The sequence below is a fragment of the Aotus nancymaae genome, unplaced genomic scaffold (assembly GCF_030222135.1).
Source record: "Aotus nancymaae isolate 86718 unplaced genomic scaffold, 86718_ANA_hifiasm-v0.15.2.pri h1tg000003l, whole genome shotgun sequence".
Taxonomy (NCBI): domain Eukaryota; kingdom Metazoa; phylum Chordata; class Mammalia; order Primates; family Aotidae; genus Aotus; species Aotus nancymaae.
The window spans coordinates 10,505,249-10,621,811 of NW_026988414.1; the positions used below are offsets into that span (position 1 = coordinate 10,505,249).

The 116,563-nt window shown below is 47.3% G+C and overlaps 1 protein-coding gene across 3 annotated transcripts; it reads left to right on the forward strand.

Moving 5' to 3' along the window:
- Positions 1-11,346: 11,346 nt before the first annotated feature.
- Positions 11,347-114,553, forward strand: GGTA1 (glycoprotein alpha-galactosyltransferase 1 (inactive)). 3 transcript variants are annotated; one of them, XM_012458218.3, is made up of 8 exons: positions 11,347-11,598; positions 80,997-81,110; positions 92,769-92,857; positions 97,121-97,156; positions 99,144-99,209; positions 100,236-100,352; positions 107,714-107,851; positions 111,680-114,553. In XM_012458218.3, the coding sequence occupies exons 3-8, from the start codon at positions 92,778-92,780 to the stop codon at positions 112,371-112,373; spliced, it is 1,131 nt and encodes a 376-aa protein (XP_012313641.2). In that variant the 5' UTR covers positions 11,347-11,598; positions 80,997-81,110; positions 92,769-92,777; the 3' UTR covers positions 112,374-114,553. The 3 variants fall into 3 exon arrangements, with proteins under 3 accessions (XP_012313641.2, XP_012313643.2, XP_012313642.2); XM_012458219.3 differs by lacking the exon at positions 11,347-11,598 and adding an exon at positions 40,582-40,722; XM_012458220.3 differs by lacking the exon at positions 107,714-107,851.
- Positions 114,554-116,563: the final 2,010 nt, after the last annotated feature.

The window sequence follows — 116,563 nt, forward strand, 5'->3', positions numbered from 1 at the left end:
ACAACTTCTGCCTCCTGGGTTCAAGCAATTCTCCTGCCTCAGCTTACCAGGTAGCTGGGATTACAGGCATGTGCCACCACACCTGGTTAATTTTGTATTTTTAGTAGAGATGGGGTCTCTCCATGTTGGTCAGGCTGGTCTCCCTTTAAAAAAAAAAAAAAAAAGATGGGGTTTCACCATAATGGCCAGGCTGGTCTTGAACGCCTGACCTCAGGTGATCCACCCACCTCAGCCTCCCAAAGTGCTAGTATTACAGGCGTGAGCTACCACGCCCGGCCAGTCAGGCTGGTCTCAAACTCCCAACCTCAGGTGATCTGCCCACCTCAGCCTCCAAAAGTGCTGGGATTACAGGCATGAGCCATTGTACCCAGCCTATTTTTAATTTATTAATTAATTAATTTATTTATTTTTGAGATAGGGTCTCACTCTGTCACCCAGACTGGAGTGCAGTTGCACAATCTCAGCTCACTGCAACCTCTGCCTCCCTGGTTCAAGCAATTCTCCTGCTTCAGCCTCCCAAGTAGCTGGGATTACAGGTGCATGCCACCACGCCTGGTTAATTTTTTTTTGTATTTTTTGTAGAGATGAGATTTCACCATGTTGACCAGGCTGGTCTTGAACTCCTGACTTCAAATGATACACCTGCCTCAGCCTCCCAAAGTGCTGGGATTACAGGCGTGAGCCACTGCTCCTGGCCCTTTTTTTTTTTTTTTTAACTTCTCCACCCAGGGCTAAGTAGACAGCTGTGCTTGAACGGACTTGAAAATGCTACATCCCTCTTTATCAGAAGAGGCAAAAACTCTTGGTGCTGATACAAATAGAGGTTCAAAAATCATCTTTTCATTTATTCATTTACCTAAAATTGTGGGTGCATCTGTGTACCAGCAGGGGATGGGAGCTGGGAGAACACCTATTCCTGTTTCTTGGGGATCTTGGCTGGTCCTAGCTGGGATTAAAACACCTTTGCATGTGTATCCACTTAGGTGACCCTCTCCACTCAGCCCCATGCCATGTGTACCCACTCATTTACACAGGTATGTTTGGCAGATTGGGGTTCCAGGCCAGCTGGCAAGGCACTTGGGGGTTCCTTCCAGAGAGATAGGAATAGGCATAGGGATGATGGGTGCAGTGGCTCACACCTGTAATCTCAGCACTTTGGGAGGCCAATGCGGGCAATCACTTGAGGTCAGGAGTTGGAGACGAGTCTGGCCAACATGGTGAAATCCCATCTACACTAAAAATATAAACATTAGCCGGGCATGGTGGCAGGTACCTGTAATCCCAGCTACTCAAGAGGCTTAGCCAAGAGAATCACTTGAATCCAGGAGGTGGAGGTTGCAGTGAGCCAAGATCACACCACTGCACTCCAGCCTGGGCAACAGAGCGAGACTCCATCTCAAAAAAAAAAAGGACTAGGCATAGGGATCTGGTCTGGCAGCACAGACTCAGCTGCAGGGCAGGAGGGGGACACAGGGAACCGATGGCTGCTGTTGGAACCTGCCCTCATCCTAGTGGCACTTGTGGGAAGTACAGGAGCTGCTTCTCTGATACATAAGGGCCGGAAAACCCTTATCAGAGGCCCAGAGAGGAGGGGCCTTTCTGTAAAGCTGTGGCAGCACTGTGAGTTCTGTGCGTGGAGGTGGCAGTGCTACAAGCTGAATTGTGATGGTGGGACCTCAGAGAGGCAGAGGAGATGGCTGCGTCAGACGACGTGTCCCTGGTTCAGCTCGCAGCAGTGCCGGCACCGAGAGCCCCAGCCATGGCCCAAATGTGGAGTGATTGGATCCCACTCCTCAGGACTGGAGTTTCTGTGTGAGCAGGTGGAAGGCACTGAGGGTTAATTGCTAGTCAGGTGTTTTCTGTATCCACGGTTGGCAAGACCTGGGAACATGGAGTTATGCCCAAATGAGGGCGGAGCCAGTGAAAGGAGAGCAACGAGCTGGGTGGAGAACTTGAAATCTTTGTCTTGCATGGGGGGAGGATGTAGCATCTGGGGAGGCAGAGCTTGGGAAGGGGAAGCAAATATGGGTGTGAGTGAGGATGGGGAAGGATCTGGTAGTGGTGGGGGTGGGGAGAGCCATGACTCTGTTCTGCAGAGCTGTCACAGGACAGGCATAGTCCACAGCCTCTGGAGGAAGGAATCGGGACCCATGGGAGAAGGACGTGAGGAGGTAGGTTCTCCCTCCACCCAAGGAAGAACTTTCTAGGCCAGATGTGGTGGCTTATACTTGAAATCCCAGCACTTTGGGAAGCTGAGGAGGGAGGATCACTTGAGGCCAGGAGTTCAAGACCAGCCTGGGCAACAGAGCAAGACCCCCACCTCTATAAAAAAATACAAAAATCAGCTGGGCATGGTGGCACACGCCTGTAGTCACAGCTACTCAGGGGGGCTGAGACAGAAGGATTGCTTAGACCCAGGAGTTTGAGGTTATGGTGAGCTATGATTGCACCGCTATACTCCAGCCTGGACAACAGAGCAAGACCCCATCTCCAAAAAAAAAAAAAAAAAAAAAAAAAAAGAACTTCCTAATGGCCAGAGCCCTTCAGGAAACAGTGAGCACCTGGCCCCATAGGATAGCAAGTGGAGGTGGGATGCCTAAACGGTGGGATTGCTGAAGAGCAATGGACCTCAGGCTTCAAATCTCATGAACTAGTAATAAATAAATAAATACATAAGAATAAAGTTGGCCGGGTGTGGTGGCTCACACCTGTAATCCCAGCACTTTGGGAGGCTGAGGTGAGCAGATCACCTGAGGTTGGGAGTTTGAGACCAGCCTGACCAACATGGAGAAACCCCATCTCTACTAAAAATACAAAACTTAGCCAGGCATAGTGGCACATGCCTGTAATCCCAGCTACTTGGGAGGCTGAGGCAGGAAAATTGCTTGAACCCAGGAGGCAGAGGTTGGGGTGAGCCGAGATGGTGCCATTGTGCTCCAGCCTGGGCAACAAGAGCCAAACTCCATCTCAAAATAGTAATAATAATAATAAAGAATAAAGTTATTCTAGGTACCAACACAAGTTTAACACAAAACGAAAAAGGAGGAACAGGCTCATAGCCCTTCCCAAGAGATATTTTACATACCAAGAAAAAAAAAAAGCCGACAAAGAATGTATCAAAATTTCACAATTTCACAATTTATGCACCCAGTTCCTTTCCACACAAGCCGCAGCTATACAGTGGTGAAAATGAAGGAACCGAAACCAGAAAGAGCCCCACAGAAGAACCTTAGAAACAATACCGAGCGGAAAGGACAAGCATGCAACATGATACCATGTGCGTAAATGCTTCAGAATCAAGAAAAACCAAGTGATGTACTGTTCAGGGGTGGCCTTACCTGTGGCATGGCTATTTTAGAAAAGAAAGAGAATCAGAAATACAACCTGCAGCAAACAGGGCCCGAGCTGCTCTGAGATTCGGCCAGACCCAGGTCAAGAGCCCTGAGCTCTGGGGTCTTGTCTGATTCTGCCACCAACTGGAGTAAGCTTGGACGAGTCACCTGTCCTCTCTTTGGGCCTCAGTTTTCCCAGCTGTACAGTGAAGGTGGCTCACGCCTATAATCCCAGCACTTTGGGAGGACTTCTTGTGGCCAGGAATTCGAGACCGGCCTGGGCAGCACAGCAAGAGCTCATCTCTATTTATTTATTTACTCATTTACTTGGGACAGGGTCTCACTTGGTGGCTCACTGCAGCCTCAACCTCCCAGGTTCAGGTAATTCTCCCACCTCAACCTCCCAAGTAGCCAGGACTACAGGCACCCGCCACCACACTCAACTAATTGTTTGTATTTTTAGTAGAAATGGGGTTTTGCCCCAGTCTGGTCTCAAACTTCTGAGTTCAAGCAATCCATCCACTTAGCCTCCCAAAGTGCTGGGATTACAGGTATGAGCCACCACACCCAGCCGCCTCATCTCTATTAAAAAAAAAAAAAAAAAAAAAAAAAAAGGCCGGCGCGGTGGCTCAAGCCTGTAATCCTAGCACTTTGGGAGGCCGAGGTGGGTGGATCACCTGAGGTCAGGAGTTCAAGACCAGCCTGGCCATCATGGTGAAACCTCATCTTTATATAAAAAAAAAAAAAGCCAGGCGCCATGGCTCATGCCTGTAATCGCAGCACTTTGGGAGGCTGAGGATGGGTGAATCACAAGGTCAGGCAATCGAGACCATCCTGGCTAACATGGTGAAACCCTGTCTCTACTAAAAATACAAAAAATTAGCCAAGCGTGGTGGCACACACCTGTAGTCCCAGCTATTGGGAGGCTGAGGCATGTGGATCAGGAGGTCAGAAGTTCAAGACCAGCCTGACCAACATGCTAAAACTCCATCTATACTAAAAATATAAAGATTAGCCAGGCATGATGGCAGGCGCCTATAATCCCAGCTACTCAGGAGGCTGAGGCAGGAGAATTGTCTGAACCAGGGAGGTGGAGGTTGCAGTGAGCTGAGATCGTGCCACTGAACTCCAGCCTGGGCAACAAGACAAGAATAAAATAAAAAATTAAAATTAAACAAAAAGACCGTGACTTGCATCTCTCTCACCTTCTCATTTGCTTTGTCTGAGATAAGCCGGTGGCCATGTTCTGAGCTGCTCCACAGAGAGGCCCACGTGGTAAGGAACCAAGGCCTCTGGCCACCAACCCATGAGGAACTAAGCCCCTCAGTCCCGTAAGCACGTGAGAAACTGAATCCTACCAATAGCCGGGTGAGTGAGCTTGGAAATGGATCATCCCCAGGGGAGGCCGTAGCTCTAGCCAACACCTCCACCCTGCCCTCCTGAGAGACCTTGGCCAGAGGCACCCCGATAAGCTGAACCTGAGTTTCTGGCCCCCAGAAACTATAAAATAATGAACATCTGTTGTTTTAAGCCCTGAAGTTTTGGGGTAATTTGTTGCATAGCAATAGATAACTAAGCCAGCGGCCCTTCCCTTTCCCTCACCAACTCTGATGGCCCCCGAGCATGGGCCTTCCCTCCTGGGCTCCGCTGTTTCCTGCTCTGCTTGTGGTTCTTTTTTTTTTTCTTTTTTTTTTTTTTCTAAGATGGGGTTTCACCATGATGGCCAGGCTGGTCTTTTGTTGTTGTTGTTGTTGTTGTTGTTGTTGTTGTTTTTGAGTTGGAGTCTCTCTTGCCCAGGCTGGAGTGCAGTGGTACGATCTCAGCTCACTGCAACCTCTGCCACCTGAGTTCAGCAATTCTCCTGCCTCTGTCTCTCGAGTAGCTGAGATTACAGGTGCCTGCCACCACACCTGGCTAATTTTTTGTAATTTTAGTAAAGACAGGGTTTCACCACCTTGGGCAGGCTGGTCTTGAACTCCTGACCTTGTGATCCACCTGCCTTGGCCTCCCAAAGTGCTGGGATTATAGGTGTGAACTCCCGCACCCGGCTTCTTGTGGTCCTTAGCCCCAGTCCCTCTGTATTCTAGGCTCGTCTGGGGCAGGGGCAGAACCCGTCTATCCACAGGGTCTCTGCGAGCTTTTCTCTGTTCCATCCTCTGACTCTAGGGCACCCACCTGGAAGGAGGGTGATTGCCCAGCCTGAACTGGGCCTGGTGGGTACTAATTCTGGAAACTTCTGCAGCGTTGCTGTGTAGCTCTGGGTGGCCATTTGACCTTCCTCCTGCTCCCTTTCTCTGGGTGGCAAGATTGCCAGGAGTGCCAAGAGCACGCTAGTGATGGTTGCTACAAACAGAAAGCAGATGGATTCTACACATTCTCCTCCCTGGAAAGGGGCTTCTGGTTCATTGGTCTCCTGGGCCAGCTGCATCCAATGTTGTCACGGAAAACAAAGATTGTCAAGGGAACCCAGAAAAGCAACTGAGTCATGGGAGATGGTGAGATGGCGGGCCCCACCCTCCCTCCTATGGCCTGCTCATGGCCTTAAAGCCAAGGCTGCTCCTCATCTCCTCGGAAATGCTCCTCTGAGACCCGCCTCACTGAATTTCTCTACCATCCCCTCCACAATGCCTAGCTCAGGGTTTCCCAGAGTGAATGCTCGGAAAGAAAGGACCTTTGGAAAGATGGAGAGAAGACATTGGGAGCAAAGGACCCTGCATTTAGAGTCAAGCCTGGATTCAAATCCCAGCTCCATTATTCTCTGCTACAAGATGTTGGTCACATCAGCTAATATCTTTGGGATTCGGTTTTCTCATCTGTAAAATGGGTGAATTCTCTCTGCTTTTGGGTACTTTAAAAAAATTGTTTTAGGGTCAGATGTGGTGGCTTACACCTGTAATCCTAGTGGATGATTTGAGCCCAGGAATTCGAGACCAGCCTAGGCAACATGGTGAAACCCTGTCTCTACAAAAAAAAAAAAAAAAAAAAAGGGCTGGGCGCTGTGACTCATGCCTGTAATCCTAACACTATAGGAGGCCGACACAGTGGATCACCTGAGGTCAGGAGTTCAAGACCATCCTGGCCAACATGGTGAAGACCCCTCTCTACTAAAGATATAAAAAATAGCCAGACACATGGAGGCAGGCACCTATAATCCCAGCTACTTAGGAGGCTGAGACAGGTGAATCGCTTAAACCTGGGAAGCAGAGGTTGCAGTGAATGGAGATCACACCACTTCACTCCAGCCTGGGTGACAGAGGGAAACTCCAAAAAATTAGCCAGATGTGGTGGTGGCACACGCCTGTAGTCCCAGCTACTCCGAAGGCTGAGGCAAAAGGATTGCTTGAGCCTGGGAGGCAGAGGTTGCAATGAACTGAGATGACTCCACTGGCCCTCCAGCCTGGGTGACAGAGCAAGACCCTGTCTCAAAAAGGAAAAGAAAATTGTTTCATTGTGGTCAAATATGTATAACATAGTATACTATTTTAACTTTTTAAGTGCACATTTCAGTCGCATTAAGTACATTCACATTGTTGCACAACCACTGGCCTCTGTCCATCTCCAGAATATTTCTATCTTCCCAAACTGAAACTGTGTAACTGTCAAACATTAACTTCCCATTTCCCTTCTCCCCACCCCCCAGCAACCACTCTGCTACTTTCCATCTCTGCATTTGCCTCTTCTCGATATGTCATGTAAGTGGAATCACGTTTTCTTGGAGACAGAATCTCGCTCTGTCACCAGGCTGGAGTGCAGTGGTACGATCTCAGCTCACTGCAACCTCCGCCTCCCAGTTTCAAGCAATTACCCTGCCTCAGCCTCCAGAGTAGCTGGGTATACAGGTACCTGCCACCACAGCCGGGTAATTTCTTGTATTTTCATTAGAGACAGGGTTTCACCATATTGGTCAGGCTGGTCTTGAACTCGTGACCTCAGGTTATCCACACTCCTCGGTCTCCCAAAGTGCTGGGATTACAGGCATGAGCCACCGTGCCTGGCCTGGCTTCTTTCATTTAACTGCTTTAAGGTGTTTTGAGGAATAATTGAAAATGTGTGTGTGAGAACTCAGGCTAGAGGCCAGCATGCAGTAAGTGCTTAGACATGTTTGTGGATGAGTAGCTGACAGGACAGTCCCATCTGTCTCCTCTGTCCCCAGGTTCAGTGGCCGAAGGGAGAGGACTGAAAGTGGAAGGAATCCGTTTTACATGCGGGGGAATCCAAGCGACACCCTAGGAAGGGAAGTGGCTGCCTGGGTCACAGAGCTGCCCAGTCATAAGGGACTGCACATCATCCTGTCCCCAGGCAGGTCCGTGTGGTTTATGACAAGCCAGGGAGGCCTCCCGTGCATTCAGCGCAGTGCCATGGCCTGGTATCCTGCCATGAAGACGTCATTTTTCTGGGTCTTAATGGTTCTTTTGTGTGTTTTTTGTTTATTTTTGTTTTGAGACAGAGTCTTGCTCTGTCGCCCAGGACAGAGGGCAATGGCACCATCTCAGCTCACTGCAACATCTGCCTCCTGGGCTTAAGTGATCCTCCTGCCTCAGCATCCTGGGTAGCTGAGACCACAGGTGCATGCAACTATATTCAGTTAATTTTTAAATATTTTCTAGAGATGAGGGTCTCACAGTGTTGTCCAGGCTGGTCTCAAACTCCTGGGCTCAAGCGATCCTCCCCGCTCCCCCTGCTTCAGCCTCCAAAAGTGCTGGGATTACAGGTGTGAGCCACCATGCCCAGTCTTCTTATCCTACAGTTCTGAGGTAGGAGGTCTGGCACGGGTATCACTGGGCTAAAATCAAGATGTTGGCAGGGTTGTGTTTTTGTCTGGAAGCTCTGGGGAAGAATCTATGCCCTCGTTTCTTCCAGCTTCGGGAGGTCGCTGCATCCCGTGGCTGAGGGTCTCCTTCTATCGTCAAAGCCAGAAATGAGGGCTGCGTCCTGACATCAGATGGCTCCAACCATTGCTTCTGTCTCCAACTCTAACTCTTCTCATGCCTCCGTCTTCCACTTTCAAAGACTTTTGTCTTGGGCTCACCCATTGTCTTATCCATCTGGGCTGCTATCACAAAAAAGTATCATAGACCGGGTGGCTTATCAACAACAGACATTTATTTCTCCAGTTCCGGAGGCTGGACGTCTGAGATCACAGTGCCTGCACTGTCGGGTGCTGGCCGGGTCTCTCTTCTGGGTTGCAGACTTCCATCTTCTCATTGCATCCTCACATGATGGAAAGAGGGTTAGAGGCCTCTTTGGGGTCCCATTTATTTATTTATTTACTTACTTATTTATTTTGAGATGGAGTCTCGTTCTGTTGCCAGGCTGGAGTGCAGTGGCATGAACTCTGCTCACTGCAACTTCCAACTCCCTGGTTCAAGCGATTCTCCTGCCTCAGCTTCCTGAGTAGCTGGAATTAACAGGTGCCCATCGCCGTGCCCAGCTAATTTTTGTATTTTTAGTAGAGACGGGGTTTCACCATGTTGGCCAGGATGGTATCGAACTCCCGACCTCAGGTGATCCTCCCGCCTCGGCCTCCCAAAGTGTTGGGATTACAGGCGTGAGCCACTGCACCCAGCCTATTTATTTATTTTTTAATTTAAAATTTTTTCTGCTGGGCACGGTGGCTCACACCTGTAATCCCAGCGCTTTGGGAGGCCGAGGCGGGTGGATCACGAGGTCAAGAGATTGAGACCGTCCTGGTCAACATGGTGAAACCCCATCTCTACTAAAAAAAATACAAAAAATTAGCTGGGCGTGGTGGTGCGTGCCTGTAATCCCAGCTACTCAGGAGGCTGAGGCAGGAGAATTGCCTGAACCCAGGAGGCGGAGGTTGTGGTGAGCCGAGATCACACCATTGCACTCCAGCCTGGGCAACAAGAGGGAAACTCCGTCTCAAAAAAAAAAAAAAAATTTCTTTTTCTCTCTTGTTTCGTCTTTTTTTTGTTTGTTTTCCTTTTCATGGAGAATGGGATCTCTCTGTGTTGCTCAGGCAGGTCTTAAACTCCTGGACTCAAGAGATCCTCCCACCTCTGCCTCCCTAAAGTGCTGGAATTACGGGTGTGAGCCACCAAACCACCCTGGGGTCCTTTTTTTTTCTTTTTGAGATAGAGTCTCGCTCTGTTGCCCGGGCTGGAGTGCAGTGGCATGATCTCAGTTTACTGCAACCTCCACCTACTGAGTTCAAGAAATTCTTGTACAGAAAATTAACAAGGACATCCAGGACTTGAACTCAGACCCGGAACAAGTAAACTTAATAAACATTTATAGAACTCTCCACTTCAAATACACAAAACATACATTACCACCTCACACCTATTCCAAAAGCGACTACATAATTGGAAGTAAATCACTCCTCAGTAATCGCATAGCATTTCATAGGTTTAAACGAAATATTGGTTGGCTGCTTGTTTGTTATTTTCTTCCCTTATCCCTTCCTGTCTACATCAAGTATAATTATTGGTATAAAAGATCTTTTCAATACCCATTACTAAACTGCATTCTAGTCTGGGCAAGAAAGCAATACTCCCATTCTCTCTCTCTCTTTCTCTTCCTTTTTCTTCCTCTTCTTCATTCTTTTTTTTTTCTTTCTTTCTTTCTAAAAAAAAAAAAAAAAGAAAAAGAAATTCTTGTGCTTCAGCCTCCTGAGTAGCGGAATTACAGGCCCCCATCACCATGCCTGGCTCATTTTTGTATTATTAGTAGAGGTGGGGTTTCACCATGTTGGCCATAGTGGTCTTGAACTCCTGGCCTCAAATGATTCTCCCAGCCCCACCCCACCGCCTCCCAAAGTGCTGTGATTACAGGCGTGAGCCATGCGCCTGGCCCTGGGGTCCCTTTTATAAGCGTACTAATCCCATTCACAATAGCTCCATCCTCATGACCTAACTACCTTCCAAAGGCCTCACCTCCTAATACTATCACATTAGGGCTTAGAGTTTCATCATATGAATTTTAGAGGAGCACAAACTTTCAGTTCATTATATCCAAATAACCCATAATTTATTTATTTATTTATTTATTATTTTTTTAAGTCAGAGCCTTGCTCTGTCATCCAGGCTGGAGTGCAGTAGAGACGGAGTTTCACTGTGTTGGCCAGGCTGGTCCCGAACTCTTAACCTCAAGTGATCTACCCACCTCAGCCTCCCAAAGTGCTGGGATGACAGGCCTGAGCCACTGTGCTCAGCCTGTGTTTTTGTTTCATTGTGTTTTGTTTTTGTTTTTTGAGATAGGGTCTCACTCTGTTGCCCAGGCTGGAGTGCAGTGTCGCAATCTTGGCTCACTGCAACCTCCACGTCCCAGGTTCAAGCAATTCTCCTGCCTCAGCCTCCCAAGTAGCTGGGATTACAGGCACTTGCCACCACACTTAGCTAATTTTTGTATTTTTAGTAGAGACGAGATTTCACCATGTTGATCAGGCTGGTCTCGAACTCCCAACCTTGTGATCCTCCCACCTCAGCCTCCCAAAGTGCTGGGATTACTGGCGTGAGCCACTGAGCCTGGCTGGCCTATGTTTTTTTTTAAGGTCATCTAATTAGCAACCTTAATTTCATCTACTACTTCAATCTGCCTTTGGCATGTAACATGACATATTCACAGGTTCTCAGCATTAAGATATGGAGATGTTTGGGGAGCCATTATTCTTTCATATCTTGTTGCAATACAGATTCCCGGGCCACGCTGTGGACACAGGCTGAATCACTATCTGTAGCCCAAGAGTCTGCATTTTGCAGGCTTCTCTGGTGATATTGATGGTTAGGTTAGATCTGATTTGAGAACTACAGTCCTAAACATCTCTGTGTGTGTGTGTGCACATGGCTCGTGTGCTTGTGGCTTGGTCTGAGTGTGAATATCTCTGTCTCTGTGTGTGCCTCTGTGGTGTGTGTATAAAGTGTTTGAAGCGGACCTTACAGTCCGCTAAGTTATCACATCTTAGGCATCAGCCAAAACCTCATTGTCCCACAGGTTTAGTTGCAAGGCATGCTGGGAGCTCAGGGGCCCTGGGCAGGAAGTGGGGACAGGGGAGAAGGCAGGGCAGTGGGAGCTGATACGAGGTTTTTCCTGGCCAGGCCGCCACAAGACCCATTTGCTTCCAAAGGGCCTCCTTCCCCCAAAGCCTCAGCAGCTGCAATCCCTTCCCCCTGCTCAGAGAAACCAGAAACCCTGGAGCTGGCCCGGGGCAGGCTACGCTGGGTGAATTTAAACCCAGGTCTGAAGCAGGAGAAAAGAAGAGGAGAGGAAACCAGGGTGCCCAGGAGGAGAGCCCCAGGCTTCTCAGGTGGGTTCTTTTGACTCTTGTAAACTTTGCTTTCTGTTCCCTGGGCCTGGGCCACCTTGTCACCTTCAGACTGCTGATGAGACCCTGGGCGTTGTTGCAGCTTGTAGTGGAAACAGTCGCTTCTAGGAGTGTCTCTTTGAGATCTGCAAATTCCTGTGTTCTGAGTCACTTAGGATGGTGAAGAGAACATACGAGGGGCCTGTTGGGGCACACAGAGGAATCCCAGTGGGAGAGGGAGTGCCACAGCCAGGTGGGGAGGAGTCATTTTGTCCTGAGAAGAGTTGGAAGATGAGGCTCTGATAGTCTGGAATAAGAGGGCCCTGACTGGAACCCACCCTCTCAGGCTCCCTGCTTTTGGTGTAATTGCAGTTTGGGTCCTGCCTTGCCCGCTGGCCTCTTGCCTGTCTTCTTCTTTTTCTTTTTCTTTTTTTTTTTGGGGGATGGACTCTCGCTCTGTTGCCCAGGCTGTCGTGCAATGGTGCAATCTCGGCACAATGCAAACTCTGCCTCCTGGGCTCAAGCAGCTCTCCTGCCTCAGCCTCCCGAGTAGCTGAGACTATAGACATGCACCACCAGAACTGGCTAATTTTTGTGGATTTAGTAGAGAAGGGTTTCACTATGCTGGCCAGGCTGGTCTCGAACTCCTGACCTCAAGAGATCCACCTGACTCGTCCTTCCAAAGTGCTGGGATTACAGGCGTGAGCCTCCACGCCTGGCCCTCCTGCCTGTCTTCTGAGCCCTCTCGTGGATTTCCATCCAGTGCCATACATGTTGCGAATCCCCTTTCCTGCCGGCCACAGGCCTTTGCATATGCTGTTCCCGCTTTCCTTCACACGCTTCCCTTGCTCAGCTTGTCGTTACTCCCTACTCATCCCTCATATACCAGCTCAGCCATCAGGTCCCCTAGAAGGCCTTCCCTGTCCCTGCTAAGCCAGTTGAGATCTCCCCAACCATGAGCCCTTGCAGCACCCTGAGCCTCACTCTCTGAACTCTTCCTGGTTGGGTTTCTTCTTTTTTTTTTTTTAGAGACAGGGTCTCACTCTGTCCCCCAGTCTGAAGTGCAGTGGCACGATCTCAGCTCACTGCAATCTCCACCTCCCTGGTTCTAGCAATTCTCTTGTCTCAGCCTCCCGAGTAGCTGGGATAACAGGTCCTGCCACCATGTCCGGCTAATTTTTGTATTTTTAGTAGAGACGGGGTTTCACCATGTTGGTCAGGCTGGTCTCAAACTCCTGACCTCAGGTGATTCACCCACTTTGGCCTCCCAAAGTGCTGGGATTACAGGCGTGAGCCCGCACGCCCAGCCCCTGGTTGGTTTTCATTTCTGTGGTCCTGTTGGTTCTTTCTCCCACCAGCCTGGCCTCAAAGCTCAGCATGGTGCCTGGCACACCGTAAGTGCATTTCCTGTTTGCTCTGAGAATACTGCGCTAGCAGTGGGCTGCACTTTTTTTCTCTAAACGGGAAATGGGTTAAAGAATATTTGCCAAATGAATGAAAGGAGACCAGTAGTCACACTGTCTAAAAAGAAATTGCTTCTTTGGAGACAGTGAACCCTCCCTCACTGAGAAGCATTAAAATACAAACTGGAGGGAACGTTTGTCTAGAGCAGAGAGAAGCATCAGACGAATGTCCCAGCTGACTTTTCAGGTTCCCTTTGATCCCAGGAAGCTGGAGGGCTGGAGAAAACTCCAGAAATAGCCGGCTGGCTACTGTCTGAGAGGCTCAAGTTAATGGTTGGATTCTTATTTATTTATTTTTTTTTTTTTTTGAGATGGAGTCTTGCTCTGTCACCCAGGCTGGAGTGCAATGGCAAGATCTCGGTTCACTGCAACCTCTGCCTCCCGGGTTCAAGCGATTCTCCTGCCTCAGCCTCCTGAGTAGCTGGGATTACAGGTGCGCACCACTACACCTGGCTAATTTTTGTATTTTTAATAGAGGGATTTCACCGTGTTGGCCAGGATGGTCTCAAACTCCTGACCTGGTGATCCACCCACCTCAGTCTCCCAAAGTGCTGGGACTATAGGCATGAGCCACCGTGCCCAGCCTAATGGCTGGATTCTCAGCTCACTCTAAGAACGTTATTCTCCATGATTTCATTTGTCCTCCACTAATGTCCATTTTTTCATAAAATGGGATGGTAGTACCTAACTCATACTCCAACTCATAGGGTTGCTGTGTGTATAAAATAAGACGAGGCCACTAAAAGTGCTTTCCTGTTGTCTTAGGCTAGGTTGCCTAGAAGCAAAGCTTGAGAGGGGGCTTCTTGTGAAAGTGATTTATTAGGGGTAGGTTCTCTGGACAAGGGGGCTGAGGGATGCAGGCTGGGGCAGGAACCAGAGCTAAGGCAGGGTCTGGTCTTGGCTGGTATTAGTTTAACCTGACACCACAAGGAGCTCTAGAGTGTGAGCGTATCCCGGAGTTGGTTCCATTTTGAGACAAAAAGGGGTTAACTTTCTATAGCCCACAGCAGTCGGAAGTCATGTGTGGCTGAGTGCCCTGGGTGGGGGGAGGGGGAGCTGGGGGGGCTGGGACGTGACCTTCGTGACTTCCATTTAGCTGACATTTCCATTTAGCTGAGGACATTCCCTAAGGAAGGGGGCAGCTGCGACCTCAGAAACAAATATCAGCTGTGCGGTGGCTCACACCTGTAATCCCAGCACTTTGGGAGGCCAAGGCGGGCAGATCACAAGGTTAGGAGTTCAAGACCAGTGACCAATATGGTGAAACTCTGTCTCCTGGGAGAACGGGGGCTCCCTCCTTGGAGCCAGAGTCATGGTATTTTCCTCCAGACCCTCAGCATCCAGACACGTGGAAAAGCTTCATTTGAGCTCTTGCAAACATGCACTCTCTGGTTCCCACAAAGGAAGCAGAAATAACTGAGTTATTTCTGTTACAATAACTGAACCTGGCAGGCGGAGGTTGCAGTGAGCCAAGACTGTCCCACTGCACTCCAGCCTGGGCGATAGAGCGAGACTCCATCTCAAAAACAGAGAATGAACGTGTATATGTTGTACAGGTGTATGGGGTGCTTGAGGGACTCTGAATATTTATACGCATATGTGGCTTCATGTGCATTGCCGTATGTTCACTGGAATATTCCAGCTTGACTGTACCTTGGGGGAGAGGGACATGGACGAATGCATGCTTGTTGTGTATGCAATTGAAGTGTGAGTGCATGTTTCAGTGTGTGAGCCTGCAGAGCTGGGTGTCAGGAAGCGGGTGCTCACGTGCACTTGGGAGCTTGTCTGCAAGGGCAATAGATGATCATGTTTCTGGGCATGTGGCTGTGCATGTATATATGTGTGCATGTGTGCTGTGAGGATGTGTGTGGCTGGGGACATGCGTGTACACTAAGGCAAGTAGACCTGGGTTTGTTTTTTCCGCCCCAAGTCAGGAAATGCCTGTGGCTTGTACGATAGGTCAGTTTCCCTTTCACTTTAGTAGGGGGCTTAAGGACCCTTGGTAGCCTCTTGTTTTTTTTTTTTTAAGACAGGGTTTCACCATGTTGGTCAGGCTGGTCTTGAACTCCTGAACTCAGGTGCTCTAAAGTGCTTGGATTACAGGCGTGAGCCACTGCCCGGCCCTTGGTGCCTCTTAGCTATTCTTACTCACCGCCTTAGCCTCCCAAAGTGCTGGGATTACAGGCGTGGGCCACCATGCCTGGCCCACATTCATTCAATTGCCAAATCCTGAGTGAGCATCTACTATGTGCCTGGCACGGTCTAGGCATGCAGACACATAGACCCACAGAGACACAGAGACACATTCAGATATATCCACACACTCAAGCATACACACACACACACTCACACACACACACACACACACACACACACAGAGGTAGACAACAAACAGGCGGGCATGACTGCCCTCCAGGCACACACTCAGTTTGACTTCTCAGTACAGTAGTTCCCCTTATCTGTAGTTTTGCTTTCTGAGGTTTCAATTATCTGTGGTCAACTGCAGTCCAAAAATATTAAATGGAAAGTTACAGAAATAAACAATCCATGGCCAGGCATGGTGGTTCACACCTGTAATCCCAGAACTTTTGGAGGCCACAGCAGGTGGATCACCTGAGGCCCGGAGTTTGAGACCAGCCTGGCCAACATGGTGAAACCCTGTCTCTAATAAAAATACAAAAATTAGCCAGACATGGTGGTGCACACCTGTAATCTCAGCTACTTGGGAGTCTGAGGGACGAAAATGTCTTGAACTCAGGATGCAGAGATTGCAGTGAACCGAGATCATGTCACTGCACTCCAGCTTGGGTGACAGAGTGAGACCCTGTCTCAAGAAAACAACAACAATAACAACAAACAACTCATGAGTGTTAAGTTGTGCACTGTCCTGAGTAGTGTTGTGAAAGCCCATGCTGTCCCGCTCCGTCCCTCGGGAGCTGTCTTGAATCATCCCAGCGTCCATGCCCTTTGTGCTGCCTGCCTCAGAGTCAGTTACCATATCAACTGTGTGGTGTGTGGTGCATGTGTTCAAGTAATCCTTATTTTACTTAATAATGCCCCCCAAAAGCAAGAATAGTGATGCCAACATGCTGTTATAATTGTTCTATTTTATTATTCGTTATTGTTGTTAATCTCTTACTATGTCTCATTTATAAATTAAACTTAGTCTAGGGATGTATAGGAAAAACAGTATACATAAGGTTCAGTACGATCTGAGGTTTCAGGCATCCACTGGGGGCCTTGGAACGCATGCCCGTGGATAAGGCGGGGAGTGCTGTAAACGAAAATGACCAAGGGGCATTGTCTCTAGAGAGGTCTTGCCTTGGTGGCCTCTTCCTACAACCCCCCTCACATCCTTTCTTCCTTCCTAGCTTTCTCCTCCCCTTTCCTCCCTTTCCTTCTCTCCCCTCCCCTCTTCTCCTCCCTTCTGCTGTCTGTCTCCCATCTGTGTCAGAGAATGGTGGCTATAGTGATGTGTTACATGTATAGGAAATTTCCACCAGAAATCCCCGGGCCTGGATTTCTTTCCTGTCTTGCATTGCTCCAACATTTTTCTTTTGTTCAGATTTAGTTGACTGCCTTTGACTGAGGGCAGGTCATTTCTAATGACCTCCTAGAAAGAAAAAAAAATGAGTGAAATCTGGCCCAGAACTCAAAGTTTGAAGAATTTGATTGGAAAACTAGAGGCACAAGAAGGTATTATCTGTACCCAAGAAAGGGTCCAACCTCTGGCCACAGGGTAGAGCCCTTGCCCCAAGTATCAGGCCTGATCCCGTCATCTTAGAAAGAACACATTGAGTCCTGGGGAAGAGGTAGAAACTTGCTTGAGCAAGGGTGTGTTCCCAGGTGTCTATCATAGCTGTCCTGTTCTGCACAACTTTCCCCACACCAGCCGCATTACCAACAATATAATGGGTCTGGATGATGAGGATGGTGATGGTGATGAGATGGTGGTGGTAGTGATGATAATGGTGACAATAGTGGTGAGAAATGTGATGGTGGTGGTGGTGGTGATGGTGGTGGTGGTGATGATGAGATTGTGATGATAATGATGATAGTAATAATGATGGTGGTGATGGTGATGTAGTGCCCACAGGTACAGAGCACTACACCCACCTTTTGATGGTGATGGTGATGGTGGTGGAGATGGTGATGATAGTGATGATGTGATGGTAGTGGTGGTGGTGGTGATGATGAGATTGTGATGATAATGATGATAGTAATAATGATGGTGGTGATGGTGATGTAGTGCCCACAGGTACAGAGCACTACACCCACCTTTTGATGGTGATGGTGATGGTGGTGGAGATGGTGATGATAGTGATGATGTGATGGTAGTGGTGGTGGTGGTGATAATAATGAGATTATGATGATAATGATGATGGTAATAATGATGGTAAAGATGAGATGATGGTGATTGTGGTGGTAGTAATGGTGATGAGATGGTGACGGTGGTGATGGGGAGCAATGGTGATGTTGGTAGTGATGATGATGATGGTACTAATTATGCTGGTGGTGGTGATGGTGGTGATTATGGTGATGGGATGGTGATGATGATGATGATGGTGATGGTGGTGATGGTGATGGTAGTTATGGTGATGGTAAGGCCGGGCGTGGTGGCTCACGCCTGTAATCCAAGCACTTTGGAGGCCCAGGCGGGTGGATCACCTGAGGTTGGGAGTTCAGGTCCAGCCTGACCAACATGGTGAAACCCCGTCTTTAAAAAAAAAAATGGTAGTGATGGAGTAAACAATGGTGATGGTGATGGTGGTGGTAGTGATGGTGATGAGATGGTGATGGAGTGATGGGGTGAACAATGGTGATGGTGGTGGTGGTGATGGTGATGATGATGATGATGGTGATGGTGGTGATGGTGATGGTAGTGATGGTGATGGTAGTGATGGGGTGAACAATGGTGATGTGGTGGTGGTGATGGTAATGATGTGATGGTGGTGATGATGGTAATGATGGTGGTGGTAGTGACGGTGATGAGATGGTGATGATGATGATGGGGGAACAATGGTGATGTTGTTAGTGATGGTGATGATGATGATGATGGTACTAATGATCCTGGGGGTGGTGGTGATGATGGTGGTGGTAGTAACCATGTTGATGGTGGTGGTGATGGTGATGATGGGATGGTGGTGATGGGAATGGTGGCAATGATGATGATGATAGCACTTCACAAGTAGTGCCTACTTTGTGCCAGGTTCTGTTCCAGACTCCAGTAAATTATTAGACCCATTTTGCAACTGAGGCAGAGAGAGCTGACATTACTTTCTCTAGATCATATAACTGATAGTAGTGCCTGGTAAACTCAGAGAAGGCATTGTGCTGACTCTTAGAGGCCCCATAGGCAGGATGCCAGAGCAGGGAGGACCTTTGGAGACTCTCCCACTCCTCCGGGTCACTGTATAAATGAGACATCTGGGGCCCAGGGGAAGGAACTTGCTCAGGTCACATAGCAAGGTGACAGCAATGTCTTCAGGAAAGAACTGTGAAGTTGAGATTCAAGCCAGGGCCCTCCAGTGGGGCTGGGCTGAGGAAGTGGAGTCACTCATGGAACTGACATGAAATGCTACTTGTCAAGTTAGCAGCAAAGCTGCACACCCAGGATGGGCTCAGTCAGTGCTGGTCTCCCTCATGTCCCTGAAAAGATACTGGGCCCATGGGCTGCAGATAGGGGTCAAAATGCTGTCAACATGCTGATTGCATGCAGGGCTTATGACCCTGCATCCCAGGCATAGGGGCTGGCATATAGCAGGTGCTCAATAAGTATTTTAAATGACGGTGCCCACTTTACAGAGAAAAAGACATAATTGTTCTTATAATCAACCTTAGGACAGACAAAAGCATTGATATCTTCCAGAAATGATCCTTGGTCAAGGCAGCAGTTCAGTTTTGACCAGTACCCAGCATGTGCAGTGTGCGGCATGGGGAGGCGCTGGCCGCCACAGTGAGCCCTCCAAGTAGAGACTGTTCCCCGACCATCCTGTGCAAAGGGAGACACAGGACCGGATTCCTGGGCGTGAGAAGTTGGTTGTTGCCTGCAGTTATGGTTTAAGATGGTCCAAGAAGGCTTACCAACCTGCTATATCTTCCCAGTTGCTTGTTCCAGTCCTTCTTCCCTCCCTCCCTCCCTCTCTCCCTTCCTTCTGTCCTGCCTTCCTTCCTCTTTTGATAAGGTCTTCCTCTGTTGCCCAGGCTGGAGTGCACTGGCATGATTACAGCTCACAGCAGTCTTGACCTTCCAGGCTCAAGTGATCCTCCCACCTCAGCCTCCAGAGTAGCTGGATTCACAGGTACAGGGCACCACACTCACCTTTTGTAGAGATGAGGTCTCTCTCTGTTGCTCAGGCTGGTCTCAAACTCCTAGCCTCAAGCAATCCTCCCACCTCAGCTTCTTACAGTGCTGGGATTACTGGTGTGAGCCACTGTGCCTGGCCTGTCTCAATTCCTGACATTCCACTATTCCAGGTTCATTCCTCGTCTCACTGAACCCTGGGAGGCCACGTTTCTCATTGTACAAAATAAGGACACGGAGGTTCGGAAGGGACAGCATCTCATTCAAAGCCCCTAGCTGGTAAAAATCAAGACAAGTTGGGAGCCTGGCTTTGTTGGAATCCAGGACTTTCTTTACTGGGGCTGCCCCAATAACTCTGAGGACCTCCAGGCTGGGACTTTCACCTGCAGAAATGGGGTGGACTCCAGGGAGCCTCATGTGTGAGCCTGGGGGCTCAGTGGATGTTCAGATAGAAGGCCCAGCCCTGGGGGAAACCATGAAGCTGTCTGGTGGGGAACATTTAGGCCCAGCCACAGAGCCTAAGCACGGGCCTCCTGACAACCCTATAAAGCGGAAAAACACGCCAGGTCCTCAAGCATGTGGTTTCTTGACAGCCCATAGATCAAAAGCCAGGAGCTACAGAGACTGATTTCAACAGACTTTTTAAAAAAAGGTTTTTTTATTCTGTTTTGTTTTGTTTTTAATAAAAAAAATTTAAGAAACATAGGTTTACAACAAGTAGAGAAGTGTATAAAGTAGGAAAAAATGTACTTTGCCTGCCAATTCATTTCTAATTTTTCTACAAATATCCTTACAGATTTTTTTTTTCCTGGGCCGGATACAGTGGCTCACATATGTAATTCCAGCACTGTGGGAGGCCGAGGAGGGCAGATCATGAGGCCAGGAGTTCTAGACCAGCCTGGCCAACACAATGAAACCTGCCTCTACTAAAAATATAAAAAAATTAGCCAGGCGTGGTGGCGGGCACCTGAAATCCCAGCTACTCGGGAGGCTGAGGCAGGAGAATCACTTGAATTCAGAAGACGGAGGTTGCAGTGAGCCGAGACTGCACCACCGCACTCCAGCCTGAGTGACAGAGCGAGACTCTGTTGCCAAAAACAAAGAAAGAGAAAGAACATTTTTAAAAATTTTTAATTATTTTGTTCTTTTTTTTTTTTTTTTGAGATGGTGTCTCAGTCTGTCTCCCAGGCTGGAGTGCAGTGGCACAATCTCTGCTCACTGCAACCTCCACCTCCTTGGTTCAAGCAATTCTCCTGCCTCAGCCTCCAGTGTAGCTGAGATTACAGGTACCTGACACCATGCCTGGCTAATTTTTTTGTATTTTTAGTAGAGGTGGGTTTCACCGTGTTGGCCAGGCTGGTCTAGAACTCCTGACCTCATGATCTGCCCGCCTCGGCCTCCCACAGTGCTGGAATTACAGGCGTGAGTCACTGCGCCCACACGTTTGTTTGTTTTTAATTATACTTTAAGTTCTGGGATACATGTGCAGACTGTGCAGGTTTGTTACATAGGTATACACATGCCATAGTGGTTTGCTGCACCCATCAACCTGTCATCTACATTAGGTATTTCTCCTAATGCTATCCCTCCCCTAGCCCACCGCTCCCCTATATGCCCCAGTGTGTGGTATTTCCCTCCCTGTTTCCATGTGTTCTCATTGTTCAACTCCCACTTATGAGTGAGAACATGCAGTGTTTGGTTTTCTGTTCCTGTGTTAGTGTGCTGAGAATGATGGTTTTCAGCTTCATCCATGTACCTGCAAAGACATGAACTCATACTTTTTTCTGACTGCATAGTATTCCATGGTGGGTTTTTTGTGGGTTTTTTTTAAGTAAGTAGAGATGGAGTCTCACTGTATTTCCCAGCTGATCTCAACCTCTTGGATTCAAGTGATCCTCCCACCTCAGCCTCCCAAAGTGCTGGGATTACAGGCAGGAGCCCCTGTGTCTGACCCTCTATGAATATACTTTAAAAATAGGTTTTATTCTACCTCATGCTGTGTCTTTCCTTTTTTCATTTAAGTGTATCATGAATAGCTTCCCACTTCAGCCACGTACATCAGACTCATTCTTTTTGCTGATTGTATAATACTCTACTAAACAGATATAGCGGCATTGAGTCAGCTGGTCCCTGACATTTTAAGGGATGGTAGTAAGTGTGTAAACTGTATATAAGTGGATATGGGTACTACTTTCTAGCAATCCTATAGAAAGGATTCAAGTACCAGATTGGGAAGGAAATAGATGATAGGTCATGGACACATTAGACCCTGAGATGTGTGATGAGAGTATGACCCAGAATTACTCAGGAAGTTAAACAAATACAAATGCTAGGGCCCCACCCCAGGGGCTCTGGTTTGGTGGAACTGGGGTGGGGCCCAGGTAATACACATCATGGGTAATATCCCTTGGAGAATAACTTGATGGCTGTCAAAGGTCACTATACGGGCCCTTACATTGAGGATGCCTGGTCCCAGTCCTGGAGGCCACCATGCTACAATAGAAGGTTCCCCAACATCTGCTTTTGAGCAGCTGGCATCACCCCACCTTGCTGGCTGCTACTCTGCCCAGCCTCCCCAACGCCCAACCAGGGGTATCTCCCAACTTTCAAGGAGCATGCTGTGATGAAATGTGCTCTGTCTCCCTGGCATCAGGCCAGTGTGTAGGAACACCAGGTCCCACTGCCTGGGACCAGACACTCCCCATGAGGATCTGGATGGAGGGCCCCCATTAAAACTGTCTCAGGTCCAGGTGCGGTGGCTCACGCCTATAATCCCAGCACTTTGGGAGGCCGAGGCGGGTGGATCACGGGGTCAAGAGATCGAGACCATCCTGGTCAACATGGTGAAACCCCGTCTCTACTAAAAATACAAAAATTAGCTGGGCATGGTGGCGCAGCCTGTGGTCCCAGCTACTCGGGAGGCTGAGGCAGGAGAATTGCCTGAATGCAGGAGAATTGCCTGAACCCAGGAGGCAGAGGTTGCAGTGAGCCGAGATCGCGCCTTTGCACTCCAGCCTGGGTAACAAGAGCGAAACTCCGTCTCAAAAAATAAAAATAAAAATAAAATTAAAATTAAAAAATTAAAAAATAAAACTGTCTCGGAACGTGAGGGGACTGAGCAGGGTGGCCATGGACCCGAGGTCAGCTGCTGCCAGCTTCTTTGTGGCAGCTTGAAGCTGTCCTCTGTGCTGTGGTTTTGGGGTCCTGCAGGCCTGGGCAAAGCCAGCTCTGGCACTTAGGGCTGAAAAACTTTGGAAATCATTTTCTTTTCTTCTTCTTCTTCTTCTTTTTTTTTTTTTTTTGACACAGAGTCTCATTCTGTTGCCCAGGCTGGAGTGCAGTGACATGATCTCAGCTCACTGCAACCTCCGCCTCCCAGGTTCAAGCAATCCTCCTGCCTCAGCTCCCCCCTGTAGCTGAGATTACAGGCAAATACCACCATGCCCGGATAATTTTTGTATTTTTAGTAGAGACGGGGTTTCACCATGTTGGCTAGGCTGGTCTCGGGTCTAAAAATACAAAAATTAGCCGGGTATAGTGGCATGTGCCTGTAATCCCAGATACTGGGGAGGCTGGGGCAGGAGAATCACTTGAACCCAGGAGGCAGAGTTTGCAGTGAGTCGAAATCACACTACTGTACTCCAGCCTGGGTGACAAGATCGAAACTCTGTCTCAAAAAAAAAAAAGGGTAGCAGACAGTGGAATGATCACATGATCACAGAGGCTCAGGGATGGAGGAATGGGGAGATGATGGTCAGAGTGTACAAAATCTCAGTTACACAAGAGAAGTACATATATATTTTTAGTTCTATTGCACAGCATGGTGAACATAGTTAACAAGAGAGTATTGTACATTTCAAAATTGCTAAGAGAGCCAGGCATGGTGGTTCATGCCGTGATCCCAGCACTTTGGGAGGCTGAGGCAGGCGGAACACTTGAGGTCAGGAGTTCAAGACCAGCCTGGTCAACATGATAAAACCCCGTCTCTACTAAAAAATACAAAAATCAGCTGGGAGAGTGGTACCCACCCGTAATCCCAATTACTCAGGAGGCTGAGACAGTAGACTTGCTTGAACCCGGGAGGTAGAGGTTGCAGTGAGCCGAGATTGTGCCACTGCACTCCAGAGTGAGACTTCATCTCAAAAAAAAAAAAAAAAATAGCTAAGAGAGTACATTTCAAATGTTCTCACCACAGAAAAGTGTTACGTATTTGCGTGATGGATATGTCAACTAGCTTGATTTAATTACTCCATTGTATTTACAAATCGTAACTATCCATGTGCATTACCCGTTTTCCAACAGCTGATGGGTAACTCTCAGTTGTTATTGGGCAAAGTTGGGGCAGTGGTTGCTGTGGCTGAGACTGGGAACCCAGCCCTTAGGGACACCAGGAGAGTCCTGCCACCTCCCAGGGCATTGCAATGAAACAGGGCGCTGGCCTCCACTCCTCCCAGAGCCCCAAACTCTGGCGAGTCTTGGGGAATGTCCTTCATTCCTCCTCTCCCCTTGCTTGAAGGCACCAGCTTCTCACCTCCTGGCATAATCGTCTTGGGCAAAGTCAGGCTTTGTACAATATTCCTGTCTAATAAAAGCCAGGGTGGGGTGTGGGAGGTATGGTATTAAAGCAACTTCTATTATAGCACTGACCTAGGGGTCTTCGAGGGCCCGGCTAACCTCAGAGACAAATGACCTGGAGCCAGCTCCAAGTAAGTGCCCAGATAAAAGAGCTGTTGCCCTTGAGGCAAGCTGGAGTCCTGAGCTGGAGAGGCTGGCCAGGCCAGCATCAGCTGCCATGACCGAAATCCAAGGCTGCCAGACAGGAGCCATACTTCTGTCTAGCACAAAGATGTCTTTTACGAGTGTGTCAGCTACAGGGAACCAAAGACAGAACTCGAAATGGCTTAAACATGTAGGAGTCAAGGCTGGGTGCAGTGGCTGACGTCTGTAACCCCAGCACTTTGGGAGGCCAAGACAGATGAATCACTTGAGGTCAGGAGTTCAAGACCAGCCTCACCAACATGGTGAAACCCCATCTCTACTAAAAATACAAAATTAGCTTGGTGTGGTGGCTTGCGCCTGTAGTCCCAGCTACTCAGGGGGCTGAGGCAGGGGAATTGCTTGAACCTGGAAGGCGGAGGTTGTAGTGAGCTAAGATTGCACCACTGCATTCCAGCCTGGGCTATAGAGTGAGACTCCATCTTGAAAAATAAAAATACAAATACAAAAATTAGCCAAGCATGGTGATATATCCCTGTAGTCCCAGCTACTCGGTAGGCTGAGTCAGGAGAATCACTTGAACCCGGGAGGTAGAGGTTACAGTGAGCCGAGATGGCACCACTGCGCTCCAGCCTGGGTGACAGAGTGCGACTCTGTCTCAAAATAAAATAACAAAATAAAAACAAAAACACATGCAGGAGTCAGAGGTGGGCTGCTTCCCGCGGTGGGTAATTAGGCAACTCAACGGCACCAACCAGGACTGATGGGTTTCCGTCCTTCCCCTGTCATCCTCACTGTCACAGGATGGCTACTGCAGCTTCCGGCCTCACATCTTCACTTCATCTGCTCATTCTCTCATTCATTCATAGACTCATAAAAGCACATAACAGGGAGATGTGACCATGTCAGAAAGATCACCGAAGGCCTGCCTGCATGTGGAAGTGACAGTTCATTCATCCTGTCATTATTTTAACAAATATTTATTAGTACCAGGGAACTGAGGGTGCAAGAACAAACAACAGGAAATCCCTACCCTCCTGGGAAGACAGATGATAGAGCCATAAGTCCAGAGCAGAAAGTCAGTGCTCCTAAGCTGTAGAGAGAAACATAAAGCCAGGTAGGCAGAGGGACAAAGAGCGTAATGGAGGAGGACCCGCTTAAATGGGGTGGTCGGGGAAGCCACATGCTCCCAAGTGGCCTTTGTGCAAGGAGCTGAATGGAAAGAGAAAGCTCTGTGACTGTGGGTGGGAGTAGGGAGGCGGAACACCCACTCCTGCAGGATTTAGTGACTGAAGAATTCAAACATATAAATGATATCCATTTCTATAATTGATGGTGGGAGCACACATTTATTTGGTGTTTTATTGTATGTAGAGCTTCTTTTGCAAGAACACACATCTCATTTTTTATTTTTTACAAATCTCTGAGAGTAGAAATAATTATGCACAGTTTACAGATAAGATAACTGAGCTCAGGGGGATTAAGTGATTTTCCCACCAAAGGTCACACAGTTTGGAATTACAGAAACAGAAAGTAAAGCCAGGACCGGGTGTGGTGGCTCATGCCTGTAATTCCAACACTTTGGGAGGCTGAGGTGGATGTATCATCTGAGCCCGGGAGTTCAAGACCAGCCTGGGGGGCAGGCGCATGGCTCACGCCTGTAATCCTAACACTTTGGGAGGCCCAGGTCAGGAGATCAAGACCAGCCTGGCCAATATAGTTAAACCCCAACTCTACTAAAAATACAAAAATTAGCTGGGTGTGGTGGTGTATGCCTGTAATCCCAGCTACCCAGGAGGCTGAAGCAGGAGAATTGCTGGAAACCGGAAGGCAGAGGATGCAGTGATCCGAGATTGCACCATTGCACTCCAGCCTGGGTGACAGAGTAAGACTCTGTCTTAAAAAAAAAAAAAAGACCAACCTGGGCAACACAGAGAAACCCTGTCTTTTTAAAAAAATTAGCCAGGTGTAATGGCATGTACCTGTCCTCTCAATATTCAGGAGGCTGAGGTGGGAGGATCACCTAAGCCTGGGAGGTTGAGGCTGCAATGAGCCAAGATGGCGTCATTGTACTCCAGCCTGGGCAACACAGAGAGACCCTGTCTCAAGGGGAAAAAAAGGAATCTGAAGCTGGGTGGATCTCAGCCTTGTTCTACTATAAACACATTTTTTTCTAATGCCCAGAAGATAACATGCAAACTCTTGAGAAGAACCAGTACATCAGCTTTTTTAAAATTTGTGTTTTTAAATTGTATTTCTGTACTTAATTTAAAAAATAAACAAGACATTCTCAGCAGGGCACAGTGGCTCATGCCTGTAATCCCAGCACTTTGGGAGGCTGAGGTGGGTGGATCACAAGGTCGGGAGATCGAGACCAGCTTGGCCAACATGGTAAAACCCCATCTCTACTAAAAATACAAAAAATTAGCCGGGCACGGTGGCAGGCACCTGTAATCCTAGCTACTCGGGAGGTTGAGGCAGGAGAATCACTTGAACCCAGGGGGTGGAGGTTGCAGTGAACCAAGACCATGCCACAGCCCTCCAGCCTGGGCAACAGAGCAAGACTCCATCTCAAAAACAAACAAACAAAAAACCAGATAAGACATTCTCATGGAACAACAATCTGAAAGTATAAAAAGGTTAACAGAGAAAGCTTCTCTCCACTCCAGAGGATTACTTCTACTATCTGTTTTTAAAGGTTGGGAGGAGCACACTTTTAAAACTGGTGGAATGTCACTTTATAAATTTTGGTTACAAAGGTAAAATTTTTATTTTAGCTCGTAGAATTCTTTGGCCCCGGGAGTACTGACAGTTTTTAAAACATAAACAAGGCCAGCGCAGTGGCTCACGCCTGTAATCCCAGAACTTTGGGAGGTGGAGGAGGGCGGATCACCTGAGGTTGGGAGTTCAAGGCCAGCCTGACTAACATGAAGAAACCCCATCTCTACTAAAAATACAAAATTAGCTGAGTGGTGGCACATGCTTATAAGGCCTCAGTCTCCTACTTACTTGGGAGGCTGAGGCAGGAGAATCACTTGCACCCGGGAGGCAGAGGTTGCAGTGAGCTGAGATCATGCCATTGCACTCCAACCTGGGCAACTCTGTCTCAAAAAAAAAGAACCAAAGCATAAAAATTCTTGGCTTTCTCCCTCCTTCTGCCTTTTAAAATTAGATATATGGAAATGCCAGAGGTGAAATTTAATATCCACCTCTAGAAAACAAAGGACTTCCAAGTACATAATCAAGTAAAAAGGATCTTTCCTCCCTTGGAAATAATGATTTTAACAGCGTTTGGTTGGGGTCAATAAATAATGGGCTGGTCAATTCCTACCATCCTGTTTATTGTTAAACCAGAAGGAAAGCAATTATCTGAAGCCAGTCGCAAGTCAGAAAGCCTCTCTCCTTCCCTCCCTCCCTCCCTCCTTCTCTCCCTTCCTTCATCCCTTCCTTTTTCCCTTCCTCCCTTCCTTCCTTCTCTGCTTTCCTTTCCTTCCTGTCTTCCTTCCTGTCTTTCCCTTTTCTTCCTCCCTCACTCCCTATCTTTCTGTCTCTCTCTCTCTCTCCTCCCCTCCCTTCCTTATTTCCTTCCCTTGTGACTTCATTTCCCAGCAGTGACTGACAGTAGTGTTGAGAATAACTCAAACACAACCACCACTAGGTCACCCTCCCTTCCCAGGGATCCTCCAGAGGCTCCTCTTTAGGGAAAGGATGAAATGCAAATCCTGGCCGGGCACTGTGGCTCATGCCTGTAATCCCAGCGCTTTGGGAGGCCGAAGCCGGTGGATCACCAAGTCAAAAGTTCGAGAACAGTTTGGCCAACATAGTGAAACCCCTTCTCTACTAAAAATAAAAAATTAGCCAGGTGTGGTGGCAGGCACCTGTAATCCCAGCTACTTGGGAGGTTGAGGCAGAAGAATCGCTTGAACCCAGGAGGCAGAGGATGCAGTGAGCCGAGATCATGCCATTGCACTCCAGGCTGGGCGACAGAGCAAGACTCTGTCTCAAAAAAAAAAAAAAAAAAAAGGAAATGCGAATCCTTTCAATACCAGCCTGGGCAACATAGTGAGACCCTATCTCCACAAAAAATTAAAAAATTAGGCTGGGCATGGTGGTTCATGCCTATAATCCCAGCACTTTGGGAGGCTGAGTTGGGTGGATCACCTGAGGTTAGGAGTTTGAGACCTGCATGACCAACATGGAGAAATCTCATCTCTACTAAAAATACAAGATCAGCCAGGCATGGTGGCACATACCTATAATCCCAGCTACCTGGGAGGCTGAGGCAGGAGAATTCCTTGATCCCAGGAGTCAGAGGTTTTGTGTGTCTGTAGTCCCAGCTACTTGGGAGTTTGGAGGCTGATGTGGGAGGATCATGTGGGAGGTTGAGGCTACAGTGACCCATGATCATGTGACTGCACTCAGCCTGGGCAACAGAGACGCTGTTTCAAAAAAAAAAAGAGAGAGAGAGAAAACAAACAACAACAACAACAACAACAACAACAAAAAGAACAAAAGACAAAAAAAGAAAAAAAAGGAAACAAAAAAAAGAAAAACAATTTTTTTATTTTTATTTTTTGTTTTTAAGACAGGGTTTCACTATGTTGGCCAGGATGATTACGATCTCCTGACCTCGTGATCCACCCGCCTCAGCCTCCCAAAGTGCTAGGACTACAGGCGTGAGCCACAGTGCCCGGCCAACAATTTTTTTTTCATTAAAAAAAAGAGCCAGGCATGGTAGCTCATGCTTATAATCCCAGCACGTTGGGAGGCCAAAGCAGGTGGATCACCTGAAGTCAGGAGTTCAAGACCAGCCTGACCAACATGGAGAAACCCCATGTCTACTAAAAATACTAAATTAGCTGGGTGTGATGGTGTGCACCTGTAATCTCAGCTACTCAGGAGACTGAGGCAGGAGAATCACTTGAACCCAGGAGGCAGAGGCTGCAGTGAGCCAAGGTCGTGCCACTGCACTCCAGCCTGGGTGACAGAGCAAGACTTCATCTCAAAGAAAAAAAAGGAAAGAAAGAAAACAAAAAATATAAAATGTGCCAGGCGTGGTGGTTCATGCCTGTAATCCCAGTACTTAGGGAGGCCAAGGCGGGTGGATCGCCTGAGATCAGGAGTTCGAGACCAGCCTGGGCAACGTGGTGAAACCCTGTCTCTACTAAAAATACAAAATTAGCCGGGTGTGGTGGTGCACACCTGTGATGCCAGCTACTCGGGAGGCTGAGGCAGGAGAATCACTTGAACCCAAGAGGCGGAGGTTGTGGTAAGTCGAGATCACGCCATTGCACTCTAGCCTGGGCAACCAGAGCGAAACTCCATCTCAAAAACAACATATATATATATATATGTATGTATGTATATATAACCCCTGGTCTTCCCTTTCCAAGCTTCCCTGCACTGACTCCTCAACTGGCCCCTCTAGCCCAAGTCCTCCTGCAGGGACCTCACTGTCCGTCTCCGCTGTCTGGGCACAAGGACTTTTCCCTGCTGCACACCCCTTCCAAGTGTCGTCTGCTCATTCCACTTACTCTCACGTTCCCTTCCACTTCTCTGGATCAACCCTACCACTCCTGGAAACTTCTTTAAAACACCTCCCCCTAGTCCCTCAAGACCGAGTTTCCCCACCTGCCTGGGGCCAAGGAGCCTGTGAGAGAGCTTTGGGAACGAATCCTAGCTCTGCAAATGCCAAGCTTGTGATTGTGAGGAAGTCATTCCCATCTGGATCTCATTTCCTCATCTATAAATTGAGGGCTGGGACTGGCCATCTCTCAGGGTTCCCGGGCTGTGTGCTTTTCTGGTTCTGTGAAGTACTGCACTTCCTTTATCTGGTATTTCTGTGAAAAAGGCTCACTGGACTTTGAGGACATCGATTCTCCCCTCTGCCTCCATGTTCACTGTTACTGACATTTCTCTTCCCCACCAAGGCCTCAAGGAGGCCATTTTCCCTGCCAAGAACCTTCTGGAAGTGCATTCCAAACCCTGCCTGCCAGAGACCACCTCACCTCAGTGATTCTGACATGGAGAATCTGAGGAAGAAAGGCGAGGACAGAGGGAGGACAGGGTGAGAGAGGATGGGAAGAGGAAATACAAGAAATGCAAGAGGTGGTTATCCAAGTCACTGGGGAGGGTCTACCAGTAGTAGGCTGCAGGTGGGTTTAACAGAAGTGTAAGGCGGGGCGTGGTGGCTCAAGCCTGTAAGCCCAGCACATTGGGAGGTTGAGGTGGGTGGATCACCTGAGGTCAGGAGTTTGAGACCAGCCTGGCCAACATGGCGAAACCCCGTTTCTACTAAAAATGCAAAAATTAGCCGAGCATGGTGTCACACACCTGTAATCCCAGCTACTCAGGAGGCTGAGACAGGAGGACCGCTTGATCCTGGGAGGCAGAGGTTGCAGTGAGCCAAGATCAAGCCATTGCACTCCAGCCTGGACAAGAAGAACGAAACTCCATCTCAAAAAAAAAAAAAAAAGGAAGTGTTACTGGTGGAGGGTGTCTAGGTTCTTGGCATTTTGAGCAAGGAATTGGACAAAATGCACAAACAAAGCAAGGAAAGAATGAAGCAATAAAAGCAGAGACTTGTTGAAAATGAAAGGCTGGGTACGATGGCTCATGCCTGTATCCCAGTGCTTTTGGAGGCCGAGGTGTGTGGATCTCCTGAGGCCAGGAGTTTGAGACCAACCTGGGCAGCATGGTGAAATTCCATCTCTACTAAAAACACAGAAATTAGCCAGGCATGGTGGGCCATGCCTGTAATCCCAGCTACTCGAGAGGCTGAGGCAGGAGGATTGCCTGAACCCAGGAGGCAGAGGTTGCAATGAGCCTAGATGGTGCCATTGCACTCCAGCCTGGGCAACAGAGCAAAACTCCATCTCAAAAAAAAAGAAAGTAAATGAAAGCACACTCCATAGGGTGGGAGAGGGCTGAGCAAGTGGCTCAAAAGCTCAGTTACAGAATATTGTGGGGTTTAAACACCCTCTAGAGATTTCCATTGGTTACTTGGACACCTTATATAAATGAAGAGGCTATTTCCTGTCATAGCTGAAGTGTTTCCATTTGATGTCGTTCTAGGAAGTCCTTCGGTTCCCTGCCTCCAGGCCATATTCTCCTGCCTCATTTCCCCCCAAAAGATGTGATCCCCATACATTTTTATGGGAACTGCAGGTCCGATGGTCTTTCTTCTGTAACTGCTTCATGCTGGCTTGGGGTGTAGTCCCTACCTTTTGGGGATCACAGAACTCTCACTCTGCTCTGTCTAGTGGAGGCAGGCTAGTTCCTCGATAGCCAGGGACCATTCTTCCCCTGGAACTTGCTAGAACCCTTGTTGCATGATCATCTGAAGCCTGATGATCTCTAGGCGAGAGGAAATGAATTTGGTTAAAAGATTCAATGGGAACTTCAGGGGATGGATACCTATGCTGTCAGGAATGTTCGTTAAAGAGATTTGCAGGAGAAAAACTGAACCTGGCCAGGCGCGGTGGCTCACACTTGAATCTCAGCATTTTGGGAGGCCCAGGGGGGTAGATCACCTGAAGTCCAGAGCTCAAGACCAGTCTGGGCAACATGGTGAAACCCCGTCTCTACTAAAAAAATACGAAAATTAGCTGGACGTGGTGGTACGTGCCTGTAATCCCACCTACTCAGGAGGCTGAGGCAGGAAAATCACTTGAACCTGGGAGGTGGAGGTTGCAGTGAGCCGAGATTACACCGCTGCACTCCTGCCTGGGCTACAGAGCTAGATTCCATTTCAAAAAAAAAAGACAAAGAAAAAAGAAAAACTAAATCTGGTCTGTCCTAGAATCTATATGTTTCCTCAAAGTCTTAGCACGAGCGACTCCATTTTGGTTTGGTTTGATCTGTTGGGGCTGAGCGCATGAGCTCAGTCCAAAACAATGGCCTCCCATAATTTTGTTTTAAAAGATTTCCCTCTTTTGGTCAGGTCCTCACTTAGGTGAGAATGTGACCAAAACTTAGGGCCTTAGCACCACTCAGTTACCATCATGTTGGGTTTCTGGTTTCAGCCCATTATTCATAGATGATGGTGTCCTCATGATCGCCCATTGTTTTTCAGCTCTTGTCATACATTCCAGCTGAAGAGAGACCATTTGACATTCTAGAGATGGCTGCATGCAAGCATTTAAAACCTTTGAAAGGGCCGGCACGGTGGCTCATGCTTATAATCCTAGCACTTTGGGAGTCCAAGGCAGGTGGATTACCTGAGGTCAAGAGTTCAAAACCAGCCTGGCCAACATTCTGAAACCCCATCTCTACTAAAAATACAAAAATTAGCCAGGCATGGTGGCACTTGCCTGTAATCCCAGCTAATCAGGATGCAGTGAGCCGAGATCATGCCACTACACTCCAGCCTGGGTGACAGAGACAAGACTGTCTCAAAAAAAAAAAAAAAAAAAAAAGTCGAGCTTGGTGGCTCATGCCTAAAATCCCAGCAATTTGGGAGGCCGAGGTGGGGGGATCACAAGGTCAGGAGTTGGAGACCAGCCTGACCAATGTGGTGAAACCCTGTCTCTACTAAAAATACAAAAATTAGCCAGATGTGGTGGTGCATGCCTGTAATCCCAGCTACAGCTTCAGGAGGGCTGAGAAGTAGGCTTCGGAACTTCTGCGGAGGGCGTCCCCTTTGGATTGGTTTGTCATCTAGGCGAGGCAGAGGTAGAAAGGATCTCATTATGTGTTGTCATTGTCCACTCACCCATTCCTCCATCCAGTCAACACACACCTATCTATCTGTCTTGTGTGCCAGGCACACACCAGGTCCTGCAGATGCCAGATCAGATATGTCTGCCATTGATTAGTGGGATATCCTGCTAAATAAAAAGCCATATTCCTACTGTTGTGGCAAGTGCCATGTGGGGATATACAGGGACCCGGCCCCAGGGACACGTCATCTAGGACTTTATTCAGGTGTGAAAATGAGAAAGAATATTTGTCTTCCCTTGTTTAATTGCAGAAGTTCTTTATATATTCTGGGTACCAATCCTTTCTTTGTTATCTAGTTTGCAAATATCTTCTATCAGTCTCTGAGCTTGTCTAGTAATTTGTAAAGGTGTCTTTTCTATATTTTTCCTCTTTTTTTTTCTGGAGACAGAGTTTCATTTTGCTGTCATCCAGGTTGGAGTGTGGTGGCGAGTTCACAGCTCACTGCAACCTCCAACTCTGGGGCTCAAGCAATCCTCCCACCTTAGTCTTCGGAGTAGCTGGACCTACAGGAGCACGCCACTGTTGTAGTGGAGGGAGCATAGAAAGTCAACACCAAGACAAAAGTATGCCAAATTGCAGGGTCTTTATTGCCGGCGGCCACGGAGGACTCACGTCTCTCCAACCTGTGGCCCCGAAAGAAGGGTGTCAAGACCTTTTATACCCCTAAAACCACCTTGGGGGTGAGGGTGAGGAGCGGGGATGGGGATGAGGGGCTTCAGACATTCCAAGGGCTAGTGGATTCTGTAAATCACCTCTGGGGCAGAGATGAGGGTGGGGGGCTCCGGACATTCCAAGGCCCAGGGGACTTTTGTCACTCCGATTGTTACTTAAGTGGTTTACATAAGTCAAGATAAACGTTAGTTTACACATTGTCTGAGTAGTGGTGGGAATTACAGACCTTAGTTACTTATTACAAGTCGCAGGAGCCAAGATGGCATGGGTTTGGACTGCTTGCCTGTCACATTAGGGTCACAGAGAGCAGTTTCAAAAGAAAGCCAAGGTATGGTTCAGGTATGCAGTTTTATGGGGCTTTTACCATGTCACACCACCATACCCAGTTTTTTGTTTTTTTCTGAGACGGAGTCTTGCTCTGTCGCCCAGAGCTTAAGTGCAATGGCATGATGTTGACTCACTGCAACCTCTGTGTCCCGAGTTCAAGCAATTTTCCTGCCTCAGCCTCCTGAGTAGCTGGGATTACAGGTGCGCGCCACCATGCCTGGCTACTTTTTCTGTTTTCAGTAGGGGCAGGGTTTCACCATGTTGGCCAGGCTGATCTTGAACTCCTGATTCTCATAATCTGCCCTCCTCGGCCTCCTAAAGGGAGGGATCACACCTGGGATTACAGGTGTGAGCCACTGTGCTCAGCCTTTTTTTTGTTTTGTTTTGTTTTGTTTTTTGTAGAGATGAGGTCTTGCTACGTTTGCTTTGTTGTCCAAACTAGTCTTTTTTTGAGACAGTCTTGCTCTGTCACCCAGGCTGGAGTGCAGTGGTGCAATCTTGGCTCACTGCAACCTCCGCCTTCCAAGTTCAATGATTCTCCTACCTCAGCCTCCAAGCTGGGACTACAGGCGCTTGCCACCACGCCTGGCTAATTTTTTTTTGTATTTTTAGTAGAGATGGGGTTTCACCATGTTGGCTAGGCTGGTCTGGATCTCCCGACCTTAGGTAATCCACCCACCTTAAAGTGTTGGAATTACAGGCATGAGCCACCACACCCAGCCCCCAGGCTGGTCTTGAATTCCTGGCCTCAAGTAATCTTTCTGTCTCTACCTCTCTAAATCCTGGGAATATAGGTGTTAGCCACCCTGCCCAGCCTGTATTTTTCTTTTTCTTTTTTTCTTTCTTTCTTTTCTTTCATTTATTTTTTTTTTTTTGATACAGAGTCTGGCTCTGTCCCCCAGGCTGGAGTGCAGTGGCGTGATTTCAGCTCACTGCAACATCTGCCTGCTGGGTTCAAGTGATTCTCCTGCCTCAGCCTCCTGAGTAGCTGGGATTACCGGTGTGCACCACCACGCCCAGCTAATTTTTGTATTTTTAGTAGAGATGGGGTTTCATTTCACCATGTTGGCCAGGATGGTCTTGATCTCTTGACCTCATGAACTGCCCTCCTCAGCCTCCCAAAGTGCTGGGATTACAGGCGTGAGCCACTGCACCCAGCCAAAAGTTTTAAAATTTCTCATTCCCTTAGGTCTTTTGTCTATCTATTAGATGGGTATGTATGTTTGTGTGTGTGTGTGTGTGTGTGTGTGTGTGTGTGTGTGTGTTAGGGATCTAATTTTATTTTATATTTTTAATAAATAGGGAATTGCCCAGCAACACTTTAAAATTCATATAAAATCAAATTCACATTTCAAATGGTTAAGCCATTTTAAAGTGTGCAATTCAGTGGCATTTAGAACATTCACAATATTGTGTAAGCATCGCTGAGATCTGGTTCCAAACTGCTATATATCACCTCGAAAGGAAATTCTGTGCCCATTAAGCAGTCTCTCCTCATTCCCCTCCTCCTAGCCCCTGGCATTCACTTATCTGCTTTCTGTCTGTAAGTTTAGCTATCAGATATTTTACGTAAATAAAATTATACAATATGTGGTCTTTTGTGCCTGGCTTCTTTCATTTAGCACAGTGTTTTCAAGGTTAATCTATGTTGAGGTATGAATCAGTACTTCATTCCTTTTGATGCCGAGTAATTTTTCCCTGTATAAATATACCACATTCTGTTTATCTTTTCTTTTCTTTTCTTTTTCTGAGACAGAGCCTCACGCCATCACCCAGGCTGGAGTGCAGTGGCACGATCTTGACTCACTGCAACCTTCACCTACCGGGTTCAAATGATTCTTGTGCCTCAACCTCCTGTAATTCGCTGGAATTATAGGCGGTCACCACCATGCCTGGCTAATTTTTGTTATTTTTAGAGACAGGGTTTCACCATGTTGGCCAGGCTGGTTTGAACTCCCGGCTTCAAGCAATCTGTCCGCCTGGGCCTCCCAAAGTGCTGGGATTACAGACTTGAGCCACCACGCCGGGCCTGTTTATCATTCTTCAGTTGATAGACATTTGCGTTGTTTCCATTTGTCGGCTATTGTGGATAGCAATGCCATAAGCTTTCCTGTCTAAGCTTTTGTTTGCCCACTTGCTTTCAATTCTTTGAGGTCTGGCAACATTTTTTGAAGAGTCTGCTTTTTCTCCCACTGATCTGGTGTTCCTCTGTCAGACACATGTGTGGGTCTCTTTCTAGGCTCCTTATTCTGACCGATTGGTCAGAACCCATCCTGGCACCAACACTATACTTCCTTGTTATAGCCTCTTGGTACATCTTGACATCTGGTTAAATTTGGCCCTTTGCTCTTTCTATGAAGTTTAGGAGCAGCCATCAAGTTCCAGAAAAACTCCATTGGGGTTTGTTTGCAGTTGATTTGAGAATTGCCATATTTGTTTATTTGTTCTGAAATATTTTTTGCTTTTTAAAAAAAATTGAGATGGAGTCTTGCTATGTTGCTCCCAGGCTGGTCTCAAACTCCTGGCCTCAAGGGATCCTTCCACTTCAGCCTCCCGAAGTGTTGGTATTACAGGCGTGAGCCACCACACCTGGAGCATTGTGTATTTGTGATGTTGGCACGTTCCAGCACACTCAGGAGCCCTAGCCCTCTCTCCTCAGCACTTTTGCCTGTGATTCCCTTGAAACTCCCTCTCCATCTCTCCACTTAGTCAACTCCCTCTTCTGCCTGAGTTTTCCCCTGTATGCACCATTATCTTCCTCCTCCTAGTCTGAAAACTCCTCTAGGCTATGGCTGGTCTAACTTGTTTACCTTGGTGCTCTTAGCAAGTAGGACAGATAATTAGGCCCCATAAATATTTCTTGCAAGAAAGTAGCAGATTCAAGAGGAAGGTCTTCAGGCCCTGGGGCATTTGGCCCTATCCAGGGGAATGGCAAACAAAGTTACTTAATTTCCTTTTGCCTCTACTTTCTCTCCTGGAAAAAGGCGATGTGATTAGTATGCCTTCCCAAGGTGGGTCAGAGATTAAGTAAATTTGTGTAACAAGTAAAGCACTTCGAGGTCCTCATTCCTGAGCTGTTGTATGGAGCTGATGACTCTGTCTGGTGGTCAGAGCTACATAAGGGGTTCCGTGACCTACCCTTCCTCTTCGAGAATCTTTTGGCCTCATATTTCTGGGATGCTCTGGTGGCCTCAAAGCTCTTTCCTGAAGTCATTTCATTTTGCATTTACTTCTCCTAAGAACTAGTCATCTTACCCCCATTTTACATATGAGACAAATGAGGGGAAGAATGAGTCATCTAAGATCTTAAACCTACAACTCTTGATCCCAAACCCAAGGAGGCAAAAGGTGTTTTCCAGCTCAGACATTCAGTCAGCGGAATTGCTAGTTTGACTTTCAGAACGATATGACTCTCAAAGGGAGGGGGGGATCTAACAGGCCCGCAAGGTTGACTTACATTCCTTTTACTTTATTGGAACAGGTGTAAACCTAAAATTAAGCATGAACTTCTCATGCTCATAGATCTATAAACCAACCACAAAACCAAAACAAATTTTCAAAGTAAATACAAACCACAAAATCAATTTTAAAAATTCAAGTTAACAACATTAAATCAAGTGACTGATTAAACCGCTGACACTGGGTGTACCGGTAACAGAGTAATGGTTTTGGGTGTTTTGTTTCCTGTGTTACATCTTTGGACTTTGATCATGATGGGTCATCATTTGCGCCCTTGTCGTGTTCACTATCATCGTGTTCTTAAAAAAAGGGGAAGAGTTCATAATCCAGTTTGATGGGCCGAGCAGTTTAAACAATGCATTCTCAAATGCAGTAATGAAAAGTGGAAAATAATACACTTAGTATAACATCACTCATTGTACATTTGCTGTGATACTCACAACTAATGAACTATTTCAAGTATATTCACATAAGACAATAATGGCCCAATTTATCCTCTAGTAAAGGGCCCATTGTGCTGGCTGTCCTGGAGCTCCTCATTCCTGAGCTGTTGTGTGGAGCTGATGACTCCATCCTCCCACCACTTCACTCCACTGAACCCAACAGGAAATTCCACTCTCCCAAATTCTGTGACATCACCTCACCGGTCAGGCCACTGTCCCTTTCTTTTTTTTTTTTTTTATATATTTTTCACCTGGGTGCAGGTGGGCTGAGGCCACAAAGGGTGTCAGCCCCGCTGTCCCTTTCCCATTAGTAAGAGACAATTAAAATTATACATCATGCCCGTGCTCTGTGCTATTTCTGTAATGATGTCAAATTACAGTTCCAATGTATTCAATTATTTAAAAAGCGAATTTCTTTTTTGTCGCTGTTTGTTTGTTTGTTGTTGCTGTTTTGAGATGGAGGCTCACTCTGTCACCCAGACTGGAGTGCAGTGGTGTGATCTCAGCTCACTACCACCTCCGCCTCCCAGGTTCAAGAGATTCTCAGGTGTCAGCTTCCCAAGTAGCTGGGATTACAGAAGCACGCCACCACGCCCGGAGAATTTTTGTATAGTTTGTAGAGACAGGGTTTTGCTATGTTGCCCAAGCTGGTCTCCAACTCCTGAGTTCAAGCAATCCGCCTACCTCGGCCTCCCAAAGTGTTGGGATTACAGGCGTGAGCCACTGCACCCGGCTGAATTATTTAAGATGGAAATTTCTTAGTCTATGAAAATGACGTTCAAGGCTAAATGGCAAAACGAAGTTCTGACTTTTCCACCTGTAAAGCAGATTGATATGAGAGGGAGTGAGATGACCCCAGTGGCTCTCAGTATAAGTAAGACAAGGAGAACTGAGGGCAACCAGGTGTGCCCATAGCAACTCTCCCGGAGTGAATCATTGCCACACTGGGCACAGAAGCGCATACTCTGAAATCGAATGTTTTGGATTCCTTTCTACATAATTCTAGTAGAGTTATTCCACAGCCTAGGGACTGCCTTAGAGCCCTATTTAAGAAACTCCGGGCTCAAAGATCACTAAGTCAGTAGGCAAACACGGGCAGGCCCTGCACCGGGTGTCCAGCGCCCAGCCCTCACTTCCAGAGCTCAGGACTCCTGCAGGAGCGACTCCAGCCCCTGGCCTGCCGCTGTCTACATTCGCGCTCTTCCTTCCTCGGGAAACAGACGGTGGATCAGACCTCCCAGGCTCTGGGTTCCCCAGCGTTTGGCGGTGCGCCAGGGCAGCGCGGCCCCTCCCCGCAGCACAGGGTGACAGACCCCACCCCATCCTCCAACGCCCCCGGTTCCCGCTCCATCACAGAAACCACCACCACCACCACCACTACGTGCAGGCCCGAGAAGGCAAAAGAGGCCCAGCCACCCTCACCGGGGATATTATTTTCTTTTTTGCTGGTTTCAGGCTTTTTTCTGCCTGAGTGAAAATGAAACAAACACACCCGCCTCCCCCTCGGCACACACACACGCACACTCACTCACGCACTCGCGCGCCGGCCTCCCAGCTGTCTGTGTCCGGGGCGGGGACCGGCTTGGAACCGATCGCAGCGGACCGGTCACAGCGCGCCGCCCGCTGTCAGCGCTCGCCGGCTCCTCGTGCCCCTGCCCGCTGCGCGCTGCCCGGAGCAGACGCCTGGCCGGCCGGCCCACGAGCAAGAGGACGGGCGGGCACACCCAGCCCTGGCACGCCCGACCCGGGCTCGGGCGGAGGCGGCGCTGTGGCTGATCCGAGCGTGGGGGGCGCCGCCGGGGCCGGGAGCTAGGCGCGGTCCTGCCCAGCCCCGATCGCCGCGCGCCGGCCCTCGGCGCCCGGGTTCTGCGGATCAGGTGGGTCCTGCAGGGCGCCGCCCAAGTCCCCGGAGGCCGCGAGCAGGGCCCGGACTGGGGGCTCTGCGCGTGGGGGGAGGGTGGTGGGGGGAGTGGGGAGGGCCGCTGCTCCCGCCCTCCCCGGTTTCTGCCCTGCCTGTGTCCCTCCCTGCTTTTGTTCTTGTCGCTACCTCGGTGCCAAATCGGACCCAGTTTCTGTCCCTCTATGCCCACCATGTGCCCGTCCCTGCCTCTGTCCAGCCGTGCAAGACTGGAGCCTGAGGGGCTGCGGGCTGAGGTTCCCCCATGGGTCCTCGGGGTGGAGGTGGGGAAGAGAGAGGAGACTTAGGGGGCACAGGATGCGACCGAGTAAGTCGCAGCGAGTGAGGGGTCTGTCCTTGCCTGTGGGGCGGGACAGAGGAATGGCTCTTGCCCAGGAGAAGATAGGAAGGGGGTGCCTCTGGGAAGGGGAATTTGGGAGTGGGGGAATAAAGTGAGGGTCGCAGGAAACCCAAGGGGCAAGGGAATCGAGAGAAAGATGTCAGAGAGCTTTGGAGAGCCGAGGACTCAGCCAGACGCCCCGCATGGGGAAAGTTTCCGACACTAACTTTGGCAGCTGGGGTGCAAGCTGCGCTGGGGCGATGGGAGGCGGGAGGTCCCTCCAATTCTTCAAACCACCTCGCTCCTACTCAAAAGGGACAACATCCCGCGTTCGGAAATGGCAGGAAAACAGCTAAACACAATGATTGCACAAACGCTTGAAGAGCGTCCAGAAAACAGTAAAAAGAAGAAAAAAAGAAAAATGTCAGCGCGCAAAGAGCCAGAGAAGCAGAGGGATTTGAGATGCCCCGATCTTCCCGCTGTGGCGGCTGGGAGTGGGGCGGGGGCGTGGAGGGTGTGAGCGCAGCTCCTCCCCCCAGGAAGGAACCGAGACCCGCGGCAGCTGTTTTGTGGCTTAGCTCGTCGTTTGCGCTCCTTGGGCTCCCGAGCAGGCCTCAGTGCCTCCTTTCTTTACCTGGAAATAGGCGTGTCTCAGAAGGAAGGAGATGTACGGTGGAGCCCTGGCCTGGCCGCTTGCCAGTAAGGAGCCACCCTCCCAGACAGAGCCTCAGTGTCCCCGATTGTGAAACAAGGAGACCGCTGCAGACCTCCCTTCCAGTCTCGGAGTAAGGAAATGCAAAGTGCATGGGAAGGAGGGCTCTGGGGGTGGGGAGTGTGGAGGACAGGGTTGTTCGGTGGCATTTTTGTGCTTCTTTGACTACACCCGGAACTTTCTACCTCGTTTGGAGTTGCTTCTAGACGTATTTTGCCTCCTCTACCAGATAGGGGGCAGCCTGCAGATCTGTTATTTCATTTACGTGTAACAGGTGCTCAACGACTGAATAAGGCGAAGCCGAAAGAGTCCCTGTTGATTGCCCAGTCGTGAAGATGTGAACTCTCTCTGTCCTGTGGGGCCCGGCAGCCTGCCTCAAGGGCCGCCATGGTGGGGAGCGGAACCTGGAGGACAGGGCTCTGAACCCTTCCCTATCTTATTTCAGACAGGACCAGTTCCATTTTTCTTCTATCTCCTCTATGTATTGGGAAACTCCTGAGGCTGTTTTCCATGTCAGATTGCTCAGATCCAACCTGATCCAGTTGTTTCCGGTGGGGTAGCTGAGGTCCAGAAGTGTGCAAAACGATTTGGGCAAGCTTCTCTGGTGGCCAGACCTTACCCAGGACACCTGTCCCCTAAATCAGAGGCTAGGAGCTGCCTTTCTCTGGCCATGCGGGCTCTGAGCAGCCATTTCCCCAGCTCTCAGCACCACCTCTCCTACACTCTAACTCCAGGGCCCCGGGGCTGCCTTCTGGCCCTTCTGGGAGAAGAAGCCTGTGAATCTCATCCTCTGAGCACTTTCCAGGCCTTTAGTGCTATAATCCAGGAGGAAATTCACAATTGCCATTTATGTGAATTGATCTTGCAGGTTGAGGTCAAAAAGAATGAGAGTCCCTGGCCCAACTGAGTAGACTAGGTACTTACCTGCCTGTGTCCCTGCTTTTGTTCTTGTTGCTACTTCTGTGGCAAAACTGACCCAGTCTATGTCCCCATTCTGTGCCCCATCCCTGTCTCCATCCAGCCTTCTAAGATTGGAGCTTGATGGGCTGTGGGCTGAGCAGCCCTCAGCCTAACCCATTTTCTAGTTGAAAAAATGAAGGCTCAGAGAGACCAGGGAACATATGGGCACTCGGCAACTAAATGGCAGCTAGGATTTGAATGCAGTTCTGGCTCTAAGGTTGCTGCTTCTTCCATTACATCACCTCTCATGATGGTTAGAAAATGGCTAATGGACAAATGTCATGGAGACAGGGGCAGGGGTGAGGGGAGAATGACAGAAGGAGGGGGCAGCTTTCAGTAGGGGACTGGACATTAATAGAGGCATAAATTCATAATAGAATTTTAACTGAAATGAATATACTCTTTGCCCTGCACTTTCCTTTTATTTTAGATTGGATATGTAAATTTTTCTCTTTTTCCTTTTTTCTTTTTTGAGATAGTCACCCTCTGTCACCCAGGCTGGAGGGCAGTGACGCTATCTTGACTCACTGCAGCCTCCACCTCCTGGATTATAGCAATTCTCCCACCTCAGCCTCCTGAGTAGCTGGGATTATAGGCGTGCATCACCAAGCCCAGCTAATTTTTGTATTTTTAGTAGAGACAGCGGTTTCATCATGTTGGCCAGGCTGGTCTCCAACTCCTGACCTCAGGTGATCCACTCACCTCCACCTCTCAAAGTGGTAGGATTACAGGCATGAGTCACTATGCCCAGTTGTAAAATCTACAAATCTTTAAGTGTTTGATTCAACTACTTTCTCTTTTTTTTGAGACAGAGTCTCAATCTGTTCCCCAAGCTGGAATGCAGTAGTGGGATCTCAGATCACTGCAACCTCTGCTCCCCTACGTTCAAGCAATTCTCTTTTTCTTTTTCTTTCTTTCTTTCTTTCTTTTTTTTTTTTTTTGAGATGGAGTCTTACTCTGTCACCCAGGTTGGAGTGCAATGGCTCTCTCTTGGTTCACTGCAAACTCTACCTTCCAGGTTCAAGCCATTCTCCTGCCTCAGCCTCCCGAGTAGCTGGGATTACAGGTGCCTGCTGCCTCACCTGGCTAATTTTATTTTTTTTAGTAGAGAATAGGTTCACCATGTTGGCCAGGCTAGTCTCAAACTCCTGACCTCAGGTGATCCACCCATTTAGGCCTCCCAAAGTGCTGGGATTACAGGCTCCAGCCACCACACCCAGGCTACCTTTTTTAAGATTGAATTTTAAGAGTTTTTGGAGAAGACAACATGATTCAGGGCAGAATATGAAATACAATGACAATATGGAAACCATTATGGGCCAGGACTTGGGAAGCAAAGAATCAAATGGTGGTTGGAATAATGACCTCAGGAATAGGGATTTCTGGGCACTAACATGTTATGTGAGCAATAAATAGATCTTTGTGGCCAAAAGCTAAGATCTGGGGGTTGTTTGTTAAGCAGCAGGGCTTCAGCGAAAGCTAACTGATACACATTATATACATACAATAAGTGCAGATTGTGATAAACCTTTCATGCCATGATAGGAATTGTGAACAATGGGGAATCAACAGAGAAGTAAGGAAAATCACATAACATGTTAGTCTCTATGGGTCAACTGGGATTTAAAGACTTGGTACTTGTACTCTGTGAACTGGGCAAATTCATCCATGTTCATGGCTTTAAATGCTACTTCTGTAGCATTCGTATTACCTCTGATTTTGGGCGTCCAATCCACATGTTTAGATGGGCATCTTTTTTTTTTTTTAATGTCTCAAAGGTACTGCAAACTTAACAAGTCCAAGCTAAAATTATCTTATGGTGGCTTTCCATCACGGGTCACTGTATAGTGATTGTGCCACTAGCTGAGAGAGTAAGGGAGAATGAATGTTTGGGGACGATAATGAGTTTAGTTCCATGCTAAATGGTTCAGAGCATTCCAGGAAGATAAGGATTGCACTGGGCAATTAGGAGATTACTGAAACATACTGAGAGCTGAGAGCAGCTTTTGTGGAGTGGAAGGTATGCAAGCTAGATTGCTGATAGGTGAGGAGGACATAATGAAAGCATTGAGGATGGTCAACTCTTTCTCTCTCTTTTTTTTTTTTTTTTTGTAACTCCTGGCCTGCTCTGCATGTAAACTCTTTCTCTTTTTTTATTTGAGATGGAGTTTTGCTCTTGTTGCCCAGGCTGGAGTGCAGTGGTGTGATTTCAGCTCACTGCAACCTCCACCTCCCAGGTTCAAGAGATTCTCCTGCCTCAGGTTCCTGAGTAGCTGAGATTACAGGCATGTGCCACCATACCTGGCTAATTTTTTGTATTTTTAATAGAGATGGGGTTTCACCATGTTGTCCAGGCTGGTCTCTAACTCCTGACCTCAGGTGATCCACCTGCCTTAGCCTCCCAAAATGCTTGGATTATAAGCATGAGCCACCACGCCCAGCCCAGCCAGTATAGTCAACTTTTTAAAGAAGTTTATTTTTATTTATTTATTTATTTTTGAGACGGAGTCTCGCTCTGTCACCCAGGCTGGAGTGCAGTGGCTCCATCTCGGCTCACTGCAACCTCCACCTTCCAAGTTCAAGTGATTCTCCTGCCTAGCCTCCCGAGTAGCTGGGATTATAGGCACATGACACCATGCCCGGCTTCTTTCAAGAAGTCTATTTGAGGTCAGGAGAGGTCAGTCATGGTGACTCACACCTGTAATCCCAGCACTTGGAGAGGCCAAGGTGGGCGAATCACCTGAGGTCAGGAGTTCGAGACCAGGTTGGCCAACAAAGTGAAACTCCATCTCTACTAAAAATACAAAAGTTAGCTGGTCATGGTGGCAGGTGCCTGTAATCCCAGCTACTTGGGAGGCCGAGGTATGACAATTGCTTGAACCTGGGAGGTGGAGGTTGCAGTGAGCTGAGATGGCACCACTGCACTCCAGCCTGGACGACAGAGCAAGGCTCCGTCTCAAAAAAAAAAAAAAAAAGAAAGAAAAAAGAATGATGTAGATTTGGTCCATTGGCTGAAGGCAAAAGGGTCATCATGTAGTATGCTCAACCCAGGTTTCCTTCTTTTCTTTCTTTCTTCCTTTATTTGTAAAAGATGGGGTCTTGCTATGTTGCCTAGGCTGGGTTACAGTGGCTATTCACATATGTGATCTCATTACCATTATCTTATGGTGGCTTTCCATCAGGGTTCACGGTATGAATGATGGTGCCGCTAGCTCAGAGAGTAAGGAAGAATGAATGTTTGGGGAGGGGAGCGATAATGAGTTTAGTTCCATGCTAAATGGTTCAGAGCAGTCTAGGAAGATAAGGATTGCAATGGGCAGTTAGGAGATTACTGAAACGTACTGAGAGCAGGACAAAACTCCTATGCTGATCAAAACTCCTATGATCAGCATAGGAGTTTTGTCCTGCTCCATTTCCAACCTAAGTCAGTTTACCCCTCCTTAGGCAACCTGGTGGTCCCTCACTCCCAGAAGATCACCATATTGGTGCAAAACTTAGTGCAGACACCTGATCTATCTGCATAGTACACTGCAACCCAGAACTCTTGGGCTCAAGTGATCCTCCCACCTCAGCCCCCTGAGTAGCTGGGACGGTAGGTGTGAGCCACCATGCCCGGCAATCCAGAACTATTTCTAAAAGTCCTTTCAGTTCTGAAAAGAAGAAGTGAATATCTGTTGTCTAAATCTCCAGCCGAAGAGTTGATTGGCTCAGCTTGTCCAAATGTGGTGAGGAGGCCACAGACCTCCGTCACATGCAGTCAGACGCAGCCATGAGAGTTTCCAGTGCTTGGCCTTCAGCAGCCATTATGCTAATTTTCTTTTCTTTCTTTTTTTTTTCTTCTTTTCTTACAATGACGCACGTGCATTATGCTAATTTTCTTTGCCAAGCAGAGTCTCATGAAGCAGAGGTGGTGATGGCAGTGGCGTGGAGACCCAATGCCTTGTGTTCAAATTTTGTGCTACAGGGCAACCCCACACAGACATCCGCAAGGGACTTTGGGGGTGCACACGTGCTTCCTGGGGTTTCTCTCTGAAGCCCCATGTGGTTAACAGATGTGAATGGCAGGGAAAAGCATGGGTCTAACTCAGAGAGTGAGTGGTCTGAGATAGTGGAGAAATTCTGGAGAGTGTGAGTCTAGCGGCCGGGTGCAGTGGTTCATTACTGTAATCCCAGTGCTTTGGGAGGCCAAGGTGGGAGGATCACCTGAAGTAAGGAGTTCAAGACCAGCCTGGTCAACATGGAGAAACTTGGTCTCTACTAAAAAATACAAAAATTATCTGGGCATGGTTGTACGAACCTGTAATCTCAGCTACTTGGGAGGCTGAGGCAGGAGAATCATTTGAACCCAGGAGGCGAAGGTTGCAGTGAGCTGAGATCACGCCATTGCACTCCAGCCTGTGAAACGAAAAAAGGCTGTCTCAAAAATAAAAAAGTGAGTGAACCTAGGAAGCTGAAGCAGGAGGGGGTTTCCAGGAGGATGTGGTCAAGAGGGTTGAATACGGAGAGGCTGGGTAGAAAAACTGGATCCTGGAAGACAGCTGCTGACAGATATCATTGTGAGTTGACAGCAAGGCCCCGAGGGTAACAAAAATAATTATAAAACTATGATGATTCGAGTTCTCTACCCTGGTGCACAGTTTCAGAAGAAGTAAGAGCATGTACTCATCTCATGTGAGCTTCACAAAAAGCCCTGTGAAGTTGGCAGAACAGAAATGATTTCCCCCATTTTGCATGCGGGGAAGCTGAGGCTTAGAGTTTTAATGTCTTGGCCAAAACATCTCAAAAATTAAGTCACAGAACTGAGGCATGAAAGCCAGATCCTGACTCCAAACGTAGGGTGGCTCGGAGCCCTGGGTGGGCACAGGTGGGGAATGAGGTGCTTCACGAGGTGGCAGCTGCAGTGACCTTCACTGGGGCACAGCAGGGCTCCTTCCTGGCATTACTCAGACTGAAATCAGCCAGAGTGAAAAGCAGCAAATGGAGAGAGGCCAGATCCTGTCCTGTAATCAGTTCTTTTTCTTATTTTTTTTATGGAGACAGTCTCTGCTCTGTCACCCAGGCTGGTGTGCAGTGGGGTGATCTTGGCTGACTGCAACCTCTGCCTCCCAGGTTCAAGCGAGTCTCCTACCTCAGCCTCCCAAGTATAGGTGCCTACCACCACACCTGGCTAATTTTTGTTTTTTAGTAGAGATAGAGTTTCCCCTTGCTGGCCAGGCTGATCTCGCACGCTTGACCACGCTTCACCTGCCTCGGCCTTCCAAAATGCTGGGGTTACAGGTTCGAGCCACCACACCCCCCAGCCTCACAGTTAGTTTTTTTTTTTTTTTTTTTGAAATGGAGTCTCGTCTTGCACTGTCGCCTGGGCTGTAGTGCAATGGTGCGATCTTGGCTCACTGCAACCTCCACCTCCTGGGTTCACACGATTCTCCTGCCTCAGCCTCCTGAGTAGCTGGAATTACAGGTGCACACAACCACAGCTGGTTAATTTTTCATATTTTTAGTTGAGATGGGGGTTTCAGTATGTTGGCCAGACTGGTCTCGAACTCCTGACCTTGTGATTCTCCTGCCTTCGCCTCCCAAAGTGCTAGGATTACAGGTGTGAGCCACCGTGCTCCGCACGATTAGTTCTTAATCAGAATATTTCAATCCACCTCTGTCTCAGTGCTCTCATCTTCAGGAGGGCTTGCTTTAAAAGCCCTGAACTCAGCTCCCCTTAGGGGTGAGGCACTGAAAAGAGCTCTGAGCTGAAAGTGAGGTGGTGACGTCCCACCCTGTGCTGGTGCTGCCGGCTATGGGTGCTGTGGGACAGTTTCCCTGTCAGCCAAATGGCACAAGGCCCAAGTCTAGCCAACTTCTCTCTGAGCAACACCTGCTATTAAACAAAAAGCAGGGAAAAAAATCTCCAAACCCACAGGAAATGGATACTCCAACCAAAAATCTGCAAGGGAAATGCCGCTGTTGTTCCCAAAGAAATCCCAACTTGTGGACCCCTCTTGCCAATTTGGACACCAGGAACTGAGGTTCTAGAAGAGGTACCTGTTCCAGAGACTCATGTTGTGAATCAGATATTCAGTCAGCATTCACTGAGCTACCACAGATTCATTCATTTATTCATTTATAAATTCACCCAGAATTTACTGAGCACCTACTAGGTAGGTCCTGGGGTAGATACCTGAGATGTCACCATGAACAAGATAGACAATCCCCGCCCATGTGGAGGCCATAGCTTAGCTTGGGAGACAATTGCACATGGCTGAGCATGGTGGCTCACACCTATAATCTTACTTAAAAAAGGCCGTGGCAAAAGAAAAAAAAAAAAAGGCCGAGGCAGGCAGATCACTTGAGGTCAGGGGTTCGAGACCAACCTGGCTAACATGGCAAAACCCCTGTCTCTACTAAAACTACAAAAATTAGCTGAGCTTGGTGGTGGGCACCTGTAATCTCAGCTACTTGGGAGGCTGAGGCATGAGAATCGCTTGAACCTGAGGGGACAGAGGTTGCAGTGAGCAGAGATGGCATCGCTGCACTCCAGTTCAGGCGACAGAGCTAGACTCTGTCTCAAAAAAAAAAAAGAAAGAAAGAAAGAAAAGGAAAAAAAAAAAAATAATTCCAGCACTTAGGGAGGCTGAGGTGGGGTGGATCATCTAAGGTCAGAGTTCAAGACCAGCCTGGCCAACATGGTGAAACTCCATCTCTTAAAAAAGAAAAGAAAAGAAAAGAAAAGAAACAACTAATTGCACAGTGACAGCCACAGAGAAGTGCAGGGTGTGTATAACGGGGGCCTGATCCTGTCCAGGGAAGGCTTCCCTGCAGAAATGACCTTTACACTGAGCCCTGCAGGAGTTAAGGGGGAACCAGGTAGAGTGTTTCAGGCAGAGGGAATAAGCAAGGAGAACCAAGCGTCCTGCTCTCCCTCCAGCTGTTCCGAAATCTAGAAGGCCCTGGTGGCTGGAGGGGCACAGAGAGGGGAGCAAGCCCCGGGCAAAGGATGACGCTGGGGCTGGCAACATCTGTGAGGAGAGGAGTAGCTGCCTGCCTTTCTCCTGCCCCAGGGAAACCATGAGTCCACGAGTGGCAGGCCAGCTGTTCTCTGGAGGAATTCCTCTGGCATTTGTGGGGAAGAAAGCCAAGACACTTTTTTTTTTTTTTTTTTTTTGAGATAGAGCCTCACTCTGTCATCAGGCTGGAGTGCAGTAGTACAATCTCAGCTCACTGCAACCTCCGTCCCCCATGTTCAAGTGATTCCCCTGCCTCAAGTCTCCTGAGTAGTAGCTAGGACTACAGGGGTCTGCCACCATGCCCGGCTAATTATTTTTTGTATTTTAATAGAGACAGGGTTTCACCATGTTGGCCAGGATGGTCTCGAACTCCTGACCTAGTGATCTACCCGCCTCAGCCTCCCAAAGAGCTGGGATTACAGGTAGGAGCCACCCCACCCGGCCTAGCCAAGACACTTTGAAAATCGGCGGTGGGGTAGCTTTTAAAGAGGTTGACTCTCTAACAGCAGAGACTGGGCCTGGGTTTGCCTGTGGTTGCCTACATCTCTGGCTGTTTATAGATTGGTGTTTAATGTAGCAGACTCTATCTGCATATATTCACCAGCGTCATGCAAAGAAAGGAAGAATTGTTATTTCTTTTTTTTATTTTAACATTAGTCACACAATTCAATTATCTTCTTTTTTTTTTTTTTGAGACGGAGTCTTGCTCTGTCCACTGGGCTGGAGTGCAGTGGCGTGATCTTGGCTCACTGCAACCTCCACCTCCCGGGTTCAAGCGATTCTCCTGCCTCAGCCTCCTGAGTAGCTGGGACTACAGGTGCCCACCACCATGCCCAGCTAATTTTTGTATTTTTAGTAGAGACGGGGTTTCATCATATTGGCTAGCCTGGTCTCAGACTCCTGACCTCAAGCGATCCACCTGCCTAGACCTCCCAAAATGCTGGGATTACAGGAGTGAGCCATCGCAACATTTCAGTGTGTATGTTTAATCAAGTGCTTAGGAATTTATTCCAGGGCATGAAAATTCAACATGAGAAGTGCTCAGAAAATGTTTGGGGCAGCTACATTGAGCAGCAAATGAGAAGTTATATGGATCAGAGATCACAGCTATAAGCAACAGAGGGAGATCCCAGCTCACTGATGCAGAAGAGACATGCCTTGGAAGATGTTTTCTTGTTGACGACATCCTTGAGAAGGCTGGAAAACCAGCTGGCCAGAACCAGTAAAGGCTGAGCAATAAACACAAGATCTTATATAGGAGCTAATTCTAATTCTAGCGCTTTTTTTTTTTTTTGAGATGGAGTCTTGCTCTGTCGCCCAGGCTGGAGTACAGTGGCATGATCTCGGTTCACTGCAACCTCTGCCTCCTGGGTTCAAGTGATTCTCTGCCTAAGCCTCCCAAGTAGCTGGGACTATAGGCACACGCCACCACGTCCAGCTAATTTTTATATTTTTAGTAGAGATGAGGTTTCACCATGTTGGCCAGGATGGTCTCGATCTATTGACCTCGTGATCCATCCACCTTGGCCTCCCAAAGTGCTGGGATTACAGGCGTGAGCCACCGCACCTGGCCAATTCTAGCTCTTGCTGCTATGAGTAACATTTCTCTAGCACCCACCTCCATGCGGCTTCCTTAGGTTGCAGAGCCAGTAACTGACCAGGCCTAGGTCACTCCTGCATTCCAGGTGTAAATGAATGGACTTGGGGAGGATTTGGCCTATTTGTTGTGCTATGGTGGCAGGAGCGGTGTTGTTGATACTAAACTGGGCAGCCCCAAGACCACCGATGCCACCAGAGATGGGGAACCTTATAATGCCACAGAATTCTACTGGCCTAAGGAGGGTCACAAGGCCACAGCTGAGGGAGGGCAAAAGCCTTCTGGGGGCCGGGCGCGGTGGCTCAAGCCTGTAATCCCAGCACTTTGGGAGGCCGAGGCGGGTGGATCACGAGGTCAAGAGATCGAGACCATCCTGGTCAACATTGTGAAACCCCGTCTCTACTAATACAAAAAAATTAGCTGGGCATGGTGGCGCGTGCCTGTAATCCCAGCTACTCAGGAGGCTGAGGCAGGAGAATTGCCTGAACCCAGGAGGCGGAGGTTGCGGTGAGCCGAGATCGCGCCATTGCACTCCAGCCTGGGTAACAAGAGCGAAACTCCGTCTCAAAAAAAAAAAAAAAAAAAAAAAAAAAAAAGCCTTCTGGGGAGCTTTCAGATGAGATCGGGTGCTTTCAGGGTGGTATGGCTGTAGACTTTCTGGGGAGCTTCGAGAAGAGAGCAGCCTGACATTGAGTACCTCAGTGAACCTCAAAATCCGCCTGTGTAAAATGGGTTGGATTTTAGAACTAAGTGTCTACTGCCTGGCATGTGGTGCTATTGAATGTCTGTGCTGTTATCATTATTATTAGCAGAAGTAATAGTAACTTCACCCAGCTGTTACCACAGCAGTCACGTCCTCAAGGGAAAGAGACCCAACGTATGAAAATCTACAGAAATTCAAAAGCAACCACACACATTTGTACAAAGAATTTCTTTGCAAGTTTCTTTAAATGTTTGTCTCTCCAGTATACTGAAATGGGGATTTAATTTACCAAAAGTAATCAAATGAATGAATGAGTCACCATCTTACAGATCCTCTGTTGAAGGAAGTAGATCTTTTGCAGGAGCAGACAGATCTTAGAGATCCTATACTTGCTTCACTGAGGAAGCCTTAACAAAGGAAGAAGAAAGTTCACACCCCTGTGACTCGGGGCAACCCCACCCCACCCCTAACACACACACACACACACACACACACACACACATCCCTAGGAGAGTTGGGCTTCACTACCATACTCTCCCTCCCACCAGAAGAATGTAGCTTCCTACAAACACAGAAGGCCTGCCAGCAGGGTTGTGCTAGGAAGTGTTTCATGAGCAGCTCTCTGAAAAATGAAAGCTCTGGTATGTGGTCTTTGCCAGTTTCTATAGTGCAAATATTCCCACCAAGATCAATTTCATCTTACCACCACTTAAGGAGCTGGGAGTAGGTGCACAGTAGCACATTGATATATAGTATTTTCCACTGTGACTAGGTACAATAGATGCAAGTAACTTCAGTAGTATAAAATAAGGCTGGCCATGTGGCTCATGCCTGTAATCCCAGCACTTTGGGAGGGCAGGGGATGGTTTGTGTACCAGAGTTTGAGACCAGCCTGGGCAATATAGTAAGACCTCATCTCTAAAAAAAAAAAATAAAGATTAGCTAGGCATGGTGATGTGCACCTGTAGTCCCAGCTACTGGGGAGGCTAGGGTGGGAGGGTCGCTTGAGCTCAGAAGATACAGGCTGCGGTGAGGGGTGACCATGCCACTGTCATCAGCCTAGGCAACAGAGTGAGACCCTATCTCAAAAAAAAGAGAGTATAAAATATAATAAAATAATTATTAAGTGATGAGTTTTTATGAATGCCTTTGTTCCTAATACAGTTCATTTAATTGTAAGTTTATATAATTTAATTTTTTAATAAGGGCTATGTTTAACAACTGAATCACCAAGTTCTTGAAAATTCAACATGCAAGCCAGCATGAACCAACTCCAGCACGCTGCTGGTTTGGGGTAGCCCAGAGAGAGGTCAGCACAAAGAGGCCATCCGTAAATAGTGACCCCTACCCCTCCTTGTCACTTTCCAAGATGTCAGCATCCTTGTTTTGTTTTGTTTTGAGACAGAGTCTTGCTCTGTTGCCCAGGCTGGAGTGCAGTGGTGTGATCTCGGCTTACTGCAACCTCCCCCTACATCGGGGTTCAAGCGATTCTCCTGCCTCAGCTTCCCCAGTAGCTGGGATTACAGGCATGCGCCACCATGTCCAACTATTTTTTTTTTTTTTTTTGAGGTGGAGGTTTACTCTTGTTGCTCAGACTGGAGTGCAATGGTGAGATCTCGGCTCACTGCAGCCTCTGCCTCCCAGGTTCAAGTGATTCTCCTGCCTCAGCCTCCCAAGTAGCTGGGACTATAGGTATTCACCACCACACCCGGCTAATTTTTGTATTTTTAGCAGAGATGGAGTTTCACCATGTTGGCCAGGCTGGTCTCGAACTCCTGACCTCTGGTGATCCACCCATCTCAATCTCCCAAAGTGTTGGGATTACAGGCGTGAGCCACTGCGCCCTGCCCCAACATCCTTTGTTTGCCTTGTAACCCTTTTGTTTGGTTCAGAGCTGAATCCTCAGAGCTTAGAATGGTGCTAGCCTGCACGTAGTAGGCCCTCAAAGGACATGAATTGATTGAATAAAGAGAGGCAGGACATGAAGCCTTTAAGAGTTCACATCTTAACAGGCTGAGGTGGGAAGATCACTTGAGGCCAGGAGTTTGAGACTACAGTGTGCTATGGTCATGTCTGTGAATAGCCACTGTACTCCAACCTGAGCAACATAGTGAGACCCTGTCTCTAAAAGAAACTTTAAAAACACACACACACACACACACACACACACACACACACACCCTGCCTCTGGTTAAGCCTGTTTCTGCATCTGTAAAATTAGGTTCCTTTCAGCTATAAAAAATCTATACCTGGTAAGCCTGGCACGGTGGCTCACACCTGTAATCCCAGCACTTTGAGAGGCTAAGGCAAGCGCACCACCTGAGGTCAGGAGTTTGAGACCAGCCTGGCCAATGTGGTCAAACATCATCTCTGCTAAAAATATAAAAATTAGCCGGGCGTGGTGGCGGGCGCCTGTAATCCTGCTACTCAGAAGACTGAGGCAGGAGAATCGCTTGAGGGTTGCAGTGAGCTGAGATGGCGCCACTGCACTCCAGCCTGGGCAACAGAATGAGACTCTGCCTTAAAAAAAAAGTCTATACCTGGTAAAGACATCCTTTCTGCACAGCGTGGCCAGAGTGCTGAGAGAGAGACTGCCGTCTTACAATGTGAAAAGGCCCTGTTTCTCAGTGCTAGCAGATACTGCAAGACCCATTGTCTTTGCCGTGGGGTGAAATGTTCTAGGGTCAAGGAGGAAAGTGTGCCTGGGTGACTCATTCCAGCAAGACAGAGGCCTACAACTCCATCTTGAACACGGAGCCCTCTGCAGCCCAGTGGGCGCTCCTAGGAGGCCTCTCTTTGCATCATGCCTTCCATCTTAGCACAGTCCTTTATTTCTAATCTTCCATGGACTCACACTTCAGTAAAACACGGTAAAACTGAGTTACTCTCAATTCTGTGCCTCCTTATAGAGGAACAGGTAGCATCTGCCTGCAGCCCTCACTTCAAGAGCCACTGCTCTGGAGGGCGTTGCCAAGTGCCCTTAGCTGACTTTCATCCTCCCAGGGGTCAGCAAAGCAGGTATTTGAGGATCCTCAGTCTGCAGGTGAGAACACAGGCCCAGGCAGAGTTTCCGACACTCCCTTTGAGGAGCAGAGGGAGGCGGCATGACCCACACCTCCCATGCCTCAGAGGTATGAGACTCACGCCCTGCCAGACTGACTCATCTCTGCTCAGAGCTGAGATGATAGAGCCTCATCTTTAACTCATGAGGTTCAGGGGCAGAGGCCGGAACAGAGATCAACCCAGGACCAACATCTCCTCTGCATCTCGCTGTCCTCTGAAAAGTTGTCCCCTCCAGGGCAATCTGGGAATGGGCCGAGGACTCTTCCTTTGCTAGTGAATCTGGGTGCAGCTGGAGACCTCTGGTGCGCGACAACCCAGGGCAGAAGCCAACCCCCAAATCCATCTGCTTTGGGGCAGCATCAGAGGATTTCCTGTCTTTTCCCCCAGTCTTCTTTCCCGGCTGTGGGTGGCTTGGGTTGGTCTTCAGATTCGCTTTCTGAGTGGTGCAGCATGGACCCAGTCATAGAGCAAATAGGGGTACCTGGGTTCCGCTCACCCCTTCTGCAGATGGGCAAACTGGGAAAGGGAAGTCATCCAGACACCAGATTAAACAAATAATGAGACAATTATAGCTCATGTGTGCTGGGCATTTTTTTTACTCACACTGGACATATTCTAGCCACTTTATAAAAGCCCTGCCTTTTATGCAGCCAGAAACACCAAGTGGTAGGGATTGTTATCATTCTAGTTTCACAAGGGAGGAAACTGAGGCAGGAAAATATTAAGATATTTCTTTTATTTATTTATTTATTTATTTATTTTTTTAAGACGGGGTTTCACGATGTTGGTCAGGCTGGTTTTGAACTCCCGACCTCAGGTGATCCGCCCGCCTTGGCCTCCAAAGTGCTTGGATTACAGGTGTGAGCCACCACGCCCAGCCTTATTAAGACATTTCTAGGGCCACATGATATGGAAGAGACATGGAACTGAGACACGGACAGTGAGATGGTACCTGCATCAGAGCAGCGTGCCACCCACACAAAGAAACCACTCAGTGAGCAGGGAGCCAGCCAGCCCCATGTGCAGCCCCTTTAACCAACAGATGGGGAGATCCTGGCTCAGAGGGGTGTAGGGCCTTCCCTAGACTCACCCAGTCCAGACTGGAGCCCAGGAGTCCTGACCGGTCTTAGTGCTCCCTGCACTCCACCTGCGGCTTCACCATCCTCAATCACCAGGTGACCTCCCGGGACTGGGAACCTGCGGGCCTCCTGTGAATAGACCCACGTTGGGGTGGTGTGGGCAGTCCAGCCGGAAAGCAACAATGTCCTCCTCCTGCACTGTTGGAGACAGGTCTTGGGGCACAGAGGTCTGGCTTCAGCTGTAAAGTTCAGAAAGTCTTTGTTCTCCTGTCAGATCGCCCTTGCAGCAGAGAAATGGGCCACTCATCAGCTCTGTGTCACATTTCCTGTTTGTGAGCCTGGACCCAAGTGGAGTTTTAGGTGAAGGGCAAGGGGCGTGGAAGCAGAGCCTTCCTTACTGGAATTACAGTTGTCAGAGGGGAAAAGAGCCTAGAAGATTTCACCTAAACCTTTGTTTTGTGGATTCGGAAACCGAGACCTAGACAATGCAAGAACCTGTCCTAGTTCATGGTGTGTGACGGAATCACAAATGGGTTTTTTGGTGTTCTGTTATGTTTTGTGTGTATGTGTGGGTTTTTTTTTGTTTTTTGTTTTTTATTATTATAAAATCTTAGAATGAGTGAGCTAGCAGAAACCTAAGCTGTTCCCCAGTCCAGTTCCCCATGTTCCATAGATGTAATCTGAGGAAGTGGGCGGATGTGGGTGCAGAGGGGAGGGGACCGTCCCCCATCCGTCCTTCTTGGAGCCTCTGTATCTTCATGTGTAAAATAAAGCCCAGGGCCCTGCTCTGCTGATCCCATACTGTCATCCACCTTTGTGTGTGCTAATCAGTGTGGGGCTAGCACTGACGGGGAGTGGGTGCTGGGCTCTCTCCCATTTCTCCCCAGAGCCCACCCTGAGTCCCAGGTTTGGGAACCTTCCTCTCCACCCCACTGCTTTCCTATAAACCCGCCATCCGCCAATCAGCACTGACAACATTTTGGCAACTTCCTTTACTCCATCAACTCATGAAGACATGTATTTCAAAGGAATGTGATGCTGGACACTTTACACATGACAACACTTGACCTTCACAACAACCTTGCAAAATCCTGTTCCTTCCACTGGTTAGGACCGGATACTGAAGCTCTGAAGGAGGCTGCCTGAGGACCGTCACATAGCCAGTGGGGTGGGGGACTCTCAGGGGTTGTCCCAGCTCCTTACGATCTTCCTGGAGGCTCCATTCTGTCTGTCTGCCTTGTAGCCAGCACTGAGCAGAGGCCAGGGGAGCCAGGGAAAGTGGGCCCATGTGGCCTGGGACCAAGGACACCCTGGCAGGCAGACCCGTTGGCTGCCCTTCAAACCCGTATTCTTTTAATATTTGTTCAGCATTTATCTGGGTTGGGGAAATGGATTTGCAATGAATACAAATCATGAGCCTCTTCCAGATTCCAAATTCCATACTATACCGGACTGTTTTCCAGAAGCAGAAGGAACAGAAATTCACCGACAGAGTCACTTTCCCAGCGGCAGTGAGTTAATGTCCTGGAGAAACGCTGGCTGGTCCCTGCTTTTCTGTGGCTCTCTGTTTCTATTCAGTTTGTGTTTGAGCTTTTCCAAGCCAGACGGCTTCTGGGGAGGCTCATTAGAGGGTTTATTTTGGTTCTGGTTTTGTTTTAAATCGCCTTAAATATAGACGAGAACAGCTAGTCTTAGAGAGGAGGACCACTCTGTGTGTCACTTATTTTGACTGAGCAGCTTGGTGTTGTGCTTCAGTTGGCATCCTTGAACTTGCCTCCCTGTATTAAATAAGGAAAGTATCGCTCACATTTACATAATAGCAACAATTCATTTTTTCAGAGTGTCAGAGAACCAGCAGATTTATTTACTTCAATAACTTTCTGTCTGGTTACAAAAGTAATATGTTCTCATTGCAAAACATTTGAAAAATATAGAGAGGGGCCTGGTGCAGTGGCTCATGTCTGTAATCCCAGCACTTTGGGAGGCTGAGGCAGGTGGATCATCTGAGGTCAGGAGTTCTAGAGCAGCCTGACCAACATGATGAAACCCTGTCTCTACTAAAAATACAACAGTTAGCTGGGCATAGTGGCGGGTGCCTGTAAGCCCAGCTATTCCAGCCTGGGCGACAGAGTGAGACTCCATCTCAAAAAAAAAAAAAAAAGAAAAATGCAGAGAGGTAGAAAGGAAAAACAGACCACTCTCCCATAATCTCCTTGCGTGGTGTTCACCTCTGCTGCCGCATGAATCTAGTTCTGGCCAGAATGGTTATTTTTTAAAATTGTTGTAAAACATACATAACATGAAATTTACTATTTTAACCCTTTTTACAATTTTTTAATAAATTCAGTGGGTACAAGTGCAGTTTTGTTACATGGATATACTGCATCGTGGTGAGGTCTGGGCTTTTAGTGTATATATCACCCAAATAGTGAACCTTGTACCCAATAGGTAATTTTTTTTTTTTTTTTTTTTGAGATGGAGTCTTACTCTGTCTGGAGTGAAGTGGTGAGATCTCAGCTCACTGCAACCTCCGCCTCTCGGGTTCAAGCAATTCTGCTTCAGCCTCCCAAGTAGCTGGGACTATAGGCCCTCACCACCACAACCAGTTAAGTTTTGTGTTTTTAGTAGAGATGGGGTTCCACCATGTTGGTTAGGGTGGTCTCAAACTCCTGGCTTCAAGTAATCCACCTGCCTCAGCCTCCCAAAGGGCTGGGATTATAGGCGTGAGCCACTCCACACAGCCCCAACAGGTAATTTTTTAACTCTCACCCTCCTACAAACTCCCCCCACCTATTGGAGTCTCCAGTGTCTATTAATGTCTGTATGTCCATGTGCACCCATTGTTTAGTTCCCACTTATAAGTGAGAATATGTGGTATTTGATTTTCTGTTTTTGAGCTATTTCACTGAGGATAATGGTCTCCAGTCCTATCCATGTTGCTGCAAAAGACATGATTTCACTCTTTTTCATGGCTGCATGGTATTCCATGGTGTGTGTGTGTGTGTGTGTGTGTGTGTGTGTGTGTGTGTGCAGCTCATTTTCTTTATCCAGTTATCCACTGATGGGCACTTAGGTTGATTCTGTGACTTTGCCATTGTGGATAGTACAGTGATAAACATGAGTGCTGGTGTCGTTTGTTGTTGTAGAAGCAGTTGTTGTTGTTGAGACAGAATCTCACTTTGTCGCCCAGGCTGGAGTGCAGTGACACGATCTCTGCTCGCTACAACCTCTGCCTCCCAGGTTCAAGCGGTTTTCCTGCCTCAGCCTCCCAAGTAGTAGCTGGGATTACAGGTGCATGCCACCACACCCAGCTAATTTTTGTATTTTTAGTAGAGACAGGGTTTTTGCTATGTTGGCCAAGCTGGTCTTGAACTCCTGACCTCGTGAGATTCACGTGCCTTGGCCTCCCAAAGTTCTGGGATTACAGGCATGAGCCACCATGCCTGGCTTACCCCTTTCTTTGTGATATAACAATTTCTTTTCCTTTGGGTAGATATCCAGTAGTGGGATTGCTGAATCCCATGGAGATTTGAGAAATCTCCATGCTGTTTCGTTCCCCTCCCCTTCCCTTCCCTTCATCATAAGAACAGTTAAGATGGCAGGGTTGGGTGAGGGGCTTCTTCGGGGAAGCTCCGCTGGGCGATTAGGGATAATGGTGACTGCAGGCAGGGGGTGGGAGACATCAGCTGGGACAAGCAGGACTTCAGACTTTCAGGCTCCAGGCTAGCATATGGAGACCTGACACTGACGACATGTGCCCGGGGTGGTAGGGGCACAGCTTGCTTTTATACATTTTAGGGAGACATGAGACACCAATCAATACGTGTAAGATGTACATTGGTTCTGTCCGGAAAGGTGAGACAACTCAAGGTGAAGGCAGGACTCGAAGTGGGAGGCAGCTTCCAGGTCACAGGTAGATAAGAGACGAATGGTTGTATTCTTTTGGGTTTCTGATTAGCCTCTCCAAAGGAAGCAATCAGTTATGCATTTATCTCAGTGAGCATCTGGGGGTGACTTTGAATAGAATGGGAGACGGGTTTGCCCTAAGCAGTTCCCAGCTTGACTTTTCCCTTTAGCTCAGTGATTTTGGGGCCCTGAGATTTATTTTCCTCTCACAGAACTATATAGTTATCAAAGTTTTAAAATTAGGGATTGAATCTCACCTTGGCTATACTGAGCTATTAATGTAAAAAGGGGATGATTCCTGTACCTGCTTCAGAGTTTCATGAGCCCTGAATGGATTAATAGGCGTAATGTGCAGAGAAGCTGGTTGTGCATCTTCACTAAATAGTAACAATTGCTGCTGCTGCTACTATGACTACTATTATAATAATTGTTATTATTATATTATTTTATAAAATAAGATACAAATCCTTGCTCTTAAGATGTTTACAGTCTGGAGCAGGAGAAAAGACATATATAAATGATAGTCATTAAAGGTAGAAGTAAAAGGTGAAGATGATGAGCCCAGGAAAGGGCCAGGGAAAGTTTAGAAAGAGTGAAGTAGCTGACCGGGGACGGTGGCTCAGGCCTGTAATCCCAGCACTTTGGGAGGCCAAGGCGGGTGGATCACAATGTCAGGATTTTGAGATCAACCTGGTCAACATGGTGAAACCCCATCTCTACTAAAAATACAAAAATTAGCCAGACATGGTGGTGGGCGCCTGTAATCTCAGCTACTCAGGAGGCTGAGGCAGGAGAATTGTTTGAACCCAGGAGGCAGAGGTTGCAGTGAGCAGAGATTGCGCCACTGCACTCTAGCCTGGGTGACAGAGCAAGACTCTGTCTCAAAAAAAAAAAAGAGAGTGAAGTTGCTTCTGGCTGAGTGTCGAGTGTGGTAGAGTGTACCGGTTAAGCTTCTGCGCCAGCCACTTGTGGATTAGTTCTGCCTTTGGCTCTTTGCCATCTGAGCTTGGGCAAGAGATGTCACCTCTCTGAGCCTTGGTTTCCTCCTCTGTAAAATCGGGATAACTGTAGAATCTACTTCACAGGGACACTATGGGCTCCCCTCCCTTCCCTCCCAGGGCAGCCAGTCAAATCATATACACGTTGTTGCTTTTTTTTTTTTTTTTTTTTTGAGACAGGGTCTCACTCTGTCACCCAGGCTGGAGTGCAATGGTAAAATTATGGCTCACTGTAGCCTCAACCTCCTGGGCTCAAGTGATCCTCTCACCTCAGCCTCCTGAGTAGTTGAGACTACAGGCATGAGCCACCACACCTGGCTAATTTTTTTTTTAAATGTATTTTTAGTAGCGACAGGGTCTACTTTGTTCCCTGGACTGGTCTCCAATTCCAGGACTCCAGCCATCCTCCTGCCTTGGCCTCCAAAAGGGATCACAGGCATGAGCCACTGCGACAGGCACATTCATTTCTGGTCTACCCACCTGACCAGTCAGTCCCTAACTGCAGATGCATCCAGCGGGTTACCATCCCTGCCAGTGTCCCCGGGGCTGGTGAATGAGACTGTGGGGCTGGTCCTTTGCAGCCTCAGCAGGGCTGTGGGGCTGCTCGGCACCCTGTGTACTCCTCGTCAGTGTACCCTCCCGGTGCTCATGGCTTCAGCTCCTCAGCTGGGTGTCCCTTAAGCTGTCCTACTTGGACCAAATGATTCATCTTGTTCTTATTTCATAGGAAAGTGAGGTCAGAGTGTTCACCTATCTTTGGGACTTGAGAAGAAAATTTCCATAGTACCTTGAAGAAATGTTCTTGCATCCACTTCACTTTCCTTAATTCATGCAGGACTGTCATTAAAGAGGAGGTCAGGTTCTATAGGGAGGAGGGTGGACTAATACCCAGGCACTCTCCTCTCTGTGAGGCCAGCAGCGCAGTGGTTAGGGTGGGGTGCATTGTGCTGCGGTGACAAGAGATGCCTAATCTTACAGGCCAAAACCAAAAAGGTTTGCTTTTTTTTTTTTTTTTGAGATGGAATCTGCCTCTGTCTCCCAGGCTGGAGTGCAATGGCGCGATCTTGGCTCACTGCAACCTCCACCACCCAGGTTCAAGCAATTCTCCTACCTCAGCATCCCTAATAGCCCAGGATTACACTCAGCTAATTTTTGTATTTTTAGTAGAGATGGGTTTTCACCATGTTGGCCAGGCTGGTCTCAAACTCCTAACCTCAGCTGATCCACCCACTTCAGTCTCCCATAGTGTTAGGATTACAGGCATGAGCCACCACGCCCGGCCTGCTTCTTTTTTAAAAAAAAGGTTTACGTTTCATTTTTAGAGACAGGGTCTCTTTCTATCATCCAGGCTGGAGTGCAGTGGTGCAGCCTCAAACTCCTGGGCTCAAGTGATCTTCCCACCTCAGCCTCCTAAGTAGCTGGATTACGGGCATGCCTCACTTCACCAACTAATTGAAATTTAATTTAATTTGGCCAGGCGCAGTCACTCACACCTGTAATTTCAGCACTTTGGGAGGCCAAGGCCAGTGGATCACCTGAGGTCAGGAGTTCAAGACCAGCCTGACTAACAAGGTGAAACCCCCATCTCTATAAAAAAAAAAAAAAAAAGAAAAGAAAAGAAAAAGAAATTTAATTTAATTTACATTAAAATTACAAAAACATTTTTTTGGTAGAGATGGGGTCTCATTATGTTGCCCAAGCTGATCTCAAACTCCTAGCCTCCAGTGATCCTCCCACCCAAAGCATTGGGATTACTGCACTTAGCAAAAAACTTCACTCTTACTCCAATTAAGATGAGCATCTTGGGTCAGCTGGGGGCAGTCACCTTCTTAAATATCCTCCATGGCTCAGAGAAAGAGGGCCCTAGAAAGCCTTGCATTGGCAAAATGCTCCTTGGGCCCATTCCCTCTTACTGGTCAGAGTAGTGACACGCCCCTGCTGACCAAGCACAGCAGGGCCACGACATGAAATCCCACCCTGAAGGTGGACAGCAGGAAATAGGCAGTGGAACGCATGGATGCATCCCCCACGTTGGATGTTCCGTTTTTGCCCAGCTTGCTAACAGCAGTTCAGCAAGCAGAGGCACCCCGCCTAGGCCCTACAGATAGAGCAGCCTGAGGGCTTGTCATTGTGAATGCTAGGAAGCCACACCCAGAGAAGAAAAACCTCAAAGCCACTTCTCAGCCTGAAGTGCTAAGCAGAGGAACAAAAAGGCACATGTTGCTGCCAACAGGCATGGAGAAAGAAGTAAACCATGGAGAGGGCCGATGCTGCCTGCTAAGAGCTCCTAGGCTACTGAAGGGTGCTAAGCACACGACGGGGGTGTGGTGGGGGACAGAAGCCGGGGTGGAATCAGGGCTTTCAAACTGCATTCTGGGGAACAGGCCCATGTTACACGTCATGCTTCATGAGTGGAAGCTCATTTTCAGAGCTTTCACCGAGTTTCTGAGCTGTTTTATGTTTATGCTTGAGTGAGGGATATTCTTGCTGAATTGAGCGCCTCCTGTATCCTGGGTCCACCTGCGATGTTTCTGTGCCCATATCCAAAAGCCCACCGCAGCATCTCAGAACCATTCAAGAGGCCGGACCCTGCGGCTCACGCCTATAATCTTAGCACTTTGGGAGGCCAAGGCAAGCAGATTGCCTGAGCTCAAGAGTTTGAGACCAGCCTGGCCAACATGGTGAAACCCTGTCTTTACTAAAAATACAAAAATTAGCCAGGTGTGTGCCACCATGGGAGGCTGAGTGGGAGAATTGCTTGAACTCGGGAGGTGGAGGTTGTGGTGAGCCCAGATCATGCCATCGCACTCCAACTGGGCAACAAGAGTGAAACTCTGCCTCAAAAAAATAAAAATAAAAAAATTAGCTGGGTGTGATGGCATGATCCTGTAATCCCAGCTTCTTGGGAGGCTGGGAGGCCAGAAGGCTAAGGCACAGAATCGCTTGAACCCGGGAGGTGGAGGTTGCAGTGAGCCAAGATCGCACCACTGCACTCCAGCCTGGGTTACAGAGCAAGACTCCATCTCGAAAAAAGAAAGAAAAAAAAAGAATCATTCAAGAGCAGCAGGGGAGGGAAGGACAGTGATGTGGCCATCTCTGGCAGAGGTTTCTAGGGTTTTCTCCAGCACAGATAAGGAGACTTAGGAAGAAGACAATTGACAACACCCCATAGCCTGCGCTCTTCGATTTTCTGAGCTGTGGTTAAGAGGCCCTTGTCCCAGGGAGCTGTTGGACACCTTGCTACCACTCCTGTTTCCTCACTTCATTGCCAAGTGGCTGAGTCAGTCATTTTTCCTCCTTTGTGTCTTAGTTTTCTCATTTGTAAAACAATGCAGTTCAGAAGACTGGGTGCGTGCTTGAGAGGAGAGTGACAGGTGGTGAGGGTGAGCTCTGGAATTGCCTGTAACTTTCCTTTCGGGAGTCTTACTGTCGGATCAGTCAGTGTTCTGTTCCTTATGTAGCTCTTCGTCCCCTTCTTGGAATGGGGATCTTTTTCCCAGACTCTAGCTTCAACTCCCCAAATTCCAGCTTATCTTCTTCAACTATTACTGGTGAATGTGCAGGAAAAACCTCTTCTTTCTTATTCTGGATACACAATTTATCTGACTTATAAAGTGTCCTGTCTTGGTGTATCTGAAACTTCATCTCTCTGAGACAGACAATGTCATTAGAGTGCCTTCAATTCTTTTTCCCCCTAAAACACTTGTTCTACAGTTGGATTTGTTTTGGTTCCAAGGTCTCTGGACTTAGACTAATGAAAATTATTACTAATCTAATGCACAGTAGCACTCTGGATTCAGAACTCCTGGGTTCTCTCTTTCTTTTGACCAAGTTGATCTGTGACTTTAGAAAAGCTATGCCATGTTCTCTGTGCTTCAGTTCGACCTTCTACTCAAAGAAAGTTCTTCATCAGAGTTCAGTGTCTGCTTGCCCTTTCGTTGTTCTTTTCCTAGGCCAGGAGACGTACTGTAAAGATCTTTGATGTGCTTCCTTGTGGAAAAGTTTGTTTAGAGTGAGTTTGAAGGAGCTTAGGATGAAGGAGGGGCTGGAGGCAGTCAAGAGCTTTTTGGGCAGCAAGATGGCAGTTCATTTACTTTTAAAGAAACCATACCTTACTCTAGAGAAGAGCTAATCATCTATGGGGCACCAGCCCCAGAATCTTTAGGGTTTAGAATCTGTATGGCAACCACTGCGGAAAATATCTTTGAACTGAACAGAGGAGGGATGAACCAGTCTGGAAACACTTTCACCCTGCCAATAGCCATGTTTACAGTAGAGCATATGGACAGAGTTTAGAGTTGATATATTTCCATCACTTAAAAAAATGCATCCAATAAAAGATATACCTTAAAAAAAAAAAAAAAGCCACACAGCAAGGCAACATGTGAGATTGCTCTCTGAGCCTTCCAGAAGTCCGTGGAGCTCAGAGTAAAGGGACGACTCAATGTGGAGGGGGGCTTTTGTCATTGCTGTCGCAGGGCACTCACCTCAGTTGAATAATGCATTTGGGGCCAGGCAAGGTGGCCCATGCCTGTAATCCCAGCACTTTGGGAGGCCGAGGCGGGCAGATCACTTGAGGTCAAGAGTTTGAGACCAGTGTGGCCAACATGAAACCCCACCTCTACTAAAAATACAAAAATTAGCTGGGTGTGGTTGTGTGCACCTGTAAATCCCAGCTACCCAGGGGCAGATGCAGGAGACTCACTTGAACCCGGGAGGTGGAGGTTGCAGTAAGCTGAGATCATACCACTGCACTCTAGCCTGGGTGACTGAGCGAGACTCTGTCTCAAAAAAAAAAAAAAAAAGGAAGAAGAAGAATGCATTCGGATGCGTTTCGTAGCACAATGGTTGTATACTGGGCTCAGTTTCCACTGGACAGTGAGCTCCATGAGAGAGGGGCTGTATTTGCTTATCATTGTCAACCCAGCAGCCTGAACATTGCCTGGCACATGGTAGAAGCTGATATTGGTGCTACATTTATTTGTATCTAATGAATGAATAAACAAATGAACACACAACTCTCTCTAACTTTGACTGAATCCGTGACTTGCAGACTCCTTTTTTTGTGAGACGAAGTCTTGCTCTGTCACCCAGGCTGGAGTGCAATGGCATGATCTCGGCTCACTGCAACCTCCACCTCCCAGGTTCAAGCAATTCTCCTGCCTCAGACTCCCGAGTAACTGAGATTACAGGCGCCCGCCACCATGCCCGGCTAATTTTTTGTATTTTTAATAGAGATGGGGTTTCACCATGTTGGCCAGGCTGGTCTCCAACTCCTGACCTCAGGTGATCCACCTGCCTTGGCTTCCCAAAGTGCTGGGATTACAGGCGTGAGTCACCGCACCTGACCGACTTGCAGACTTCTTATGGGGCATGAGGAGGTCAGAGAGAGTCCTTGGGCTTCACCCAAGCCCAGCTTCCAGTCCCCGCTGAGTCACCTTGAGCAAGTCACCAAAATCCTTGGTGTTGGTCGCCTGTCTGCTCAGTGGGGAGAGCAGCATGACCCCATCTCACAGGCAGTGGTGGAGGCTCCAGCAGGAGGGAGGATTCAAAGATGTTCTGGAAACTGCCAAGCCCCATGCAAAGGAAAGATTGACTGTTTCCAGGACCCAGGAATGAGGTGGACTCTTTGGGTACACAAAGCAGGTGGAACCAGAGCCCGTGAGGTGGAGAGTTCTGGAATAACTGTTATTAGGAATGGCATAGCTGCCATTTATTGGACAGTTGCTCTAGCACCAGGCCCTATGCCAAGCACTCTATGTGCACCATCTGCTTCACAGTGGTGCAGGAGAAAGGCATCGTTATTCTCATTTTACAGATGAGAGAAACCAAGTCTCAGGAGACTCAGGTGACTTGCTTAATTAAGGTCACACATTTAGTCAATTCCCAGGCCTGTCTCACTCCAGTGTGGGCTCTAGCTCCTGCCTCAAGCAGAGGTGGAAGCAATGCTTGTTTCTTTTTTCTTTTCTTTCGTTTTTTTTGAGACAGAGTCTTATTCTGTCACCCCAGTGCAATGGTGTGATCTCTGGCTCACCGCAACCTCCACCTCCCTGGTTCAAGCGATTACCCTGCCTCTGCCTCCTGAGTAGCTGGGACTATAGGCACGCACCACCATGCCCAGATAATTTTTTGTATTTTTAGTAGAGATGCAGTTTCAACATGTTGGCCAGGATGCTCTCCATCTCCTGACTTCATGATCCGCCCGCCTCGGCCTCCCAAAGTGCTGGGGTTATAGGCGTGAGCCACCGTGCCCGGCCAGCAATGCTTATTTCTTAGGCACCAATAATAATAATACAAGCTCCCACTTCCTAAGTACCTACCAGGTACCAGGAACTGTAGATGTTATGGTTGATCCTTTTGACTATTCAAGAAGCACCAGATTACTACATCTTTTCTTTTTTTTTGAGATGGAGTCTCCCTCTGTCATGTAGGCTGGAGTGCAGTGGCGTGATCTCGACTCACTGCAACCTCTGCCTCCCAGGTTCAAGTGATTCTCATGCCTCTCAAGTGTCTGGGATTACAGGCATGTGCCACCACATCCAGCTAATTTTTTGTATTTTTAGTAAAGACGGGGTTTCACCGTGTTGGCAAGGCTGGTCTCAAACTCCTGACCTCAAGTGATCCACTTGACTCGGCCTCCCAAAATGCTGGGATTACAGGCGTTAGCCATGGTGCCTAGCCTATTATATCTGTTTTACAGATGAGTAAACTGAGGCTCAGAGATGGTGAAGTGATTTAACCCAGTGTCACACAGCAAGAAATTGTAGGAGAGTTGGGACTTGAATACAGGGCTGTCTCATTCCAAGAATAAGAAAGAAAAAGCTATCTCCACAGTGGTCTGAATTAAGATGGTTTTTCGTTTGTTTAACTTCCTGCTAGGGTTTCTGGAATCTCATCTTCAGAAATTAGTTCTTGGAAAGCCTTTTACACTCAAGTCAGTTTATTACAAGAGACCTAGAAAAATCTAGTGGAAGAAGAAGGAAAAAAAAAGACGAAACAACCACAGAATTTTCCAGTAAATTCTCAGACTTTGAATACCACCAGCCATGCAACAGCTTCCTTTGAGTTTATCACTCTTTCTTTTTTTTTTTTTTTGAGAAGGAGTCTCACTCTGTCACCCAGACTGGAGTGCAGTGTCGTAATCTCGACTCACTGCAACCTCCAACCTCCAGGGTTTAAACAATTCTCTTTCCTGATTCTCCCTAGTAGCTGGGATTACAGGCACTTGCCACCATGCCTGGCTAATTTTTTGTATTTTAGTAAAGACAGGGATTCACCATGTTGGTCAGGCTGGTCTCAAACTTCTGACCTCATGATATGCCTGTCTCGGCCTCCTAAAGTACTGGGATTACAGGCGTGAGCCACCATGCCCGGCCTAAGTGTACACTCTTTCTGAGCAATGGATCAGGCAGGGAGCCAATTTAGAGAGGTTGCAACCTGGACAAGCAAGGGGTGAGCAAGAAAATCTCATGGAGCTGCTTAGGGGTGGTGGGAGCCGCAGGATGGAGCCTGCAGGGGAGGCTAGGAGGGCCAAGCTCCCGGCCACAGGGACCATGGTGAAATAAGGCAGGAGGGAATAAATAGGAACTGGGCGGCTGCCATCTCTGAGAAGCCACAGGACTTTGAGTTCCGGAGAGGGGTAACTTAAAGGAAAAGCAGCATAAAATTAAGGGTCCCAGAAGGTCCCAGCTCAGAAGGTTCTTGAAGAGCACTTTATTGAACTCCATTTCATTGACCATTTTTATGTAGGGTGACTCTATAATTTATCCTTCAGATCAGCACCCTTTTGAGAGTAAAGGGAGGGCTACAATAATTAACCTTTTAACTGATCCGCAGCAGAGGTAAGCTACAGAACTGTCCTAGGGAAAGCAGTTCATAGGGTCACCCTGATTTCTTTTTATTCTTGAGATGGAGTCTTGCTCTTGTTGCCCAGGCTGGAGTGCAGTGGCCTGATCTCGGCTCACTGCAACCTCCGCCTCCGGGTTCAAGTGATTCTCCTGCCTCAGCCTCCTGAGAAGCACCCATCACCACGTCCAGGTAATTTCTGTATTTTTAGTAGAGACAGGGTTTTGCCATGTTGGCCAGGCTGGTCTCAAACTCCTGACCTCATGATCCACCCACCTTGGCCTCCCAAAGTGCTGGGATTACAGGTGTGAGCCACTGCACCTGGCTGGGTCACCCTGATTTCACAGGGGTTTCACTGAGGCCCACTTTCCAGATAGAGAGTCGGGGAAGAAACCACCTCCACCAGGAGGGGTTGCTGAGAAAGGACAAAGAACAAAAAGCAAGAATAGAAGGATGGTGAAAAATAAAGCCACAAGAGATGGGATCCAGAGGCAAGGAGGAGCGGTGACTTCCTTCAGTGGGCATCTATGGAGCACCGCCTTGTACCAAGTGAGCCTGGGTGCGCGTGGGCAGGCACTGAGATATGTAGATATGTCTCGCATCTGTGGGCACTTGTATCCCTGTCACCAGACTGGAATGGCAAGATGCAGGAGTGAGCCTGACTCATTTCTGTACCTGTCCCACTTCCAGGCACAGTCCCAGGTACTAAGTGCCCTCCAGATGTTCATTGATGAAATCAGCATCGGTGAGCAGCTTTCCCAAAGTGTTCCAGGGAAGATGCTTTGCTTGTGGAGGAGACAGTCAGGGAGCCTTATTTCCAAGGAGCTGTGATACTCAATGGGAAAGGCAATGCTAATACAAACAGAGCTTATTGACTCTGATCTTGTCTGTGTTATGAAGCTCTAAGCCTCTGTTTCCCATCTGGAAAATGGGGAGGGGGTCCACTGACTGAAGAAAGGGTTCAATAAGACCTTGTATAGACATGCATGGCCAATTTCATTATTAATAACGTTCCAGGAGGCTGAGCTCAGTTCATCTCAATAGTCCAGAGATGAAACAGGCTGCCTGGGAAGGTGGTGAGTTCCCTGTCACTAGATGGCTCCAAGCAGAGGCTGTCTGACATGGATACTGTAAATGGAGTGAGCACCCATGGGAGGGAGGCTGGGCTAGCCAGACACTAGGAGAGTTGACGGTTCTCACTGGCACAACAGCCTAAAGGACTTGGACTCCCATGGATGAGAGTGACTTTATTTATTCCTCTTGGGACACCTGGAAGACTGTGCCCGTGCCCAGCCGGGGAAGCTCACGGGGACAACAAGGCTGAGGCTGGGAGTTGGCCTCTTGAGAGATGCGGGGGAGAACAGGAAACAGGCAGAGGCCAGCCGGAAACATTTCACTTCTTCCCACGCAAAACGCCCCTTTGCTGCTGCTGGGGCCTCCCAGTTTGACAGAGGGAGGGAGAAGGCTTCTTTAGAACTCGATCGGCAGTTCTGACAGTGACCAGATAAAGCGGAGGATTAGGCACACCTGCTGGTGTCTGCCTCCCCGGCCCAGCATGCGCCTCCCCGACCCAAAGACCCAGAGGCTGCAGACCTGCCCTCCAGATGGTCTCTGGAGCTGTGTCACGTGCCTGCAGCTCTGAAAGCGCCAACCACACACACCAACACAAGGGATCTTCACCTGGAGTCTGGCTAGGCATCATGGGTGCGTGAACCCCCGAAGTTGGGATGCGAGTGCAGAGTGAGACACACTAGGCCACTCTTTTTCACAGAGCGCGAGTGGAATAAGCCAGGCGCATGCAGGAAACTGCCTGGAGCTGGAGGCAGGGCTGAAAACAGTGGGGGTTCCTGGTTCCCAGACCTGCCCGGGCCCCTCCCTGCGTGGCACAGGATTTATGCCGCACCCCTGTTTGCCTGGCACCCATTGGGATTCACAGACAGCTGCGTGGCTCCTTGTCACCCCCACCCCAGGCACATGCTGTGGCTTTCTTCCCCTTTCCAGAGGTAAATGGGGTCAGAGGTGGCCAGGGGAGAGCACTGAGGATGGAGGGAAAGCTGGGGCTCCAGACTGGGCTTTCCCTGCGGCTTCCCCGGCTCTAAATCGATGCCTCACCACACTTGGCAGCTTCTGGCATCCATGACACCTCTGCTCCTGATTCTCCTCCCACCTGTTTGGCTGTGTCCCTCGGGTTTCAGGGCGGTACCCGTGAAGGATGCCCCACTCCGTCTTCCATTCTTCTCCCCCACACATCACACCTGCCGGCTCCCGCCCACCTTGGCTTCCCCTTTGCCTGCACAGTGGTACCTCCCACACTGGGCTCCGGCTGGGCTCTCTCTCTCCTGGGTCCCACTGCCAGGCTGCCTGCAGCAGGATCCTCAAATGCAACACATCGAGAAGCAAACTCACCAACTGACCATAGAACAGAGGGAGCAGAGCAGAGCTTTGCAAACTTCAGTGGGCGTCCAGATCATCTGGAGAGCTGGTTCATGTAGAGATTCCCAGGCCCCACCAGGGACTTTCTGACTCCCTCGGGTTGCAGCCGCAGCCTGGTGGCCTGCATTTCCATCAGCTCCGGTGATGCTAACCCTGCTGGCTGCTTGCCACACGCATTTTGAGGAGTGGACTAGATTCACCTGGCTGCCCTCTGTATTTCATTGGTTACTATTGTTATTACCACCTATTTTTACTTTTTTTTCTTTTTTGAAACAGGGTCTCACTCTTGTCACCTAGGCTGGAGTGCATTGGTGTGATCACAGCTCACTTGCAGCCTCAACCTTCCAGGCTAAAGTGATCTTCCTGCCTCAGCCTCCCAAACAGCTGGGATTACAAGCACATGCCACCATGCCTGGCTAATTTTTAAGTGTTTCTTTATAGAGACAAGGTCTCACTATGTTGCCCAGACTGGTCTTGAACTCCTGAACTTAAGCGATCCTCCCACCTGAGCCTCCCAAAGTGCTAGGGATCACAGGCATAAGCCACCACGCCTGGCCACCATCCAGTTTTAAAGTAGTTAGCATTTACTGAACGTGTAGGTGTCAAGCCCTAGAAAAGGCATGCTTTTTGGCTTACAAATATGTAATGAGTGCAAGGAGTTTTTGCATTGGTGCAAAACATAAAAAAAAATCTGCCCCCAAATCTGGTAGAGAAAGAAAGAAATCTAAAAGATCAAAAAGTAAACTACAAAAGGTTAGAAAGTAATTTTAAATTGGGGAAGGTATTGCCAGGAAGGTGACATTAAAATGAAGTTTGAAAAAGAATTTGTTTCATGTAACCTGAAGCCTGAGACCACAAGTTGGTACTTCCTTCATTTCTCTCAAACCATTGCTGCTTTTTTTTTTTTTGAGACTGAGTCTTGCTCTGTCATCCAGGCTGGAGTGCAATGGTGTGATCTCAGCTCACTGCAATCCCCACCTCCTGGGTTCAAGTGATTCTCCTGTCTCAGCTGCCTGCCCCGAGTAGCTGGGATTACAGGTGTGTGCCACCATGCCTGTAATTTTTGTATATTTAGTAGAGACGGGGTTTCCCCATGTTGGTCAGGCTGGTCTCAAACTCCTGACCTCGTGATCTGCCCACCTCAGCCTCCCAAAGTGCTGGGATTATAGGCATGAGCCACCGCACCTGGCCCATTGCTGCTCCTTTTAAAAAAACAAAAACAAAAAACAGAATCTTGCTCTCCAGGTTTGGTGTGCAGTAGTGCACTCAGGCTCACTGAAGCCTCAACCCTCCAGGCTTAAGCGATCCTCCCACCTCAGCCTCCCTAGTAGCTGGGACTACAGGCATATGCCACTGCGTCCAGCTAATTTTTGTATTTTTTGTAGAGATGGGGTTTCACCATGTTGCGCCAGCTGGTCTCGAATTCCTGGGCTCAAGGGATCCATCCGCCTCCCTCTCCTGAAGTGCTGAGATTACAGGAATAAGCTACCATGCCCGGCCATTGCTGCTTTCTTGTCTTCCAGTGCATTCCATTGGTTTAGGTGTTTACTCTTTCACCTGGACATTAGCTGGTAGCCCTCTGGCCGCTCTCCCTGGGTGAAGGATTTCCTTCTCCCCTCCACCCTCACCCTGCAGCTGAGCGAGTCTTCTGAAAAGGAAATCATGTAACGCCCTTTGCTAATGTCACTCAAGGACTCCTCAGGACCTTCAGGCTGAGGAGTAGATTCCTGCTAAGCTTCTGGGCGCCTTGCCCCACACTGTGCCCTCCACCCTTCAGCTGCTCTGGATGAGAACTTCTCAACTTCCTGTCCTCACCAAACCACCCATCCTTGGCTCCTTCCCTTTTGCACAAGTGGGGTAAGCACCTTCTGCCTGTCGTAGGGGCACCCCACTCTGGCCACCACAGGGATGCTCTCCAACTCTTCAACTGTCCTCTCCTCTGAATCTTCACACTTTCTCCTTGGCTTGGCCTCATCCTGGGTTCCCCATTGCCTGCAGCATACCGGGGAGCTTTTTCTTTTTCTAGCTGACACCCTGTCTTCAACCTTTCCCAGACAAGCTTCTTGAAAGAGGCCCTTATACGGACTGATGTCACTTCCTCACCTGACATTCTCTCCTCTGCAATCTTGGCTCTGTGCTTCCATCACGTCCCCTGTTACCAGCTGTCCCGGGGACCTTCCCTGTCTCCACACCCTACCCCGTGCAGGATGCTCTCATCCACTCCCTCTTGGTCATTCCCAGAGCTGAGTCTCAACAGAGTGGCATCATCTCTCCTGGACAGCCCCCTGGGCTCCTGAAACACAGCAGGTGCCTGGCGTAGAGCCTGTCTCAAGAAGGCGTTTCCCCCTTCCTATGTGTACTCTCTCCTCCTCTTTAATTCCTCTCTAGAAAATTCTGGTCAAATAGAGATGCTCTAAGGAGTCTATCCACTTTCCTCTTTCTCAGGAACAACCTCTTTCCTTCCCTTTGTGTTTGTGTGTGTGTGACCGAGTCTTACTCCGTTGCCCAGGCTGGAGTGCAGTGGCGCCATCTCGGCTCACTGCAACCTCTGCCTCCCGGGTTAAGGTGATTCTCCTTCCTCAGCCTCCCAAGTATCTGGGATTACAGGTGTGTGCCACCATGCCCCACTAATTTTTTTGTTTTTAGTAGAGACAGGGTTTCACCAGGTTGGCTAGGCTGGTCTTGAACTCCTGACCTCAGGTGATCCACCCACCTCAGCCTCCCAAAGTGCTGGGATTACAGGCGTGAGCCACCGTGCCCGGCCTTTTTGTGTGTTTGTGTATTTTTAATAGAGATGGGGTTTCACCATGTTGGCCAGGCTGGTCTCGAACACTTGATCTCAAGTGATCCACCTGCCTTGGCCTCCCAAAGTGCTGGGATTACAGGCATGAGCCACTGCACTCGGCCTGCTTTTAACTGTATAACTGAATCTACCCAGTTTGGGGCAATTTGTCAAGGCAGCATTAGGACACGAATCCACTGTCCACCTGTCCATCCGTCCACCTGTCCATTCCTCAGCACTTCCTCTGCACCATGCTTCATGTGAGGATCCCCAGGCACCCTGCTGTTGCCCTTGAGAACTTCATGGGGAGGGCATGCTGAGACAGGGGCTGTGGGACTTTAAGAGGAGAACTAGTTCCTGCCGGGAAGGGGCTCTCTGAGGAGGTGGTGTTTGGATTTTGAAGGCTGCACATTCACCAGGCAGGTTTGCTGAGCAAGTGGGAACAGGCTTTCCACAGCCACCAAGCCCTGTGGGTCCCCGCCAAGTCCTCGCCACCCTGAAAACAACAAATCAGAGAGCCATGAGGAGTCCTGGGGCTGCTGGGAATGAATGTCGGCTTCAACTTCGTTCATGCCAGGATGGGAGCTGTGAGGCTCAGACAGGGAAAAGCCCTTGCCTGAGGCCACATGGCTTGTGGAACTGTGTCATTGGACTTATAAAGCATTTTGAAGGCTGTTTTTTTTTTTTTTTTTTTTTTTGAGACAGAGTCTTGCTGTTACCCAGGCTGGAGTGCAGTGGCGTGATCTCGGCTCACTGCAACCTCTGCCTCCCGGGTTCAAGTGATTTTCCTGCCTCACCCTCCTGAGTAGCTGGGATTACAGGTGGGGTGTCACCATGCACGGCTAATTTTTATATTTTTAGAGATGGGGTTTCACCATGTTGATCGGGCTGGTCTCAAACTTATTTATTTATGTTTTGGAGATGGAGTTTTTGCTCTTTGTTGCCCAGGCTGGAGTGCAGTGGCTCGATCTTGGCTCACTGCAACCTCTGCCTCCCAGGTTTAAGTGATTCTCCTGTCTCAGCCTCCCAAGTAGCTGCGATTACAGGCATGTGCCACTATGCCTGGCTAGTTTTGTATTTTTAGTAGACATAGGGTTTCACTATGTTGGTCAGGCTAGTCTTGAACTCCTATCATCAGGTAATCCACCCACCTCAGCCTCCCAAAGTGCTGGGACTATAGGCGTGAACCACCGCGCCCGGCCTAAAAGTTTATTTTCTTTACTGCAAACCAGCCCCATTTGTGGGCTCTTTGGATAGGGAAAGAAATGCTTCCCAGGCTGAGCCAGGTGGGCGGGGCCAGCCCCCCAGGACTGCCTGTACTGGGTTGTCTTTGCAGTTGCTGGGTCCTCCCAGGTCTTTGCTGTAACCCAGGGTGTGAGGGAAGTTCTCCATGGGCCCAGTAGGCCTTGAGAGCTTGTTTCGGGAAGCTGGGTTTCCCCTGTCTTTGCTTGGCTGGTTGCCTCTGTTTTGGTGCCAGAATCAGTTCCCACTTTTCTCTTCCCTCTCACCAGTGGGTTCAGGGCTTCCCTTGGGAGGTCTCAGTGGGGCTCCTGAGCGGGCTGGCTGGTCTGTGGCATTCCATACCCCATTGGAAGCCAAAGCTAGCCCCAGTGCATAAGGCAATCCCAAAGGGCTACCTGGGGGCCGGGCCTGGAGAAAGAATTTCCAAATCCTGAAGGATGGGGCTGCGTCACCCTCCTCAGCAGGCTCCTTTTCCAGCCTGTCTTCAGGCAGCAGGTGAGAGGGAAACAGGGATGAGGGCCTGTCTAGACTGAGGCACCAGTCTCTGAAAGGAAGGAGAAGGGCTTAGAAAGCCCATTTGGAAAGGTCCAGTCATGCCACCCCCTCTATGAAGCCTTCTGAGAGTCCCCCAGTCCAGTCAGATTTTTTTTTTTTTTTTTTTTTTTGAGATGGAATGTTGCTCTGTTACCCAGGCTGGAGTGCAGTGGTGCGATCTTCGCTCACTGCAACCCCCACCTCCCAGGTTCAAGCGATTCTCCCACTTCAGCCTCCTGAGTAGCTGGGATTACAGGTGCCTGCCACCATGCCCAGCTAATTTTTTTAATTTTAGTAGAGATGGGGTTTTACCATGTTGGCCAGGCTGGTCTTGAACTCCTGCCCTCAGGTGATCCACCCACTTCGGCCTCTCAAAGTGCTGGGATTACAGGTGTGAGACACCATGCCTGGCCCAGACTATTATCTTAATTTAAAGCTCTAAAAAAATCTGACTTCAGTTTGATTTTGGCCAAAGTTCCCTGGTTTACCACAGACCCCACCACTCCTGATTGCCTTACATATGGTTAGATTCACACTTCCACTGCCTGCCTGGCCTCTGAAGCCTTTCCTTCAGTATTCATTCAACAAATTATCTGTTGAGGCTGGGTGCGGTGGCTCTTACCTGTAATCCTAACACTTTGGGAGGATGAGGTGGGTGGATTACTTGAGGTCAGGAGTTTGAGACCCGTCTGGCCAACGTGGCGAAACCCTGTCTCTACTAATAATACAAAAATTAGCCAGGCATGATGGTGAACGCCTGTAATGCCAGCTACTCAGGAGGCTGAGGCAGGAGAATTGTTTGAACCCGGGAGGCAGAGATTCCAGTGAGCCAAGATCGCACCACTGCACTCCAGCCTGGGTGACAGAGAGAGACTCAATCTCCACAAATATCTGTTCAGCATCTAATAGGTGTCAGGTACTGTACTACGTACTGGGAAAATCCAGCAGTAAACGAGAAGGTAAGACTTCATTTCTAGTGACAGTCCCAGCCCCTGCCTTGTACCACATCCATTAGCATCCCAGGTTGGTCTGGCTTCACCATCAGGGGTAGAAGAGGTTAAGGTGAGAAGAGTCATGGAAAGACCCCATATTTGTCTTCCATTCCGGTATTCGTGACTGAAACCATACAACTCTGCAAGGTTCTTGCCTGATCTTCAGTTTCTTTCTTGTAACTTGGGACTAGAATCTTTGCCCTATTTACCTTTTAGAGTTGTATGAAAGTCAGGTAGCTTTGTAGATGGCAATAGGAGGACCTGACTGTGACCTTGAGGGAAATAAGCATCTTACCCGTTTAAAATGTAGCTCTGTCCTGAGGCAGTGGGCTGTCCTGCGTCGCTTCTGGAGACTCAACCCAGGAGAGTGGTGAGGTCTTCTAGAAGGGCAAGAGCAGCCTTCTCGATCAGACTGTGATCAGAAAAACCATATGCCTCTTTCTTACCTCCATCTAGGGCCCTCAGCTCAAGGAAGTGGTAGGAGGAACTCAGGGCCGGAGGAGAACAGAGGTTACTTGGTTGGGAAATCCTCCACCCAACTGTGTCTGGGGCTCAAGCGCAGGCTGCTATCTGCGCCTGGAACCTTGGCCCTTGTGTGGGAGCTCCTCATACCGCTCTAGGAAGTAAGACAGGTGTAAACCCTTCTTACTGCAGTTTATTGGATAGGGCTTCACCAAAATCATTGCAGCTGAGACTCATGGGTCTATGGCAATCCTTAATGATCATGGAAACATGCTAGAAACTTCCGCTTCCTCTCTTCCCCCTCCTCCAGGACTGATATGGTTAAAATATATACTTGATACACAAATGTAAAACTGAGTGAATGACAACATTGGATTAATTGAACACTAGACACTAACAATTACTGAACAACTTGAGACACTGCTGATACTTTTGAAGGAGTATCCCCTTTAATTCTTGCAGTAATCAGTTTCATGTATATAACATTTACTGTGTGCCACCTGCCCTCCAAGTGCTTTGACTCCCATTTTACAGATGTAGAAATGGAGGCACAGAGAAGTCAGTTGCCCAGAATTGCAGAGCATAAGGGGCAGAACCAGGACTCATATCCAGGCAGCCGGGCCCAAGTCTATGCTTATAACCACCACATTCTGCAGCCCCTCAACGACCCCGAGAGGTGGGGATTATGATTATCCCCTTTACACAGATCAGGAAACCAACCAAATTGCTCTCTTACTTGCAAGCATTGGCACGTACAACTTTTTCGACCACTCTAAACATGTTTAGGATTAAATGAATAGTGACAACTTGCAATCTTTGTGTCTATAACATTCTTTGCCAAGAGCACTTAATCCTCACACCTCCACAGAGGTAAGCAGGTGTGGATCGTGACCTTTAATTCCCAGCAGGAATTTAAGTTTCCCAGCAGGAAGTGACCTGGGACATGAAGCCAGGGCTGTTTATAAGTGGGCTGCAGCTGCCTCTACAATACTGAGGCCCTATAATTATCCAACTCAGGATGTGGAAGTCGGACAGATACTGAATGCTGGCTGCTATCTGATAGATCCATGGGCTGCTCAGCCTGTAATGATGAGATTAGTCAACTCGGGGCTGGGCACAGTGCCAACCTCTTACCTGGGTAGCCTCTGGACAGCTTTGATCAATCAGCAGGACTGCAGCCCGAGGCTCATTTGCTACGGTTCTCTGCCTTTCAATTACAGAATGACCGTAAGTGTGTGCCCCTTTGTTTTGAGAGTCTGAGAATGAAAGTGTGTCAGGGCAGGTGGAAGGTCGTGTTTGAATTTTCTAGAAGTTGAATTGTCTGCCTTCCAGGTTTGCACACTCTCTGCCGAGCTGTGGCTGACCAGCCAGGAGCCTTATTCATCTGATCAGTAGTGTTTCTGGAGGCACCTGGATAGGATGAACCACACTGACCCCAACGAGGAGAGGTCCCAGCTGGTGACCTCGAATGAGTCACTGAGACTCTCAGAGTCTCTCTATGTTGAACTTTGAAAATAGTGAAGGGCCCTGTTCTACCACCTCACAGGTGGTTGTGAGGATCCATTGAGATAAAAGAGAGAGGCTGCTCTGTAAACTGTAAAGTGGGAGGCACGTGAGACCCGGGATCAGTGCTTGCCCATCAAGAGGACCAGTTTATCTCATCCTAGCTCTCTAGGTTTCAAAACCAGTTTTCCTTCCCTTCCCCACTGACCATACGTCTACGGATGACTTTTTAAATTATTTTTATTTTCATTTTTTTGAGATGGAGTCTCTGTTGCCTGGGCTGGAGGCTCACTGCAACCTCCGCCCTCCTGGTTCAAGTGATTCTCCTCAGCCTCCCAAATAACTGGGGCTATAGGCACATGCCACCACACCCAGCTATTTTTTGTATTTTTGAAAAATTTATTATTTTGAGATGGAGTTTTGTTCTATTGCCGAGGCTGGAGTGCAGTGGCACAGTTTCGGATCACTGCATCCTCCACTTCCCAGGTTCAAGCAATCCTCCTGAGTAGCTGGAATTACCGGCACCCACTCCCACACCTGGCTAATATTTTTTTTTTTTTTTTTTGCGATGTAGTCTGTTTTCCAGGCTGTAATATAATGGCACCATCTTGGCTCACTACAACCTTTGCCTCCCAGGTTCAAGCAATTCTCCTGCCTCAGCCTCCTGAGTAGCTGGGATTATAGCCATGCACCACCATGCCCAGCTAATTTTTGTGTTTTTAGTAGAGACGGCGTTTCGCCATGTTGGTCAGGCTGATCTCGAACTCCTGACTTCAAGTGATCACCTGCCTCAGCCTCTCAAAGTGCTGGGATGACAGGCATGAGCTACTGTGTCCAGCTGATTTAAAAAAATTTTGTTTTGAGACACGGTTTCCTTCTGTTTCCCAGGCTGGAGTGCGGTGGTGCGATGTTGGCTCCCTGCAACCTCCGCCTCCTGGGTTCAAGCGATCCTCTCACCTCAGTCTCCTGAGTAGCTGGGACTACAGGCAAATGCCACTATGCCCAGCCCATTTTTAAATTTTTTGTGGAGATGGGGTGTCACTGTATTGCCTAGGCTGGTCTCCATCTCCTAGGCTCAAGTGATCCTCCCACCTCAGCCTTCCAAAGTGCTGGGATTACAGGCGTGAGCCACCGTGCCCGGCCTCCTAGGTGGTTTTAACACAACAGATTGTCCCTGAGCCCCTCCTGAGGTGTTTGTGGTGCCTGGGATTGGTGAGGGGAACCCAAGTGAAAGAAAAGGCAGGGCCCATCCATGGGCCAGTGGCCCTAACAGGGAAAGACAGAGCCCAAGAGAGCGCAGCTTCAGCAGGAAGATTTCTGTTACTTTTTATTCTTAATGTTCATACAAAACAGGCACATTTGTGATGCATTTCCACAAAGTGGACACATGTGTGTCACCACTACCTGAAACAGCACATGACCAGCCCCGCATCCCTGGAACTTCCCTGGGCCCTTCCCAGTCAGCACCACCTCTAAGGAGTCACCATCCTGAGTTCTACCACAAGTTAATTTTGCCTATTTTTTGTTGTTGTTGTTTGTTTTGAGATGGCATCTCACTCTGTCTCCCAGGCTGGAGTGTAGTGGTGCAATATCGGCTCACTACAACTCTGCCTCCTGCGTTCAAGCAATTCTCCTGTCTCAGCCTCCTGAGTAGCTGGGAGTACAGGCATGTGCCACCACACCAGCTAATTTTTGTATTTTTAGTAGAGATGGGCTTTCACCATATTTGTCAAGCTTGTCTTGAACTGCTGACCTCAAGTGATCCACCTGCCTCGGCCTCCCGAAGTGCTGGGATTACAGGCGTGAGCCACCACGCTCTGCCAGTTTTGCCTACTTTTGAACTTCAAATAAATGGAATCATCCAGTGGGTACCTTTAAGCCAGGTTTCTTTCACTTGACGCTGTGTGAGATTTTCCTTGTTGACGCAAGTAGCTGTCGCTCGCTCATTCTCATTGCTCTAGGTAGAATTCCATTGTGGGACAAGGTGACAGCTTATCTGTTCTAATGATAGGCCTTGGGGAGCATCCAGTTTGGGGTGTGCTATGAATATTCTAATGTATGTGTCTTGGTGAACATCCACACACATTCTTTTGGGTGTGGAACTGGGAGCAGAACAACAGGATTGGAAGGTGGGCACCTGTTTGGCTTAAATAGATACCCACAGGAAGGATTTAAGCAAGGTGTTAGGAAGAACTTCTGGACCCTAAAGGTTGTGGCCAACTAACTCATGTCCTTAAGAGGCAGAAGCTGTGAAATTTCCTTCTGGGGAACGGGAGGAAGAGGCTGGATTAGACGCTACTGAGCGATGCGGTGGGGTGGAGGGCAGTCCTTGACTCCTTCCTGTTGGGCTTTGGCTTTGGTCCCCTGTCTTTAGTCTGGGGTTTCCAGACTGTACTCCCCGGAGGTGTCTCAGCCATGTGAGAGGATGAGGAAGAAGATTTGAGCGTCATTTCCCTGCTTCAGCCAAAGGGCTCCGTGTGTTCTGTTTCAGGTCGTGGGGGTTCTGAGAATGACTTTGTTTGCTTTTTGAAAAAGTTTTAGCTGTTTCGACATTTGAAAATCCACTGCCCATAGGTCCCTTCCAGCTGGAAGATTCTGTTTTGGAAGCAGGAGGTGGGTGTGGGAAGGGTTAAGCATTATTCAACTAAAGAGCAGAGTTGAGCCTCGGTGACCTTTAAAAATTCTTGTACTGTGGTTTGCGACGTAGGACATCCCATAACATTCTATAAAAATGCAATGTTCAAATCAAACAGCGACTTCCGAAGCCTAAAGGATGTAGAGGAAGGACTTAACTTTGAGGAACATTCAGATAGAATTTCCATAAGTCTTCAGGACTCTCAAGATAGCCTTTTATCCATTCCCCTCTGGGTGTGTGTGTGTGTGTGTGTGTGTGTGTGTAACTTCCCCACTGGCTGGTCCTAGGAGCAGTCACTTGAGGTTGTTTGGGTCCGGAATGGTTCCCATTTTTATCCAGCAGTGTGATGTGAGCCCCCTGGGTGTCCCTCTCAAGGGTGGGTGGTGGCCTTTCCTCCTCCCATAGTAGGCCCAGTTTGGACCATGGTTTTGCTTGGCAGAGAGGCTGGGCTGCTCATAGATCCAGAGAGGAACATTTCTGCTGTGGCACGCAGCTCTGAGTCAACAGGCCTGATAAACAGCCCATTTCCCAAGGCCTGCAAGGAACAAAGCCCCTGGCCGCTGAGGGCGCTGTCTACTCCCCATCTCCTGAAACAGCTGTTTATTCTTTTGACAGGAGTTGAAACCAGCACTTTCCCTTCCTCTGAGACCTGCCTTCTCCTGAGAAGTGAACTCAAAAGAACTTTGCTATTTTGCCTTCTACTCTGGCGTGAAAGCAGCAGACGATGAGGTATGTGAGATGGTGAAATGATTTGCTTCTGCCATGCTGGGGTCATGGGTGGATCCCCCTAAACTCTCTCTGGTCCCCTCAGTAGTTTTGGAAAAGGACAAAGTCCTTCTCTCTCCAGCAGTGGATCTGGAAGCAGGATGCTGGCTCAGGGACTTACACTGTAAGTTCAGCTTTATCTTGCTCTGCATGCCAGGACCTCACAGGGTTGCAGCCGCCAGCAGCTTGGAGTTTTTCCCGCAGGATTTAGGGTTTTAATACAGGGGCAGCGGGTGAGTCTCGGGGCCCAGGGGTGAAGTTATGGATGGAGGCAGAGCCCGCTCAGGATTGTGTAGCACCTTTCATTTATCTTACTTTGGTTCTCTGGGAAAAACCCTTGCACAGTGATTTCTAGACGAGGCAGCGTGGAAAAGCTGACTGGATCCAGCCTTTAGATTTCCCAAAGGGGATTTGAGAGAAAGCACTATGAGATATACTTCAGAGAACAGGTTGTTCCGTTTGAGATGGCTGGAGTGATAGTGGGCCGTGTATTTAGTCTCAGACCTGTCTCTTATTTTCCTGTGTCTGTTTACTCTGATCCTTATAATGAAAAACATAACTGGAGACAAACTTCCATGCACTTCCCCCGCTTCCTTGTGAATTGCATCATGGGAGCCTTGCCCTGTAAGACCCACCAGCTCACTGAGGTTTTAGGATAAGGCGGCATTCTCCCTCCTTAGGCCCAGCACCATCCCTATGCTACAGGCTGGGGCTGGGAGGCAGGGGGTTCTGCGTTTTATTATTTATTTATTTATTTATTTGAGATGGAGTCTCGCTTTTGTTGCCCAGGCTGGAGTGCAGTGATGTGATCTTGGCTCACTGCAACCTCCCTGGATTTGAAGCCTAAATCCACCACTTTATGCTGTGTGACACTGGGCAAGTTACTTCACCTTTCTGAGCCTCTGTTTTGTTGTTGTTGTTGTTGTTGTTTTTTGAGATGGAGTCTCCCTCTGTCACCAGGCTGGAGTGCAGTGGCACATTCTCAGCTCACTGCAACCTCCGACTCCCTGGTTCAAGTGATTCTCTTGCCTCAGCCTCCCGAGTAGTAGCTGGGATTACAGGCACACGCCACCTAGCTAATTTTTTTGTACTTTTAGTAGAGATGGGGTTTCACCATGTTGGCCGGAATGGTCTCAATCTCCTGACCTCGTGATCTGCCCGCCTCGGCCTCCCAAAGTGCTGGGATTACAGGCGTGAGCCACTGCGCCCAGCCTCTGAGCCTCTGTTTTTATATCTGTAAAATGGGGATAATAATTGAGTAACTTCACAGGGTTGTCATGAGGCTTAACTATGAGACTTCTGAAAAGGGCTTTAGCCCGGGGCCCGGCCTGGCCTGGCTCGACTGCGGAAAATCCAGGCATTGCAGGACTTGAAGCTGATTCCATCTGGGGAGCCCTCTTTAAGAAAAAGAATGCAAAGTTGCAAATACAATGTTATAAATGGAAGTAAATAAGTAAATATCTGGAATATGAGAAGAGACACCACAACAAATAACAAAGACTGACAAACACTCCAAATACAACAAAATCCAGAAAACGATGACATAATAAAATGATGTAATAATAATACAAAAATAATTAGTATTACTTAACTGCCTTATGCCCCTGTCATGTTTTGGCTACATGTTGTTTGATTGCCATGTTATCTGACAACAGTTTTCTAGTATCATTTTCAATTAAAAAACAAAAGAAAGATAATCAGTTTTGCCTGTGGCATGGTTAATCCATGGGTGCTTTTCATTACTGAGAGTTTAGGGGAGCTTCTTTTAGCTTCCCCACTTGTTATTGGCGATGCCACATCTGTAAGTCTTTTGACAGTTTCTCAGGTGGCTCCAGCCAGATCATGAGAAAACTCAGCCCTGGATCCTTGCTAGGCACAGTGAGGGAGCCGGACCTGGGTTTCGGATGGAACATGAGGTGTCTGTGAGACCTGGATCCTAGTGACCCCTGACCAGGGAGCTGGGAGAGCAGTGTGTAGTTCATCTCCTTCTCCTTGGGGCCAAAGGAAAAGGGGCCCAGGTGCTCAACAACAATTCACCTGGGACAGGTTGTTCCTGGGACCTACATGGGTGTGCAGCCCTAGACAGGCACTGAGGCTAGAGAGTGACTCCCTCAGGCAGGCAGCACTCTTTATCCCTGAGAAGGTTTGAGGCTTTCTCATACCCACCCTAATGGGAAATCAGGCCCTGTCTTGCAAGGGGGTCTGTGCACATGAGTCCCGTGACACCTGAGCTTCATCAGCTCCTGGTAAGTCAGCTTCTGCACTCAATGCACATTGGTTCGTGGTTCCTCTGCATGATCCGAGCCAAAGACTGAGAAGTGATAGTTGATGAATCCTATCATTTGATCATCACACTAAGGAGCCTGCGTAGGTCACTGCAGCAGGGTGAGCTCTATGTGGCTAAAAGAACTGCCCTCTTGAAACATGAGGTTTCCAGCCTTGAGGCTGATTTTTCATCCACGTCCTGGGTCCATCAGAGAAGCCTACTGGGGATTCTTAGCTCCAAAGGACTTGTTTCAGGGATAAGGAGACTAAGGCCAGAAAAACTTGTGACCCCAGTTTAGAAAGTTGGCAGTGGGGCTGACCCACAGGACTGTGACAAGGCTGGGGGCAGAGGTGGGGCAGGGCTGAAGCAGGGAGGCAGGGTGGGGTGCGAATGTGGGAGCAGCCGGTCTGGTCAGAGCTGTGTTCCCAGGGTAGACTGGGGTGTGGAGCTGTCTTTATCACAACACATGGAGTGTGGGCTTGCCCCTGACAGTTCGGAGAGATGCTGCCCATCAAGATTCCTCTCTCAGATGAACTCACAGCCTTGCTTTCACACCAAGCCCTGAGCTATGCATTCCTGAATCTCTCCCATTAAAAAGCATCATCATTACTATAGGTACTGTGTGTGGAGCATTAACAGACCGAGGGCATAGTGTGCTTTCGAGAATCCTTTGAGGAGGGTGTTAGAATCTCCACTATGTATATGTAAATAGAGGCTCAGAGAGTTAAAGTAACTTGCTCAAGGTGTACATCTAGGACTCTGCTGATTTAAGAGTCTTTGTACTTCACCTAATTTTTACCTGGAATGCTGGAGCTGAACACTCTCCTTTATAATCAAGGATATGGAGGACTATAGCCTAGAATCTTGTCCAAGGTCATTAACACCCAGTTAATTACTGCGCCCTTCCCCATCCCCTCACCTGTTTTCCTTCTCTTGGCAACACTGTCACTACCTGACATTATATATCCTGTTGAGTCTCTTAACTCCCATTGGAACAGAAGCTCTATGATAAGCTTGCTCACTAAAGCAGCTCCCCAGAAACCATCTGGTGCACAGTAGCCTAGTTCCATGTTTGTTGATGAATTCATGGCAGAGCAGAACTGGAGCGCCTCAGAGCTCTCCTTACTCATTTGTTCACCCCAAACACTTGTGTTACAGGAAACGGGTCTGGATTCAGACCCCAAGAGAGGGTTCTTGGATCTCACTCGAATTGAGGGCAAATCTGTAAAGTGAAAGCAAATTTATGAAGAAAGTAGAGGAATAAGAGAAAGCCTACTCCATAGGCAGAGCAGCCCTGAGGGCTGCTGGTTGCCCATTGTTATGGTTATTTCTTGATTATATGCTAAACAAGGGGTGGATTATTCGTGGCTCCCCTTTTTAGACTACATAGGGTAACTTCCTGACATTGCCATGGCATTTGTAAACTGACATGGTGCTGGTAGGAGTGTAGCAGTGAGGACAATCAGAGGTCAGTCTCATCGCCCTCTTGGTTTTGGTGGGTTTTAACTGGCTTCTTTACTGCAACCTGTTTTATCAGCAAGATCTTTATGTCCTGTATCTCATGGTGATTTCCTGACTTATCCTGTGACTTAGAATGCCTTAACTGTCTGGGAATGCAGCCCAGTGGGTCTCAGCCTTATTTTACCCAACTCCCATTCAAGATGGCATTGCTGTAGTTCAAACGGCTCTGACACTTGGGATGCACCTACTGGAAGCCAGGGCCCATGTCAGTCTGGACCCATCACAATAGCCTGAAACTGATTAAGGCTCAAGAGGGAGGAGGAGTGGGTTCTAAGGGCCTGGTGTAGGAATCTCAGGCTGAGAGAATTCTTTAGCCTGCAAAGAGGTGGAGCCTGCGGGGAAGGCTTGGTTTCCCCTGCCACCACTTTCACCCTGCTGGATTCCTGCTCTCCGAGATAATGGCTTTTCCATGGCCTCTGAGTGCATGGCCATTCAGCTGAGAGGTTCACCTTTTCCCCTGGCGTGAGATGGAGAAAACAGGGTCTGCTAGAATTCCTTTCAGAGTGGAATTCTGTTTGGAAGGAACACCTTGACTTCGCCCAATTGGGGCGGAACTGTGAGATTCTCTCAGAGTGTGTGTGTGTTGTTCCGTGTGAGAAGGACTGGAGGTGGGTGGTAGGGAAGAATTCATTTATGGGCCATATGGAAAAGTCTGTCTGACACTCCAGGGAAACAGAAGCGGAAAAGGAGGAGGGTGAGGGTGGAGTGAGGAGGGTGAGTGTGGAGTGAGGAGGGTGGAGAAACGACAGGCTGTACAACGTGACCCTGCCTTGCAAACTGCCTCTACATTCTTAGCATAATCTGTACACGTTCCAGGAATGGGGGTGAGAGTGGCTGCATTTGGGAAGCAGTGCAGGTGCTGAGTTCTGGTTAACTGAGTTCTACAAATGGCCTGGGGCCCTAGGATGGGTTCAGAGAGAAAGTACACAAGTATTAGGGCAGAAGGTCTGAGAGATGGCAGGAGGGCTCTGGACCATTGCAGGCTGTGCAGTTGGGGCTGGCCAAGTTCACCCAGTCCTCTAAGGCGTGGGACCCAGGAGACATCATGGTTCCACTCTCCCACTTAAGACAGGGTGTTAATACTTGGCAGATCCTAATTCTGTGCTCCAGCCCTTGAAAGGAGAATTTAAAAACAAACCCACATTTCTTTCCTTTCCTTTTCTTTCTTCTTTTTTTTTTTTTTTTTTGTTGAGGCAGGATCTCACTCTGTCGCCCAGGCTGGAGTGCAGTGCCTCAATCATGGCTCACTGTAGCCTGGACCTTCCCAGGCTCTGGTGATCCTCCTACCTCATCTTCCCAAGTAGCTGGGACCACACATGTACATCATCACGCCTGGCTACTTTTTGTATTTTTTGTAGAGAGGGAGTTTCCCCATGTTGCCCAAGCTGGTCTTGAACTCCTGGGCTCAAGCAGTCCACCCACCTTGGCCTCCCAAAGTGCTGGGATTACAAGCATGAGCTACCGTGCCTGACCCAAACCCATGTTTCTTACTGGTGGGTAGGACAGTCAACCACCAATCTTCAGAATTACACAGTTGAAAATTCAGAGAGACAAACACATAAGGGAAGGATTTTTAGACCACATTGGCTGCCAAACACCTCATTTTTTGTCCAGAGAGAAAAATAAGAATGTTTTTAAAAGACCCATTGGCCACCCTGCCAACCCTTCCTCCCTGGAGGCTTGGATTCCAGATTCCAGGAAGCATGTTACTGCCCATTTGTAGTGCTTCTCTAAAGGATGAAAATTGGCTTATTTGGACAGCTTCCAGTTATAAGTCTTTTTTTTTTTTTTTTTTTTTTGAGGCAGAGTCTCACTCTGTCACCCAGGCTGGAGTACAATGGCGCAATCTCGGCTCACTGCAACCTCCACCTCCCGGGTTTAAATGATTCTCCTGCTTCATCCTCTCAAGTAGCTATGATTACAATGCCCAGCTAATTTTTGTATTTTTAGTAGAGATGGGGTTTCCCCACGTTAGCCAGGCTGGTCTCAAACTCCCAACCTCAAGTGATCTGCTTGCCCCTGCCTTCCAAAGTGCTGGGTTTACAGGTGTGAGTCAAGGCACCTGGCCATCCCATTGTAAATCTTAAACAAGAGTGACGACTGGCCACAGCAAAAAAGCAGGGAGATTCAAGCCATGTATGAGATCCAAAAAGAAATGGGCTTCGAGAGTTGCTTCTGATCTTAATTTTTGGAATAAAAAAATCACAAACACCTGTGTATTTGGAGAGGGGATTTGAAGGTATATCTGATTTGGGCTATCCCTGATGTAAGTGCCAATGTTTCCAACCGTGAGAATTTTCACACTTATCTGCTTAAGGCTCCTCACAATTGGGAGACAATTTGCATTTGATCCTCAGCAGGTGGTGTTGGCAAGGCTTGGGACACACAGCCAGCTTCTCTGTTGCCTCCAGGGCACACACAGGGGGTTGTAGCAGCGCCTGGGGCTTGATCGAAGAGAATCAAAGTCACATCCCACTTCTGGGGTGTCCTTAATCAGGCTGCGACACAGAACAGATGGGTAAACCTTTAGAGTCCCTCATTTGCATGTATTTGCACTGCATTGTATAACATGTTCTTATTCCAAATCCCTCCTTTCTTTCCTTCAGATCTGTTTTGAGCACTTGCTAAGTACCAGGCACAGTGTTACTTCACTGGATCCCCGACAGCCTGTTTTATGGATATCAGTATATCTTTAATAAGAACTAGTGGGCTTTTTTTATTTATTTATTTATTTTTGAGCATTTACACTCTGCCAGGCACAGTGCTAAATATTTTATGGACATTATCTCTTGTAATCATCACTATTAATTTAATGCGATCCAGCAGACATCCACAATCTCTTATCTGAAACCCTGGGGCCAGATGTGTTGGAATTCAGAATGTTTTGGACATAGATTATGTATCGTAGATTATATAACACGCCCAGTGTAGCAGCACTGCATAATAAAAATGCATCAATATTTATGCAAAGAAATGTTTAAACAGTCTCACCCAGTGGGATAAAGATTATAAATGGCCTCATGTCAGTTAGGGCCTTGATGCCAATTGAATTACAAGAAGATGTTTGATTTCCAGAGCTTTCTGGAGTTGTGGATGCGGGCCACTGCTCAGGGTTACCCAGCTTCATTTGTCAAAGTTGAGACTCACAACCCCACATCACTCCAAAGCCTGTGGCTACCACCATCCACACTTCTCTGGAAGTGAGGACATTAGAACAGAGAGGTGGCCACAGCCTTAGGTTTTTGTGCTCAAAACCAAGATTATTCCAGCACTCAATACTAGTGCTTTGGATGCAGACTCTAATGGCTTTTTTCAGCAATGGGGATGAGTTGCCTACAGCCATCTGCCTTTTCTGACTTTGCCACAGGCGTGGAGCTGTATGTGCTGGATCACAAGGCACCTAGAGGGAAGAGGCCTGAGACTGAGGTTTACCCAGCAAGCTCGTTGTCATCTCAGGGTCTCTGGAATACTGCCCATTATAGTTGTATGGAAAGCTGGAGGTTGGGTTACGACATTGAATTTAGCCCTGGCTTTCTTGTTTCCAAACAGAGCTCACTTTCTGAAGATCCCATTCTTTCTTTCTTTTTTTTTAACTGGATTTAATAATAAAGCATTTGTAAGATATGAGATCTGAGACTAGAATCATCTAAGAAATCTCTTTGAAAAGAACTGGAAAATGACCTGTGTCCAGAGGGGACAAGGTTAAGTCTCTTTCTTATTTGATTTCATTCACTCAGCAAACATTAATGGAGTGCCTCGTCTGCTCTCCCTGAGGCACTGGGGATTCAGGGTTGAATAAAACCCAACTCCTGCCCTCAGGAAGCTCACAGACTGATACTGGAGGCAGAGCTACTTCCAAAAACAACATGTATAGCAACATGAATAGAGACAGGGTGAGCCCAAGGAGAGAAGGGGAACTCACCTGGTGGTTGGGTGGGAGTGGGATGTGGCTTCACAAAGCAACAACATTTGGTGTGAGGCTGGCTACTGTCTCCTCTTAGCTTCCAGAGGTTCACAGTCTTGGTTTTCTTCCTCCCTCCTGGGCTTCTCCTTCTCTATCCTACTTCAAAACGTTGACATTTGCAGGCTTCAGCCCAGGGCCAGCTTCTTTCCTTTTCCTCTCTCTACGTTCTCTCACAAGGTAACCTTGTAACCGCCCAAGGGGTTCACCTTGCCTGCTGCTAGACAGAGCTGATTTATCAAGATGGGGGAAATGCAAAAGATAAAGAGTAATTCACACAGAACAGGCTGTGCAAGAGACCAGGGTTTTATTCTAACTCAAATCAGTCTCCTGGAAAATCTCATAACCTCCGGAATAATGTCTGGTAATATTTAGAATTCCAGCCTCTCTCATTCTAACTCGGTGGCTGGTGGCCTTTCATTCGTTTTACAAGAACAGTTTAGCTTTTGGGAAGGGCTATTATTTAAATTATAAACTAAATTCCTTCCCAAGGCTAGTTGAGCCTACGCCCAGGAATGGATGACAGTTTAAAGGTTAGAAGCAAGATGGAATTGGTTAGGTCTGATGTCTTTTACTGTCATAATTTGTTTAGTTATAATTTTGCAAGGGCAGCTCCAGCCTCATTCATTTCCTTCACATTAACTACCTTCCATATGTGGACAACTCTTCCAATTGCATGTCTAGCCCACATCTCTGTTGAACTTCAGACTTGAATGTCCATTTGCCCATCGTCATCTCCATTTAGGGGTGTGTAGACACCTCAAAATTAACATTTCCTAGTGAGAACTCATGATTCTTATCCCCCAGACCTGTTCCTCTTCCATCCATCCCATCTCAGAAAATGCTACAGTTGACCACCTGGCTGCTTAGACAGAAGCGTTGCTTCTTTCCTCTCCCTTGTCTCTGACACCTACATGACCAGCCAAATCCTATCAATCCTCTTGCCAAGGTGTGCGTGTGTGTATAGACTCAGTCTTGCTCTTTTCCACTAGGCTGGAGTGCAATGGTGCGATCTCAGCTTACTGCAACCTCCACATTCTCGTGCCTCAGTCTCCTGAGTAGCTGGGATTACAGGCACCTGCCACCACGCCTGACTAATTTTTGTATTTTTTGTAGAGACAGAGTTTTACCATGTTGGGCAGGCTGGTCTTGAACTCCTGACCTCAGGTGATTCCCCCCGCCTTGGCCTCCTAAAGTGCTAGGATTAGAGGCATGAGCCACTGCGCCTGGCCACCAAAGTATATTTTGATTAATCTACCACTTTCCATCTCTCTACCTCCTTTTTTTTTTTTGAGAAAGAGTTTCACTCTTTTTGCCCAGGCTGGAGTGCAATGGTGCCATCTTGGCTCACCACAACCTCCACCTTCTGGGTTCAAGTGATTCTCCTGCCTCAGCCTCCCAAGTAGCTGGGATTACAAGCATGTGCCACCACGCCTGGCTAATTTTGTATTTTTAGTAGTGATGGGGTTTCTCCATATTGGTCGGCCTGGTCTCAAACTCCCAACCTCAGGTGATCCGCCCACCTTGGCCTCCTAAAGTGCTGGGATTACAGGCGTGAGCCACCGCTCCAGGCTCTCTACCTTCTTTTTAACACACGCCACTGTTCTGTATTCTTTTATGTGATGGTCAGTCCAGTGTGATCACAAGAGGAGACACAGGAAAGGCTCAGGAAAAAACAATGTTTATTATGCTCATGGGTCCCAAAGACAGGAGGTACAGCACACCACATGGGACCACGTGGGAAAGACACAAGGGTGGTCAGGAGACAGAAGACAGGGAGCAAGGGGAAGACTGAAGCCAGAGACCTGATGAGGGATTCCATGGGAAAGGCAGGGTGGGGTGAACAGTCTAGGATGGACTAGTTTGAGTAATTTCAGAGGGCTTTAAACTCTCAGGGTGGCCCCTAGTTGTCTGGTACCTGGCCCTGATGGGATGATTAAGGCCAAGTCATATTGCCTCCTGGGGTGTGCAGGGCGGGTGAAGATCTACAGCTCAGGATCGGTTCATTTGTCTGTCAAAGGCATGCTTCTAGCTGAGCCCTTGCTATCTCTAAGAACTGGCTAGTCTTAGAAGGGGACATTATCTCCCCAGTTAGAAAGGTTTTTGAAGATGTGAAAACATCGTAACGTGTAGCCAATAAATACATGTATGCAATACAGTCACCCTTTCATTTTGGCCATCAGAGTAGTCTGCCACCTCACTCTCCATTCTGCTGTCAGCTCTGATCCACCCTCCACACCCCAGCATACAGGCAGGCATCTCTGCACGAAATTGAATCCGGTTATTCTCTGGCTTCTGAGGTGCTTGTGGCTCCCTCCCCTCCTGCCCAGGGCTCCCGCCTCTCCTGCCCAGGGCTCCCTCCCCTCCTGCCCATGCCTTTCATGGTCTATTTGCCCTGTCCACCATCGTGTTGCCAACTAGCACTCCTTCTTTGATCCAGCCACGCTGAGGTGAGAGTATTTTTCTTCTTTAACGCTGTCTGTTTAAATACAAGAAGTTTTTTCTCCTGTCAGCCTGTTACAGATGCTGCTCCCAGAATAGTCTCCTTCCTTCTTGTGGTGCTTTCCATCCTTTCCCATCCCTGTTTATCCCTTAGGACTTGGCTTTACTTTTAACCTCCACAGCAAGCCTTCCCTGATCACCCACATTAACGTACTCCCAGCCTGTTGTTCTTCACATAGCACCCCTGCTTTTTTAAGCAATTTCATGCAATGATCAGGAAATGTCTGTGCACCTGCTGTGTACCAATTTTTTGCTTGCCTGTGAGTGTGATGGGGCTATACTGGGGGTAGCTGGGAAGTGGATGAGGCCTAGTTTATAAACTTAGGGTCAATTTCCCCTCTGAGCAAGAGAATGTTTTATCAGTATACCAAGGTCATGGAGCTTGGGGATGGGATGGCTCCTCACAACCATGAGACAAAAGGTGGGGCAATCAGCCTTGGGAGGCTACAGGAGTCCCTGGGAACCATGTACGGCTACTCCCACTATCTCCTACATCCATGGCAGGTAAGGATACCTTCCCTCTGAGCCCCAGTATGGCCTTAGCACCCTTCCCAATGCAGGCAGCCTCCTCCATTAATCAAATTGGCCTGATCTGCCACTGCAGGTCTATGCAATTTAAGGTAGAACAGACTCCTCAGCTCTAGTTACTTCTTCCTAAATGTATCCTTTTAGAAAGAATTAGGTGGGAGTGTAAATTACTTCAACCATTGCAGAAGACAGTGTGGTGATTCCTCAAGGATCTAGAACCAGAAATACCATTTGACCCAGCAATCCCATTACTGGGTATATACCAAAGGATTATAAATCATTGTACTATCAAATAACATGCACACGTATGTTTATTGCAGCACTATTCACAATAGCAAAGACTTGGAACCGACCCAAATGCTCATCAGTGATACACTGGATAAAGAAAATGTGGCACATATACACCATGGAATACTATGCAGCCATAAAAAAGGATGAATTCATGTCCTTTGCAGGGATATGGATGAAACTGGAAACCATCATTCTCAGCAAACTAACACAGGAACAGAAAGCCAAATACCATATATTCTACTCATAAGTAGAAGTTGAACAATGAGAACACATGGACACAGGGAGGGAGCATCACACACCAGGGTCTGTCAGAAGGGCTAGGGGAGGGATAGCATTAGGAGAAATATCTAATGTAGATGATAAGTTGATGGGTGCACCACCATGGCACATGTATACCTATGTAACAAACCTGCACATTCCGCACATGTATCCCAGAACTTAAAGTATAATAATAATAAAAAGAAAGAATTAGGTAAAAGCATTTTTTAAAAACCATATCCTTCTCTGAAGTTCATTGAGTTAATCTGTTTCCCCCCTCATTCTTTTTTCCTAGGAGAAAATAATGAATGTCAAAGGAAAAGTAATTCTGTCAATGCTGGTTGTCTCAACTGTGATCGTTGTGTTTTGGGAATATATCAACAGGTAATTATGAAACATGATGAAATAATGTGGGTGAAAATGCTGCTTTGATTCTATCCCGCTATTATCATCCAAGTCACCAGGTTGAATTGAAATTAGGATTAACCAAAACCATAAATAAGGGATTCCACCCTTCCTAAATCCCTAAGCCCTGGACTATCCTTCAAATCATTAGCTCTCCCAAGTGACTTTTGGCTAACTACTTATCTTCCTTCCTGCCTTGTTCCTAATATCGTAATTTTTGTAATAGTAGGCTAGATCCAGAGAAAATGAGATCAAATTAAGCCCAATGTAATTTTAAATAACTTACATAATAAAAAATACAGAAATAACCTTAAGAAATTTCAGATAGGAATTCCATGAGAAATCCACCCTGAATTTTGAAATCCTAAAATATTTGCAGAATTTAAAGGAGCAACTTAAGTTGTTGATTTTTGCTGCAAAATACATACTGAGTTGCTGGTGATTCATTTGTGCCTGGCTCAAACCTTTGAATGTGTGTGTGTGTTTTTAACTTTGAAAAGCAAAATGAATTAAGCATTTCTAAGTTTTCAAATTCATCTGTGGATTCACCCCAAATATATGAGCCACCTCTGTGCTTTTTGAAACTACAATGCCTTGGAGATTCCAACTGGAGAGGCTTCTGACAGAAGTCTCCACAAGCAGCCACAGAAATGCCTGATGCCTTTGACTCAAAAGACTGGAAAAGCTCAGCCTTAAGGTTCAAAAAGTCTATTGTACAACTGAGTTGTACAGAGCTATTTTGGTACCATTAGTATTTTCATAGAGTGTTTCATTGGCCCCCAAGTTCAAGATGGTAGCCTGGATTAACATTCGAATATCTCTTTTGATACTTAAATTCTAAGATTCGATGAGCTAGGAGGACTGACTTGGTTACTAAAAATGGAACTGTACCTTTAGGTGCATCAGTAGCAGAAGGAATCTCCAGAATGCTGGAGCCATTAGTCCCTATGGTGCTGCATAGATGGAACCACTTCTGGAATGTTCCTTTGTTTCATTCTGCACAACTCATTTTAACAAAAACATGAAAACATGACAAACTAGAGGGTGACCAAGTTAAAAGGTTCTGGAAACTAGGTCTTTTGAATTGAGAAAACTGAGGGGATTGAGTCCAAAGAAGAGATGACTCAGTTTGGTGTGGGTACCCTGGAGCTTCCTTAGGCAATTGAGGGCTGAGGAAGTTTCCCACTTAGACTTTAGAGCTAGGCTGCTCCTTGGGCAAGTTACTTAGCCACTCTGTTCTTTAGTTGCCCTAGCTTTATTTTATTTATTTATTTTTATTTATTTAATTTTTTTTGAGATGGAGTTTCGCTCTGTTGCCCAGGCTGGAATGCAATGGTGCAATCTTGGCTCACTGCAACCTCCACTTCCTGGGTTCAAGCGATTCTCCTGCCTCAGCCTCCCGAGTAGCTGGGATTACAGGTATGCACCACCACACCTGACTAATTTTTGTATTTTTAGTAGAGATGGGGTTTCACCATGTTGGTCAGGCTAGTTTCGAACTCCCAACCTCAGGTGATCCGCCCTCCTCGGCCTCCCAAAGTGCTGGGACACCTGTATTCTCAGCTACTCAGGAGGCTGAGGTGGGAGAATCACTTGAGCCTGGGAGATTGAGGCTGAAGTGAGCTGTGGTCTCGCTACTGCACTCCAGCCTGGCTGACAGAGTGAGACACTGCCGCAAAAAAAAAAAGTTGAGGGAGGGATTATAAATACTACCTGCTTCATAGGGTTGTTGGGAGAATTAAATAAGTTATTGTGTATAAAGCACTTAAAAGCAATACCTAGAGCTTAATAAACACTCAATAAATACTAGTTGTCATCCTCCTCCTCTTTTCCTCGTCATCATTTTAATTTAGACCACTGTAACCAAATACCACAAGGTGGTTTAAGCAACAGGAATTTAAGTCTCTCAGTTCTAGAGGATGGGAAGTCCAAAATCCCCAGTGAGGGCTCTTCCTGGCTGGCAGATGGCTACCTCCTCCACACGTGATGGAGTGCAAGTAAGCTACTGCCTCTTCCTCTTCTTGTAAGGACACTAATTCCTTCTCAGGGGCCCTATTCCCATGACCTCATCTAAACCTAATTACCTCCCACAAGGTCTGCCTCCAAATATCATCACACTAAGGTCAGGGCCTCCACATATGAATTTTGGGGAGATACAACATTCACTCCATAACAGTCATCTTCATCATGATCTGTTCCAGAGGGCAGAACAAGATAGGGAATTTTGGCAAATAGAAGAGCTCTAACAGTTGGAAGAGTCCAACAGAAGAACAAGTGCCCTTTGGGGTTCCTGCCTGGAGTCAGAATGTCTGCTTGGATAACCTTCAAGCTCTGAGTTTGAACACTTGATTAGATAACTTTGGTGTTTGGAATCATAGCCAGAGTTGTACGTGCATAACTGAGCCAAAGGCTCAAACTTGCATATCTGCAGCCGCCTCTCAGAAAGAGGGTTACTTTCAGTCTGGACACACTCTCCCTGCACGGTAGCCAGAGCAGGTTCTGGCTGCTCTTCAGGCCAATCATCTGGCACCTGGACTCTGGCCCCTACATCCTCTGATATGCAGAATCCACTTGAACATCTGCAAGAAACTTCAAGGGGAGTTTTTTTTCTTTCCACTTTATGAATTGGCCACATGATGGCTTGAGGTGAGCTGAGGACACTAACCTTAGACAGGTTGGCAGCACTAAGCTGGAAAGGATTAAAAATAACTCACTCAAACATGTCAACCAATTAGTAAGTAGAAGAATTGTCAGCAAAGCATATTGAAAGAATATCATCTAGGATAGCATTTGATTTGAGGCTGGATGAAAAAAAAACCTTCGAATTTTAAAATTAGAGGAAACCTTCAAAATTATGATGAAATAATCATGATGGTAGTAATCACGATAGGAGCTACTAGTTATTGAATGCTTGCGTGTGCCAGGAGTTTTGCTATGCATTACCTCAGATTTTTTATTTTATTTTATTTTTTTTGAGATGGAGTCTCAGCACTTTGGAAGGCCAAGGCAGGCAGATCACTTGAGGTCAGGAGTTTGAGACCAGCCTGGCCAACATGGTGAAATCCTGTCTCTACTAAAAATACAAAAATTAGGTGTGGTGGTGTGAGCCTGTAGCCCTAGCTACTCCGGAGGCTGAGGCAGGAGAATTGCTTGAACCCAGGAGGCAGAGGTTGCAGTGAGCTGAGATTGTGCCACTGAACACCAGCCTGGGCAACAGAGTGAGACTCTGTCTCACAAAAATAAAAAAAGAGCTCAAGGAGGCAAAAATTATGTTTGGTTTGGAGAAGGATCCATTGTTTTGGATCCATTCACAAGTGTTTATTGAGTACCCACTATGTACTAGGCACTGTGCTAGGATCATATCAAGCAAGGCACAGAAAAGGCAGCATTTGAGTGGAGACTGAAGGATGAATACATATTTAAAACCCACTGCAATGTGGATATTGCTGTGACCATTGTGTTGTTGAAGGATTCTGAGAGAGGAGGGTGAGGAGGGTAAGGAGAAGGGTTGTTGAAGAGATATGAAAAGTTGGTGAACCTGAATTTATAAATCTGTGGCCTGAGTGCCAGGTAGGGTTTTGAGTGCTAGGTTGCAGGACTTGTAAGGGCTTTAAGAGTCTCACTGCCTTCATTAGCTAAAGAAATGTTTTTCCAGGCTGTCCTATAGAAGGCTCTGAGTTGGCCATGGCATTAGGTTCTACAGTTGATGCTTTGTTTTCTGGGGGAAGATAAATCCTGGGGGAAGGATGTCTGGGCCATGGCATTTCCACCTTCCAGGGCCTTTGTCATCACCAGGCACCTGAGTAGGTGGCAGGAGAGGACCCATCTGTGCAATGGAGAGCTGTCTTCTTTTTTTAAAACAAAAAAAACAAACAGAATTTGAGGCCAGGCGTGGTGGCTCACACTTGTAATCCCAGCACTTTGGGAAGCTGAAAAGCTGACTGTGGTGGGTCTCCTGAGTTTGAGACCAGCCTGGGCAACATGATAAAACCCCATCTCTACAATACACACACACAAACACACATTTGAGATTTTCCAGAAAACCCTTTCCCCTTGAGATCCTGAAGTGGAAATTTCCAGTCTCCTGATGTCATTGGTTATGTCTCAAAGGAAGATAGGAAACCTGGAAGCAGCTAAAACCCAGGCTCTCAGCTCAGCCTCGGGCTCAGTGATAATGGTTACAAAATCGCCTTTCTCAGAATTAAAAGTAACATGATATGTTTTTATTTCTCTTGCTTTTAGCCCAGAAGGCTCTTTCTTGTGGATATATCACTCAAAGTAAGTACGCTGAATTCTAGATTTCTGGTGGATGTCTCCCACAGCCACTCTGGCACCCTCTACAGTCCGTTCTTCACACGGCAGCCAGCCATGGTGCTCGGCCAAAGTCGGAGGCGGGGTGGATTCCTGGGGATCTGGAATGTTATTGCTGCAGCCTCCCTAGACTTATCGATATAGAACCATGGCTTGTATCTTGCCCTCAGTTCTCCTCAGACTTCTCTTAAGTGCTGTCATTTGAAAACATTCCTGTCTTGCTGATAAAAAGTATCTAGGGAGATACTATCTATTATTCTGCCCTTTAAATGTTATATAAAGACCCATGCAAGAGATTGCTCTGAGAATAAGAATCAGGAAAAAAAAAAAATGAGTCTCTTGAGAAACCAGTATGTATCTTTAAAATTTTCTTTTCCTATTTTTTGAATACAAAATGAGAACCATGTAAACCTTTATATTTCCTATTGTTGGCTTGGTTGTCAGAAAGCTCAGAGCAAAGTATTGCACTTAACTGCTGTACTTGCCCCAGCCTTCATTTCTGATGTCATTTATCCCCTGGTGTGAAATCCTGGCTTTTATGCCCACATGCCACGTGACCTTGGAAATTTGCTCAAACCCACCGAGCCAGTATCTTGGCTGTGAAATGAAAGTAAAGGTGAAACTTTTCTTTGGGATGACTGAGGTCATGTGAAAATACATACCTGGGTGACTAAATCAACATATCTCTTTCTGTTCTTTCTTGTGCTTTTTAGTCTTGTGTTATTTTCCTGTTTACTGTACCTATATATTGGAAGCCATCTCAAACACTTCCAAGAGTTAATGGGCTTTAAAACAGGTTTCATAATATTATGCCTGTTCATGAGTTACCTCACCACCTCATTTGTCCAACAGAAGGGCATTGTCCATTGGCTTTCCTCTTCCTCCAGAAGCCCCCTACCTTTTCTTTGCTTTCTTTTCTTTCTATTTTATTTTTTAAATTTTCTGAGATGGAGTCTTGCTGTGTTGCCCAGGCTGGAGTACAGTAGTGTGATCTTGGCTCATAGCAGCCTCCACCTCCTGGGTTCAAGCAATCCTCCCACCTCAGCCTCCCAAGTAGCTGGGATTACAGGCACCCACCACCATGCCCAGTGAATATTTTATATTTTTAGTAGAGACGGAGTTTTGCTGTGTTGGCCAGGCTGGTCTTGAACTCCTGACTTCAGGTGATTGGCCCACCTCAGTCTCCCAAAGTGCTGCAATTACAGTATTGAGCCACTGTGCCAGGCCCCCCACCTTGAAGAGACTTTCACAATGAATGAGAGTGTGGAAACTTTCTCAAATGGGTGGCTACAGTGGCTTTCAAGTAGTTTCCTGAACTTCTTGTTCAGGGACCCCCAGATTTCCTGAGGCTGTTACTGCTAACCTTTGGGCAAACTGAATTTTTCTCTAGCTTTTATAACAATCTGAATTCTGCTGGTTTTAGCTAAAGAGATGATTCTTGGAAACATGCATTGGTTTTTCATGAAGATTATAACTTGTTACAGTCATTTTCAATTCATAAAGCTCTTTCATGTATGCTATTTCATTCAGTCTTCAAAATTACCTTCATGGTAGGTCTGTTATTAGTATTATTAACTATACTTTTTGGAGGAGAAAGTCAAAATTCAGAGAGGGAAAATGTTGTATCACAGTCACACAGCTAGTTGGTGGCAGATCTAGGACTCAGGTTTATGCATTAATGCACTGTAGCCCCCTTTTCCCTTCTCTTCCTCTAGGACCCCCAGAATGAGCTGAGGGCTGGGGGCTGCCCAGGGAAGAGAGATTGAGAGAGCTTCAGGTCTGTTCTCTCTCATTCAGCTAGAGTGTCTTATTTTGCTGTCTGTTTAATAAATTGGCTGTTTTCCATTTTTTAGTTTTTTTAAAAGTAATCTCTGCTCTAAAAAGAATTTGGAAGCCCCAAGTTTGGGGACTACCACATTTTCTAAAAATGTTTGTAATCTTTTCCATTTCTTAGAAACCCAGAAGTTGATGACAGCAGCGCTCGGAAGGGCTGGTGGTTTCCTGGCTGGTTTAACAATGGGTAAGGTCATCAGACAGCGATCAGTGTTTGCCGACCCACCTGATGCTTGTAGAGGGTCCACACACAATGGTTTCATGTTCATGACCTTCTCAGTCACTCATCTTTCTTGCTTATTGAAATTATATGAAGAATATTTTGTGAGTGAGACTAAGACATTTGAGGGTTGGTTTTGTTCTTGAGACAGGGTCTTGCTGTCACTCAGTCTAGAGTACAGTGGGGCAAACATAGCTCACTGTAGCTTCGAACCCCTGGGCTCAAGTGATCCTCCTACCTCAGCCTCCTGAGTAGCTAGACTACAGGTGTGCACTACCACACCCAGCTAAATAAGTTTTTTGTTTTGTTTTGTTTTCAGTTAACTTGGGGGCTGAGGCTTGGGCTCTTTATTTATTTAATTTTTTGAGATAGAGTTTCACTCTTGTGGCCCAGGCTAGAGTGTAATGGCGCAGTCTCAGCTCACTACAATTTCCACCTCCTGGATTCAAGTGATCCTCCTGCCTCAGCCTCCCAAGAAGCTGAGATTACAGGCACCTGCCACCACATCCGGCTAATTTTTGTATTTTTAGTAGAGGTGGGGTTTCACCATGTTGGCCAGCCTGGTCTCGAACTCTTGACCTCAGGTGATCCGCCTGCCTCTGCCTCCCAAATTGCTGGGATTACAGGTGCAAGCCACCATGCACAGCCCTGGGCTAAAGTTTAGATTGCAGGAAAGACAATTATAAACTAAAATGTTCTTAGAAGAATTGCCTTACCAAGTTTCCCTCACCCCCCTGAAATAACCTGAAGGTTGTTATGCCATTAAATTGCTAATGTGCTGACTTGGAAGGGTAATGAGGTGAGTACTGCATCTTTTCATCAAAAATATATCTTTATGAATAAACGCTTAATGTCTAGAGTTTTTTTCTGGTCAATTCACTTAGTGCATGCATAATCTGCCTTGAAACGCATTTTCACAAGCTATTCAGCAGTTCTCCCACCACCATAGTCACCTTCCCTGCCTTACCTGGTTTGCTTTCCCTTTGTCCTTAGGATCCACAATTATCAACAAGAGGAAGAAGACACAGACAAAGAAAAAGGAAGAGAGGAGGAACAAAGAAAGGAAGATGACACAACAGAGCTTCGGCTATGGGACTGGTTTAATCCAAAGTAAGGAAAGCAGTGTCACTTGCTGTGCAGCAAATCCATGGCCCTGCAGGAGGTGGTGTGGCAGTGGCGGCAACAGTGCCATTGAGAACATTCCTTATTTGGGAGAAAGAGCCTTAGCATATTAGATATTTAACACTAGGCTTATGGGTATGTGCACGTATTTGATTGTGATGTAAAATATATTTCTCACTGTGAGTTATGGTCAAAAACACTGTGCTACGCATTGTCATAGGCAGAAGAGACAGGAGAAATCAATCAACGTGGTTATATTTGAGAAGTTCATGGTCTTATAGGGGTTGTCACTGTAAAACCAGTATTTGCCTAGATTGGTAGGAGGCAGGATCTACTGGAAGGATGTGGTTCTGGGAGTGAGGAGGTGGGAGCTGTCCAGGGTGACTTTGAGACCTCAGACTGGTGAGCAGTGGTGCCATTAGCCAGGAAGGGGACTGAAGGAAGAAACACAGGCCTCAGAGCTGGGGGAGGTGGGGAGCCCCATTAAAAATGCATGGGGATGCAGGTGCTTACGGGACATCTAGACAGAGTCACAGGGTACTCCTGAGCTTGGCAGAGGGTACGTGCTGGAGATGATCATCAGAATAATCAGGAGAGAATGGCATCATTAAAAAAAAGTTTTAATTTTTATTTATTTTGAGGCAGGGTCTTGCTCTGTTACCCAGGGTGAAGTTCAGTGATGCAGTCGTGGCTCACTGCAGCCTTGACCTCCTGGGCTCAAGCAATTCTCCTACCTTAGCCTCCTGAGTAAGGAGGCTTGGTGTGTGCCACCATGTCCAGCTAATTTTTATTTCTTTTTGTAGAGACAGGGTCTTACTATGTTATCCAGGCTGCTCGTGAACTCCTAGGCTTAAGTGATCCTTCCGCTTTGGCCTCCCAAAGTGCTGGGATTACAGGTGTGAGCCACCATGCCCAGTCTGAAAATAGCATCTATCCCATCATGAAGGATCTTGGGCTCTGGGAAGACTATGTTCTAGCAAGTTCTCTTATAGTTTGGGGATAAGAGATCCATGCCAGTGTGGAGGGATGGGAATTTTGGCTTCCCATATGTTGTTTGATGATCTACATGACAGGGTAGGCATCTCTGAAATGCTAAACCACTAATAGAAATGTGAGAAGATGGAAGCATTGTTACTTTGATAAAGCCCCTTAGATGGGGAATGAGAATCCCTAAGGGGCAGGCTAGATGGGCTAGAGATGGTCCCCAAAGGCCCTTCTAAGAAGAATAGGGCAATTTTACTGTGGCACTTGTGCTTTGCTGAGCAGGATTTGGGAGGTGGGGCTGGGGCGGAATGATTGGAGGCGGAGAGGAGGGACAGATCACAGTCACCAGCTCTCACTGTCTCTACTCTCCCCCTTGCATGGCTTTACCTCCAAATGAATAGGGAGCAGATATTTATTTTTATTTATCTTTTTATTTTATTTATTTATTTATTTGAGACAGGGTCTTACTCTGCCAACCAGACTGGAGTGCAGTGGCACGATCATGGCTCACTGTAGCCCCCACCTCCCAGGCTCAAGCAATCCTCTTGCCTCAGCCTCCCAAGCAGCAGGGACCACAGGCATGTGCCACCACGCCTGGCTAATTTTTGTATTTTTTGTAGAGACGGGGTCTTGCCATGTTGCCCAGGCTGGTCTGGAACTCCTGGTCTCAAGAGATCCCCTGCCTCAGCCTCCCAAAGTGCTAGGATTAAAGGCGTGAGCCACCACGCCTGAGCACAAGCAGATTATTTACAGAATGTTGGTTTGAAGTAGCACCAAATGTAAGCCTTCTCAGGGTACCTAAGTCTATTTCTTGCATAAATGAATGACTGATGAAGGAATGGATGAACAAATAAGTATACTTTGTATACATTTATCCTTTTCATGGCTCATGCCTGTAATCCTAGCACTTCGGGAGGCTGAGACAGGCAGATTGCCTGAGCTCAGGAGTTCAAGACCAGCCTGGACAGCGTGGTGAAGTCTCTACTACAAAACAAATCAGCTGGGTGTGGTGGCAAGCACCTGTAATCCCAGCTACTCAGGAGGCTGAGGCACAAGAATTACTTGAATGCGGGAGGCAGAGGTTGCAGTGAGCTGAGCCACTGCATCAACAAAGTGAAATTCTGTCTCAAAAAAAAAAAGTGTCCTTTTTAATAAACTACCTAAAACCATGATATATTGTGCATATTTCCATATCAAGGTCGCTTTGCTTCCATGACACCAAATCCTCATTTGTGACTGTTTTCTGATAGGGGCAGCTCCCTCTTCCCAGCTGTCAGGGATTAGAGTTTATAGGGGCTAAGTCCAGTATCCTCTTCTCTGTTCTTTATACACCATTTTCCAATGTGCTCTCCTCCATTTTCATGGCATTAGGTACCATTAGTGAGATTAGAGACCATTCCACATTTAAATCTTTAGCCCAGATGTTGCCTTTGAGCTGTGACTTGTGTCTACCTGCCTGCCTGACATCTCTGCATGTCTCACATGGCCAGAATGGATTTCTCAGTTCCTCCCCACCCTTGTTCCCCTCACTTTCCATCCCATTAAATAGCTCAAGCCACACAGTGTGAGAGACCTTTTCCTCTATCTATCTCACAGTCTAATTCATTAGCATGTTCTGTCAATTCCTCCTCCAAAATCCTTTCCATTTCATCCCCTTCTCTCCATTCCACAGCCACTCTGCCATCCCTGTTCATGTTGCCATCAGCTTTTCTCTGCACCCCTGTATAGCCAGCCTGCTGTTGCTTAGAGGGAATTCAGCCAATAATGAGTTGTGCTGGGCACAGTGGCTCACACCTGTAATTTCAGCACTTTGGGAGCCTGAGGTGGGAGGACCGCTTGTGTCCAGGAGTTCAAGAATAGCCTAGGCAACTTAGTGAAACAAAAAATCAAAAATTGTCTCTACAAAAAAATCAAAAATTAGCTGGATGTGGTGGTGCATGCCTTTAGTCCCAGCTACTCAGGAGGCTAAGGTGGGAGGATCACTTGAGCCTCGGAAGTTGAAGCTGCAGAGAGCTGTAATCGTGCTGCTACCCTCAGCCTGGGTGACAAGGCGAAACCTGTCTTAAGTAATAATAATAATAATAATAATAATAATAATGAGTTGTATGTATTCCACATCTTTTTTAAACCTACTGCACGATTCATAGAATTTTAATGCTTCCTCTACCCAACCCTTGGGTACCAAAATGTACCATAAATAAATACATAAAATTTAAAAGCTGCCAATAACCTAGGGAGGTGTGTGCTTTGGTTAGGGGGCCCTTTTATTTTGGGGGAATCTTCTGTGGAACTGCACACTCTGGCATCACATCATTGCATGCCCTACTTGGAAGGAAAGCATCTGAGCAGCTCTTTCCTGGCACTTTTCCCTTTCTTTTTAGTGCCCTATCTTTGTGATCTAGGACTTCTCTGGCAGTTGACATTGTCAAAGACTAGCTTTTGCATATGCGTGAGCTGCCCTCTATCACTTCTTTTTTTGGGGGTTTTGTGGTTTTTGATGACTAAGACTCCTCCATGTAGCGGTTCATGCAGGAAGCAGATCTTGATCTCATTCTCCCTCCTCCTCATTATCCCCAACTGCCTGCATTTTCAGGCTGTTGTGTGGCTTTGTAGTCAGGGTCACTGACATGCTGGAATTGTCAGTGAAATCAAATAATTAACAGCTGGGAAATAGAATACTTTAATTTTTAATTCAACATTAATTTTTAATATTGCTACTTTTTCTTCCTACTTGAAGGAAGCCAAGTAATTAAACTGGACTCTGGTTTTCTGACTCAGTTCTTCTAGAAGACCTGGACTGAGTGATCATGTGGTTGAGGAGTGTGTAGCAGGTGGACCACCTGTCGGGACTGAGAGATTCTCAAGGGGAAGGACTGGGTCTCATTTCTCCCATCTCAGTGCTTAGCAGGATGACCTGGTATAGACCAGGGAACTGGGAAATGTGCGTCAAGGGATCAGCCACCCAGTTGGGTCTTTTATATAAATTAAATGGCAAAAGGCTCCATTCCCTTCCTCTTTCCTACCCTCCACTTTATCTGCAAAATGGGAATGATGATAGCACCCACTTCATAGAGTGGTCGTGAAGATTAAATGAGAGAATAAAAGTCAAGCACTTAGCTCCTGGTGCACCGTTAAGTATTAAATAACTATACCTATTCCTCATTTTCCTTTTTAAAAAAATAATATCACCAAATGCCCAGCTTATACACAGTTACAAGACTTAGCTAGTGGGCTAGGTTAGAACTACTAAAAGATCTTTGACAGGCTAAAACTAAGATGCAGTGAATGAGGTGCAATGAAGAGAGTTTTAAGTTCAGAAACAGTTACAGAAGTATAAGATAGCTGTGTGGGTTATTTATTTATTTATTGGTTTTTGGTTTGCAATCTCATCATTCAACAAAGCTAAGCGTTTTACAGGACTAAAAGCACCATGTAAGCTACAACGTGGTGCTGTTGGAAGAAGTCCTAAATCACAAAGATGGGGCATTAAAAAGAAAGGAAAAAGGGCCAGGAAAGAGCTGCTGAGATGCTTTCCTTCCTGCTCAGATGCTGTTGTGTAAAAACAACAACAAAAGTCTCATCACTTCTCAGTCCGAATTGACGAAAATGCCAATGTAAATAAAAATAATTCCTTTTTATTTATTTATTTATTGAGATGGAGTTTTGCTGTTGTTGCCCTGGCTGGAGTGCAATGATGTGATCTCGGCTCACTGCAACCTCTGCCTCCTGGGTTCAAGCAATTCTCCTGCCACAGCCTCCCAAGTAGCTGGAATTACAGGTGTGCACCACCAAGCCTGGCTAATTTTGAATTTTTTTAGTAGAGACAGGGTTTCACCATGTTGGTTAGGCCGATCTCAAACTCCTGACCTCAAGTGATCCACCTGCCTCAGCCTCCTAATGTGCTGGGATTACAGGCGTGAGCCACTGCACCCGGCTTATTTTTTAAGTGGAAATAGTGTTACATTTAGATGAGGACAAACCTGGGTTTTAACCCCAACTTCATCAGCAGAGGAATGAAATGGCATATAAGAAACAGTATAGGTGGTGGCTCAGCTCAGAGCATGGACTCCAGTGTCAGATGATCTTGTTTAAATCCCAGCTTTAACCTAGCACTAGCTGTACAACCTCAGGCAAGTTACTTGACTTCTCTGTGCTAGCTTCTTCACTGATAAAGTGGGAATGAAAATAGCACCTACCTCAGAAGGGTGAGTGCTTTGCACAGTGCCTAGTCTCACAGGAATTGCTCAGTGTGTGTTAGCTGCCATCGTCAGTGACCAGCTGCTTGGCCTTGGACAAGATAATAAGCTGCTCTGAGACTTGGTTTTGTTATCTGGACCATGGACATGATACATTGCAAGGCTGTTGCAGCGACTAAATGAGAAAGTGTACGTGATGGGTGCCTGGCACAGGTTGGTGCAGTGTGCATGGTAGCTTCTTTCATGACTGAGGGAAACCAAGGGCAACTGTGTCTTCCATGCAGCAGGCGTACCTGGGGTGCTGAAGGCAGAGCTAGGTCTTAGAGTTTGAGACTCCAGACAAGATGAGGTGAACCAAGAGAGCACCCTGAAAGTGTTTCCCCTCTCTGCCATCTGGACCAACCTGGGGCAATTCCAGCTGTGGGGCGGGGAAAATGTTGGCAGTAGGCCAGTTCCAGCTGTGACAGAACCTGGGAAGCAGACTAGATGTGATGCCTGGGACTGGGGTGGGAGGGCAGAGTCAGCTCAAGAACTACAGAGTGCACTGTTTGGGGATAAGGGACAGAAGGCCTGAGACGAGAGTCTACTGAGGCTCCTTTCCACTCTGAGGCTAGGGTGAGGGAGGGGATGACCCAGCTGTGCTCCTCAGCCTCGCTGTGGGAAAACCCAGCTTTGCTGATGGGTAGGGCGGTTCTGTGAAAACCCAGCCCTCCACTGGCCTTGCTGGCCCGAGGTATTTGCTAACCTCTCCCTGACAGCCTTACAAGAGCCAGTGCAGCCAGCAGGAATCATCAGGACTTTGCCCCAGTCACATGCCTTCCCAGGGTTGAACCAAGATGCTGCCCGCAGTGAACCCAGTGAAGTACAAGAAAATGCCAAGCAGGGTGCCAGGCCCATACTGGGGTTTGAATTTAAATGATCTGTGCCAGTCTCTGCTTCCCAAGGGGGAAAATGCCCCCACCTCCTAGGCCAATGAGGAGTCGGAGCCTCCCCCTGCCTGGAGCTCCACCCTCATGCTGGCCCAAGCGGCTCTGTGCTTTCTGCATTTACCCTTCAGGGCTTCGCAGTTTTGGGCTTTGTCATTGCTTCCTGTGTTTTTGTTGACCTTGCCAAGTCCAGTTCAAGCTCTCTGAGCACAGCAAAGCACCCTCCCTCTCACCCCTTTTGTGTTCCTAGTAAAGAGGCTCCTGGTCTAAGAAGGTCCTTGCCAGAGCCCTGCGCTCCAGCCTTGGCCTTGGTGGGCCTCTATGAAGTCCCTTCCTTTCTGGCGCCTTTGTCCTTTGTTTATTAAGTGAGCAGTAACATCAGAATCTCTTTAATCTAGGGTTCTTTTTGGCCAATAACCAGGTTCCCACCCAGATATCCCTTCTGACAAAAGGCCAGAAACAGCCTTTTCTCTTTCAAACCTAATGTCACTCTCTCATCTGCCTGTATCAAGGCTTAGGATCTCCTTAAGCTCAGATGACATCCACAGGGATAAATAACACCCTAGGGTGCTACTGGTAGTTTAGGAAGGGGCTGGGGAAGTAGGAAAAGGGATTTAGAAGTAGGAAGAGAACAAAGAAAGTAGAAGAGGAAAGAAAATATGAAATGTAGAGGTTAAGAGCCTCATAATGGCCCCCCAAAATAGCCTTCAGAAGACACGGTACTCATACCTGTAATCCTGGCACTTTGGGAAGCTGAGGTGGGTGGATCACCTGAGGTCAGGAGTTCAAGACCAGCCTGGCCAACGTGGCGAAACCCCACCTCTACTAAAAATACAAAAATTAGCCAAGCATGGTGGTACATGCTTATAATCCCAGCTACTTGGGAGGCTGAGGTGGGAGGATCACCTGAACCTAGGAGGTGGAGGCTGCACAGTGAGCCAAGATAATGCCACTGCACTACAGCCAGGATGACAGAGCGAGACTGTCTCAAAAAAAAAAAAAAAAAGGAAAAGGAAAAAAAATAGCCCTCAAAGACACCTGAATCAAAACCTCCTCTTCCTCACCCAGAAGATGCTACCCCTGCAAATGGCACACCTCCCAGCCAAGTGTTTGGGGTTAAGCTACAGTCAGGATTCAAGGACAGTCCCTGCAGATCATAACTGACCCCCCTTTTCCTTGGAAAGTCTCTACCCCACAATGGCAAAGCTGCCCTGACTCAGGGGACTTTATGTTTTATCACCAGGAAACGCCCAGAGGTTGTGACAGTGACCAAATGGAAGGCGCCGGTTGTGTGGGAAGGCACTTACAACAAAGCCATCCTAGAAAATTATTATGCCAAACAGAAAATTACCGTGGGGTTGACGGTTTTTGCTATTGGAAGGTAGGTGTCACTGATAAAACTGTCCAGACTTTTTCTTGTTCCACTATCAAAATGTTAGTGTGGAGACTCCTGAACTGATGGAGGCCAGCCATGATTTTTTGATTAGATAGGAGAATGTTTTCATGGGACTGTTTCAGTCTCCTTTCTGCTGAGGCCCTAAAATGCTGAGAACAAAATAATAGTAGGTAAGTCCATTCATTCCCACCTCAAAATGAGGGCCTTGGGTTGCAGGAAAAATTGTCTGCTCCACCCACCAAACCCAGGGTCAGCAGCATACCCACAACAACCTCCTCCCTGACCACCTTGGCTTCCTTTAGAAATTCCACAAGTGCTAGCTGCTAGACAGCCCAGAGTGCATCATTCTTTTTTCTATGCTCTATGGCCCAGGACCAACTACAGAGAGATTCATAGCAAGTTCTAGGTGCAGAGTGACCTAAGCACAGTGGTTTTCCATGCTGGAACACAGCTGACCGCTCTTCTGTGGGTTCTTCAGATCACTTCTTTTTCCCTCATGGAGGATTTGGCCCTAGGAGATTTGGCTGGTCAGAGCTTGCTCTTCCAAAGGTTGAATAGGTTCCAGTTTCAGCTCCCTTGTTCAGAACATATGGTGCAGAAAAACTGCAATCCTTCTTACTTGAAAGTTCTAGCTCTAATATTAGTCGTTAAAGATAATCCATTTTACTTTTTTGGAGAATTTTCCTTTTTTTTTGTTTCCAAAATAAGACTGAAAGTCCAATTTTCCTATATTTTTTTTCTGCCCTCTGGGGCTTTCTGTCTGTATCTCTTCTGAAGAAGCCTCATGGAAAGTTGATTCCCTTGCCTTGTATAATGGAAGTTAAAGGTTCAAGTTGATCTGAGCTTTGCCAAGGTGGGGCTTAAAACAGAGCTCTGTAAAGATCTGATAGTTCTCCAAAGATAACCTTCCCCAACCCAGAGCCCAGCAGCTATTACTGTTCTGTCATTAACAAATACCAATCAAGTTCTAATGTCACTGAGTGTGCTGATCCTAGGGACCTATGTCGTGTCTCTAACAAAGAAGGGTAACTGTGGAGTTTTGACATGTTTACTAGAAGAATCTGTACTAGTATAAGTCGGGAGCCAGTGCTCAGCTTACCTAATCCTTTGCCACAAAACCTAGCCACATTGCAGATTGATTTGATCCTGGTGTTTCCAAAAAGAACAGAACATTCCCCAATGCCCCACAATGGCTTCAGCCATCTAGTTCCAACTCTGCACAACTAAACTTTAAGTGCACATCCTGGTGAAAGCACTCTGTCCTCAGCTCTGAGGCGAGAGAGGACTGTTTGTATTCAGCAGCAATAAATCTCTAAAGTGGATTTGGACTTTTAGGAGGTGTGATGTTTGGTTTGTTTTCAAGCAACAATGTGTGGAGCCAACTGCAGTGCTTTAATCGCTAAACAATGTGAAACCTCACAATGACTCTCCCCTGCACTCGACCCCACCCCACCCCACCCGGGTATTGTTTCCCAAGCTTCAGGGCACAATAGATTTTTCTTGAAGTCCCAGAATACTGAAGGATTTCCTGGCCACTAGCCACAGAGCCATGTTGAAGTCCCTTTTTATATTCCTCAGATACATTCGCTCCATTTAAAGAATCAATACTATAAACCTTGGATTACCACGTGCCAACATTAAAAGCACACTTTATTTTGGTAACAAAGAAAGGAAATCCAAGCAGCAACAAAAAGAGAAAAGAAGTGCCAGTCATTATTACTCACAAAACACCATCATTGGCCAGTAGTGTGCTCAGCACATTAAATTCAGTCCACATGAGTTTAGGGTTTGGACAAGTTGTATTAAGCCATCTGGTCTATTCTTCCTCTTCCTGGTAATCTCCATACCATGGCTTCACAAGATAGTCTATAGCTTGGGCTTACAGAAGACACCAATAAAATGTTTTTCAAATGAATAAATAGTTAAAATACCACTGAATACCTACTAGAATGGCCAAAATTCAAAACACTGACAACCCTGAATGCTGGCAAGGATGTGGAGCAACAGGAACACTTATTCATCGCTGGTAGGAATGTAAAATGGTACAGCCCCTTTGGAAGACCATTTGGCAGTTTCTTACAAAACTAAATATACTCTTACCATACGATCCAGCAGTTGTGCTCCTTGGTATTCACCCAAATGAGTTAAAAACTTATGTCTACACAAAAACTGCACATGAATATTTATAGAAGCTTTATTTCCTAATTGCCAAAACTTGGGATGCAACCAAGATGTCCTTTGGTAGGTGAATAGAAAAATGAACTATGGCACATCCAGACAATGGAATATTATTCTGTGCTAAAAAGAAATGAGCTATCAAGTAATGAAAAGATATGAAAGAACCTTAAATGCATGTTACTAGGTAAAAAAAAAAAAGCCACACTGAAAAGGCTACATGCTGTGTGCTTATATGACATTCTGGAAAAGATAAAACTATAGAGACAGTAAAAAGGTCAGTGATTGTGAGGGGGTGTTCAGGGAGGGAGGGATTAATAAGCAAAGCTCAGAGAATTTTTAGGGCAGTGATGCTATTTTGTATGGTACTATAATGGTGGATACATGTCATTATAGTTTTGTCTAAATCCTTAGAATGTCCCACATCAAGAATGAACCCTAATGTAAACTATGGACTTTGGGTGATAGTGAGATGTCAGTGTAGCTTCATCGATTGTAACAAATGTACCACTCCGGTGCAAGGATGTTGATAGTAGCAAGGGGCTCTGCAAATGTGAGAGCAGGAGGTATGTGGGAACTCTCTGTACTTTTGACCCAATTTTGTCATGAACCTAAAACTGCTCTAAAAAACATAGTCCTTTATTTCCTTCTTCTTGTTTTTTTAATTTCTTTTAATTTTTTTATCTTCTTTTTTCATCTACATTTACTCAACCACCTAATGTGGCTTACTGCTAACACCGTTTTTTTTTTTTAAGACAAAGAAAAAGTGGTTAAAATAAGGTTAAATCAGAGGTTGCTCACTCTAGTATCTGGACTTTATAATGATGGTGTGTGGACAGTGGATTGGTGTTTTAGGTGACTAGTGGGAGGCTCATAGGATAACTATGTAAAATGAAAGCAGATCTAGATCTTGTAACTCATTCTCCGTATCACAGAGGAGGACAAGAGAGTGCTGCTGTTTGGGCTTAATGCGTTCCCAGTGGTTCCAAGGGTCACATCACTCTTGTATCTGGTCTGGCAGTAACAACATTGAGGCTTATGTTAGGGCTTTTGAGTGGAGCTCAAGAACTAGTACCCCCTTTGACTGTCCAAAATCTGAACCAATTGGTAAATTATACAAAGGGGTAAGATAGGCACAGGGTGGTAAATATCACCTTCATTATAGTTAAAGCTGATATTGGAGAATGTGGCTTATATCTGCAGGCCCTGGGTCTCCTAAATATTCAACCCCCAGAGTTAGAAAGACTTAGGCATCCAGACACCTATAGGCCACTGGATGTGGGAATAGATCCTGTACCAGTAAGCTTCCTGCAAAACCCAGAGCAGTTGAGAACACATGCTCTCTTGGACTGGCTGGCTTCTAAGAGCCAGAGAAGAGGAAGGACAAGGCAGTGCATGTCTAGTTCTAGTTGCTCTTCCAAAATTGGCAGTCAGATAAGTCATTCCAGCTCCCCAAGGACTGAGTGACTAAATGGTGGAGAATAGCCAGGGGTGTTGCACTGACATGAAAACACACCCAGGGTGGGAAGAAATCATTCTCCTGTTAACCATAAAATATAGACAAGATGATTATAATAGCATGTGGTTTCTTTCAGGAATCCCAGATGTTAAATGTTTTGCTTTTCTTCTTTGTTTCAGATATATTGAGCATTACTTGGAGGAGTTCATAACATCTGCTAATAGGTACTTCATGGTCGGCCACAAAGTCATATTTTACGTCATGGTGGATGATGTCTCCAAGGTGCCGTTTATAGAGCTGGGTCCTCTGCGTTCCTTCAAAGTGTTTGAGGTCAAGCCAGAGAAGAGGTGGCAAGACATCAGCATGATGCGTATGAAGACCATCGGGGAGCACATCTTGGCCCATATCCAACACGAGGTTGACTTCCTCTTCTGCATGGATGTGGACCAGGTCTTCCAAGACCATTTTGGGGTGGAGACCCTGGGCCAGTCGGTGGCTCAGCTACAGGCCTGGTGGTACAAGGCAGATCCTGATGACTTTACCTACGAGAGGCGGAAAGAGTCGGCAGCATATATTCCATTTGGCCAGGGGGATTTTTATTACCATGCGGCCATTTTTGGAGGAACACCCATTCAGGTTCTCAACATCACCCAGGAGTGCTTTAAGGGAATCCTCCTGGACAAGAAAAATGACATAGAAGCTGAGTGGCATGATGAAAGCCACCTAAACAAGTATTTCCTTCTCAACAAACCCTCTAAAATCTTATCTCCAGAATACTGCTGGGATTATCATATAGGCCTGCCTTCAGATATTAAAACTGTCAAGCTATCATGGCAGACAAAAGAATATAATTTGGTTAGAAATAACGTCTGACTTCAAATTGTGCCAGTAGATTTATCAATTTGAGAGAGGAGTATTCTGGCTACTTCCTCAGAAAAGTAACACATAATTTCAACTTAAAAAAAATACTAATGAAACACCAACATGGCAAACACATACCATTCCTCCTTGTAACGTGGGGCCTTGTGATGTGGGAGAATGAATCTAGGGTAATCAGATGTAAATTCCAGTGATTTCTTATCTATTCTGGGTTTGGGGGAAATATTATCAACTGAACCAAAAAGAACTTGTCATAGGCAAAGATAAAGCCAGAAACACTCTACACATGCCAGATAACATGCTGGAGAAAAGGGTGCTAAGGGGAGCGTTTGGCAGCAAGATATGATTGTAAAGGGTTGTCCCTTGAGTTCAATGTCTGCCTATTTCTGGTGGGTCTAAAGTAACATGGAGTTACTTTGCAGCAGAGCTCTCAGTAAAGACACCATTTACCTTGGCAACCCTCAAAAGGTTTCAACAGCAGATTGCTTCAGGCCATCTGTAGTCCATCCTTTTCTCATCAGGATGTTGTTTGGCTTCTGTGTGAAAGATTGTTGAGTGTCCCAGCAGATATCATGGTGGTGCATGATCGGAGTCTCAAGGAATCTGAATGAGCCAAGGTGCCCAGAGTGAAGTAAAAACAAAGCCTCGACATGAGTTTGCCATGAAACAGCAAAGAGCGAGTGAAAGAGAGGAGCCACCACTGTGGGGCAGAGCCACCCTGGGGGCACTTAGGGCATGGGCTTGGTGCTTAAATACATCATGGATCCAGGCACTGAATGGGAGGAAATGTGGGTGATTTCCAGCCTCATTAAATTATGAATGACAAGCAGCAGGGACTTGAACAGAAGATGCTTCTTGTTTTGCCTAAGTGGTATTCAGTCTACCAGACTCTGCAACTTGCATCTTCAGATCCTTGGCAAGGAGATGTGGATGGTGTCAGAGAAGGCAAAGGCCTGCAGTGGATTGAAGAGGCTTGCAAGCAGTTCCATTCCCAGGATGTGGGCTTCATCAGAGGACAGTTGGTCATCAGCTGGTCCCATCACTTAGCTAGTCTCAGGGTTCCTCAGTCCATCATAACCCAACTTGGAGGGCTGACATCAAGGAGTATACTGGAGAAATAGCCCTCCCATCAAGTAACCTCTTGTTTTCTCCTGCTCTACCTGCACTATGAAAGTGTAACAACTAGATGTATTTGGTAAAATGGTTAACTGATTTTGTAACAAAAGCATGAGCCATAACAATAAGAGATCTAGCTATCATGACTGAACAGCTTAACATTCAATTCCCTTCTCTAAGAGAAGCTGTGAAATCCTACATATTATTTAAAGTTAACCAAATCAATGTAAAGGAAGTTAGGAGGCAACATGTACATATGCACATATATTTATATTTTGCTTGTGTTCCAGTCGAGGTCATTTGTTTTCATTTTCTTCTTTTCTTTTTTCTTTCCTTTTTTTTTTTTTGAGACAGAGTTTTGCTCTTGTTGCCCAGGCTGGAGTACAGTGGCACTATCTCGGCTCACTGCAACCTCTACCTCCCTGGTTCAAGGGATTCTCGTGCCTCAGCCTCCCAAGTAGCTGGGATTATAGGCGTGTGCCACCACGCCCAGCTAATTTTGTATTTTTAGTAAAGATGAGATATCTCCATGTTGGTCAGGCTGGTCTCGAACTCCTGACCTCAAGTGATCCGCCCACCTCAGCCTTCCAAAGTGCTGGGATTACAGGAGTGAACCACCATGCCCGCCCTGTTTCCTTTTTCAAGGAATTTATTTGAAGAGCCATTGTACTAACCTGATATATACTGCAATGAGCTTCTTTGATAAAATGAAACTCAGATTTTTCTCAAGTATTTCTGTGCCTCCTACTTCATTTCTTGCTAGAAAATCTCACACACATCTGTTAAGACTCCTGCTTCTCTATTAGTCAGATTGTCTTGGATTCAGTCTGGAGTAGGGAGAGTTTAAAGGTTTAAGTCCTGAACCAAAGAAATAATCTAGCCTGAAAGTTTAGAGCAAAGGACTAATGTTTACTTTTAAGGGAATTTCTTGATTTTTAAAAAAACTTCATTAAAATTTAAATCTCCAACAGACAAATTCATGATCTCGTTAATCATTATTACTAAACTTATTAAAAAATTTCCCAATTTACAATTTAATAAATTATTTTCTCAGTATATTCTGGTCTGATCATGGATTGTGCATTTCCTCCCAAAGATATTCAAAATTGTCAATTAGAGAATTTTAGGTTTTCAGACTCAGAAAAGTCCTCATGCCTTTCTGAAAATGTGTCCACTATTAAAAAAATAGAACAGACTTGGGATTCCCAAATTTTTGTTTGTTTTTGAGACAGGGTCTCTGTCACCCGCACCAGAGTGCAGTGGTGTGATCATGGCTCACTGCAGCCTCGACCTCCTGGCCTCAAGTGATCCTCTCACGTCAGCCTTCTGAGTGGCTGGGACTACAGATGCCTGCCACCACACCCCACTAACTTTTTTTAAAGCTTTTTTGTAGAAAAGAAGTCTCACTACGTTGCCTAGACTGGTCTCAAACTCCTGGGCACAAGTGATCCTTCTGCCTTGGCCTCCCAAAGTGCTGGGATTACAGGCGTGAGCCACTGTGCCCAGCCAAGGGATTCCCAAACTTTTAAGCAACAAATACTTATATAGAGCTTTCCACAGGAATGCACTGAAATAATGAACTGCGAGTGGAAGAATCATTAGGGAAAGTCTTGCCCCTGAAGCCCAGGGTGGGGCATCAGGGCAGAGGAAGAAAACAATGCTATGACCATATCTGGGGATTATTAGTCCTGCCCTCTGGGGAATATACCTGATCAAGGAGGAAAGTCTGGATTTCCAGCAGGGGTACTTCTACTAAAAAATTTAAAGGTGACCAGGCTGATTTAGTGAAATGCCTGAATATACAACAAGGTATGATTACCTCATAGTGAAGAATTATTCTCATTTTATAAAAGAGGAAGATGAAGTCCAGAAAGGTTTTAGACTTAGAAAAGTCCTTATGCCCTTCTGAAAATGTGTCCACTATTAAAAAAATAGAACAGACTTGGAATTCCCAAATTTTTGTTTGTTTTTGAGACAGGGTCTCACTCTGTCACCCATGCCAGAGTACAGTGGTATGATCATGGCTCACTGCAGCCTCAACCTCCTGGGCTCAAGGTAAGTGACTGATGTGGGCTTCATCAGAGGACAATCAATCAACAGCTGGTCCCACCACTTAGCTAGTCTAAAGCTCAGGGTTCCTCAGCCCATCATATCCCAACTTGGAGGGCTGACATCAACGAGTAAACTGGAGAAATAGCCCTCCCATCAAGGAACCTCTTGTAAGTGGTGACTGAACTGAGGCTCAAAGCAGGGAAACTTACAAGGACAGATGTGTTGACAGCGCATTCGGAGGGCCATGTTTCATATTACGGGAAGTGCAACTAGATATCTTCCTAGGCCTCTACCTTTTCCCACTTTTTATGCATTAAATCTGCCCCAAATGCATTAAGTTTAAAAGCATCATGTTAAAAAAAACAGGTTAGGCATAGTGGCTTAACGCTCATAATCCCAGCACTTTGGGAGGACAAAGCGGGTGGATCATTTGACCCCAGGAGTTTGAGATCTGCCTGGGCAACAGGGCGAAACCCCATTTTCAGAAAACATACAAATATTAGCTGGGTGTGATGGTGTGTGCCTGTAGTCCTAGCTACTCAAGAGAGTAAGGTGGGAAGATCATTTGAACCCAGGAGGTGGAGGTTATGTGAGCCGAGATTGCACCACTGCACTCCAGCCTGTGCAACAGAGACCCTGTGTCAAAAAAAAAAACATTGTTATCATTCTTATCTTTACATTGTGCATGGAGGGCTGATGTAAGCACCATGGGCATGCACTGAACGGTTACATCAGGGTAGGACTTCAGAAGGTGTGATCAGGCAGAAGGATAGGTGGAAGGAACAAGCCACACTTCCTCCTTCCATTCCACCTCAGATCTGGGAATCACATTCAGCCAAAAGGGGAAAAATGTGTTCAAGGCCTGAGGTTTTCTCTTTGTCCCTCTTTGCTCTCTCTTAGCCAAAGCCACCACTATTAGGAACCTCAACTATAGCAGTACTTATAAGTACTTATTTAATGTACTGTTTGTCAAATGTGCCCGGTGTAAACAAGTAACACTGCCACGATTGTATACT

Bases quoted from the DNA above. Each gene is read 5' to 3' on its own strand.
- GGTA1 (XM_012458218.3), top strand. From the start codon at position 92,778: ATGAATGTCAAAGGAAAAGTAATTCTGTCAATGCTGGTTGTCTCAACT. The intron at 97,157-99,143 runs GTAAGTACGCTG...TCCATTTCTTAG, and splicing joins TTGTGGATATATCACTCAAA to AAACCCAGAAGTTGATGACA. The intron at 107,852-111,679 runs GTAGGTGTCACT...TCTTTGTTTCAG, and splicing joins ACGGTTTTTGCTATTGGAAG to ATATATTGAGCATTACTTGG.